The 135,228-nt window shown below is 41.9% G+C and overlaps 24 protein-coding genes and 3 long non-coding RNA genes across 46 annotated transcripts; 13 read left to right on the top strand and 14 right to left on the bottom strand.

The window, feature by feature from the left end:
• Positions 1-1,523: 1,523 nt before the first annotated feature.
• On the bottom strand, positions 1,524-10,176 carry LOC111076576 (microtubule-associated serine/threonine-protein kinase 1). The gene is made up of 10 exons (XM_022370411.2): positions 10,037-10,176; positions 8,474-9,226; positions 7,862-8,391; positions 6,006-7,793; positions 5,429-5,825; positions 5,011-5,360; positions 3,776-4,942; positions 3,380-3,710; positions 2,352-3,314; positions 1,524-2,288 (listed from the first exon to the last, which is right to left on the bottom strand). Exons 2-10 carry the CDS (start codon positions 9,126-9,128, stop codon positions 2,101-2,103), a joined length of 6,369 nt encoding a protein of 2,122 aa, XP_022226103.2. The 5' UTR covers positions 9,129-9,226; positions 10,037-10,176; the 3' UTR covers positions 1,524-2,100.
• Positions 10,177-10,321: 145 nt separating this feature from the next.
• LOC111076577 (DCN1-like protein) lies at positions 10,322-11,784 on the bottom strand. 2 transcript variants are annotated; one of them, XM_022370412.2, is made up of 2 exons: positions 11,510-11,784; positions 10,322-11,218 (listed from the first exon to the last, which is right to left on the bottom strand). In XM_022370412.2, the coding sequence occupies exons 1-2, from the start codon at positions 11,591-11,593 to the stop codon at positions 10,376-10,378; spliced, it is 927 nt and encodes a 308-aa protein (XP_022226104.1). In that variant the 5' UTR covers positions 11,594-11,784; the 3' UTR covers positions 10,322-10,375. The 2 variants fall into 2 exon arrangements, with proteins under 2 accessions (XP_022226104.1, XP_022226105.1); XM_022370413.2 differs by having other exon boundaries at positions 11,464-11,574.
• Positions 11,785-16,391: 4,607 nt separating this feature from the next.
• LOC111076593 (T-cell immunomodulatory protein) lies at positions 16,392-18,660 on the top strand. The gene is made up of 2 exons (XM_022370442.2): positions 16,392-16,686; positions 16,745-18,660. Exons 1-2 carry the CDS (start codon positions 16,491-16,493, stop codon positions 18,343-18,345), a joined length of 1,797 nt encoding a protein of 598 aa, XP_022226134.1. The 5' UTR covers positions 16,392-16,490; the 3' UTR covers positions 18,346-18,660.
• Positions 18,384-37,981, bottom strand: LOC111076592 (protein argonaute-2). Of its 5 annotated transcripts, none has more exons than XM_041593448.1 (11): positions 37,852-37,981; positions 37,729-37,782; positions 37,201-37,416; positions 37,015-37,107; positions 21,276-21,823; positions 21,121-21,209; positions 20,438-21,044; positions 20,015-20,356; positions 19,307-19,954; positions 18,870-19,240; positions 18,384-18,801 (listed from the first exon to the last, which is right to left on the bottom strand). In XM_041593448.1, the coding sequence occupies exons 1-11, from the start codon at positions 37,865-37,867 to the stop codon at positions 18,711-18,713; spliced, it is 3,075 nt and encodes a 1,024-aa protein (XP_041449382.1). In that variant the 5' UTR covers positions 37,868-37,981; the 3' UTR covers positions 18,384-18,710. The 5 variants fall into 5 exon arrangements, with proteins under 5 accessions (XP_041449382.1, XP_041449381.1, XP_041449380.1 ...); XM_041593447.1 differs by having other exon boundaries at positions 21,276-21,637; positions 21,731-21,823; positions 37,015-37,416; XM_041593446.1 differs by having other exon boundaries at positions 37,015-37,416.
• Positions 32,463-53,782, bottom strand: LOC111076596 (cyclic AMP response element-binding protein A). Of its 3 annotated transcripts, none has more exons than XM_041593452.1 (7): positions 52,772-53,782; positions 43,707-43,917; positions 42,153-42,661; positions 41,733-42,078; positions 33,416-33,528; positions 33,211-33,354; positions 32,463-33,121 (listed from the first exon to the last, which is right to left on the bottom strand). In XM_041593452.1, exons 1-7 carry the CDS (start codon positions 52,823-52,825, stop codon positions 32,927-32,929), a joined length of 1,572 nt encoding a protein of 523 aa, XP_041449386.1. In that variant the 5' UTR covers positions 52,826-53,782; the 3' UTR covers positions 32,463-32,926. The 3 variants fall into 3 exon arrangements, with proteins under 3 accessions (XP_041449386.1, XP_022226137.1, XP_022226136.1); XM_022370445.2 differs by lacking the exons at positions 32,463-33,121; positions 33,211-33,354; positions 33,416-33,528 and adding exons at positions 39,618-41,330; positions 41,420-41,563 and having other exon boundaries at positions 41,620-41,765; positions 41,841-42,078; positions 52,772-53,781; XM_022370444.2 differs by lacking the exons at positions 32,463-33,121; positions 33,211-33,354; positions 33,416-33,528 and adding exons at positions 39,618-41,330; positions 41,420-41,563 and having other exon boundaries at positions 41,620-42,078; positions 52,772-53,781.
• LOC121404209 (protein argonaute-2-like) lies at positions 33,762-36,018 on the bottom strand. Its single transcript, XM_041593451.1, is given in 6 exon segments — positions 33,762-34,178; positions 34,247-34,617; positions 34,684-34,859; positions 34,862-35,330; positions 35,391-35,732; positions 35,814-36,018. Coding segments are annotated over 6 exon segments (1,602 nt in total). The 5' UTR covers positions 35,967-36,018; the 3' UTR covers positions 33,762-34,087.
• On the top strand, positions 53,022-55,446 carry LOC111076599. 2 transcript variants are annotated; one of them, XR_002608057.2, is made up of 3 exons: positions 53,683-54,031; positions 54,372-54,995; positions 55,058-55,446. It is a non-coding gene; the product is annotated as an uncharacterized LOC111076599 (long non-coding RNA). The 2 variants fall into 2 exon arrangements; XR_005967814.1 differs by lacking the exon at positions 55,058-55,446 and having other exon boundaries at positions 53,022-54,031; positions 54,372-54,731.
• On the bottom strand, positions 54,738-57,862 carry LOC111076600. Of its 2 annotated transcripts, XR_002608059.2 has the most exons (4): positions 57,550-57,860; positions 57,255-57,463; positions 57,011-57,187; positions 54,738-55,063 (listed from the first exon to the last, which is right to left on the bottom strand). It is a non-coding gene; the product is annotated as an uncharacterized LOC111076600 (long non-coding RNA). The 2 variants fall into 2 exon arrangements; XR_002608058.2 differs by lacking the exon at positions 54,738-55,063 and having other exon boundaries at positions 55,846-57,187; positions 57,550-57,862.
• A 478-nt stretch (positions 57,863-58,340) lies between these two features.
• LOC111076610 lies at positions 58,341-63,595 on the top strand. The gene is made up of 4 exons (XM_041593475.1): positions 58,341-60,698; positions 60,772-60,967; positions 62,571-63,202; positions 63,265-63,595. Exons 1-4 carry the CDS (start codon positions 60,051-60,053, stop codon positions 63,472-63,474), a joined length of 1,686 nt encoding a protein of 561 aa, XP_041449409.1. The 5' UTR covers positions 58,341-60,050; the 3' UTR covers positions 63,475-63,595.
• LOC111076598 lies at positions 60,990-61,807 on the top strand. The gene has a single exon (XM_022370447.2). The coding sequence runs from the start codon at positions 61,199-61,201 to the stop codon at positions 61,706-61,708; it is 510 nt and encodes a 169-aa protein (XP_022226139.2). The 5' UTR covers positions 60,990-61,198; the 3' UTR covers positions 61,709-61,807.
• Positions 61,857-62,565, top strand: LOC111076597. Its single transcript, XM_022370446.2, has one exon. It carries the CDS (start codon positions 61,882-61,884, stop codon positions 62,428-62,430), a length of 549 nt encoding a protein of 182 aa, XP_022226138.1. The 5' UTR covers positions 61,857-61,881; the 3' UTR covers positions 62,431-62,565.
• Positions 63,596-67,760: 4,165 nt separating the features above from the next.
• LOC111076609 (probable chitinase 10) lies at positions 67,761-68,694 on the top strand. The gene is made up of 2 exons (XM_022370466.1): positions 67,761-67,804; positions 67,859-68,694. Exons 1-2 carry the CDS (start codon positions 67,789-67,791, stop codon positions 68,692-68,694), a joined length of 852 nt encoding a protein of 283 aa, XP_022226158.1. The 5' UTR covers positions 67,761-67,788.
• Positions 68,695-72,015: 3,321 nt separating this feature from the next.
• Positions 72,016-74,358, top strand: LOC111076602 (BAG family molecular chaperone regulator 2). Of its 6 annotated transcripts, none has more exons than XM_022370453.2 (5): positions 72,016-72,084; positions 72,668-73,111; positions 73,477-73,497; positions 73,552-73,694; positions 73,754-74,333. In XM_022370453.2, exons 2-5 carry the CDS (start codon positions 72,891-72,893, stop codon positions 74,128-74,130), a joined length of 762 nt encoding a protein of 253 aa, XP_022226145.1. In that variant the 5' UTR covers positions 72,016-72,084; positions 72,668-72,890; the 3' UTR covers positions 74,131-74,333. The 6 variants fall into 6 exon arrangements, with proteins under 6 accessions (XP_022226145.1, XP_022226144.1, XP_022226147.2 ...); XM_022370452.2 differs by having other exon boundaries at positions 72,082-72,171; XM_022370450.2 differs by lacking the exon at positions 72,016-72,084 and adding an exon at positions 72,111-72,370.
• LOC111076601 lies at positions 74,320-75,760 on the bottom strand. The gene has a single exon (XM_022370449.2). It carries the CDS (start codon positions 75,475-75,477, stop codon positions 74,395-74,397), a length of 1,083 nt encoding a protein of 360 aa, XP_022226141.1. The 5' UTR covers positions 75,478-75,760; the 3' UTR covers positions 74,320-74,394.
• Positions 75,761-76,397: 637 nt separating this feature from the next.
• On the top strand, positions 76,398-77,051 carry LOC111076605 (protein midgut expression 1). Its single transcript, XM_022370457.2, has 2 exons — positions 76,398-76,579; positions 76,777-77,051. Exons 1-2 carry the CDS (start codon positions 76,527-76,529, stop codon positions 76,973-76,975), a joined length of 252 nt encoding a protein of 83 aa, XP_022226149.1. The 5' UTR covers positions 76,398-76,526; the 3' UTR covers positions 76,976-77,051.
• Positions 77,052-77,127: 76 nt separating this feature from the next.
• LOC111076604 lies at positions 77,128-77,949 on the top strand. Its single transcript, XM_022370456.2, has one exon. The coding sequence runs from the start codon at positions 77,413-77,415 to the stop codon at positions 77,806-77,808; it is 396 nt and encodes a 131-aa protein (XP_022226148.1). The 5' UTR covers positions 77,128-77,412; the 3' UTR covers positions 77,809-77,949.
• A 3,836-nt stretch (positions 77,950-81,785) lies between these two features.
• LOC111076606 (peptide methionine sulfoxide reductase) lies at positions 81,786-83,553 on the bottom strand. 5 transcript variants are annotated; one of them, XM_022370460.2, is made up of 4 exons: positions 83,436-83,553; positions 82,669-82,850; positions 82,256-82,516; positions 81,786-82,196 (listed from the first exon to the last, which is right to left on the bottom strand). In XM_022370460.2, the coding sequence occupies exons 1-4, from the start codon at positions 83,541-83,543 to the stop codon at positions 81,962-81,964; spliced, it is 786 nt and encodes a 261-aa protein (XP_022226152.1). In that variant the 5' UTR covers positions 83,544-83,553; the 3' UTR covers positions 81,786-81,961. The 5 variants fall into 5 exon arrangements, with proteins under 5 accessions (XP_022226152.1, XP_022226150.1, XP_022226155.1 ...); XM_022370458.2 differs by having other exon boundaries at positions 82,657-82,850; positions 83,436-83,551; XM_022370463.2 differs by lacking the exon at positions 83,436-83,553 and adding an exon at positions 83,260-83,344.
• A 161-nt stretch (positions 83,554-83,714) lies between these two features.
• On the bottom strand, positions 83,715-84,741 carry LOC111081989 (gonadal protein gdl). Its single transcript, XM_022378163.2, has 3 exons — positions 84,412-84,741; positions 84,057-84,351; positions 83,715-83,990 (listed from the first exon to the last, which is right to left on the bottom strand). The coding sequence occupies exons 1-3, from the start codon at positions 84,567-84,569 to the stop codon at positions 83,847-83,849; spliced, it is 597 nt and encodes a 198-aa protein (XP_022233855.2). The 5' UTR covers positions 84,570-84,741; the 3' UTR covers positions 83,715-83,846.
• Positions 84,742-84,824: 83 nt separating this feature from the next.
• Positions 84,825-85,081, bottom strand: LOC111081990 (protein Z600). The gene has a single exon (XM_022378164.2). It carries the CDS (start codon positions 85,077-85,079, stop codon positions 84,831-84,833), a length of 249 nt encoding a protein of 82 aa, XP_022233856.1. The 5' UTR covers positions 85,080-85,081; the 3' UTR covers positions 84,825-84,830.
• Positions 85,082-86,260: 1,179 nt separating this feature from the next.
• On the top strand, positions 86,261-88,941 carry LOC111076582 (MAPK regulated corepressor interacting protein 2). Its single transcript, XM_022370417.2, has 4 exons — positions 86,261-86,709; positions 86,906-86,999; positions 87,700-87,815; positions 87,902-88,941. The coding sequence occupies exons 1-4, from the start codon at positions 86,658-86,660 to the stop codon at positions 88,159-88,161; spliced, it is 522 nt and encodes a 173-aa protein (XP_022226109.1). The 5' UTR covers positions 86,261-86,657; the 3' UTR covers positions 88,162-88,941.
• Positions 88,942-89,653: 712 nt separating this feature from the next.
• LOC111076579 (deubiquitinase OTUD6B) lies at positions 89,654-90,771 on the top strand. Its single transcript, XM_022370415.2, has one exon. The coding sequence runs from the start codon at positions 89,742-89,744 to the stop codon at positions 90,690-90,692; it is 951 nt and encodes a 316-aa protein (XP_022226107.1). The 5' UTR covers positions 89,654-89,741; the 3' UTR covers positions 90,693-90,771.
• LOC111076580 (sugar transporter SWEET1) lies at positions 90,729-93,273 on the bottom strand. Its single transcript, XM_022370416.2, has 3 exons — positions 92,961-93,273; positions 91,341-91,746; positions 90,729-91,276 (listed from the first exon to the last, which is right to left on the bottom strand). Exons 1-3 carry the CDS (start codon positions 93,128-93,130, stop codon positions 91,157-91,159), a joined length of 696 nt encoding a protein of 231 aa, XP_022226108.1. The 5' UTR covers positions 93,131-93,273; the 3' UTR covers positions 90,729-91,156.
• Positions 93,274-93,336: 63 nt separating this feature from the next.
• LOC111076578 (DDB1- and CUL4-associated factor 13) lies at positions 93,337-95,031 on the bottom strand. The gene is made up of 3 exons (XM_022370414.2): positions 94,868-95,031; positions 94,096-94,810; positions 93,337-94,032 (listed from the first exon to the last, which is right to left on the bottom strand). The coding sequence occupies exons 1-3, from the start codon at positions 94,935-94,937 to the stop codon at positions 93,480-93,482; spliced, it is 1,338 nt and encodes a 445-aa protein (XP_022226106.1). The 5' UTR covers positions 94,938-95,031; the 3' UTR covers positions 93,337-93,479.
• A 1,184-nt stretch (positions 95,032-96,215) lies between these two features.
• On the bottom strand, positions 96,216-96,943 carry LOC111076590 (dynein light chain Tctex-type protein 2B). Its single transcript, XM_022370436.2, has one exon. The coding sequence runs from the start codon at positions 96,811-96,813 to the stop codon at positions 96,253-96,255; it is 561 nt and encodes a 186-aa protein (XP_022226128.2). The 5' UTR covers positions 96,814-96,943; the 3' UTR covers positions 96,216-96,252.
• Positions 96,944-97,626: 683 nt separating this feature from the next.
• LOC111076589 lies at positions 97,627-98,929 on the bottom strand. Its single transcript, XM_022370434.2, has 2 exons — positions 98,306-98,929; positions 97,627-98,255 (listed from the first exon to the last, which is right to left on the bottom strand). The coding sequence occupies exons 1-2, from the start codon at positions 98,824-98,826 to the stop codon at positions 97,814-97,816; spliced, it is 963 nt and encodes a 320-aa protein (XP_022226126.1). The 5' UTR covers positions 98,827-98,929; the 3' UTR covers positions 97,627-97,813.
• A 932-nt stretch (positions 98,930-99,861) lies between these two features.
• On the top strand, positions 99,862-101,344 carry LOC111076588 (mpv17-like protein). 2 transcript variants are annotated; one of them, XM_022370432.2, is made up of 4 exons: positions 99,862-100,116; positions 100,188-100,279; positions 100,781-100,893; positions 100,958-101,340. In XM_022370432.2, exons 1-4 carry the CDS (start codon positions 99,985-99,987, stop codon positions 101,200-101,202), a joined length of 582 nt encoding a protein of 193 aa, XP_022226124.2. In that variant the 5' UTR covers positions 99,862-99,984; the 3' UTR covers positions 101,203-101,340. The 2 variants fall into 2 exon arrangements, with proteins under 2 accessions (XP_022226124.2, XP_022226125.2); XM_022370433.2 differs by lacking the exon at positions 99,862-100,116 and adding an exon at positions 100,445-100,548 and having other exon boundaries at positions 100,263-100,279; positions 100,958-101,344.
• A 23,898-nt stretch (positions 101,345-125,242) lies between these two features.
• LOC111076613 lies at positions 125,243-126,014 on the top strand. The gene is made up of 3 exons (XR_002608060.1): positions 125,243-125,287; positions 125,637-125,854; positions 125,914-126,014. It is a non-coding gene; the product is annotated as an uncharacterized LOC111076613 (long non-coding RNA).
• The last annotated feature ends 9,214 nt before the right edge of the window (positions 126,015-135,228 follow it).

A 135,228-nucleotide genomic window follows, 5' to 3' on the forward strand; every position in this document is an offset into this window, starting at 1 on the left:
GTGATGTAGCGACCTATTCAGGGCCGGATCCACTGTATGGTTAGTGGAGCCGCGTAGCTGGATCCATGATGCAATTATATAAGCTGGTTTCGTCGGAAAAAGCAGTCCCTTAACAATGCCACTAACCATACGGTTATATTGTCTTTGGTATACTGTATGGCTAGTGACAATGCTTACCAAAAGCTTTCTCTTCAACAAGCGAGCACGCACTGAACGTTAAGGGACTAAATACCGAACGAGGCTTCCGAGGAGGCATCCGAGGAGACCACCTTATATAATTCCATCATGGCCGGATCGCTCTCTTGGTTGGCTCTGGCACCCTGGCTTGCAGCTTTCGGTGCTCCTTCTTTTATATTTCGTTTATTTACTGAGAGAGAAATGTGATTATTATTTATATAATAAAATTCCCGCAAACTTGCTATATCTGTATGAGCCTATTAATATCTCCTTCCATTTCTCAACCGATTTCTTTCCAAAAACTCTATTCACTTCTTGGGTCAAGAGTTCTGCGCATTATTTTCGCAACTGAAGTCTTTGTGTAACAAAATTATTTCTTATAATATTTTTCAGAGTTTTCCTCTGACTTTCCGTAAGTTTTTCTGCGTTCTTGATTTATTTACAAGTATTATTTGGTCTGCATATATTATTAGTTGCATTAAGTTTATCAACTCGCAGTTGTTTTTCGCTCTCTTGTGCGAATCGAAGCAATAGGAGAGAGGAGCCTCATCAAAAAAGTTCTCCTCCACCATTAAATATTCTCCATTCTTTTCTAAAAATCTCAAGTTCACTCTAAATTTACTGAACTGGAACATGGAGGACACATCGTACATGGCAAAGATCCTTCATAGTTTTATTGTTATTCGAAAACTCTACTATCAGCTTTTTTGTATTCGACTTGCTCACATAGAAACAATTTTCTTCTGTTGTTGATATGCATCACGGTGTCATTAATCTCACTTTCCTCCGAAAAGGCGTCCATGTTTTTCGCGATCTGTTGATAGATTCCAGCTGGATGTTGTTTCTCCGCCTATCAGAGGCTGTTTAATGGGATATTTGCGGAGATGGTAGGAGTAGATAGCATTAATTTTTTTGCAGTCCTTTGTCCTGTGTTTGTGGATAACATATCTCCTCCGAATTGGTGTCATTATCGGAACGAATCGAGGTCATCAATTCGGTCTGGCTTAGCTGTCTGTTGTCTAACGTCCAGCAACGTTCTTCCTCGTTTAAGAGGGAGCCTTCGGGGCCTTCTGACTTATCTTGATTAAAGTCAACCGCCTCGCTTACTTGGTGGCCCACGAGTTCATGGTTAAATAGATCTCTAGCTGGACAGTCAATGCTAAGCGTCGCGTCCATGCGACTGTGGTTCACTAAACCGACCATTAAATGTTCTCTATTATTTACAAAAATAAGCTTAATTTCTAGGTAAACATTGGTTAAAGAACAATTAATTAAAAAATGTTAATAGTTGAGAAAAAGAACAATTAATTAAAAAATGTCAATAGTTGAGAAAAGCGGAGTTTTGGTTTTTGGTTTTTTATTACACACATATAACATTTATTTATATTGAATTAGGCATAGGGTATAGATTCGCAAAAGTTTTATAAATATGAACGAGTATATCTGCGTAAGCAGACCTCACTACATGCACTTTGCTCAAACTGACTGTTTTCCTTCTTTATCATCCAAATATGGTTCGATCTATCAATGTTACACATCTATTTACAATACATAATTGTGGGGTGCCTCTTTGATTTGCTTTAACTGCAATTTTAAAGCTTTTGCTTTATTTTTGCTTTCCTTATTCCAACTCCATCTGTCGGTTACGCAACAACATAGTACTACACACTACAAGTTTTCCAAATTTTCTAATTAATTTCATTGCTAATATTGTGTTTTGCGAAAAAAAAGGTTTACTTTGAAAAAATGTCAAAACGCAATCCTTCGTTATACATATATTGAATTCCTACGGCTGTTCATTCCTCTCTGCCTTTGCTGCGTTCCACTCACTAGTTGGACTGACAATTATAAAATTATAACACACATTTAAACACTTCATTTAAAGCATAAGCATCCGAGTCCACACCCACAGTTTCTCTGGCGCTACTTTTTTTGCTTGGCGGCGGAAGTGGCTGTATATGTGGGAGCTTCGTTTGGTGTGACAGCCGTTGGATCCTTGCGTGGTGCTGTTGATATGGTCACACTTTGACTGGCCGGCTTTGTCGTTGTAATCGAAGTTTTGCAGCCACTACTCAGGGGTTTGCTTTTAGCAGAATCTGGTGCAGATTTAACTAAAACGGAAGCAGACTTGATACTATTTGATACTCAACATTGAAAGTTCATCAAGCTCTTACCCAGCTCGACCTTCTTGGCCTTTCCTACAGTCTCCCGCTCCTGCTTGTTGCCCTTTATCTTTTCCGGCTTCTCCAGGGTCTGTGTGGGCGACGATGACTCCCCCTCGGTATACTCTTCTATGGCGGGCATAAATCCCTCGGACACACTGCTGATGTCCTGGGTGCTGGTGGGTGAATCCTTCTCTTCGGCAATTCGGGGCAGCAGCTCGCAGCTGGCCAACGTAACGACAGCGGTCGAGCTTGGATCCGTACCTGCCACTGTCGAGGCACATGCGCCAGTCCCTGCCCCGGACTGTCGTTGTGATTCCTCAGTTGAGGGAACCAGCTGTTGGGGCGTTGTTCCGTTGCCTACTGTTCCGACTACTCCTCCGCCAGTTGAAGCACCATTGGCCCCAGTGGGTGTTGATGTTGATCTCCAAGTGGTAGTCACCACCCGCTGATGAGTTGGTTGTTTGATCGGCGGCGAGCAGCAGAGAGGCGAAATCTTTGTTTCGGCACTGCGGGGGTGCAGTCGATCCGGCGACAAGGCGCGACGTAGCAAAGGAGAGCTCGGTTCAGCCGACTTGGTCCTAGCAAAACCCCCCTTCTTGGTGCTGGCGTTCGTCGCCGTCTGCAAGGTAGGCAGCGTGCTCCCAGGACTGTACGATTGCGTGGTATTGGAGGCCCCCGGCTGATGTCCGACCAATGGAAAGGCCAGCGGAGACGGGGACCGCGTAGGCGACGACGGCAAAGGCGAGGGTGATGGTGTGCGCGCCAACGGCGAGAGCGGAATGTGACCCACAGACTTCCTACGATTTGGCAGCGAATTGTTGCTCGAGGAGTGCAAGGTCTTTAATCCACCGGAAGGATTGCTGGTGCTGCTTCCACCTGCAATCACGGCGGTGGCGGCATGAAGCTTGTGCTTAAGACCATGTAGAGTAGATGGACGTTGATATAGCTGCGGAACGACGCCGGTGGGAGAAACTAGAAAACAAACAAATTTCACACATTTCTTTGTTTATACTTTTCCTTGGCGGAATCACACTCACCTGGAACATTTCCCACAGAGGTGGGGCTACTGCCAACAGCAGCACCCACATGTGGGAGCAGCACCACCTGCGCAAGAGGGGTGGCCAAGGGCAATTGCACGCAGAGAGCTGATGGAATAGCTGGTGCAGGGACAGATCCACCATTAGCACTGCATGCGCCTCCATTGCCACTGGTGGCTGTGGGCGTGTTGGGCGACGAGGATGATGGTGAAGTGGATTGTGATGAGGAGTTTGCTGCCGACTGGCAGCAGCTACTGCTGTGATACGAAGAGTCTAGTGGCGACAGGTTCCTGGCCGATGGAGTGGTGGGTGAGCTGGTGCCAGCGGAAAACTGTCAGAAGAAGGGAGAAACATAGGATTAGCGAATACTTGATGTGTCTTTTGATGATGACTCACATGACTAACCTGCTGCATCTCTGCGTTCGCACGCTTGCTGCTTATCCGGCGGAACAGCGAGGTTTTTCGTTTCTTATCGTGCTCCCGTTTGGTTTGCTTCTTCTGACGATTCAAGCCCTTCTTGGCCAGCTTGCTCTGCATTAGATCGCGCTTGCGACCGCCGCTCTGTATGCTGGTGTGCTCCAGCGGTGTGGCCCTCAAGGTGACGTGCTCGCCTCCGCTAAGGAGCAGCTGCAGCACCTGCGTGTGAAACAGGCCCTGCACGGCCTCGCCATTTACATGGGTAATGAGATCTGCCGGCCGTAGTCCAGCCTCAAAGGCCGGACTGCCCTCGTCTACGGCCATGACGAGATGATGCATCGTATAAAAGTCCGTGTCACCATAATAGACGCGTATTGTGTGGACAGTGAAGCCGAAACCTCGAGGCCCGCGTCGAATAATGATCGGAGGCTTCAAATTGGTCACTAGCGGCGACAGCTCTCGACACGGGGATGTATCTCTGGAGCTTGCCGTGCTGGAGCCGTTGCCTCCTCCACCTGGAGACTGAATTCCACACAGCTGTGCTGCCAATTGACTATTGTCCAGCGACGTCATTAGAGAGAGGCCCAAGGCTGAGGCGGACTTGACAATCGATCTCGAGCGATGGTGTTTCATGCTGCCACTGCTGGTACCGTCCATCGACTTGGGCTGGTGCTGCAAGGCCAGCGGCGATTGCTCTCTTGGCAAAATCATGTTCTCAGTCGATGAGCTGCCCGCGGAAATTGTCTCATCCTCAATCGAAATGGAGAAGCGCGGCAGAATATCTCGTGCACAGACTCCTTTCCGCTTGCGATTTATCTGCGGCGAGAAGTCGTCGCTGTCCGTCTGCGAGCTCTCCGGGGTGCTGCGGGAAAAGCTGCTCACCGTTGTTGCTGTGGCTGTGACTGTGGCTCCTGCTACCTGAGTAGCCGGCGGAGGAGTGGCCGGCGTACTAATGATGGTAGTGTTTGTGTTTGGTGGCATGCTGTGTCGTTGGTGCAGCCGTTGCGTGGCAGCCGGTGTCGGTTGCTGCAGATAGTGCTTGAGCATCCGTAGCTCAGCATCGTTGCCAATGGTGACGTTGTGCAGCAGTTCGGGCAAATAATCCGCATCTGGGGTGGACGGCACCTTCAGGCAGCTGGAAGAGAGCTGTACCAAAAAAAAATAAATTCAATTGTTGGAATAACTTATTGGATATTTCTCCCTAGAAAGCTCACATCCAGTTTACGCAGCTGTGGCGTATTCAAGAACTTGTTGACAGCTCCTTCGTTGGATGCTAGTCCTGCTCCTGTTCCCGTTCTCAGTTTAGGCAAGGCGCCTGTTGAGGTGCTGGCCGCTGCCACTGGCATTGGCATTGCCTGGGCACGTGATGGCAAGCATGTCAAGGTGGGTGGTGTGGCCTTTGCCTCATCAGTTGCAGTTGATGTCGATGATGCATGGCGGGACCAGCTGTAGTGCTGTTTTCTATATTGCGGCGTACACGAATTGAAGCTGCCGAAGACGGGAGTATCGTCCGTGTCGTCCGTATCCTCTCCAGCCAGATCATGATTATAGCGATCCATGCGAGCTATTTGAAGAGAAAGATTATCCTTAGCCATTCGATCAGTTAAGCCCTAAATTATCAGTGAAATATACTATCAAAATAGCTGGTATCATCATCATGCGAAAGCTGAGGAACAAACTCGGCTTTTTGGCGCAGCAACGAATTCCAGTCCATGCCGAGGAAATACACATGCTCTTTCATCTCCATGGCACCCGTTTGGGTTCCTAATCGTTCGCGCGGGTTCTGTTGCAGCAATTGCGTTATAATGTCCTTCGCCTCGGACTGCACCGGCCAGTCCTCGCTGTCCGGCCACTCAATGTCATCGTTGACTGTATGGGCAAACAGTTCCTCGGCCGTCTCGCCAAAGAAGGGCACACAGCCGATGAGAAACTCATAGAGGATGATTCCCATGGACCACCAGTCGACGGGCTTGCCATAGCCCTGCCTCAAGATAACTTCCGGGGCAATGTACTCGGGTGTACCGTACACCTGAAACAGAGAGCGGGATCGGTATAGAACATAGGGGATGAATGAAAAATATTAGCGAAACATTATTAGGACACGTAAGCTAAGGAAATGTGAGGCCATCCGGGAAGCATAGTTGTGTGCCAGCCTCTTTCTTCTGCTCTGTCTAGGTCTCCAGCTCTCTTTAGGTGGTACCCTACTCACCTGCTTATCAGAAAACTGTCGAGTCTCCGAGTCAATGTAGCCCTCGTACAAATTGGTTGCCAGCGACATGAGGCCCATCTTGGAGAGGCCGAAATCGGTCAGCTTTATGTGGCCCAGGGCTGTGATCAGCAAGTTGTCCGGCTTTAGGTCGCGATGGACAATGCCATAGCTGTGTAGATACTCCACGGCTAATACTGTTTCGGCGAAATAGAAGCGAGCCATATCTGCCGGCAGCGGTCCAATGTTCTTCAGAAGGGTTCCGCAGTCCCCGCCTTCCACATACTCCATGACCAGGCACAGGTGTTTTTTCGTTTCAAACGAGCAATACATGCTGACCACAAAGGGGTTGTCGGCAAACGACAGAATGTCCCGCTCGGCGAACACCTGCTCCACCTGATTGCGCAAAATGAGATTATTCTTGTTGATTTTTTTCATTGCGAAGCGTTGACGGGTCGTCTTGTGCTTCACTAAATAGACGGCTCCATAAGCACCATTTGAGATCAGCTTGGCAATGTCAAAGTCGTTTTCGTGTGGTAACGGCTGTGGTATACCTGCAGCAGATGTCTGGAGCTGCGAGGTTTCTGTACCAGTGCCTGACCCAAATCCCGTACATTCGTCCGCCTCGTTCAGCTGACTAACCGCCAAGGCGAAGCTGGGAGCAGGCTGTCCGTCACACGCAGCCACTGGCGTTTGAGGTGGCTGCTGTGGCGTACTAGTTCCACTGGGATGGACGGGATAATCCAGAGGCACGGCATCGAGGGCCAGGCTGCTTAACTGCTTGGCGGCACTGGTGAGAGGCGAGTTGAGTAGCAGAGAACCGCCCTGCTGCAGCAGGTCCGCATTCACTGTGACCTGCTCCGAGCACATCTGCTGTGTTTCCCGCAATTCCTGCTGCAGCTCGGCAATGGGATCCCGATTCAGGCCCAATTTGTGTATGATATACTGTGGTATATCTGCCTTAATGACGGGCATGGCCTTGGCATGACCCTCGGCCGCCTCCAGTAGTTCGTAGAACTCTTGGGGATCGAACTCCAGGCACTCGAGCAGGCGTGCCGGGCGCGAGATGATCAGTAATAGTTTTTTGATCACGCCACTCAGCTCGGCGGCTGCTTCCGGGGACTTCTCCTTGGTCTCAACCAGCAATCGCTCCAGATTCTCACTCAGCTCGTAGAAATATTTCGAGGTAATCAGCTTCGCCTGAGATTTATGCAGGCAATCGCGGGCCATTTCTAGCACCTGATGATGCACAAACCGCACTATGGGCTGGGAGTCCCGAAAGCTGCTACAAGCAGCGCTTTTATTCTCTTGGATAAAGTGCTTCAGACGCTCCTCCATCTGCTGGGTAGCCTTGGGAAACCGCTCCTTGTACAAAGTATTCATCACCGCAATCTCATTGTCCACAATGGGCGAGCGCGAGGGACTGGATAACGATCGGGAGCGTGGACGAAAATGGGGCGACAATCGTCCGGGGGCGACGCCGCCTGAGCCTGGCGTGGCATTCGAGGCTGATCTGTTGCTATTATCCTGACCCTTTCCGCTACAGGCAAGGCTTAAATCAGCACAACAATTGCTACAACCTGCAATCGTAAGCTTCTGCTTGTGCAGCTGTTGCTGCTGTTGCTGCTTCTGGGCAGCGGCCAGCAACAAAACACAATGCCTGGGACAGTGCTGCTTAAGATGCTCGGCACAGCAGGCGCCGGCGGCAACAGCGGCAGCATCAGCATCCTGGACACACGGAGGAATGTTGTGCGGCAATTGGTTAAGTGCCTCCTGACTGGAGCACTGAGACTGCAACAAAACGTATGATCATTTCAAAATTCTTATAGATTTTTTTCTTTTCTTCTTATCAACTTTACCGATAAATTGGAGCTGCCTGGGGTGGTGCCGTAGCCGGAGGAGGGCAATGATGCCACAGACCAGCGACGTCCGTCCACCACTCCACGGCACGAGGCGATCCGCTTGATCGGAGCAAATGCAAATGGCATGGGCGAATTGAGGCGCGGACTGTCCACGGGACTGGCCGAGTACGGAGAATGCGCACGCGAACCGCTTGTCGAGGCTACAGCAGAAGCATTCGTGACCAGGCTGAGACGGTGATGAGCGACACCACTGGAGGAGGAGACACCAGTGGAGCCCGAGCCCGTCCCGCCAACAGCCGACCCACGCATCACCACACCATGGAGATTATGGTGATGATGCTTGGCCATGCCAATCAATGCACAGCTACCCGACCGCGAGATGTTGTGGCCAGGCGAGGGAACTGCTGAATGGCTTTTGGCCTGAGCCATAGGCGGACCAGCCAGCTCATGACGGAAATAGTTGCCAGTGAGACAGGGAGCTGACTTTCCCAGCGAGGAGTGCCGCATGCGTAGCAAGTTGGATGCTTCTGCAAAATGAGCAGAACGATATTGTAATTAATCTCTATAAAAATTGCTCGTTGAACTGAGTGGGCATCAGTCATCTCTTACCGCTGCTGACGGTGCGCAAGGAGTTAGTGTGCTGCTGATAGGAAATCTTGCGGAGCAGAGCCGTGTAGCCACGTGAGTGCAATGAGCTGGAACTGCCCGAAAGACCCCCGGACGAGCTCTTGGTTAGGTTCAGGTTTCTCATTATCGAGGAGCTATTGGTGCTATCGTTTCCAATCGACAGCTTTGCTGGGGATGTGGGAAGCATCTCCAGGCCGCTGCACGACTTCACGCTGCTATTGCAGGAAGACGAGGCGGCTGCTAGGGCAGCTGCTGCGGCAGCAGCCTCTTGATCTGAATCGTCAAAGATGAGAACCCGGGCCGAGTAACTCGACTGGGGACGTATTCGGGACAGATTAGCTGTGCTCAGTTGACGCTTGGCTACAGGACTGCCACTCATGGTGGAGGCCGTTGAGCCGCTGCTTTCAACGGACATAGATATAGCCAGGGTGCCGCTTGCATCTATTTCGCTGGCCACACTCTGATTGATGAACTCTTTCTCTGGCTCGTCACCTTTCTGTGGCGTTGAGGTGGATATTTTACTGCCGGTAGCTGCGGCTGCAGGCGATGATGTTGTTGTTGTTGTTGTGCCGGCAGCTTCCTCCGCTGAACGGGGTTCCACTCCTGACAACGACGAAGATGTATCCTGGCGACTCATGATCTTGATTTCTACCTTTTGATCTTAGCGGTCTTGCCTTTTGTTTTTCCTGTTGGTGGTGTATTTGCTGTTGCTGTTGGCTGGCATGTCGTCGGCTGCTGTAGTGTAAATAAATCAATTAGCATTCGACTGGCAAAGGCTTTTCAGGTTCCAGTTCGCCCGCCAATCCCAACAAAGGCACTGACAATCCTTACGCAGAGCTAATATCTGCCTATAGTCGAATCGGAAATGGATGTGCACAATTATGAACATACAAATATGTGTGTGCGCTTATGTAAATAGACAAAGAATGTGCCGTCCCGTCCCTTTACGATTGTCACATGAGAAGATGCGTAGTCTAAATATTCTGGATGTCAGGCACTACTGTGCCCATCTACGGATGCCGGACAGGGATTATGCTAAAAGAACCGATCTTGTGATGGTCCGAGGTCTGCACGGACGGCAACGTCGCCGCGTTGTCGTAGTCCGATTTCTGCGGTTATCAGCGCCCAAGTTTGTTTTTGTTTAATTTTGGTCTGTTTAGTGGCATTTATTTACACACCATATATTCACATATACACACATGAATGTTCGTGCTCTCTTGGGTGTGTACGTGTGTATATATTTGTTTAAATTTCGCCCACTTGAGGCGAGACGAGCGAGTTATTCACATGATAATTGGGATCGCATTCGTGCTGACTATTTGCTTAAATTTGATTATACAGAGCCCAGTCACCACTATCCAAGGGCAAGGGATTTGTGAATAAAAAGTTTTTGATGGCAAACACCACTCCTCTCCTTCCCTTTATGACCGCCCACACGCAGACACAGCAATTACGGTAGTTAGGAGCAGGGGAGGGAACCAAGAATCAATGTCTCCTCGCCATTTGAACACTTAAAGAGTTTGGACACACAGTTTATGACTTTACATTTTCTACACGGTATTGTCGCTGTCTAACACACCCGCATTCGTGGGCCACGCAGGCCCTAGAATGAATATTAATAAATATTTTCAACAGCAGAGCGAAAAATCGTTGTAACAATAATCAGCAAAACGGTCACACTCATAGAGATGGTAAGGCAGTAGCGCCATCGATACGCCTCTAATCGATACATCGAATACATTTGCTAATTTTGTTTATTTTTACGCTTTTTTTTTTTAGAGAAAATGAAAATGTACCCGCCTTGCTTAATATCTTCATTATTTAGAATAATCAGAGTAAAAGCAAATCTATTATTAATGAGAATATAGCAGCTCTAACAATTCGTTAGCCATAATTCATGTTTGTACTATGCGAGGTCGGGTATGCGCTAGATATGTTCCTTTGGGACGTCTGCTGCTGGCACCCTGACGATGTCTCTTCCTTCAGATGATTGTTTTCTTGGCACCATTCAACGAAATCGTCTATAAGTACAGGCCAAGCTCCTTCCGAGTCGTAATTACTCATCCGATCGTCGATGTTGGTGGCAAAATCTAGGAGCAAATTCCAGGTGTCTCGCGATATGGCTCGCTTGTGTTTCTCCTCGAGGAACTTGCACCAAATGTCCAAGAACTTGAAGCGCCCGCTCAGAACTATGCACCAGTATGCAATTGCCATATCCAGATCGATGCTCTTCTGTCCCGGATCCTTGGCATAGTTAAATGTGAAGTGATAAAAATCCTTGAATTTAACAGGATCACTTAGTTCCATCTCCAGCAATGGCAGCTTCGACTTGAGTTTCTCAATGCTATCGATGCCCAGATCGCACATGCCATTTGTAAATTCATCCCGTGAGAATTCGCACTGTACCTCGGCGTGAAATTTCCACGCAATAATCAGGACGAGCTTTGAGTCGGGTTTCAGGTCTAGATCTTCTAGGAATCGAATCACGCCCTGCGAACTGATTTTTAGCGGATCACTCGGATCGCGGTATCGCATAAATAACTGCTCGATGCGCTTCCGATCAAGCTCGCGGTAATAATACTCGGGGTTTTGAAAGTAGTTGTCACTGGCCAGATCCATTTTCCAGTCATTCTGTTGCAGACAAAAAATTGCCGTCTGTTCCCCTGTCTGTGTCAGCGAAATAAACTTCTTCACCTTGTCGCGGTGTTGGCTCGACTTGAGTTTGTTCTGCAGATAAACGAATCAATTGAATATTTATAAATAAATATTTGTTATAATAGATAGACGGACAATGACGATGCCCAGGCGAATTGCATAAATACAAAAACAAAAGTGCGTAAGCTGGCGCAGCCTACTAAGGGAAAGAAGAAGATGCCTCAGCGTCGCAAATACAAGGCCACCACTTTCGCTACTCGGGCACATGCAACAAGGCATTTTCATTGCAATTTAAAAATAATTCAATTGCTGCTCACCATTGCTGTCTAAATAATTCTTATATTATTTGTTTATTCAACTAACTCTGACTGTTGCGGGGGGCGCTGTCCGCTGTCCCTCATGCAAATGCTGTCTAACAGCAGCGACGCCGGCAGCGCTGCCATCCATGATTGCGTTGATATTCCTCGATTTTGATATTCGGCTTTGGATTACTGGCTAGCTGCAGCCCTCAGCACTTAACACAGAATTTTATCCGATAGATGAATGAATTTCTTAAAAGATTTGATAATTTTAAGTACTCATTTTGATTTTATTATTCATATAATAAGGTTTAATCAAACAAGGTTTGATAATAATTTCGACTGTTTGTGGTGTTGGAAAATTACTTTAATATTAATCGAAATTCATTTTTTACACTTGTTTTAATACTACACATAGATGACATTTCTACACGTTTTCTACATTGGTGCATTGGACAAAAGGTTGACGAACAGAGCTTCTTCAACCGTTAGAAAAATCTGGAAAATAAGAAAATATTACCACGTATGTTTCAAGTGAAATGCGTAAACGATTTTCCAGTTTCGTTCAAACTCAATTTCGAAGTCACTATCGTGATAGTATCGGGCTAAAATAATTATTAATTATATTTTTTGTTGATATTTACTGGTTACTAACCTGATTAAACAGAGCGGGGTTAAGCTATTTTTTTTCTTGGTTTCTGAGGTTCCAGTCACACTCGACAAAACAAATCAAGTGAACTATTTATTTTTCCATATACATATGTATATACATTTGAAAATGACCGCCAAACTCAATTAGCGCACAAAAAATACTGACATTTTTCGCTCTCAATTCGTGGTGGGTTTTCAAAGTTTGCTCTCTTTTTTGAGGTGAAGAGAGCGTTTTCGTGGTGACTTTCCCCTCCCTTTCGTGGTGTGAGAAACATGTATCTTACGGGAACGCGTAGCAACAATGAATCTCGCGTCCCAAATGAACAGAAAATTTCGAACGATTTGATTGGCTGAAAGTTGAAAACGCGTAAGGTAAACCGTTACTTTTGTAACGGATTTTATATCGAAAAGTATTTTTTGGGTACAAAGAGATAATGTTTATTAATGTATATCAAATACATACATACATGTAACACTTAAGTAAGTAGTCGCTTAAAATAATAATAAAAATAGTTACAGTAAGATAGTAAATAATAAATTCGCAGTCAGGATCAGTCCTTGGGGTCTGTCAAGCTGGCCCAGCATCCAGGTGAAGCCCAACCTTACATCCGGCCGGTGGCGGCGGCTGCTCCTCCACAGCATTATCAAACAACTGCGAAATCTCTAGAGCCACCACCACCAACTCATCAGAGTCACTGAACTCCCTTTCATACACACGCAATTTTGATGGCCACCGTCAGGAGAAGGTCAAAGAGGGGAAAAATATGAAGAGACATTTTCAAATCCCGCCTGGATTTGAAGATCCAGCGCCAGGGTTTCGCCATGCGCAACAGGGCTCCAATCAGTGCCAGTACTGTGGAAAATGTGAAACAATCAAACAAAAACGAGACCTTCACGAGACAACTTGCAAGCATCTCCACAAGCCGTACGTGTGCCTAAAGTGTGGCTTTCGCGCCCCCAAGTCAAAGAGTAAGGGTGGACATCTTTGCCCACCACACTGCCACGACAACATTCGTCTGGTGCCCATAAACAAGGATGAAGCGTATGGTTTGGTGTACTATTTCAAGTAGTGTACTTCAATTCCAATAATAGGTATCAGAACCAGGATAAATGTATATAAAAAACACAAACATGTGCATTTATAGGTAAAAAACATGTCACTGTAGGATAAAATCATAAATAATGTTTCAATGGAGCTTGGAACAAAACATTTAACACCAATTAAAAGAAATAAGGTATAAAAAAGTACATATGCATAGAAGAAACTTTATTGACCAGCAACACTGACGTCACATTTAGTGAACATTTACGTTTTATGCTTTGGCCGTTTTTGTTTGAACCCTATTATCTAAACAATCCCATTAAAAATAGTTCTGAAAACTATCCAATCCTTAACAAAATTCATTGAGGAATTTGATAAAATAAAATAATAACAAACAAGGTGAAAAATGAAATTAGGTCATGCACTCACATATTGGAGAAAAGGTCTCCAAAGTTCTGGTGGACTGACGAACTTACACGTTTAAATAGAATTTTTAAGTCTACGCAAGCTAAAGCTATCAAATATGCACATACAGAGAACTTTGAAGCGGCCAGCCAAGCTCGACTAGAATGGAAAAATGCTGTGAAAATGCTGTGCTCCATCCAATAACAGGGAATATTTAGACTTTCTGAGCAATCGAATTCCACAAACAGAGTTAACTGCAACTGTTCCTAATAACATGGCTAACTCGCAGAGTACAAAAGCATTTTCTATGAAGGAATTAAGTGAGGTTATTAGAAATAAAAGATCAACGGCTGGTGGCATTGATGGGATCACATATGAAATGCTAGCATCTCTTTCGGAAGAGGTAATACAAAAACTCTTGTCTTGTTTTAATGAGTCATATGATAGCTGCCAATTTCCAAATGCGTGTCGTAGCATTAAGATTTGTCCGATTCCAAAATGTGGTAAACCACTAGATGACATCAAAAACTTCAGACAAATATCGCTAATCTCAGTTCTTGCGAAATCTGTAAACGGCATGGTTAAAAATAGATTGTCTGAGTTTGTGGAAAAGAAAAAGTTACTGCCCTTTAGGTGTTACGCTTATAGGAAAAAGAAAAGTGCTTCCATGTGTATAAACGATCTTTTGTCAACCATTCACTGCCTCAAACGGCAAAATAAGAAAATAGTAGTTGCTTGCCTTGACATAGAAAATGCGTATAACTGTGTAAATTAGGCGTTCCTAAAAAAAATCATGTTGTGGATAAAAGTTCCTAACCAAATTATACTATGGATTCTACATTTTTTGTCAGTAAGGTTTTAGGTTCGGGGACTGAGAAGGTTACAAATGGTCTGCCACAGGGAAGCTGTCTGTCGCCAGTTCTTTTTAATCTGTATACTCTTCGGTTACATCAAATTGAGGACAACGACACCAAGACTTTTCAATTTGCTGATGATTTCATAATCTTGTCAGCCAAACCCACTTTTTGTGAAGCTGCAATAAATTTACAAGACAAGATCGACAGTTTTCAGCTCCTTTGTGGAGATCTAGGACTCAACCTGAATCCAACTAAGTGTTCGGTTACCATTAAAAAAAACGAAAGTAAATATCGTTATGAATCTGCAAAGTATCCCTGAAGTCAGGAAAATAAAGTTTCTGGGTAGAATAATCACATCGAGTTTGTCTGACAAGAAACATGTAGAAAAAATAAGGAAAGAATCTGGGGCTGGCATGAAACTGTTGCAAATGGCCACCAATATTAAGAGTGGCCTAAGACCTCAAGTTGCCACAAATATATACAAAGCACACATTAGATCAAAAGCTGAATATGCGTCGACCACCATGGCAAACCTAAACAAAGGTAACTTTGGGAAACTTTTTTCGAGACAAGCCGCTGCGCTTCGTCGATGCTTAGGGGTAACACCAGATACTCCAAAGCATGTGATTTTTGCGTTGGCGGGTGAAATGCCCCCAAACTTCAGAGCAATGTTTTTAACTGCCAAAGAGCTTTTGATATTAAAGACTCAAAACTACGATCTTTACAATAGTTACACATGCTCTCAATCAGTAAATTCGTCTTACACGATAGTAGCAAACAAGTTTAGGGATATTTTTGAAATGACCAAACCAGCAGTGACTTTCACTGCAAATAAAAGACTGCATCTACATAGTAACCCCTTTAATATGTATTATGAAATTCTCCACAATCTCAAGGAAACAAAGTACCATATCTTTGCAAGTGATGCCTCAATATGTGATAGTAAAGTGGGTATGGTTATTATTGATGTAAACGGAAAAAAGACTTATAGATTTAAATCGGAGATACAAATTTCGTCTGCTATGGCTAAATTATTTACAATTAACATGACCTGTCTCATTGCCAAGCAATTAAGACTAACTAAAGTAGCTATATTTACGGATAGTTTAGCAGCTATATATATGTTAAAAAATGCAGAATCAGATGTCTATCCAGTGGCAAATATTCAGAAATTACTTGTATGGCCAGAATTAATCTCTGTAGACATCTACTGGATGCCAGGTCATATGGGTATCCCAATAAACGAACAAGCGGATGAAGCTGCAAAATCTGCCATCTCAAATGGGGTGTTTGTTAGGCTGAACTATACGTTAGGTGAAGCATGTCGAGAGGTCAAGAAAAGAGTTTTCGCCTTATGGAATGACTACTACAAGGAGGCTTCCTCATTGTCTGGTGGTTTTTTCTTTGATTTATTTCCAAATGTTCCAAGGGAACCCTGGCACAAGAAGGTTAGATGGAACGCTCAGGATATGAGACTCCTGAAAGACGATAACACGTTGTTGCATACTAAGCATGAGTAATCTGAAGATATCCCCGTAAATCATACGTATGACAACGTTTTTTTGAAAAAATGCAAATAGTTAGTTGCGACCTATGTCCAACATGTAACGTAACTGAATCTGCAAATCACCTGATTTTCAACTGTACAAGACTCATGCCCCCAAGGCGTAAATTTAAAATATTCAAGTATTACAACTCTACGCACGATTTGTTTAAAGCAAATATCCTTCTACATATAAGGGAACTCGCGAAATTTTTAAGAGAAGCTAAATTAGACTTTTAATCTCGCGTCGTTAAAACACATCGAATGTAATTGTGTATATAACATACCAACTTAGTTTCTTGGCTTGGAAGTTTTCTTTTTGGCCAATTACTCTCTATGAGAAAAATACAAATACAAATTAGATCACGCTGCCAATTACTCATCTCTATGAATACTAGAAAATGGCAGTAAAGTCGATAGTGTCTCGCACATATCGATACATCGTTTCTGGTCGCTGCTACAACAGACCAACACTAACGCCAAAAAAAAAAAAAATTGATTTTACAATAACAAAAGAAAGAAGTAGAGAAGTAAGGAGGTCCTTAAAATGTTCGAATCTAGTGCTTTTCTGCTTGGGCTTCTGTTCAGCCTGGGCTGCATTGCTCATGGCAGCGATATTACGGACAAGGTCTTCGGGAATATCAAGGAGGGCATTGTCGCAGCCTTTGGAGACTTCAACTCGGACGAGCTGACGGACATATTTGTCATCCGTGATGACATGAAAACGCTGCAGATACTCTATGGTATTTACATTCATTTGTAAAATCCTTCCAATATTCCTAAAACTTTACCATGGCGTAGGTCACGACACGGAACCATTGCTCATCCTTGGGCCGTTCTGCACCTACGCTGATAAGACGATTGTCAGTGTTGTCCCGGGCGACTTTGATGGTGATGCGCTGATGGATGTGCTGGTGAATCTCAAGAACGACGACAAGGAAAGCTATGACGTGTACATCAATTGGGGCAACACGACAGAGATAACCTGCTCCAAGAAGCCGCTCTTTAAAAGTATTGGTGAAGTGATGGCTCTTGACTTTAACCGGGACATGATCCTCGACTTATATGGCCTCGACAGCTATGGTGAGCGCACTTTCTGGATATTTAACAGCAGCCGAGAGCAGCCCCAGATGGTCCATCAGGCCGTGCCAACTGGAAGTGGCGGAAATAGTCTCAGCATACCAAATGCTAATGCCTATTTAGATTTGAATGAGGACTTCCTGGCCGATTTATTTCTGCAGACACAGGACTCCTATGAGATCTGGTACGGAGTTAATGAACGCGATATGCAGGAGAACTTTAGCTACCAATACTCCATAAAGTTCCAACCGATTGGCGGCAATGACTACCATATTGGCCAGGCCGTCTTCATGGACTTTGAGCTGAAGGGTGTGCAAAACATTGTGATTCCGTTTTGTATTCTTGCGAACTGCCGCAACTCCTCAATAATGGTCCACGACGGTAATGACTTTCGGAATCTTCATGTTAACTTTAGGGATCCCCAGGGCATTACGTGGGCGTTGGTGCCGCCCGTTCCGGGTGATGTTTACTTGAGGACCATTACGGCTAGAAGTGGGGACTTTAATTTGGATGGCTATCCTGATCTTCTCCTCACCTTGCAGCCGTTAAACGTAGCTAAGCCGGTGATGCAAACTTTCCTACTGGAAAATGTTCCCTGCACCACATGCGAGAAGTCGTCGAAGCGGACATTTGAGGTGCGCTGGAACGCCCTGTCACCCATGGGAAACAACACAGTGGCTGGAGCCTTCTATGATTTCTATCAGGACGGAGTGCTCGATGTGATTCTCATCCAGAAGAATCGGAACGGCAGCTACCGTCCCCTTGCATTCCGCAATACACTTGACTACGATGCCAACTTTGTCAAGGTTATTGTTCTGACAGGACTGGATAACAAACAAAATTCAGAGCGTCGCACTCCTCTGGGAAGGAAGAAGCGTACATACGGAACCAATCTCCCTGGACCGCGCATCACCTACAGCACAACGACTCAAGATGGCGATCAGCAGTGTGGTAGCAGTGTGCAGTTGCCTCAGGCATCATATTTTGCCCTCCAACTGCCGTACACCTGCTTTGGCCTGGGGCGAACACCCAACTTTGTAGATCAGCTGGCCGTAGGCCTGGGAAGCAAATGGCGCAATTGGACACAGCTTATTCCGAACTCACAGATCATTGTGGTGCCCAAGCCACTGGATGAGCCATCGCACTGGAAGGCTCAGCTGTTTGTGACCCCCAGCAAATTGATCCTGATGAGTGTTGTGGCACTTGGAGGCACTTGCCTGGTCATTATCCTTATCATATTGGTGCTGTACATCAAAGAAAAGCGTGAGGATAAACAGGAGCGCTTGCAAGAGTCTCATAGATTCCATTTCGACGCCATGTAACGCGATAAACAAACTTTAAACTAAGAAATCTTTACGTGTCAGCATAGAAAGTTGATTAATTTTATTATTATTATTATTTAAAATTGTATAATATGCCCAATATAAGGGCTCCTCTAAACTGGTTCCATTTGTAGCTACAATAATATGTCTTTAGTAATTTAAAAGAATTTCCATATTCTGTTTGAGCCACTAAAGATGTCACTTCACTTCGATGCTACTAATGAATGCAGTAGAGTATGCCCCTCAACATATGATAATATACGATTATGGTTCAAGAAATGTGATAAAATATAAAATTGATAAAGAATAATCATATTTGAATTTAGTTCTTATTGGCAAAAGAGTAACTGTGTTTACTTTTCTGCCTAAACGAAGTACATGGGATTTCTCTTCATGAACTCTGGAACAATCAAACGCTTTGCGTACTCCTCTTGGGGAGAACGGAACTTGGTGGCGCTGCAAGAAAATCAGTCAAGATATATATAATCTCAGAACGAATATATTTAACAACATTAATATCGCACCCAGTCAGATAGACACGGCCACGTGCCGCAGCCAAATGAGCCAAATATGCCGGAGCCGGATAAGACACTGCGCGGTTGCATCGTGGAAACATGTGACAAAGATTGTATGTCAATTGCTGCAGTAGATCAATATCTAAGTTGCCAGTATTCTCAATTACATTGTAACGCGTCGGCTTGGCCGTCCCCTGAATGGACTGATGGCTGACCATAAAGAACTGCATCTCATTTGGATGGACAATGGTTCGATCGACGACGGTTCCTGGATCAACATTGTTAAACTTGTTAAATTGCGAAGGACCTCCGTTTGGAAAGAAGCGGGTATGATGCCGTTTAACCACAATCACGCAGCAAATCTTGGGCTTAATGTGCATCTGAAAGGAGGCGGAAACCCGAATGCAATAGAAAATGGGTTTCTCACTGAAAGAGCTCAAAATTACCTTGCAGCAGGCCGCAGAAATACCCCTCAGCTCTTCATTTCTGATCTTGGGGAACTGACCATCGCTGACACCATCACGATAATAGACAATGTGCTCGGGATAACATTTCCGGAACTGATGATAAACACGCAAGTGCTCAAGGGTTATCGACTCCATGTCCTCGATCTCCTCCAGGGCAGAGCGTTGCAAGCGATATTGCATATTATATGAAGCCCCATATGGATCATGGGAGGCGGCCACTCCCACAACACTGGGGATTTCTCGCTGATCGGGCGATGGATGAGTCACATCGGCGCCCAAAAACATAGCATTCTTTATCACAGTGCGAGGATCGTCCTTTAGCTTGTGATTGATGCCGTTCAGCTTTGAATTGACCTTAAGTAGAACGTTGCCAATACACTGCGTGTTCAATTTACGTTCGACTGTGATCTGCTTGATGCATTGTGTGAGAATGCCATACTGCAGCTCAGCCTTTTGCTTCACGGTATCATAGAAGGCCCCGAAATTCGGTATAATAACGAACACCAAATCATATTGATTTCGTTTGAAATCCTGGAAATGAGCATCTAGGTCACGTTCATCCTTGTACATCCGAATCTCGGCCTTTGCATCAAGGCAAACATTGACGATGCGACTCTGACGAATAACCTGGGAAGAAAATTAGTTAGGATTTGTCTGTAATTCTGCTTCCAGCTATGCACAACTTACCATTTCTTGAAAATCGGCCACCTGATTGTACTGCATCTTACCGTAAAGTATGGCCCATTTGTGTGGCTTCGGCTTGGGATCAAGGAATTGCATGCGATCCATGCGCCACGAACCGTTCCTCACCGAAGTCGAATTGTTTTTGTACTCCACCTGAGGTGCATTGAGGGTACGTGTATGAACCACAATGAAGTCGTTGTCCAGGCGAATACCAAAGCGACTGATGGTCGGATCTAAATTGTGCTTGAAATATTCAAGCAAGTGGATGATCTTGGCCTTCCTCTCGTTGGTGGATGTGGCAGCATACCTAATCATGGCCGCCACCTGATTTGCAGAATCCTTGCGCTGCGATATGAGATAAATAAATAAAAGGAGGAAATTATTTGGAATTAACGGAAGTCGCTGCGTAAGAGCTATTGAACTCACATTCAGGGGCTGACCATCCTCAATGCGACATAGTTCGATAGGCAAATAAATGTATTTCAACGGCGGACCAACATGCAAGCATAGAAGGTTTGGAAACTTTAAATTATATTCCCGAGATTTGTAGTACTCTGCAACGGTCGTTTTTTTCCCATCCAGATCAAATATCTGTGAGCTTGCTGAAACCTTGGAAAGCCCGTTGACTTTGAAGACGCGAGGAGCGCTGCCAAAACAGGCAGGCGGCTCGTAAATTATATTAATTCCCTTTAGGAATGATTCGATATCATAACGCTTGTAGTCAAGATTTGTGCTCTTATCAATTCTCTGCCGCTGATACCGCTCTATATAGTCAATGATCGACATGGCCATCGGAAAGGACTTGTGGGATATATCCACATTGACAAACGGACGATCGCCAAGCACGAAAGTTTGATAGAGTCCAACCAGAGCTTCGTAGCCGTCGCCAAGATTACAAGCATTTCCGGGATCAGACCTTTTGAAGAAAGAGCGGCCGGCGCGTATAGCACTGTTATGACAGGGGGCCGCCAACACAACCTCCAGACACTGCAAGGCTCGCATGGGCTTGTCATAAATCTTATCCTTCATGTAGCTGCAAAAATGGAATGTTAGAATTGCCGATTCTCTGCCGACACATTCTATTGAACAGAATGTCACGGTTCATATACCTTCTCAGTGAGTTCAAATCAACTTCCGAGTCCTCTGTTTCCTTTATTTCTAGGGTGTATTTCAATGTACGCCCATGGCGATCTGTTACCTGGACGACAAGAAAGCAAGGTTTCATTCAAAGTAAATCGAACTCAGCGAAATATACAACACTTACTTTTACTTCATGGCCCTGGGAGCTGCATTCTAGTTTCACAACTGAGTAGCACGATGCACGTCCATCATATGCGGCAATCGCACCGCCCAAATGCTCAATTCTATACTGCTCAAAGGCGTGACGATAGAACTTCTTAGGGCGCTCTGGCGTGATCTTCACGTCGTAGTGATAGGCCACCGCTGGCATTTTATCCAAGTTAACGTCGAGATAATTGACAGATACTTGTCCTGGTTTCCCCAAAGTTCCACGCTTCATGGTGCCTGCTGGAAGAGGTGGCAGAGACGCGCTTCCTTGGGCTCTTTGGAACTGTCCTTGCTGACCCTGAGGACGTGACTGATTGCCACCCTGTTGTTGTGACGGACCACGGTATTGCCCTTGTGCTTGTTGGTGTCCGCCTGGTTGCTGTTGCGATCCCCTTTGGAACTGACCTTGGGATTGGGATTGTTGTGTCGGACCACGGTATTGCCCTTGTGCTTGTTGGTGTCCGCCTGGTTGCTGTTGCGATCCCCTTTGGAACTGACCTTGGGATTGGGATTGTTGTGTCGGACCACGGTATTGCCCTTGTGCTTGTTGGTGTCCGCCTGGTTGCTGTTGCGATCCCCTCTGTTGACCGCCCCAACCTTGGCCGGACTGAGGACGCTGCTGGTTTCCGTCCTGTTTTTGCCATCCTCCCTGCTGTTGTTGAGAGCCAGAAGCGGCGGAGCTTGTGGATGGAGTGGGAGTGGACGTGACTCCAGCGGTTTGGGCACCCGACGTACCAGCATCTGTTGATTATTTTAGTGAAAAAAAAAATTGTTTAATAAAACTTCTAAAAAAATGGCGATCCATATTTCGTGCATATGTACATATGTATGTTTGTCAATCCACACCCAATTGATTTCATGATTCCCCCGATACTGCAGACGATTTAATAACGCTGCTTTAGATTTGTTTGTATGTATTTAAAAAGCTTATCGACAAAAACGAAAGTTATGCACATACATACAAACAACATATACAGAAGATGCTAGATTTTTCTCATAAGTTCACGTGTCTTTGTAGTGCATTTCACATACCTTTTTGTTGTGGTTGATGTGGTGCAGCCTCTGGCTTCGCAGACTCCTTATATTCTATAATTGCAATCGAATGCAATTGACCATGTTAGTTACTTAAATAAAACAATTTTGTATTAATCTCACTGTTTTTCTTTCCCATGATGCGTTCTTTCTGATGCGTTTGAACGCAAATAGATTATTTCAAACTATTGACGAATTGTTGCACTATGAATTTAATATACGCAGAAGTTTCTTGATACGGTCACACTTAGTGCTGCCAGAATTGTTTGCGAAAATAAGCTAGATTCGAAAAAACGGCTAAAATAATTATAAGCTCAGAAAGCTTAGGTCTGAGCAGTGTAACCGTTCGGAATGCAGTGCACACCTCTGGTCACACACTGGCTGCTCGAAGAATATATGACATTTGTTTGCTGGCAAACAGTTTTTGGATCTGAGTACTAGGCTTAACTTTCTAGGTGGGTTTAAACATACCAAAAAAACAAGCAAATACTTCGGATACTTTTCCAGTACATACCGACCTTTTTTTTTGTTGATCTGAGCAAATGCAACCATAAATATTTCACATTCACAAGAAAAAATCGGAATTCACTACGAAATTGTAAATAATGACAGATAGGAAAATGGTAAAAAACAACAAAATAACATCTGATATGTCAGAATTGTACTCGCTTTTGGCTGACAGCCTTCCGACTCTTCTGTACTCAGAAAAAGAGCCCAAAGGATACAATGTTAGACCTATAGAAATTTTTCCTTAGAAAACGCCTCGTTTTTGCCTCGTTGTCCCAAACCGCTTCTCAGAAAACATAGAATATGTATTTGTATTTAAAACATTGATTGGATTTAGTAGAAGCAGTCTGAGATGACCACGCTTCAGTGTTTTCAAAACAGATATACACTCCAATAAATTCTCCTCGTCAATGTTAGCCGCATTATGATCATCCAAGTCCAGAAACATGATTCGCTTGTGCAAGAATATGTTTTGCTGCTGAATCACATTCACAACCATTGCAATGTTATTTATATTCATTGAAATTATAGATGTGAACAAATTTTCACCTCACGCAATTGTGAGCATCAGCTGTTTTCTCATGGATGGTGGATGGTGAATGGAGTCAATGTGAATCGGTGTTCAAAAAAAATTCTTTCAAAAATTCCCACCATTCCCCCGGGATGGACTCAGTGTGCAGAGGGCATTAACAGAAAATGCTTTGGTTCTTAACATAAGTTTATCTACGACATCAACTTTAAGCCTGGTGCGACGGTCCGATATGATCTGTCCAGCCTTGCTGAAAGACCTTCCGGATTCGCACGATGTTGCCGGTACGTAGAGGTACTTGGATGAATTCTCTGTACATGATCCCACAAGTTTGTAGTGTTCCACCAGAAGGTTGCTGGTTTTTTTTAATTTCTCTTTTTTTCTTGTTTCTCTTTGTATTTCGTTGCTCTCTTCTTTCGATCTAATTTCTCTCATTTTCTGACTCCACTTTCCATCGCTCAAATGGCAGAAAACCGTTAAATTCAAATCTGAGATACCAAGCGAACAGAAATCTGCAGAAGGTTGCTGGTTTTTTTTAATTTCTCTTTTTTTCTTGTTTCTCTTTGTATTTCGTTGCTCTCTTTTTTCGATCTAATTTCTCTCATTTTCTGCCTCTACTTTCCACCGTTCAAATGGCAGAGACCCGTTCAATTCAAATCTGAGATACCAAGCGAACAGAAATCTGCAGAAGGTTGCTGGTTTTTTTTAATTTCTCTTTTTTTCTTGTTTCTCTTTGTATTTCGTTGCTCTCTTTTTTCGATCTAATTTCTCTCATTTTCTGACTCCACTTTCCACCGCTCAAATGGCAGAAACCCGTTCAATTCAAATCTGAGATACCAGGCGAACAGAAATCAGCAGAAAGTTGCTGGCTTTTTTTAATATCTCGTTTTTTCTTGTTTCTCTTTGTATTTCGTTGCTCTCTTCTTTCGATCTAATTTCTCTCATTTTATGACTCCACTTTCCACCGCTTAAATGGCAGAAAACCGTTAAATTCAAATCTGAGATACCAGGCGAACAGAAATCAGCAGAAGGTCGCTGGTTTTTTTCATTTCTCTTTGTATTTCGTTGCTCTCTTTTTTCGATCTAATTTCTCTCATTTTCTGACTCCACTTTCCATCGCTCAAATGGCAGAAAACCGTTAAATTCAAATCTGAGATACCAGGCGAACAGAAATCAGCAGAAAATTGCTGGCTTTTTTTAATTTCTCGTTTTTTCTTGTTTCTTGTTTCTCTTTGTATTTCGTTGCTCTCTTCTTTCGATCTAATTTCTCTAATTTTCTGACTCCACTTTCCATCGCTCAAATGGCAGAAAACCGTTAAATTCAAATCTGAGATACCAAGCGAACAGAAATCTACAGAAGGTTGCTGTTTTTTTTTAATTTCTCATTTTTTCTTGTTGCTCTTTGTATTTCGTTGCTCTCTTTTTTCGATCTAATTTCTCTCATTTTCTGACTCCACTTTCCATCGCTCAAATGGCAGAAAACCGTTAAATTCAAATCTGAGATACCAGGCGAACAGAAATCAGCAACCTCTTTGCCTCAGTAAATGCATACCCTTGTTATTATCGGCGGTTTTTTTAAATGCTGCCACACGTTCGAGGTCTAGCGATTACTCTTCGAAGCCGGAGCCAGAGACTCGCAATTTTCCTTAGTCGTTCCTAACATTTGCCAAAGGTATAAATGTCTCTGTAAAATCGCCTACCTTTGGAAGGACATTCGTCCGCTTTTTGTACGACAATATAAATGCCAAAATGCTATTCTTTGCATACAAAATTAGTTTTTTACAGATTTTGATCTAGATGGCAGAGCCCGTTCCGCCGGAGTTCCAGGACAAATAAGTAAAATATTTAACAATCAAAATGAGTTTCGCATTTTCGCTGTTTTAATGGTTGTTTGCGACTTACTTTGAATTGCATTTGCTTATTCCAAAACACAGCATCTTAAAAAAGTTTTAAAATTTTTTTGTGTATATTTTCTATTTTTCGTTTGAATCCGTTTTAAATTTAAATTTACAATATGCGTTAAAACTGCTTTTCTTTTGTGTATAAACATCCCCAAAACGCTTTTATTTTTCCAAATGGATTGCTATCATATCTTATTATTTTATTATTATTATTTTTTTATCGAATTTTAATGTAAAATTTGGCCGGCGAAAATCCTCCAGCTGAACCCTCCCAGAGGGTGCCGGCTGGGCAATGGGCACTGCATTATCCCAGATCGGGTAATGCATTGCCGCTTGCTCTGTCCGGGGCAATGCAGTGTCTAGCCAAGGCCAGCTCCAGGTCTTCCCGACCAAACATTTTTGGGAACAAAAAGGCTGGAGGTGCCTGTTGGGTAGGCATAAAACGCTAGGGGGTGGTCCCCCCGAAAAATATTAACCCTCTGGGCCAACAATGGAGCGGAAGAAGGAGCAAGCAAGGGTTGGGATGTCAACCCAAACGTCGGTGGAAAGCGTGGCTGCTACCACCGGCGGGCACGGGGAGGAGCAATCCTCTCTGCGTGTCGCCAGCGGCCACACCTCTGATATGGCGGGAGCAGGTCATATCAGTTGCAATGGTACTGCCACAAAAACGACTCACTCCAAGTTGAGCCGCACAGGTGCCGTGGTCGATACAGACTCGGACCTGGAGAGCGTGCTCTCGGTAACCAAGAAGAAAGCCTTCTCCGCTCCCCGGAACCAGGTTCCAGCTCCCTGCGTAGGGAAGGGCCGAGGCGTTCCAAGGAGGGGTTGAAGGCGAAGGCCCAGTACAAAGCGGCCCTCAAAATCATGGGCCGGCTCCAGGGCAGGAAGGACCTCTCTGAAGAGGAGAATCCCAAAATGACCTGGGCCGAGCAACGGATAGAAGAGGGACGGCTGCACTTCGTGCAGATGCCGCAGATGAAGGCATCGACGGAGGGATTTGCCAACAAGGTGGAGGAGAGTCTCGCCAAAAGGCAACGCTCGACCGAGAGTGCCATCAAGGACACTCCGGTGAGCAAGCGGCAACGCGGGCCCAAGGTGGCAGGCCCCACACCCAAACAGGCGAAGAGACCCCATAAAGCGAAGGTCAGTGAGGTGACCAAACGACACTTAATCGTGGCACTCATTGACCGGAGCGACGAGAACGGCAAAATAACGGCTGCGCGTTGGAAGACGGTGCACGCGCGGCTCGTGGATGCGCTGTTCGCTCGAATGGAGGAGGACCCAACGGCCCCCATGCCCACGTTCGATGGTGCAGGGTGGCTTAACGGGGTCAAAATACTAAAATGTATTGCAAACGATCTGCCAACTGGAAGCGTTGGGGGAGGGGGCCAAGCTGGAGGTGGTGGACAGGGAGCTAATCCCGTCCATACCAAAGGCAAAGGTACTCTTCCCCATCGTAATCCAAGGGGACCGTGCGCTGAAGCTGCTACAGCTGCCAACGGCGAACTGGAGGATTTTGCATATCGGGAGCCCACTACCCAATGAGGGGGGCCAGAGTGCGATCATCCAGATCAGCAAGGAGGCAGAGGACCTGCTGTACCCAAGATTCGGGAGGATGGCGTGGGGGATGGGCAGTGTGTACCTGCGGCTGAAAAAGCGACCGAAGGACCTTGGTCTGGACACCATCGTGGATGCCGCACAGGGTCTTGCGCTGGACTCGGAGGAGGAGGAGGAGGACAGTGACCTGACGGTAGTAGGAAACCCGTCGGGTGGAGCTGAGCCAGACGCACATGGTGAGTGTGCGTCCTCCACAAAGGCAAGGGCCCGCCGACATAGCCTTAGTCCAGAAGCCATGGGTTGCATCAGGCAATGCTGTGGCCGGACTAAAGTCATCAAATTTTAACGTGTTCTATCCACCATCGGTAAGCAGGAACAGAACCGCCGTACTTGTAAGAAAGGGAATCCATGCTCACCTCATGCCTCATTACAGCACTGACGATCTGACCGTGGTGATGCTAGAAAGCAAGGAAAGGCGCCTGATTGTAGCCTCCTGCTACATGACTCACGACAGGCCAGCTCCACCTGAAGAGTTGAGCATCAGTTGAGCATCAGCATCTAGTGGAGGAAGCCAGCCCGAAAGAACAACAACTTCTCGTCGGTACGGACGCAAACGCACATCACAACGTGTGGGACATCAACGATAGAGGTGAGTCACTCCTAGACTTCATACTATCAACTAACCTAGAAGTAGCAAACGTAGGAGAGGAATACACCTTTGTTGGTCCCAGCTCTTCAAACGTGCTAGATTTAACACTCGTAGCGGGAACAAGTACTTTGGTATCTGGCTGGAGAGTCCTTGTAAGACCATCATTCTCAGACCACAAGTATATTCAGTTTAAGTGCGAATTTGAACACTCTCCGAAGATAACTGTCTATGGAAACCCCCGGAACACAAACTGGGAAAAGTTTAAAAAGACAGTTACCTCGAAGCTCGCGAATCGTACGGGCACAGTGAAATCCCCGGAAGACATAGAAACGTCCCTAGAGACCCTATCCAGGGAACTACTGGATGCGTACCACGCATCGTGTCCACCCTCGAGAACGAAAAAGAGGACCAAACCACTCTGGTGGAGCCGGGACCTATCGCTCCAAAGAAACAACCTCAAAGAATTCTTCAAAATCGTCAAACAGGCGAGCGATGAGATGATCAATGAGGAATATAAAATCCTACTCAGGGAGTACAAGAAGGAAATACGAAGGGCACAAAGAAACTCTGCTCCAACATCGAGAAAGTCCCAGAAACGACTAGACTCCGGAAGCTGCTATCAAAGCAACCTACCATACAGAGTCAGCTCAAGCGAAACGATGGACAGTGGACTGAGGGCAGTGAAGAAGCCCTAACAGCACTAATGGAATCTCACTTCCCAGGATGCACCGAGGTTGCTGACGCTACAACGCATCAGGACCTAGCAACTGAGGAACAGCATCCCCCAACGGGTCTCATATCGTCTAGGAGAATCCACTGGGCTATAGACTCCTTTGTGGGTACGAAAGCACCTGGACTAGACGGTATATTTCCAGCAATGCTACAGGCGACCAAAGACGTGATCATCCCATGGCTCTCTGCAATATACTCAGCTTGCCTGAGCACGGGCTATATCCCTATTCAATGGAGGACCTCGAGGATTGTCTTCCTTCCAAAGGCAGGAAAGTGCAGCCAAAAAGTATGCTTTAGGAGTGTTCGTAGACATATCCGGAGCATTCAATAACGTGATGACTAACGCAATAATGGACCGCCTAGAAGCGACCAACACGCATCCCGCAATCAACCTCTGGATAAATAACCTTCTAAGTTGTAGACGGGTGTGCTCAGAATGGGACACCGCTTCCTTGGTGAAAGGGGCACACAGAGGCACACCTCAGGGTGGGGTCCTCTCGCCCCTCCTGTGGAACCTGGTGGTCGACGACCTAATAAAGAGATTCGAAAGGAGAGCCCCAAAAATAACAGCTTATGCAGATGACATAAGCATAATTATTACGGGAGTATGTCCATCGACTCTAAGCTCCATAATGGAATCAACACTCAGGAAGATATGTGAGTGGGCGGAAAAAGTAGGACTCAGTATCAAAGCGGACAAGACGGACCTCATCCTCTTTACCATGAGATACAAGGTACCGGCATGGATCCCCCCGAAAAGTGAAAAAACCAGGCTGACCCCGAAAACACAAGTCAAATACCTCGGCATAGTACTGGACAGCAAGCTGGCGTGGAGACCCAATGTTTTGGAAAGGGTGAAGAAGGCCACCATTGCGCTATATGCATCCAAGAAGATGCTCAGCAGTACATGGGGCCTGTCACCTGCTCTAATGCACTGGATCTACATCTCGGTGGTGCGACCGACTCTGCTGTATGGAGTCTTAGTGTGGTGGCAAGCGACGGAAAAGACGACGTACAATAAGCTTATGGAAAGGACCCAGCGGCAGGCGCTGCTTTGCATTACGGGGGCGCTGAGGTCAACTCCAACAAAAGCACTCGAAACCATAATCGGAATCGACCCCCTGGACATCCACGCTCAACTGATTGCAGGAAAGGCGGCACAACGCTTAGTAGCATCAGGAAACATGTCTCTACAGGGATTCGGGCACAGTTCAATTGGCCGAGACATGACCAGTATATCTGACTACATGATCCCCCAAACCTGCCTGGACGTAAACACAACCTCATTTATGGGACCCGACTACTGGAAAAGGGGTCGGGACCAGACTCAACACCTCAACATTTACACCGACGGCTCCAAGAGGGAAGGAGGAGTAGGAGCGGGCATATACTGTACAGACCCTGAGATAAGGCTGTCTTATAAGCTACCGGGCCAATGCAGCATATTCCAGGCGAAAGTCTACGCCATACGGAAAGCGGCAGAGGCGGCTCAGTCCATCGATCGTTCACACGGCGTGGTAAACCTGTTCGTGGACAGCCAGGCGGCGATAAGATCCATGCAGTCGTCAGCGGTCAGTTCCGGAAACGTCCTGGCGAGCAGGGAAGCATTAGACTACCTAAGCACGACAAAGTCAGTGCGGATCTATTGGGTACCCAGCCACCAGGGCATCAAAGGTAACGAGACAGCGGATGTACTGGCTAAGGAAGGCGTCGGGTTGGCCATTGACAGAACCGAGAACGTGCCTGTCTCCCTTAGAACCATGTGAAAGGAGCGCAATGGTAAACTTAGCCACTACTTACTGCACCTTCCACGGAAGGACTGCAGAATGCTAGTGGGAATACTCACAGGACACTGTCTAACTGCAGCACACGCAGTTAAACTAGGCATCACCAACAGTGGTAACTGCAGAAAATGCGATGAAGAAGGGGCTATCGAAACCCTAGAACACCTCATATGCAACTGCCCGGCGCTATCAAGGGCAAGAAGAAAATACCTGGGTAACACGGTGATGGCATCACTGGAAGATGCCTCTAGAAGGACACCAGGGGAACTTCTTGCCTTCGCGAAAAACACCTCGATCCTCAAGGACTTTGAAACCTCACAGCAATGAAGAAGGTTCATGTTTGAGGTCTTATATTAAACTTAACAAACAAAAATTCTTTTTTCATAATTGGCTCGGAAATTTTGTTATTTGGCCAGACAACGTGACAGAGTACCAATTCAAGATTCTTTCTACATTTTGGTGCGCTTCTTTGGGGTTGCTGGCGGTAAAAATATGAAAAACGAGAAGGAACGTGTGAGTCGCTTCTGGGGACGCGACTCTACTTATACCCGTACTCAGTCAGTATATACATTTTTGAGCTTATGATTTTTAAGAATTTTAGAAAAAAAAATTTTACATTTTACATTTTTTTGCTACATATGATATCTACATCTACAAATACAATGTATATTCTACATCTAACATGTAGATTGTACATGTTCCAATTAGATTCTACATCTCCTCCGCTAAGGGTTGGTCGCGCACTGAACGCGGCAGAATGTGCGAACGAGAAGGAAAATGAGATGCGTTGTCGTGGGTGGGAGGGGGAGGGGAAGCAACTGAAAATTAATTTCTTCATTCTGGCTATAATTATGATCCGATCTAGTTCATATTTGGCAATCTGGTAGATATGGGCATTCTCTACGATACTGCGTTTTTAGTTTTATCGTATCTTTAAAATTGTGCCTGCCACAGATTTTCGTCCTTTGTGGGGGCGGAAGGGGGCGGGGCGAAATTCTGAAATACACTTGTAGCAGTGTGATATCACATAAGTCTGGAAACCAAATTTGGTTTCGCTAGCTCTTATAGTCTCTGAGATCCAGGCGCTCATCGAGACGGACAGACGGACAGACGGACGGACGGACGGACGGACAGACAGACATGGCTATAACGACTCGGCTATTGATGCTGATCAAGAATATATATACTTTATGGGGTCGGAAAATTTTCCTTCTCTGCGTTACACACATCCACTTTTACCACAAATCTAATATACCCCTTAACTCTTTTTTGAGTACGGGTATAAAAAACCACTAAAGTTCTGCATATCGATAAATGTAGTTCGTTGTGAAATCATTCTATCTAGCTCCATTATGGAATTATTTAGGTATATATACTTTCTTATCATTTGTTTTCTTGAGAAATGACATTTAAAGGAACAAGGGTCATGCCAAAGACAGTGCAGAGATGCGACTCCGAGAGTCTTTCGTTCATTCATTCAATCATTACTAAAACATAATGTATGCATATGTATATCGCTGCTCTTATGTAGATAAAGTTATATTATATCAGATCAGATCGAACAGAGCCCACACCTAAGCATGCCATATCCGATTTTGTTAGCTTTCTTCTTTGCATTTTTGTTTTTTGGTCTGTTGATTTCGTTTATTTACGAGTAAAATATTGTTAGTTACATAGCTTTTCTTATGATGCTTTTTATTATACCCGTACTCAAAAAAGAGTTAAGGGGTATATTAGATTTGTGGTAAAAGTGGATGTGTGCAACGCAGAGAAGAAAACGTTTCCGACTCCATAAAGTATATATATTATTGATCAGCATCAATAGCCGAGTCGATATAGCCATGTCCGTCTGTCCGTCTGTCCGTCCGTCCGTCTTGATGAGCGCCTGGATCTCAGAGACTATAAGAGCTAGAGAAACCAAATTTGGTTTCCAGACTCATGTGATATCACACTGCTACAAGTGTATTTCAAAATTTCGCCCCGCCCCCTTCCGCCCACACAAAGGACGAAAATCTGTGGCAGGCACAGTTTTAAAGATACGATAAAACTAAAAACGCAGTATCGTAGAGATTGCCCATATCTACCAGATTGCCAAATCTGAATCAGATCGGATCATAATTATAGCCAGAATGAAGAAATTAATTTTCAGTTGCTTCCCCTGTCCCCACTCCATCAAACAACAACGCAACTCATTTTCCTTCTCACACTCTGCCTCGTTCAGTGCGCGAGCAACCCCTAGCGGAGGAGATGTAGAATATGAATGGAACATGTACAATCTACATGTTAGATGTAGAATAGACATTGTATATGTAGATGTAGATATCAGATGTAGCAAAAAAATGTAAAATGTAAAATTTTTTTTTTTTTTTTAAATCTATAAAATCATAAGCTCAAAAATGTATTTACTGACTGAGTACGGGTATAAGTAGAGTCGCGTCCCCAGAAACGGCTCACACGTTCCTTCTCGTTTGAATTGGCTTCTGCTGTTTGAGCTTGTCGATCTTTCTGTTGTGGTTGTAGTTGGAGTTGGTATGTGCCTATAAAGTTTATATAACAGGAATGCATGACTAATATACATATCTATGTATAAGAAACGTTCTAAAAGTAGCTAGGGCATACATCCATACATTCAAATTGTATGGTTTTAATTATAGGCATCTGGGTGCAAAATTTTTTAAAATATGTATGGGTGTCAGAGTAGCAATAAGAGTAGGAAGGAAGAGGATATTTATTCCGCTTTGTGTTATCAATAAGCCGGACAAAAATTCCTACATAAATTCATCAAAACTCTCACACAAAACTCAAATAATAGACGGAACAAAAAATAAAAATATGTATAGATATCTATATATACATTTATATGTAGTTATAGGTATAGGTATTTAGGGAAGGCGGGCAAACAAGAAACGGAACCGGCACACGTCCTGGGTGCCTGGCTTAGGACTTTTTCACATTGTGCTTGCTAACTAGGGCCTGCAATTTGTGCAGCTGACTAAGTAGGTTGGCATTGGTCTCCTCCAGCGTCTCGAGGCGCTTCTTGTAGTCGTGATTTTCAGTGACAAGAATTTCCACGCGCCTCTCCAGCTGGTCCATATACTCCTTCTTTTTGCGACGACTTTCCTGAGCAGAGATCTATGAAAGGGAATCAGAATTCACATTAGAGTTCCGTTCTACATCACAGAAGCTTTTTTCCAGCATTTTCCAATATAGTACTTTCTTACTTTATTTTTAATTTTTCGTCGGATCTTCTTGCGCGATTTTTCTTCGGCTTTTGTTAGAGGGAGCTTCTGCGGTATGGGATACCCTTCGGCCAGCAAGGTGCGTTTCTCCTCCTCTGTCAGTAGCAGCGTGCCTGTAGAGCCCTTCTATAAGTCAAAGGATTTTATTAGTTTTTTTTGCAGGGTAGTGTAAGCATGACGAACTTACCGGCTGGGAGCTTATTAGCGGCGTATGTATGGGCTGCCTTGTTGTGGTGGTGCTGTTGCTGGAGCTGGAGCCGGAACCGCCGCAGTTGGCAGAGCGCGTGATGCCGGTAACATTTCGTCGTTCCATCGCACTGGAAGGCTCAGCTGTTCGTGACCCCCAGCAAATTGATCCTGATGAGTGTTGTGGCACTTGGAGGCACTTGCCTGGTCATTATCCTTATCATATTGGTGCTGTACATCAAAGAAAAGCGTGAGGATAAACAGGAGCGCTTGCAAGAGTCTCATAGATTCCATTTCGACGCCATGTAACGCGATAAACAAACTTTAAACTAAGAAATCTTTACGTGTCAGCATAGAAAGTTGATTAATTTTATTATTATTATTATTTAAAATTGTATAATATGCCCAATATAAGGGCTCCTCTAAACTGGTTCCATTTGTAGCTACAATAATATGTCTTTAGTAATTTAAAAGAATTTCCATATTCTGTTTGAGCCACTAAAGATGTCACTTCACTTCGATGCTACTAATGAATGCAGTAGAGTATGCCCCTCAACATATGATATATACGATTATGGTTCAAGAAATGTGATAAAATATAAAATTGATAAAGAATAATCATATTTGAATTTAGTTCTTATTGGCAAAAGAGTAACTGTGTTTACTTTTCTGCCTAAACGAAGTACATGGGATTTCTCTTCATGAACTCTGGAACAATCAAACGCTTTGCGTACTCCTCTTGGGGAGAACGGAACTTGGTGGCGCTGCAAGAAAATCAGTCAAGATATATATAATCTCAGAACGAATATATTTAACAACATTAATATCGCACCCAGTCAGATAGACACGGCCACGTGCCGCAGCCAAATGAGCCAAATATGCCGGAGCCGGATAAGACACTGCGCGGTTGCATCGTGGAAACATGTGACAAAGATTGTATGTCAATTGCTGCAGTAGATCAATATCTAAGTTGCCAGTATTCTCAATTACATTGTAACGCGTCGGCTTGGCCGTCCCCTGAATGGACTGATGGCTGACCATAAAGAACTGCATCTCATTGGGATGGACAATGGTTCGATCGACGACGGTTCCTGGATCAACATTGTTAAACTTGTTAAATTGCGAAGGACCTCCGTTTGGAAAGAAGCGGGTATGATGCCGTTTAACCACAATCACGCAGCAAATCTTGGGCTTAATGTGCATCTGAAAGGAGGCGGAAACCCGAATGCAATAGAAAATGGGTTTCTCACTGAAAGAGCTCAAAATTACCTTGCAGCAGGCCGCAGAAATACCCCTCAGCTCTTCATTTCTGATCTTGGGGAACTGACCATCGCTGACACCATCACGATAATAGACAATGTGCTCGGGATAACATTTCCGGAACTGATGATAAACACGCAAGTGCTCAAGGGTTATCGACTCCATGTCCTCGATCTCCTCCAGGCAGAGCGTTGCAAGCGATATTGCATATTATATGAAGCCCCATATGGATCATGGGAGGCGGCCACTCCCACAACACTGGGGATTTCTCGCTGATCGGGCGATGGATGAGTCACATCGGCGCCCAAAAACATAGCATTCTTTATCACAGTGCGAGGATCGTCCTTTAGCTTGTGATTGATGCCGTTCAGCTTTGAATTGACCTTAAGTAGAACGTTGCCAATACACTGCGTGTTCAATTTACGTTCGACTGTGATCTGCTTGATGCATTGTGTGAGAATGCCATACTGCAGCTCAGCCTTTTGCTTCACGGTATCATAGAAGGCCCCGAAATTCGGTATAATAACGAACACCAAATCATATTGATTTCGTTTGAAATCCTGGAAATGAGCATCTAGGTCACGTTCATCCTTGTACATCCGAATCTCGGCCTTTGCATCAAGGCAAACATTGACGATGCGACTCTGACGAATAACCTGGGAAGAAAATTAGTTAGGATTTGTCTGTAATTCTGCTTCCAGCTATGCACAACTTACCATTTCTTGAAAATCGGCCACCTGATTGTACTGCATCTTACCGTAAAGTATGGCCCATTTGTGTGGCTTCGGCTTGGGATCAAGGAATTGCATGCGATCCATGCGCCACGAACCGTTCCTCACCGAAGTCGAATTGTTTTTGTACTCCACCTGAGGTGCATTGAGGGTACGTGTATGAACCACAATGAAGTCGTTGTCCAGGCGAATACCAAAGCGACTGATGGTCGGATCTAAATTGTGCTTGAAATATTCAAGCAAGTGGATGATCTTGGCCTTCCTCTCGTTGGTGGATGTGGCAGCATACCTAATCATGGCCGCCACCTGATTTGCAGAATCCTTGCGCTGCGATATGAGATAAATAAATAAAAGGAGGAAATTATTTGGAATTAACGGAAGTCGCTGCGTAAGAGCTATTGAACTCACATTCAGGGGCTGACCATCCTCAATGCGACATAGTTCGATAGGCAAATAAATGTATTTCAACGGCGGACCAACATGCAAGCATAGAAGGTTTGGAAACTTTAAATTATATTCCCGAGATTTGTAGTACTCTGCAACGGTCGTTTTTTTTCCCATCCAGATCAAATATCTGTGAGCTTGCTGAAACCTTGGAAAGCCCGTTGACTTTGAAGACGCGAGGAGCGCTGCCAAAACAGGCAGGCGGCTCGTAAATTATATTAATTCCCTTTAGGAATGATTCGATATCATAACGCTTGTAGTCAAGATTTGTGCTCTTATCAATTCTCTGCCGCTGATACCGCTCTATATAGTCAATGATCGACATGGCCATCGGAAAGGACTTGTGGGATATATCCACATTGACAAACGGACGATCGCCAAGCACGAAAGTTTGATAGAGTCCAACCAGAGCTTCGTAGCCGTCGCCAAGATTACAAGCATTTCCGGGATCAGACCTTTTGAAGAAAGAGCGGCCGGCGCGTATAGCACTGTTATGACAGGGGGCCGCCAACACAACCTCCAGACACTGCAAGGCTCGCATGGGCTTGTCATAAATCTTATCCTTCATGTAGCTGCAAAAATGGAATGTTAGAATTGCCGATTCTCTGCCGACACATTCTATTGAACAGAATGTCACGGTTCATATACCTTCTCAGTGAGTTCAAATCAACTTCCGAGTCCTCTGTTTCCTTTATTTCTAGGGTGTATTTCAATGTACGCCCATGGCGATCTGTTACCTGGACGACAAGAAAGCAAGGTTTCATTCAAAGTAAATCGAACTCAGCGAAATATACAACACTTACTTTTACTTCATGGCCCTGGGAGCTGCATTCTAGTTTCACAACTGAGTAGCACGATGCACGTCCATCATATGCGGCAATCGCACCGCCCAAATGCTCAATTCTATACTGCTCAAAGGCGTGACGATAGAACTTCTTAGGGCGCTCTGGCGTGATCTTCACGTCGTAGTGATAGGCCACCGCTGGCATTTTATCCAAGTTAACGTCGAGATAATTGACAGATACTTGTCCTGGTTTCCCCAAAGTTCCACGCTTCATGGTGCCTGCTGGAAGAGGTGGCAGAGACGCGCTTCCTTGGGCTCTTTGGAACTGTCCTTGCTGACCCTGAGGACGTGACTGATTGCCACCCTGTTGTTGTGACGGACCACGGTATTGCCCTTGTGCTTGTTGGTGTCCGCCTGGTTGCTGTTGCGATCCCCTTTGGAACTGACCTTGGGATTGGGATTGTTGTGTCGGACCACGGTATTGCCCTTGTGCTTGTTGGTGTCCGCCTGGTTGCTGTTGCGATCCCCTTTGGAACTGACCTTGGGATTGGGATTGTTGTGTCGGACCACGGTATTGCCCTTGTGCTTGTTGGTGTCCGCCTGGTTGCTGTTGCGATCCCCTCTGTTGACCGCCCCAACCTTGGCCGGACTGAGGACGCTGCTGGTTTCCGTCCTGTTTTTGCCATCCTCCCTGCTGTTGTTGAGAGCCAGAAGCGGCGGAGCTTGTGGATGGAGTGGGAGTGGACGTGACTCCAGCGGTTTGGGCACCCGACGTACCAGCATCTGTTGATTATTTTAGTGAAAAAAAAAATTGTTTAATAAAACTTCTAAAAAAATGGCGATCCATATTTCGTGCATATGTACATATGTATGTTTGTCAATCCACACCCAATTGATTTCATCAGAGGCTCTGCGAATTTTGTGATTCCCCCGATACTGCAGACGATCTAATAACGCTGCTTTAGATTTGTTTGTATGTATTTAAAAAGCTTATCGACAAAAACGAAAGTTATGCACATACATACAAACAACATATACAGAAGATGCTAGATTTTTCTCATAAGTTCACGTGTCTTTGTAGTGCATTTCACATACCTTTTTGTTGTGGTTGATGTGGTGCAGCCTCTGGCTTCGCAGACTCCTTATATTCTATAATTGCAATCGAATGCAATTGACCATGTTAGTTACTTAAATAAAACAATTTTGTATTAATCTCACTGTTTTTCTTTCCCATGATGCGTTCTTTCTGATGCGTTTGAACGCAAATAGATTATTTCAAACTATTGACGAATTGTTGCACTATGAATTTAATATACGCAGAAGTTTCTTGATACGGTCACACTTAGTGCTGCCAGAATTGTTTGCGAAAATAAGCTAGATTCGAAAAAACGGCTAAAATAATTATAAGCTCAGAAAGCTTAGGTCTGAGCAGTGTAACCGTTCGGAATGCAGTGCACACCTCTGGTCACACACTGGCTGCTCGAAGAATATATGACATTTGTTTGCTGGCAAACAGTTTTTGGATCTGAGTACTAGGCTTAACTTTCTAGGTAGGTTTAAACATACCAAAAAAACAAGCAAATACTTCGGATACTTTTCCAGTACATACCGACCTTTTTTTTGTTGATCTGAGCAAATGCAACCATAAATATTTCACATTCACAAGAAAAAATCGGAATTCACTACGAAATTGTAAATAATGACAGATAGGAAAATGGTAAAAAACAACAAAATAACATCTGATATGTCAGAATTGTACTCGCTTTTGGCTGACAGCCTTCCGACTCTACTGTACTCAGAAAAAGAGCCCAAAGGATACAATATTAGACCTATAGAAATTTTTCCTTAGAAAACGACTCGTTTTTGCCTCGTTGTCCCAAACCGCTTCTCAGAAAACATAGAATATGTATTTGTATTTAAAACATTGATTGGATTTAGTAGAAGCAGTCTGAAATGACCACGCTTCAGTGTTTTCAAAACAGATATACACTCCTACATATAGCCGCATTATGATCATCCAAGTCCAGAAACATGATTCGCTTGTGCAAGAATATGTTTTGCTGCTGAATCACATTCACAACCATTGCAATGTTATTTATATTCATTGAAATTATAGATGTGAACAAATTTTCACCTCACGCAATTGTGAGCATCAGCTGTTTTCTCATGGATGGTGGATGGTGAATGGAGTCAATGTGAATCGGTGTTCAAAAAAAATTCTTTCAAAAATTCCCACCATTCCCCCGGGATGGACTCAGTGTGCAGAGAGCATTAACAGAAAATGCTTTGGTTCTTAACATAAGTTTATCTACGACATCAACTTTAAGCCTGGTGCGACGGTCCGATATGATCTGTCCAGCCTTGCTGAAAGACCTTCCGGATTCGCACGATGTTGCCGGTACGTAGAGGTACTTGGATGAATTCTCTGTACATGATCCCACAAGTTTGTAGTGTTCCACCTGTCTCTTTGCCTCAGTAAATGCATACACCCTTGTTATTATCGGCGGTTTTTTTAAATGCTGCCACACGTTCGAGGTCTCGCGATTACTCTTCGAAGCCGGAGCCAGAGACTCGCAATTTTCCTTAGTCGTTCCTAACATTTGCCAAAGGTATAAATGTCTCTGTAAAATCGCTTACCTTTGGAAGGACATTCGTCCGCTTTTTGTACGACAATATAAATGCCAAAATGCTATTCTTTGCATACAAAATTAGTTTTTTACAGATTTTGATCTAAATGGCAGAGCCCGTTCCGCCGGAGTTCCAGGACAAATAAGTAAAATATTCAACAATCAAAATGAGTTTCGCATTTTCGCTGTTTTAATGGTTGTTTGCGACTTACTTTGAATTGCATTTGCTTATTCCAAAACACAGCATCTTAAAAAAGTTTTACAATTTTTTTGTGTATATTTTCTATTTTTCGTTTGAATCCGTTTTAAATTTAAATTTACAATATGCGTTAAAACTGCTTTTCTTTTGTGTATAAACATCCCCAAAACGCTTTTATTTTTCCAAATGGATTGCTATCATATTTTATTATTATTTTTTTTTTTAACGAATTTTAAGGTAAAGTTTTTCATTGCACAAGCTTTTCATTTGTCAATTTTGACAGTGTCTTCATATTTTTCTATAAGGTTTTTCTTTGTTGTTTAATTTTACTAACAATTGCACAACTCCGCTTGGTTTACACACAAATAAAAAAACATACATTAAAAGATCTAAAATATTTTGGATATATAGTACTCGTATTATCGATTTAATAAGAAATCATCGGTTTACGCTTAAAACTTTGCTTAAGTATTTTTTAGATAAATTCAACTAATTTAAACTAGAATGACTCATTTTTTTTTCATCTGCATTACTATTTATGCCAAAAAATTGCACTAAAAAGTCAAATTCAAATGTATTCGTTTAAAAATAAAAACTTTTTGTGAATCGATTACATTGGGCTGCCCTCGGACTTTGAGGTCTTATAATATTAAACTTAACAAACAAAAATTCTTTTTTCATAATTGGCTCGGAAATTTTGTTACTTGGCCAGACAACGTGACAGAGTACCAATTCAAGATTCTTTCAACATTTTGGTGCGCTTCTTTGCGGTTGCTGGCGGTAAAAATATGAAAAAAAACCACTAAAGTTCTGCATATCGATAAATGTAGTTCGTTGTGAAATCATTCTATCTAGCTCCATTATGGAATTGTTTAGGTATATATACTTTCTTATCATTTGTTTTCTTGAGAAATGACATTTAAAGGAACAAGGGTCATGCCAAAGACAGTGCAGAGATGCGACTCCGAGAGTCTTTCGTTCATTCATTCAATCATTACTAAAACATAATGTATGCATATGTATATCGCTGCTCTTATGTAGATAAAGTTATATTATATCAGATCAGATCGAACAGAGCCAACACCTAAGCATGCCATATCCGATTTTCTTAGCTTTTCTTCTTTGCATTTTTGTTTTTTGGTCTGTTGATTTCGTTTATTTACGAGTAAAATATTGTTAGTTACATAGCTTCTTTTATGATGCTTTTTTGAATTGGCTTCTGCTGTTTGAGCTTGTCGATCTTTCTGTTGTGGTTGTAGTTGGAGTTGGTATGTGCCTATAAAGTTTATATAACAGGAATGCATGACTAATATACATATCTATGTATAAGAAACGTTCTAAAAGTAGCTAGGGCATACATCCATACATTCAAATTGTATGGTTTTAATTATAGGCATCTGGGTGCAAAATTTTTTAAAATATGTATGGGTGTCAGAGTAGCAATAAGAGTAGGAAGGAAGAGGATATTTATTCCGCTTTGTGTTATCAATAAGCCGGACAAAAATTCCTACATAAATTCATCAAAACTCTCACACAAAACTCAAATAATAGACGGAACAAAAAATAAAAATATGTATAGATATCTATATATACATTTATATGTAGTTATAGGTATAGGTATTTAGGGAAGGCGGGCAAACAAGAAACGGAACCGGCACACGTCCTGGGTGCCTGGCTTAGGACTTTTTCACATTGTGCTTGCTAACTAGGGCCTGCAATTTGTGCAGCTGACTAAGTAGGTTGGCATTGGTCTCCTCCAGCGTCTCGAGGCGCTTCTTGTAGTCGTGATTTTCAGTGACAAGAATTTCCACGCGCCTCTCCAGCTGGTCCATATACTCCTTCTTTTTGCGACGACTTTCCTGAGCAGAGATCTATGAAAGGGAATCAGAATTCACATTAGAGTTCCGTTCTACCTCACAGAAGCTTTTTTCCAGCATTTTCCAATATAGTACTTTCTTACTTTATTTTTAATTTTTCGTCGGATCTTCTTGAGCGATTTTTCTTCGGCTTTTGTTAGAGGGAGCTTCTGCGGTATGGGATACCCTTCGGCCAGCAAGGTGCGTTTCTCCTCCTCTGTCAGTAGCAGCGTGCCTGTAGAGCCCTTCTATAAGTCAAAGGATTTTATTAGTTTTTTTTGCAGTGTAAGCATGACGAACTTACCGGCTGGGAGCTTATTAGCGGCGTATGTATGGGCTGCCTTGTTGTGGTGGTGCTGTTGCTGGAGCTGGAGCCGGAACCGCCGCAGTTGGCAGAGCGCGTGATGCCGGTAACATTTCGTCGCACCATGGTCGATGACTCGCCATTGGCTGCATTGGCCACGGATATAGAAACGGAAGCGTTGGGCGACAGTGGCGAAAACAAATGTTCCGGTGTCAAGTTACCTTCGGAATCGTCGCTGGGCAGTGATGATGGCGGCGTCAGGGGAATGCCGTAGGCATGTGACTTGCCCGAGCTGCTGCTGCTCGTGGTGCTGCTGTTGCTGGTGTTTTGTTTCTCACTCTTGATCTCCATTTGGCCCATTATCAAATCGCCCTTTCCAAGAAGCGTGTGCTGGTGCTGTCTCTGCTGGGACTTAATGAGGTGATTGTTGCTGCTGCTGGTCAGCAAGAGGCTGCCGTGCTATTCAGGGGGTAAAACACAAATACAATTTACAGTCGATTGTCGATTCCCTCGTTTTTATAGGAATAGCCTACCTTCTGCTCAAAGAGCATTTCCGTCTGTAAATGGGCCAGATTGAGGCTCAGCTGGTGATGCTGGGAGCTGCTCGCCTGCGAGTTGGGACTGGCGGGGCAGCTGGAGTCGGGCGACATGGGCTCATCCTTGATTGCCGACTCGTCGATCTCAATGTCCGAGCATATGTCCGGGGATATGCTGCCATCCCGAATCGACGACAACGACGAGCTGCAGTCATTGTCGTAAAAGTGAGGTAGTTGATAGTGTTCCATAGTGGCGACCACGTGGCTGGAGCTGTTACTGTTACTCCCGGTCTGCAAGTGATGTTCGTGCGTCTGGAGGCCGGCCCGTGTCAAAGTCGCTGCTGTGCTCAGCTCTGTACTCAGGGCGGGACTGCAGCTTACGCGGCTGCTGTGTGTGGCGGGTGTGTGCGACTGCGGATGAAGGGTCAGGCATTTGGGATCGATGGTGGCCGCAACACAGGTGGCCGACTTCAGTGAAATGGCGGGGAAACATTCGTCATCCATGTCTGTGGGTCAGGTAAGAAGAAACGTTCGAGTTAAATCAAGCTGCTACATGGGATTATCCCGGGTTAAATCGGATTTATGGCTGCTGTTATTTTCCCAAAATAGTTTTCAGCTTTAACTATGTCACAGTTGGTCCACATGTAGCTGTTTGTTCCTTTTGGCTGATTTCGCTCAATTGAAACAGATCTACGAGTATGTGTGCAAATATGTTGGGTAAATATTGTTGAGTCTAGTCTAACCTACATATTGTACATACGTCTCTAGACTCTAGAGATCTAGAGTACTGTTTGTTTTGTACTCCACGATTTCACAAATATTGTGCAACATTTTAAATAATAATATTCTGTAACTATTCAAACATCGGTTCGTTTCTTTTAGAGAAAAAGGCAGGCCGGGGCACGCGTCGTGTCGGCCCGCAATGCCCACATGTGTTTGTATTTTAAATATTGTTATTTCAGTTTTTTCTGTTTTCTGGCCAAAACTTTCTTTCCAGCTCCACACACGAATTTAGTTCGTTTTAATTTTATTTAGACAGCTGTTGTACAGTTCAGTTTCTATAAAATTACAGATAATAGCTCGAAAAAAGAAGCCCAGACCAGACCGCAGTCAACAGCAATTATACACAGTTTGCTCTCATACTCATTACTCTCATTACTCGTATAGAAACACACACACAGCAACTGTACTCTCCGTACCACTGATATTCGTATCGCGTCAAAGTACAGAACTTCATGCCCGAGTACTGCGTTAAATTGTTAAATGCTACCGCAACACTAAATACAAAAAATAAAATACACCGAACAGCACCAAACAGAACAGAAACTGTTTTCCACTGTTATTCTTGTCAACGCAGTTCTGATGGTTGCTGTTTTCAGTATGTGTGTATGTACATGGCCTAAATAAACCAACTGAAAGCTGTGTTTGGATTGCTTTTTGGGCCTTTCTGGCAGAATACGCATAAGCACACTCGTCTCTATGCAATATGTTATGCAAATGTACCGTAAGTCACCAGCAATCGACCACTATTAATTATCAGCGAATACTTACCCTCGATTTTGGCCTGCCGACTTTTTGGGGAATCTGGCAGGGAATCAACATCGCTATTAAGGCTATAGGAATGCTCGGTTTTGATAGGCAGCGTACCATTGAGCAGCGCATCCGAGATGAGCTTGTCATTGAGTATAACGGTGGGATCTTTGACATCACGATCGAACAGCCAGTCGTGCATATCGTGATCGCTGCCAATTTTCAAGGATTCCTGTAAAAGCACAAGCACACAAATGGTTGGGTTGGCAATTAGTAAATGTGCAAAAGTCATTCATAGTCGTGTTGCACGGCGATAGCACGCTTATATAATTTCCGAATTATATATAAAAAACAAAAGTACAACTCAACTTCATACATAGTACAGACGACCTATAGCAAAATCGCACGAAACCCCCAAAACGCAGCAGTACACGAGCGATGCAGATAGCTCTGAAAATATACATACTCGTATCATATAGTATATACATATGTATGTATGTATGTATGTATGTATGTAAGTATACTACTTATTTGAAAAATACATTCTCGGCAGATCTGACTTGAATGTGGCCTTTTCTATGGCATGAGGCGGCTATGGGCTATGCAGTATATATTTTTGTTGTCAATCTTATCAGAAGACATTTTACCGTCGACAACGCTCAGCGATTCCAGCGTACCCTTGAAATGCTTGTTGCTTTTTGCCCTTATCAATGGTTGGGTCAATATTTTATGGAACTTGCAAATTCCCATTTCGATTGGTTTGCATTTGAATTACTTTTCAAAAAGTAGCGCCTTCACAAAGGACATGTCGATAGCACACGGTGTGTCTATCGGACAGCCTGCATAAAGGACATACCATACCAATGAGCTCAACGGCTGCTGGCGTCATTTTTAATTCTTAATGGAGTTCGCGCAGCTTGCAATTTAATTTTTTTTCCTCTTCTTTGTAATTAAATAATGTGTGAATCGTAAGAGGAGAGTAAATTATGGCAAACGGATTCAAAGTTAAGTGAGGAGCACAAAATCAACCTTGAAAATCACTCAAAGTGCAACAAATAACTCCGCTGTTGATGTTGGGAACGAGTTCTCCGCCTTTTTCTATGGGTGGAACTAAAAACAACCATCCAGAATAAATTTGGATTAAATTTATTTCCAGCCAGATGATGTAATCCCCAATGTGCCAGATTTGGTTTTGTACTGAATTTACTTAATTGTCTTGTCCCCAACCAATCTATGTCCATGCCATAAATTGTTGACCCATTTAAAATCGGCATTCTGTGGCATTACTTACATATGCACATACGTATGTATGTGTCCTATATGCTTTATAAAGAATTGCATGTAATTATACTTGAAACGCACATTTGTATACAAAAATTTGCTGCCACGCTCGGCGCGTCATTAAGCGTTACCCCTCGTTCACGTTCATGTTCTAAGCCACCAACTCATGCTCAAATGGAATCGAATACAATCCAGTTTTGGCCATAAAAAAGGGAATGTCTACATCGTGTGTGTCTGTGGAAAGGTATGAGATTCTTTACCATTTCTCTGGTCTCTCCTTTTCTGTGGGTCTTCTTTTCAGGCTTACCACTAACTGCATGTGCATGTGTACATGCATATATATGTATGTATGTACTAAAACATTGATTACCGCTTGCACGCGTGCATTTTTAAGCATGCATACACACTTCAGTGTACATATACATATGTACATATATCGAAGTTTGCATGTGTGTGCGAGGGTGGTATGAAGACTATACGGTATCTCTAGAAGATGATGGCCCATTGGGTCAAATTTGATTTGTGATCGAGCTTCGCTCTTACATAAATTTATCGATTCATTAAATTCAAATACTAATGGGCTTGCCCTCGCACTTTTCGGCTCGTTCCGTTGGACAGTGCACTTCAACATAAGTACACAAGTGCTTTCTCCGCATTTTAGCCGTCTCCGTACATCAGGCCAAGAATCAGCAAGCAGCACCGGGCACATATGTATGTATCTACATACATGCATACACAGGCGGCGTAAGCTAAGCGAGTGTGTCTGTCTTATGATGAGTTCAACGAACCTCGGGAATTAGCAATTCTTGAAAAATGCTACCAAAACGGGAAACACACACACATACACATACCACAGGTATGCGCGTGTGTAACATATCCAGTATGTATTTGTGTCCGAGCCATGTAGCTGTTGTCTTGGCTGTAGCTGTGGATGATGGCGATGGTGATGATGAAAGAAAGAAAGCCAACAGAAAAAGACGGCAAAAGTGCTCGCAGGCATTTGCTACTTCTTTTGTGTGTTGCTGTAGGATGAGAGCTGCGGAGAGGGAGAGCATCATTTGTTGCACGTTTCAGGTGGGGTTTTATTTCTCTCTCCCTTGCTGCCTCTCTGATTTGTGTTTTCAATGAAAGCGCCGTTGCCCGGTGAATTGGCTAAGGGCACCTTCTCAAGTGGAAAGCCGCTTGATGTGTTCCTGGTGCTGGATGCTTCAAATGCTGCTCTCAAGCTCTCAAACCACAAAAACCGCTTAAGCACCTAAGCCTGACTTGGGGGCAATCGATTGCTTAACCAGCTAGCGGAGATGGAGCCAGAGTCGTAGTCCGATTCGGAGTCTGTCTTCGAAATGCAATGGATTGACCCCATTTCAAAGTCGATACTCGTGAAGCGCAAACCTGTTGCATTCCCTTGCGAGTTCGAGCAACCACAAGGGTTCTTTGAGAACTTTTCATTTATTTTGTAACCCAATCAAGCAAACCACTTTGAAAACAATAAAAATAATTAAAATCAAAATAGTCGCCCGAGGGGTTTTCTTTATCTTACGGCATTAAATTAACATAGAAATGTTTTTGTGTATATATGTATGTATGTACATTCATATGTGTGTGAGTATGTGTTGCCGGGTCCCTGGTTGGTCTGCTCATTATACAAATTTATTTAAATTTACAGCCTTCAGGTCCCCGCATCCTCATCATCGTCTATCTCTCTCTCTCTCTATCTTTCTCCATCAGGTGAAAAAGGGTGAACAAGAGTAACAAAGATACAATTCATAAAATAATTAAACTGGTTATATTTTTTTCTTTTCGTTTCTTCACTCTTTCTCTTGGCGTATCTCCCTATCTCCATTTTTTCTTTCTTTTGATGGTTTTGCCCATGCCTTTTTTCGAGTTTACCTCTTTTTTGCCTGCTCCACAAAATGGATTGATTAAATAATGTTGCAGCAAGCAAAAACCTTTCACATTTACAAAAATGCAGCTGTATGTGTGTCGGTGTGCCGATGTGCCGGAGTGGGAGACGATCATTATGTTATGTATGGTGTATACACAGATACATCTACATACTCGTATATCGCTTTCCTTGTGTTGTGCACAGCATTTTTAGCCGAGTCTTTATTTCTTTTCAATTTTTATGCCCATGCTGCATCATTCGCCGTTGGTAAAGTGAAAGGTGCTCGCTCCCACAATTCGAAATAGCAGAAAAAACCAAACCGAAGTGAACTGACAAAAAATGCCTTTAACTTGAAATATTGCTATGGTTTTTGTTTTTATTTTATTTTCTGGTATGCTTTTCTTTGCTTTGGTTTTGTTTTTCATGAGCGTGGTTAATACATATGTATGTACATACATACATATGTACATATAATGTAAAATGTCAAATCCGAATGCCTTGAAAAGAAAGTGGGATTGGCCAGCAAAAAAGTCTGAATTATACGAACAAAATTATATTACAAATTACGAATATATGTATGTACATACATACTATATTTGAAATGATGCATATTAAACATAGTGAGAGAGGGCACCCAAAAAGCATTAGCATCACCTTTAATAGTAACTACTTTTTAAGTATTCATAGAATGACTAGTTTCAGTTCGCATTTTGGCTACATCGCAACTAAATAAAATATACAGACATATGTATGTTTTTATATTCCTGAATCAATCACAAAATTCCATATCATAGTTGTATTTTCTAGCGTGTGACATAGACAGAGGACGGGGTGCAGCGTGGGAGGCGTGTGTCCAATGCGGACTTAGCTTATCAACAACCTACGAGTGCTATGTATGTTTGCCTCTGCCTGAGTTTATGTATGAGGAATGAAGAAAGTACGTAAGCAGTCGTATGGTCGCGGCACGTCTGACGGCCCCAACAACTATTCGGCAAACTGAAACCAATGTGAAAGTAACCAAAAACAGAAAAACACAAAAAAATGAAAGACTGTAAAAAGGAGAGACCAATACAGATCAAATTCCGTCAAAGACTCCGACTCCTCCAAAGAGCACGACTAAAGTCAAATCTGCATTTGTACGAGTATGCCAAACAGCCAAAACCGATTCAGCAATGCTCATGGATGAGTCAGAGCCGACCTTATTTGAAAGCCCAGAATGTATTCTCTTTCAAGGCTTCTTGGAAAGATAAACCTGACAAATGTGCTGTTCCTGGGTAATTACGATATTATAGGCCTTAACATATGACACTGTAATGGTCTTTGATACATTATTACGATGTGTAGATAAATAGGGTTGACCCTGCGACACTTGCGAATTTTCTAGCGGAAACTACTTTTGTTCAAACTTTAAGTTTTTGTTGGGAAAGCTTGAATATCTTTGTTTGCTTGCCTGTAATATGCGTCCAACTGTTGCCACCAGATGCCTGCTGTTACACTTATCGTATAACACTTCATTAACGCTCACAATATGTTCCTACGCCCACGACTAGTACTCATCCAATCATCCAACCAAAGCCAACACAAACACCCAGCTAGCCCCCGAAGAAAACTCTCTTTCATCCTGGGGTTGGAGCATATTGTAGTCACGATGCAAGTCTATGGATAATTCACATATTGGCTTGCCACAACCACTTCGCGCCGTCCTGACATTGACGTCAGAAAAACACAGCCCAAACAGCTGTCGGACTGCCAACCGCCCACTCTTGGCCAGTGGTAAGAGAGCCTTGCAAGAGAGAGCCAGGCCAGGCAAAGAGAATCGTGTGGACACTGCGCATCCTGTTTGACGCAGCGCGTGGAAAAACTCGCATGAATGGACGCGAACGGAGCGGAATGGCCGTGGACTTTAACGGAGAGAGGAGGGGCACACTACGTAAACTGATACTAGTATGTGGGCGATGGGAGAGGGTGTCGTGCTTGCACAAATTTAATTATGCGCGCTTTTTTGTGGGCCCGCCATATGTTACGACTTTTGGCATAGAAATTGTGCCGCTGGAGCGCGCTAAATTTGCAATAGTCTCCCGCTTCTCTGCATTGGCTTGGATTGGTGTGTGTTAACCTGTTTTGCAGATTGCAACGCTCAAATGTCAAAGTTAAGCAATATACAATACACACACACAGACACAGCCACAGAGAGCCATGAATATCGACTTATAGACCATATTGAAAGTATCGTGCATGGCCCGAACTAGTTATTCAAATATGCTGCTCTCGAGAGTCGAGAGTCGAAACGAAGACTGTTGCCAAGCACGTTTTTTCTAAGTTTTGTTGTTTTCCGTTGTTTTGTCGTTCTCGTGTGCATTTTAACTAGCGGGCCATGCACTAAGCCGTTAGAAACTTAAAACTAACCTCAACGTGTTGCACATTTGCATGCACAGTGGTGCACGGTGGACCATAAAGGGTGTCAAATTGACTCCACTTAATAGTTAATATCATTATGCACGGACAATACATACGTACGTTCTTTTCTCGGCGACTTGCTGCCATTTTCTGCTTATATAAGCGAAAGTTAGCCCACAAAAAGCTCTAGAAATGTTAAATTTTAGCATTATGAATACGTTTTTTTGTCTCTATCTAAATGGACGACGAAAAAGTTGCTGACTTCTTAGCATGCAGACAACCAACTTGGTTTTATGGCTGCTCTCCCGCTCTACCCCTCTCCGTTTTGGCCATAACAACGTTTAGGAAAGTCGAAATGCTTTGACGTTGGTCAGCATTATTATGTGAAGGGGACTGCAGTTTTTCTTATTTGCAGTTTTCTTCGCCGTAGACCCAAGGTAATCATTTTTGACGGCTAAGCATTCACAGTTTGTCTGGACTTTGTTTCTGTTGTTCGAGGCGATTGCCTCGAAGTTCCGTTTCTACGTTAACCTTCTTTTGTCTTCATTTCAGATTTCAGTTCTTTCTTCTTTAACGAAACCCTTTTCTTTTTCCGCTTCCCTAAATAGAAGAATGTATGCATGTTCATACAGTAATAGAGAAGATTAGCATGGTTCGAAATCCGCCAATGAGGCACTTTTCCTGTTTCCATGTGCTTTGGTCGCCCCTTATCATCAAGATGTGTAAAGTTTAAAAAAATCATTTTAGCTTTCGGTAGCAAAAATGTATATTTCTTATCACCCAAATGGACCAAAAATATACAAAAGTCTTTCGATTGAAAATGTACATTGTTTGAACTGGAAGTGCTTTGCTTAGGAAACTCGTCAGAATCGTCTTTCCATGTAAAACCCCAGAGATTGAATGACCTGACACAGCGATCAAAGCAGTTGCTGGTTTTTTCCCTACCAATCGATTTCCACGAAGTTCCGCTGATCTTATACACACGTTCATATGTGTGTATATGTACACAATATATGTAAGGGTGAATACAGCGATTGCGAGACACATTAATGATGACTTTGCTCTGGGAACTCTTCCAGGCATTCAACTGATAGGGGAAGCACTCAAAGATCTCGTAATGAAAGGGAAGGGGGTGATATCAATGATCGGAATCTCGGCTGGACAATACACGTGACATTATCGGAGGGCTCATAAATCCTGACAACCATGTCCCGTTCTGGCCAATTTTTTACCTTTTTGAAATATTTTGTTTTGATTTCCCTTTTATTAAAACTGATTATCGGCAAGTCAAACTATTTTTAGTTTGTTTGTTATGGGGAAAAACCTCAGGGAATCATAATTATTATTCATTTATATTTTTTGTCCCCCCTTTTTAAGTGGAAAGTGGTGCGCTAACCTAATCAAAACTAAGCATTTCAGTCCTTATCTGTTTTTTCGCTTTTGCTTTTTGGTTACAAAATACTTTTTGATAAGATTCTTATTCTTGATATGCCTGAAGAGACTTTGATATGATAATATATAGGTATTATTAAAATACGCTAAAATGAGAAAGGGATAGGAATGAGGGACCGAATGGCCATAGTATACTCGTACTCATCTGTCTTGGTTATCATGCCCAGGAATAGATTACAGAGGAGTGATCCTGAACCTTATTGAGAAAGAGTATTGGAACAAAGACTTTTCACACAGATCAATCCATTCGGGTTATATGCACACATTTAATACACTCACAAATACATCGAGAAAACTGCATTCGGATACACTGCTATATTGTAGAGCTTACGGCGGAAACACACACAAAAAAAAAAACAAGATACGCGCGTATTTTCCCGGGTAGCGGGCCTATTTCTGTCATTCCGTCTACATTGTCGTGTAGAGTAGATTCGAGTGGTAGTCGTCGGGGCACATTATCTTCCGAATAGTAATGACACTGACGGACAGTACCGTGTACCGTGTTGACACGCCGCAAAGTGCAACAGCAGCAGCAGCAAGCGAAAAAGTCATTACTTTGCATTTAGACCAGCTGATAGCGGCGCCTCCGACTAGCTCGAACGCTTATCAACGCTCCATGTGTCCTCCGCGCATGCCGTAATAGATTCTTCTTTTGTGCCTCAGCATGCTTCCCCTACAAGACGGACAGGCAATACCAGTGAAAGGCAGGGGCTGGATGCCGATGCCTGGCTGGCTGGATGGCCGGACGGACGACATGTACTCATTACTGTTTCCGCAGCGATAAGCAATAGACGACGACGTCGTCGACATCTTTTCTACTCCGTAAACGAAGCTCAACGCAGCCGCAGCACCAGCACGCATACAAGTACATTTCATTATATCGAAACATTTCTACTTCTACTGCTAGATTGTTGTGTGGGGGCGATAGAGAAATACAAAACAGAAATGGGTGGAATCGCTCGATAATGATAAATTTCTTTTAATTTCTTGGAAAACTCCAATTATCATTATCGTTCAACACAAAACAACTTTGTAGGACAGCGAAACTTCTAAGTTACGAACTTGTATACTCGACTGTTATCAAAACCATGTAAATTGATATATTTGAACACAGAAAGTCACTAAAAATTGCCTTTTCTTCCTAAAACGGAGGAGTATAGCTGCTCAGATAAAGGCCTTGAGCGTCGTTGCCTTTCCCCACCGATCCATGACGGTCTGCGGGTTCTGTTTTGTTCTCCCCTGTTCTCTCATATCATATCATATCTAGCTATTTTGCGAAAGTTTTCTTGAGTAACGAGTCAATAGACAAAGAGACCCAACCTTTTGGGTGTGTTGTATATTTAGGTGTCTGATGTTTGGTAGCCGGGCAATTCGATTAGATTTTTGTATTCGGTCTGTTGGTGAGCGGACATTTTTATGGGTCTGCTTTGAGACAGAGACAGGTTTGTTCGAGGGGCTGCTTTGAGATTGGAGTTCTCTTAGGTAAACGCGCACACATACAAATTTGAGCTGTTTAATATGCAGAGAAAGAAGAAAAACTATCAGTAGGGACCACAACTTAACTTGGTTTTTTTCTTACGTTTCCAATCGATCATCAACTTTGCATTCAACTCATGAATAAGTTCACGTTTCCCCCCCCCAACTGATAAGCTTAATGTGGGTCATTAAAATGTTTTCTTTGGATTTTTAAATGCAATTTCGTTTTTGTGGAAACACGAAACTTGAAACCTTAAAATGTGAACAAAAATGACTTAATAATCTTGTACTAAACGTGTCTCCGGTCAGGGATTACAGTTCAAAGAGTTCATCCAGTTCGGGCAAATAGTCAAATGCTAAAAGAGAAATATTTCCACATCTGTTGCGGTGAGTAAGCCCAATACAAGTGTATAAATACTCGTGTCTCGTAGAATGTAGACGAACATTGCCTTATCGCGTCACTTAAGTGTTCGCTCTTAGCTTTCCCCATATACTACCTACTTTTGGTTTATATCAAGCATATTTTCTGTAACAAAAGTTCTCAAGTATCAATCGAAACAGAGACGCATGCCCTGCTAATAAATTAAACACTCACCGGATCTAAGTCGGAGTCCCATATATCTTTGAGGTCGCCATCGTAGAATTCCATGGTTCTTTAAGGTTAATTTTTTGTAAGCGATCTAAGAACTGTTGATCTGCCGTTTGGGTTTTCGGGATGATTTGATTCCACTTCTGTCGTATGCTAACCCACTTAAGAACCTCTGCTTAATGCTTATTATTATATTACTCTCATAGAATTTTATAATTTTCTTTGCCTGAATTCGTTTTTATTTATTTTTTTATATTTTCTCTTAGCGCTCCTCTTTTTCTTTTCTTTTCTTTTCTTTTCTCTTCTCCTTTTCTCTTTCGAGCGAACAGTTCTGCGCGATGACTTATTAAGGGGAAACCTGTTGCGTCCAGAGAATGTTTTCACTTGACATTGTTATGGGCTGAGTGTGTGTGTGTGTTCGTTTGTAAGAGTGTGTGTGCTGTGTGATTCTCTCTGTGACTGTGTGTGTCAGTGTGTTCCGGGCCGGGCATTCGTTCACGTATGCATTAGTGTGTATCTGTGTGCGGATCTAACTTGGTTTACAACTTGCGGCCGAATTCAACTTGTTGCATGCTTTTTTCGCCTCTTAGTATATTTTTCTTAAACATTGATTGGATTATTAACTTTTTTCCGTTTCGAAAACACTCGTTTTTTATGAAAATTATTATTTTCGATTTGATTTAATTTATTCGATTTCTTTTTTTCCGTGTCTTGTTTTGGATTGCGATTTAAATTGAGTTAAACTAATTTTTTTCGAATGCTCTGTGTTTATGGTACAGTGGATTTGCCGGGCCCATGAATAATGGCATTTAATACGGGTGGTTAATATTATTAATAATTTGAGTACCGGTAGTGCGACCGCATCCAAACACGAAACTATATTTTATTTTGATAAATTATATATCATTTGGTTTTTTTTGTCAAAAATATGGATAGCTTTGTGGAATCCACGGAACTAGATTTCGTAGCAAAATTCGACACTATTTCTGTTGTTTCATTGTTCGCGGCTAAAATTTTTGTGAGACCATTTTTTCCATTTTCTGGCTACGAATGCCCATTTTTACGGCTCATGCTGCTAGCAACATGTTGCTGTCCACAAGCGCCACCTCGTTCGGCTAATACCCCTTGTGCTTAAAAAAAAAACGGTGGGATAAAAGAGGGTATGGACAACAGGCAAAGAGGCCCAGAAAATAAAACGCATGCAATATTACAATAACAGGTTAAAATATTATAGAAAGTGCACCAAGGGAACGAATTTTTTCGGAGGTAAATTTAATCAAAATCAGCGTTACGTTACATTATGTTAAAGTATGAAAATTCTTGATTTCCGCGGTCACACTGTTTTCAACCCTTTTACTTACATACATTTTATTACGATTTAAAGTGGATTATATGTACATACATATATTATATGTATATATTTCATTGAGTTAAAGAGAAAACGATCTCTTTGGATAACTTTCACGCTCTTTGGAGCTGGTCCAAAGTGAATGTAAGCCGGCTTTGACGTCGAGCCGAGACTCTTCGCATAGGAAAGGAAAACAAGTTTCTTTCGACGCGCTGCGCTGCGTTGCGGTAACATTTGTTAACCTGTTTTTTATTTTAGATTTTTTGTTGGTATTTGATTTGGCCGGCTCTAGTCTTGCGATAGGTTGATCTTGTCAACACTATGCACATGTGCAGTCCACAGATAGCTGAGCCTTTTGCTTTGTCATATGAAGGCTGAAGCCGTTGCCGGATTTGGGGACGGACTGCAGCAGCGACGTCAGAGGCGGCATAAAGTGATGTACTTTCGAAGCAAGATCCGGTTTAAAGCTGCTTGTGCCTGGGCAAGAGATACAGATACACCGTCAGACGATGGCAACTACACTATGACAAAATGCTTTTGTAATAGATTAGGTTCGGAATAGCCCCATTAATGCCATCTGTATCCAACATGACCCAGCATTAAACATTGAAAAAATGATCTGTGTTGAGAAGAACTTTGGGAACAAGTAATTTTATATTTTAAAACGTCAAATTCCCCAATTATCATTGTAAATAGCTTTAATAGTAAAGCGAAGCGAGTTTACTAAGTTTAGATTCGGTTGAAAAATTCCACATAATCGAACACTCGGATTCATGAGCGGAACAGAAAGAAGGCACAGTGAGATATGAATGTGTGTATACATAAATCAGAACCACTTTCTAATGATGATGACGCTCTTGGGACACTCTTCTTCATTTTTCGGTGGGGTCAACACCAGTCCTTGTGATATTCCTTAATTATTGCTTTTAGTTTTAAATTTTCAGTTCGGCCTGCCAGGAGAAGAAAATATGAACATGAAATGTGAAAACTTTTTATGAAAGTACATAGTCGTAGGAATTTACATATGTTGGACGGAAAAGAGTTTATTGCAGGCCGCTGCTGGATATTAGATTACCATTTTGATTGACCTTAGCTTTCGTCAAATTACTGTATCAAAAACATTCGCAGGAACACTATGTACATTCTGTTTGCTTATACATATGTACATATGTATGTATGTATGACATATTGTACATACATACATACATGTATTTGAACCGCGATCCCATCAAAATCATTAATGTGCATTGTGTGCGAGTGTATATGCATACACTGCTTGCGACGAATGTGTGAGCGCTTGTATTGTACATTAAGTGTGTGTAATAATTCGTCATGCTGGCCGCATTTGAACCCGTATATTTGTATCTCACATTTTTCTCTTTAATGGAGGGACACTTTCTGTTGGGTTGCTTGACTCGAGCCGGACTTTGTATAGGATTTGCCTGGCGGTTATTTTACAGAGAAGCAGACTCTGGAAATGGGTTTCGAAACCAAACCCTAATCCGCCCCCTAATTTGCAAGACTGAAATACCGAAAGCGATTCTCTTAGCTTGGCTCTACGCTTCTCTTTTATTCTCTTAATAGCCGATCGCGAGCTTCTCGCTTCAAGTGGCTTTTACAGTTATATAGCATACGAGTATATGTAGATACAATTACATATATACACATATATATAGAGACGGAGAGAGAGAGAGAGAAAAAGAGAGAAATACATTTGTATCGCATGGCGTTGGTACAAACATTTTTCGCCACTGACGTTTTCTCGTTTACTTTTCTTCATTTTGCTTCTTTTTATTATATGTACATTGTACATGCTTAGTGTGTATGTATTTTGATATGTATTTATTATTTGATTTGTGAATCACATTATAATGTCTATTCGTGGATGGGTGTGTGAGCAGCAGAGAGTTCCCTGGAAATGTAAAGATGCAAGGTACAAGCTGCCTTTGAGCGAAAAGTAGAATGTGGGGCGGCGTCTCTTGGTTTGGACACTCTCGTTAGTGGCTCGTTTCTTATTTATCTCTGGCAGTATTTAATCTGCACTTGAAATTTTCTTTAAAATATAATTTAGCATTATGCCATCAACTTTTGATTAGATTCCTTTGCTGTCATGCCTTTTGGCTTGATAATTTAACAACTTCCCCTATGAATGAATTTTTGTTATTGCGGGTGATTCCTCTTATCACAAGTACAGAAATCCCTGAAAATATTTCTTGCCGTGCTTTCGTAATAGTAAACCCCGTATAAAAAATTACTGCTCAAGAAAGTTGAACGCTCTCCACCCGAGCTTTAAATGCTTTCTCAGGCTACAACTGTATGCTCTTTGATATTTCTGGGGAATCTTGCCCGATAAGGATTCGAGGACAGGACACAAGGAACTGCCTATCACGGTGGAAGAATGAGTCGCTCCCTAACATTCCTGGGGGTCTTATCTTACCCAGCTTTTGGTATTGTGTACAACTCGAACTCTCTTGCTTAATAATATATGTACATACATATGTATGTACATATGTACTATAATTAGCTGCCTTTCTGTGCAAAATAATACAGTAATATGCAAAAAAGAAATACGTATGTACATATGGCAAGGCATCTAAAAATATATGAATATGTTCAATTAGCCTAACCATATTACCAGAAGTAATTCATTGCCATAAGTAATGCACAGTCTGTACCTAATCGAGCAACATAATGGATTCTCAACTGAATTTGGAAATTGTAAGTAAGATTCTTACAACTGCTATCCTATCTATGAGTATCAGGTCGTTTTTTTCGCCAAATTAGCTAGCAAGACAAAAGGGGAGATACATTGTACATATGTATGTATGTACTTTCTGACCTAGTTTATCATTATCACTATGAAACCCCCTCTGTACCTACCTCTGTACCTAACCTACCTTTTGCGGACACCCTTCACACATACTTTTCCCCGAATATAATAAATGATCTCACTGCTGCTCCTCTTCCTCACGTCATTTTGAGTAGTAGATCGTTTCATCGTTGTCATCGTTTTTTTTCATACCACTTGTTTTGGCTTCATGAAAGGTATCTGTAAACGGTGGATATACACACGGCTGTAAATAAATGCACATGTGGATTGTAAATTAAGTATACAGTTCACAGATCGAAACATGTGCGTACTGTACGAGCATACGAGCCTCTGTGAGTGGAGGTAAATATGAGGCAGCGTAGCAGACATTTCGACGTCTTTACAACTGAATCCACATATCGTCAGCGTGCCGTGCCGTGCCCGTCTCGTCTCTTTTGTTCTGGCTCGATCGATCTTTCCGTCATCCGTTCCCGTTCATCAGTCGATTGCATTTAAGGCAAATATCCCTTATAAGAAATGTCTATAGCACAAAAGCCAGTACAACAAAGAAGATTGGTTACGTTTGCACTTGTTTAAATACTTTTATATAGAACTTCCACTTCTTACCTGTATCTGTACCTGTGCTCGTGTTGGTTTGTGTTTATTTTTATTTTAAACTCTTTTTTTTATTTTCTTTCCTCTTACAGGTGCACGATAAAGCTGACCAGCTCAGCAGAGCGTATTTATGTCTTATCGTCGGTGGAAATGCTTGACAATAAATTAGAATTTGTGCAAATTGTCCCAGCCGATCCACTCCACTCGATAGTCTCCGCAATGATCGTGCAAATAATAGTCAAAAACTGAAGAAGCAAAAACCCTCAGGCAAATCGCAGGTTTCTGTGATTTATATCATAACAAAACCTGAAAGAAAAAAGAAACACAGGGTCGAACTCTGGGTACTCTACTCCTTTATCCTTTTTGCGAAATTAACTAGTGTGGGACATTAATTTGCACCACATTTTTGGGTCATAATAATGGTATACTCTACGGCGTTCCATCTTTCTTTATGTGCCTTACAGATGTATATTCATTTGTGAATTATATCAGGGTATCTCTTAGTCGAGCCACGCTATTACATATGTACAGCTGCGGTCAAAATAATAGTAGGGACAGCATGACATTTCATATTTCCCAAAAAAAAAAAGACTTACGAGCACATCCCCAAAGAAGTTTTTTGTTTTTTTAGAGACTACCTTAATTCCAAATTGTAATAATAGAAAACCATTTAAAGCAAACCATCAACATTTCAGAAATACACTTGTAGCTGTGTAAAATCACATGAGTCTGGAAACAAAATTTGGTTGTTCTAGCTCTTATAGTCTCTCGACTCGGCTATTGATGGGGTCAGAAACGTTTCCTTCTCTGCGATACACACATCCACTTTTACCATAAATACATCACTTTTTTGAGTACGGGTATAATTAAAATGTTGAAGTACTTCAAAAACGGGTCGGTCAAATTAATAGTAGTGCAACTTTTCAAAAAAGACCACGGTCTAACAAAACTCTCTAAAAGTGTTTTTTATATCCAATATAAAAACTGTATATTCGAAATTAACAACACTTTGGCATGGAGCTTACTAAATTTTGGCACCTTTCTGCTGAAATCGTCCTCCAGGACCTTTGTAAAACGTCCCAAAAGTTGATTGTGTTATTTATGAGACTTCTCGTTTCACATTACACCATACATTCTCTATTAGATTGAGATCGATCCGACCATTCGAATGAATTTACTCTATTCGCAGTGGCAACTTTGCGACTGTCCTTCGGATCGTTGTCCTTCTGGGACGTCAAAATAAGTTGCATATCTCAGATGCATAAGGTAGAATCATTTCGGTCGATATTTGAATATATGAATGACGAGGAAAAACTCGGCCAAACCATTGTTTAAGGAGCCGCAGTTTTTACTGTTTTTCAAGTATATTTTGGGGTAAATTCAGATGATCGTAACCATTAAATTATAATCTTTAACGTTTCTTCTAATGGTTTCAATACTGCATGCAAAATTAAACATTGTTTTTAAGGCTGAAACAGGAGCAAAATGGTGTCCCCTCGCCTGTCGTAATAGTTGATGTACTGATATTTTGCCAAATAACTTCATTGATCGCGCGTTTTGTTTTTTGGTTCTTATTTATTATCATTTCTGATCAGAATAGCTAAACTACCAATAGTATTAAGCATCTCGAAATATTACTTTCCTACTGAAACGAGCCGTTTAAGCACGAACGCTTTTCCGCTCTAGAGTGTTTGCCACGCCCCGTGACACCGCACCTAATGACCAAAAACGAAACTAAAAAAGCTTGAAACTGTTAAATAAACCATTCAAGTATGGTTTAACAACGAAAGTTTTGAATAAAATGCAGTAGATTTCAAAATTTTCGGTAGCACTACTATTATTTTGACCGCATCGAAATGGTGATATTTATCGAAAAATCTCGAAAGAAACGGGAAACGCTAGTGTTACTTTGTCATCAAGGACAGCAATGCTTAATAGTTGTATGAGTAAAGAAACAAATTCGATTGTTGAAGGAATAGGGGAAAAATTAGCAATATGTAAATCCATTTGTAGCATTATTATTTTGACCACAACTGTACATGTGTGCTTGCTTGGTGCCTTCGATTGTGGCTATCCATATTCAAAATACGGATAATGCGGCGTTTGCTGAGGTCAACGATTTCTGTTACGTTGTCTTTCACGCTTTTGACGCTTTTTTTGCGACTTCGTCTAAGAGTGTATTTGTGCGGGAACAGAGTGAATATGAATTTTTAAGTTTTGCGGCTTATGTAAACCATTCAGCAAAATGAGTGGAAGTGGCACCATCGAACTTCATATGTAATGTGGAAGAGAGTCTGGTCTGCACGCAAATGATGACATAATAGAAAACAGTTGAGAAGCAGCACGGCCTGCTGTACGGGTATGCTGAGGTGATTCATGCCGACTAGAATATTTTGTAATACAATGAACCTCACTGGTAGTCGTCTAAAGATACATATCTTGAAGGTCTCCCGATAAAACAGTATTCAATTAGACTAAAATGAAATGCATGTCTGCACTGGTATTTTCGGCAAATGTGTCAAAAATATCCGCATAAATATAATGGAGAAGCTGCTGGGCACCCTCAGTTGAAGAACTTACCTGAAGACCAAAAAATGTCCAAATATTTATCGTACCTCTGCCTAGTTTTGGTGTGGAGCGGCAAGTCACATGGAGATCACTTTGATGAATGTGATGGAATGGCAGACGAATCGTTTGTCCAGAGTTTGGATAGCTGTCAGTCTTATGTGTATTGCATGGGCGAGGACTCGTTGAAGGGCGACTGCGATGATGGTGAATACTTTGATGCCGAGTCGGGGGGCTGTGATGATGCCGCCAACGTGCAATGCTTTCTGGATGAAGTCGACGAGTCTGGCGCGGAACAGGAGCCGGAAGAGGAAGAAGAGGAAGACTTTACAACAGCCACGCCACCTCCAACCGATCCTGCACCTACGGTGGATCAGCCAAGCGAAGTGGATATCCTTAACATTGCGCCAGTGGTAAAGCCTAATTGTCCAATCAGCGACGATCCCAGCCAGGTCATATTAATGGCCAGCAACGAATCATGCTCAAATTATTATCTTTGCTATCACGGACATGCCATAGAAATGCACTGTACCAACCAGTTGTACTTCAATGCACTCACTGGGCAATGCGACCATGCGGAGAACGTTCAGTGTGAGGTAGGTTTTAGTGAAAGACATCGATCAAGCTGGGATTTACCATTCAATTTATTCAATTCAATTATCTTTCCAGCTGGAAGATCCTCGGGCTCACAAATGCCTACCCCATATGACAGAGTTCTTTCCGCACCCAGACAAATGCAATTATTTCTATTACTGCATCAAGGGATTTCTGACAATCCAGCAGTGCCCCTTCTACTATGGCTGGGACATCGAACGAAGGAGTTGTGTGCAGATAAATGTGGCGAAATGCTATGGAAGTTCCCGGCGATTATAAACATAGACCGGAAACCACAAACAGCCAGAAAAACTCATTTAAGTTCAATGGAGATGTGTAAACCTAGGAGATAAGAGGGATATTTATTGATAAGTTACTGTGTTGTCGGGACAAGAGTCGTTTAATTAAATATAACTTATTTCAAATATCTTGATTGCCACCGGCTGAACAGTGTTGACTATAAAAACCTTAGCACACAACCCCACATCCATACAGATCGACAATGAGGCCCTCTTTGCTCTCTGACTTTGGACTGATCGCTTGTGGCGTTATTACCGTTATTACCTGTGGCATCCATGGCCTAAGCATTACAGAATGTAATAACCAATTTGGATTCATAAACAACACGCGGCCCAGCTGCAGCTATGCTTATATAAACTGCTCGGGCCAGGATTCGATGTTTTGTGTAGATAACAGCACTTGCAATGTCGCCTTTAATTGCAACGAGACAATTATTTTGGATACTTCAACAGCTTCGCCTATTAATTCATCAACGTCAACGTCACAGTCGTCGAATACGACTCTCTCCACAGCTTCGCCGTTGGACGTACGAGAGCAGTGTCGTCAGGGTGTAACCAAAAGGTTCAGCTATCCCCAAAACTGTAACTACTTTTACTACTGCGTAGATGGCTTTCTACTTGTGGAACAGTGTCCCTTTGGATATGCATTCGATGCCACAACTGGAGCTTGTGGTGGGCGTATACGGAGTTCCATGGACTGTACACTGAAGTAGAGAGCCGAAGTAAAGAAAACATTTTTAATTAGCCCCGTGTCATGTCAAATAAAATCAATTTAGCTAGCAAATAAATTGAGCTTAGAGCCTTATCAATTAACAAGCAAACCGAACCGGATTCCCACCTATAAAGGAGGCCCTGACCTGGAAGATGAAAACAGTTGAAAGCCTATATGTGGAAGTTGTTGATAGTCTTTGGCTGCCTGCTGCCTGCCCATCAGGTGCGGGCGGCATTTCTACAAGAATGCCAGGGAGTCATCATTAATAAGGTGACAAATCCTAACCAGGCGTGCAGCGAATTTGTTCACTGTAATGGAGATGATTCCTACTATTGCAATGGGGATTGCTGGGAACCTATTGATTGCTATGGTGCAATGGAAGAAACCAGTGCAGAAATCTCCATTCCCTCTGCATCAGAACCTGTCGCACCGGAAGACCCCAAGCAAGATAAAAAATCTACCCCAACGATTTCCACTCCTAGCCCATCATATACCCCTTCAACAGCAGCAGTAACAAACATTCCGAGCACCGATGTACATGTAATGTGCAAGACGAGCGGCCGAAACGGCGTCTATCCTTATCCGGCCAATAGTAATTACTACTATCAATGTATAGCGGGTTATCTACTTCTGCAGCAGTGCCCGCAGAATTTTCATTTCGAGGCCGTACAAAAGCAATGTATTGCGACAAAACCTTATCATATGATACGGCTATTCATGTAAGATTCCTTAGAGAGACGTTAATAAAGAAGATACCAGCCGTGTTCTTAAGCAAATTAAATTCTTGTATGTCTCAAATGACGGGAAGAAAACCCCTTTGACTACACAGTAACATGAGCAGTTCACTTTTTGAAACGATTCAGAGAAGATGTCAAAGCTTTGTGTTTTCTTATTTTTAATGGTCTTTCTTTTTGGTATATGTCAGGCGGACGATTTCGAGGAGTGCAATGGGAGTGAAATGGGATTTATTTCCTCTCCAAAGAGCTGTGCACACTACATTTTCTGTAACGGAAATGATTCATATGATGGTGAATGCCCTGATGGCGAATACTTCAGCTCTGGTACAGAAATGTGTGAGCCAATGGGCGATATTGATTGTCGCACAGGAATGGCTGTGGAGACAGAAAACACATCAGGACTAGAGTCTAGTACAGATAACTTAATAGTGGTCAATACTGAATCGATTTTAGTGGGCGATACCATAGCATCCACGACTCTTAATACCACTTCGCTGAACGTTACATCACCACCAACATCCGGCGATGGACCTGGCAGCAGCACGACAATCTTTCCCCCAAATGTTGAGATAATTGTGGCCAATATTTGCCCCCGAGAGGATAATAAAAGCCTCATCATATTAATAGCAAATCAAAAGTCTTGCACGGACTACTATGTTTGTTATCAGGGAGAACCGTATCCCATGAACTGTGCGGCCACTTTGCATTTTAATCCACGCACTGGAAAATGCGATCATCCCGAGAGTGTGCGATGCCTGGTGGGTTTGATGAAAGATTTACTTCTATAGGAAATGACTTAAACAATTATGTATTATTTTAGGCGACAACAAATAATCCCCGGGAGCAATGCAAAAGGCATACAATGGATATTTATCCCCATCCAGATAATTGCAATTATTTCTACCAATGTCGTCTGGGATATCTAATTGTACAGCAGTGTCCTTTCTTTTATGGCTGGGACCATGAGAAACGATCCTGCGTGCTTCTTAGCCAGGCCAAGTGCTATAACCAGAGGCAATTTGAAGGATAATAAAACTTTAGTATGTACTTTAAGCGTTGGGGATATTGTTTGATTGTAAAATTCCCTTTGTGTATTCACATCAAAATAGTTTTAGAAAAAATAAATGGACTCACAGATATTAGGGCTGGCGAAAATGCATTTTGCGACCTAAAATTGGGGGAACTGAACCATGGCCATGGCTGGAGGTGCCTGGCGGGTAGGCATAAAACGCTAGGGGGTGGTCCCGCCGATACATATAAACCACATGGACCGGAGTAAGGATCAAACAGGGACTAGGATGTCAGCCCAAACGTCGGTGGAAAGCGTGACTGCTACCACCGGCGGGCACGGGGAGGAGAAATCATCTCTGCGTGTCAGCGGTCACACCTCTGAGCGGCCCAAGGGGGCGGCACATCCACCCAAAAGGCCTAAACCCAAGGCGAAGGTCAATGAGGAGACCAAACGACATTTGACGAGCAACGAGAACGGCAAAATGATGGCGGCGCGGTGGAAGACGATGCACGCGCGGCTAGTGGATGCGCTGTTCACTTGATTGGAAGGGGACCCATGTCCACGTTCGATGGTGCTGGGTGGCTAAACGGGGTCAAAATACTCAAATGTATGGATGACCCTACGCTGAGGTGGCTGACGCAAACAGTCTGCCAATCGGAGGCGAAGTGGGACGGGGACAAACTGGAAGTGGGGGACAGGGAGCTAACCCCGTCCATACCAAATGCGAGGGTACTTTTCCCCGTCGCAATCCAAGGGGACGGTGCGCTGAAGCTCCTACAACGGCAAAATCTAGACGTGCCAACGGCGAACTGAAAGGTTCTGCACATTGGGAGCCCAATACCCAAAGAGGGGGCAAATGTGCAATTCTGCTGATCAGCAAGGAGGCGGATGATCTGCTCTACCCCAGGTTCAGGAAGACGGCGTGGGGCATGGGTAGCGTACACCTGCGCCTCAAGAAGCGCCACCCAGAGGACAAGGACGCGCAGACCTTGCAGGCAGGCGAGGTGAAGAAGGATCTAGGTCTGGACACCATCGGAAGAGGACTGTGACCGGTGGCCACACATGACAGTGAGAGTGCTGCAGCTCAATCTTCATAAAAGTAAAGTCGCGTCTAAGGTGCTAGATCTAACAATTTAGTATCTGGCTGGAGAGTTCTTGAACCATACTTCTCAGATCATAATTACATTCAATTCAAGTGCGAATTCAAATACTTTCCAATGATATCTGTCTATAGAAACCCCCGGTACACAAACTGGGAAAAGTTTAAAAAGACAGTTACCTCGACTCGCCCGGGCACAGTGAAATCCGCGCAAGACATAGGGACCTCCCTCGAGATCCTAACCATGGAAATACTGGATACGTACCACGCATCCAGCCCACCCTCGGGAACAAAAAAGAGGACCAACCCACTCTGGTGGAACCGGGACCTATCGCTTCAAAGGAATAACCTCAGATAATTTTTCAAAATCGCCAAACTGACGAATGATGAGATAATCAATGGGGAATACAAAATCCTACTCGGCGATTACAAGAAGGAATTACGCAGGGCACAAAGAAACTCGTTTTGAAACTTCTGTTCCAAGATCAAGAAAGTCCCAGAAACGGCTGGACTCCAGAAGTTGCTATCAAAGCGACCTACCACACAGAGTCAGCTTAAGCGACACGACGACCTAGCAACTGAGTAACAGCACACCCCAAGGGTGAAGAAGGCCACCATTGCGCTATACGCATCCAAGAAAATGCTTAGCAGCACATGGAGCCTGTCACCTGCTCTAATGCACTGGATCTACATCTCGGTGTTGCGACCTTGCTGTTGCTGTTTGGAGTCTTGTTTGGAGCGGCAGGCTACCGAAAAGAAAAAGTACAACAAGCTAATGGAGAGAACGTAGCGGCATGAATTGCTCTGCATCATGGGGACACATCAGGTAACGCTGCAAGGATTCGGGCACAGTTCGATTGAGTTCGAGACATGATCAGTATATCTGACTACATGATCCCCCGAACTTGCCTGGACGTCAAAACAACATCACTCATGGGACCCGACGAGTGAAAAGAGAGTCGGGATCAGACTGAACACCTAAACATATACACAGACGGCTCCAAGATAGAAGGAGTAGTAGGAGCGGGCATATATTGTACAGAGATTAGGTGTCCTATAAGCCAATAAGGACCAATGCATCATATTTCAGGCGGAAGTCTTCGCCAGGCGGCGATAAGATCTATGAAGTCGTCAGGGCTCAGTTCCAAAAATGTTCTGGCAAGCAGGCATTAGATTTCCTAAGCACGACAAAGTCAGTGCGGATATATTGGGTTCCCAGCCACCAGGGCATCGAAGGTAACGAGACAGCAGACGTTCGGCTAAGGAAGGCGTCGGGCTGGCGAACGACAGGATTGAGAACGTGCCTGTCTCCCTCAGAACGCTTCAAAGCGATCTAGAGAGGCGGAAACTCAGCCACTACCTACTGCACCTACCACGGAAGGACAGTAGGATGCTAGTGGGAATACTTAAAGGTCACTGCCTGGCCACGACACATGCAATCAAACTAGGCATCACTAACAGTGGCAACTGCAGGAAATTCGATGAATCCGGGGCAACTGAAGCCCTGAAACATCTCATCTGCAACTGCCCGGCTCTCTCACGGGTTAGGAGAAGGACGCCAGGGGACTGCTTGCCTGGGCGTGGCACCGTGAGGGCCGTCCGGGTTGACGGACTAACCTACAGATATTAATACTAAAGAAACTAGAAAAATATACTTCAAGCTATGTACATACATACCTACAAAGTAGTACATTTTGTAGCATCAACAAGGGTGCTTGAAAATAATATAGGTGAAACTGCGTTGTAAATCACTTAAGTGTAAAGACTCCAGTGGAAGTGGATATCATATCGACAGAAAATGAAAATGATATGAAAAGACGGAAAACAATGTCCCCCTTGCCAGCTTTGGCCAAGGTGAAAGAGTCTTCTTGCCCTGCCACCAGGCCACCAATTGATGTGGAGACTCAGGAGGATGCCGGAATTTGCGATGCAGAAACACGCAACTCGGACAAGAATTTCAATAGTAAGTCCTTAGATTAGACAACGCTTTGTGCAGCCACTTAATCCAGCTCTTTTTACTTTAGTGATCGAGATGTTACCTCCTCCTAATGATGATGCCCCTCAGTCAGCGAGCCGATCGATTGCGATGCAGAAAGACGCATTCACGCAATTCCTCGTGCTCGTCGACGGGATTATCAATCAAAACTTAAAGATCACTTTGCGAGAAATGGAAATTCATATATGGCGGTGTGTAATTACTGTTCGGCGACAATCAGTACACGGTTTAATGCCGGGAGACAAATGGCAAAGCACATGAAACGATTTCATTCCGAATATGCTTAAAAAATTCAATATTCGCAGAAACAATTTTTTAACCCATCCACGTTTTTTGACCTATATCAAGTGAAAGCAGTGCCAGGTGGTGTTTAACACCGAAAATCTGAAAGGAATGGAGAGACACTCAGAGACTAAATGCAACATTAGAGTGCCGCCTGTAACAGGCCTGTTTGACCGAATATAAGCCGCCACATACGGCGGAAGCACTCCGACGCAACACTGCCACCGCCTGTGATGTCTGCCAGGCAGACAATCTGCACCACGGACAGTAGCTCCGCATCGTCGGTATTTAGTATCCACGAAACAAATCTGGTGAAAATTTTTGCCAGCGAAGATAGGGTGACGTTCCTTAAAAGCTTTCGCTGGAAGGAGTCGTTAAAGAAGCAAGAGGCTAAAAAGTTAAAGAATACAATAGTTGGATATTTTAAACCTGTCTGAAATGTGAAATTTTTTCCAGGAGAAGTAAGCAGCGGCCGGGATTGGCAGAAATGTTTAATAAACCAAATTACCAAAGGCTAACAGGTTAAACAATAAATAAATATATACATAAATAAATTGTATTATATTATATATTCTCTCACAGGAAAAAAAGGCAAAAAACTTGAGGACTGCAATGTCTCCAAAGTGGCCCCTGGAGGTGTATTTGTATAATGTCGGTATTCATTTTTGTTAGGGTTCTGAAATTAATAGTGAGTGTTGCCTCTCAATGCCATCAGTCGATTGGTTGGAGGTAAAGAAACGTTTTTTTTTTGCAAAAAAAATAGTATCTAAAATGATGTGTTTGTTGTTTTGGCCCCGTTATCGACTTCGTCAACACGCACTGGAAAATGTTAATTTTCTGATATTGAGGGCGAGGTATCTAGACTTCGCCTGTATGGCATATATGCCAAGTTCTTCGGGTATTACAATATTAGAATACAACTTCGCTTTACTGGAGCTTGACACACGAACCAACAATGAAGTTCAATACAAGTAGATACAATAATGTAATGTAAATTAAAATAATCCCTGTCTTTCCACTGTCAGCAGTTACTAGTATTTTGATGCTCAGCTGTATTGGCGCGGCCCAGAAAAATTGGAAGCTCTGGAAACCCACTAATTCGGTGACCATACGACAGAATGGCGGAAGCTTGTGTGCCAATCACGTGGTTGGTGAATTTGTGCAGCACGCAGAAGACTGCCAAATGTTTTATCTGTGCGTGGAGAACGGTGATGCTGTCTTGGCCTCCTGCCCACCCACAATGCTTTTTAATTCTGATAGCAAGCTCTGCGATACAGCGGGAAATGTGAGATGTAGAAACGGAACAGAGAGCGGCATGGAAAACACAATTCCACCGAACGCTGGTGCCAACGATCTTAACAACATGATCTCGGATGCGGCTACATACTGTGCCACGTTAACGCAACAGCAGTCTAACGATCGGATCATTTATATAGGAAGCTCCAGCAGCTGTAGCAATTACTACATCTGCTATTATGGACAGGCTATACTGCAGGAGTGCAGCTCGGAATTGCATTGGAATGCGATGACTGGAAAGTGCGATGTACCGGAGAGGGCCCAATGCACGTTGGGTGCTCAGGAAGAGGATCCTCCTACGTATCCATCTGCTCCTAATGCGAACATAAACTCGGGTGTAGCTGTTTGGAATGAGTTCATCCATTGCCCAACCTACGGACAACACCTGTATCCACATATGCAGCGATGCGAGTTTTTTATTTACTGTGTGAAAGGACATCCAACTTTGCAGCAGTGTCCGTTTTATTATTTCTTTGATATTGCCTCAAAAAGCTGTCAGTGGTCCCGCACAGCTTTGTGTGTACGCGACTTAAATTTGCCGCCCCAAATAAAAAGACAAACCTAAATCTACTACTTGTGTTTTCACCCAAGCTCGGTGGTTCTGTCAGAAAACGACTGCGGTTCCTACGAGGAAGCCAAAAAGCTCGCATCGGCAGATTTCACGGCAGGGAAGGTCAATGAGGAAGGAACCAGTTTCTCTTGTAGCCACACAAAAAAACGAATCAGGGGTTCATTTTGGCTAAGATTCTTTACTTTGATTTTTAATGCTTAAGATCGAAACTTCCGTAGAGTCCGCAACAACTTATTTATCCCCTCCGCCTAGTAATCCCACCATCCCACCCACGATCCCACCAGTAAACAGATGTCCAGGACCTCCGGATATTGCCATCACGGGTAACAGGCCTGTGGTGCCCAAACACTAATGGGAACCCTGACCTCACATCTAATGTTTTAACTGCTTTTGTACAAAACAAAACAAAAGCTATCAGCTTAGCAGTGAAGAAATTTAATTTTCTTATGCCATGGTGATAGCTTCCTATAAGATAACCGTCTCCCCTACTTAATTCGAAACTATTGGAAACTCTGCAAAATTATGGTCGGAGCACTTGGTTGTGATAGAGTACAAGGTTAAGAAGAAGAAAAGGCCCCTATAGCTCTCCCCAGTAATCAGGCCAATCTCTAATTCCAGCCCCTCAAAAAAGTAACTTCCTTCTTAATAAGCCAGATATCCTTTTTGCAGGTCGGTACACAACCTTTAGGAATGACCGTTCGTCTCGACCTCCCCTCCTCGAGAAGGCGTTCTGATTGCAGTTGACTCGAACTTCCCGTCGGAACATTTAGTAGACCAGGTTCAACAAGATCTGGAATTCCTGTGCGTAAAACTGATTATTCCAGGATTTTCCATTTTCATTACTTGCTCGTATATTCCACTGTCTTCGGATGTCTTAATATTAGAGCATCACCTGTCCTCTTTAAAAACTTGTTTTTCCTGGCTATCAGATAAAGACCATATGACAGTTGGAAGTGTCGGTCGATATTGGGCATACTGTATTGGATCTAAAGAGTAGGCTATCTGAACGTGTACGCTGCTTTCGTAAAGCCGAGTTTACGAAGCTTAATAACCTCATTAGGGATTTTGATTGGTCCGCTCTGTACTTGTGCACTGACGTTAAGTTTTTTTCCACACTCATGTCATATCATACTGCTACAAGTGTATTTCAAAATTTCGCCCCGCCCCCTTTCGACTCCATAAAAGACGAAAATTTGTGGCAGGCACAATTTTAAAGATACGATAAAACTAAAAACGCAGTATCGTAGAGAATGAACATATCTACCAGATTGCCGAATTTGGATCAGATCAGATCATAATAATAGCCAGAATGAAGAAATTTAATTTTTAATTGTTTCCCCCGCCTCCCCAGCCAGAGACACGCTATTCATTCTCTATCTGGCTCGCACACTCTGCCGCGTTCAGTGCGCGAGCGCTACATGTTAGATGTAGAATATACATTGTAGATGTAGATAACAGATGTAGCAAAAAACATGTAAACATTTTTTTTTTAATTTTTAAATTCTAAAAAATCATAAGCTCAAAAATGTATATACTGACTGAGTACGGGTATAAGTAGAGTCGCGTCCCCAGAAGGGACTCACACGTTCCTTCTCGTTTACAATGTACTTTACACACTTTTTGATTTTTGTCTCCCACTTTCCTGTCCGGTTAGATCTGGGAAGCCTTCTTGGTTTACAAAAGAGTTATCCAGTTTTCTCTCTCTCGCTATGTAATAGCTCGGTCAAATTTCTCCTTTCTTAACGCTCAATGCCTTAAAAATTATCTATCTTGATGCAGGATACGATTTTCACTGGACCCTAAACAGTTTTACAGCTTCGTAAATAGTAAGCGTAGAACGTCCGCACATCCATCCTCGCCATCATTTCTGAATATGTCAGCAAACAATGATCAGGCAATTGCCAATCTTTTTGACAAATTTTTCCAAACAACCTATTCTCATGAAAGCTAATGGCACTTTCAGCCCCTTGTTAAATGAAAGTTCACTGCTTCATGATCTTCGACTAGTTAAGCCGGTGTTGTCACTAGGTCCTGACGGAGTTCCCGGCTGTGTACTCAAGTGCTGTTCCAACGCTCTGTGTGCTCTGTGTGGACTAAACTATTCACCCTATTTATTAACCCCTCCCGATCTGGAAGGAATCTTTTATTATTCCGCTCCATAAGAAAGGTAACAAGTCTGATGCAAATAATTATAGAGGTATATCTATGTTTGAAAAAATGTTAACTCCGCATTTGCAACATCTCTGAAAATCACTTATGTCTCAGTCTCAGCGCGGAGTTAGAAGGCGACGATCAACAACCACAAATTTTTTAGAGTATTAGGTAACTTGCAGACGAATGTCGTTTACACTGATTTCAATAAAGCATCGACTCTGTGCACAATAACTTGACCTTTTACGGTTTCCACCTAATCTTTTGAGATGGATTTTTAGCTACCTTTGTTCTAGGTCTCAAAGAGTCCTTTTCAAAAACTCCTTCTCTTCACCCGTTAATGTTACTTCTGTAGTACTACAGTGACCTGTCTCCTTAAGTATTAACAAACTCTCGAGTACTCATGTATGCAGATTATGTTAAACTTTGTGTGCAATATAAGGACATTTCATTTTACTCTCGCTTGCAATCCGATCTCAATAACTTTCAGTCATGGAGTTGTGCAAAAATATTACACCTTAAGCATAGTATCCAGCACTTCGGAATCGAAAAATTCCTGTCAAACTCCATATAAAAAAAACTGTGGCAGGAATGTTTCGTTTACGTATTCCTGGAGTGTATATCCCAGCAACACGAGCGGAATCCACAGATTTATATCGATAGTTGCCTATCGGGACCGTGTGTGGACTGAGAGAACAGCTGATACCCAGCTCAGGAATATATACTTTACAATTTTTCCTGAAATGAATGGTGCAAGATGTAGGCAAAAACTGTCCGCAAAACTTTTTTCTTTTTTGTTTTGCAACAATATATGCCGCCATCAACACAATCACTTCAATTTTACAGTTGCCTCTGTTTACAAAACACAGATGATTCATCAACCCTGTTTTAGCTATGTTCCACACCCTCACAGAATAAATAGCAATTTCATGGCAGGAATTTTCCGTGGTGCTGGACACAGGCCTTAATTCCTCAATTTGATCGGACGAATCGAATACCGAATCCCTGCGAATCGATTCGGTTGCCCGTTAATGCAGGATTCTAATATCAACGTACAATGAAAAAAAACGATGTCAAGTTATGCAATTAATTTTTTTTCAATACTAAACATACTGAAATAAAATAAACACATTTTAAAGCATCGATAGTGGTCTACACACATCGATACACCGATATGGACATCGATGACAACACAAAGACAAATGTTCTCATCTCTAAGAAAATAAATTTAAGGTAAATAAAAAAGTAAACAAAGTTAAAAGTTAACATCCAGAAGAGTCGACTGAAGGTGTGGGGGGTCACCTTGTTCTTGCTAATCATGTAAGAAAATCGAATCAGTTTTAAGTTAAAACGAAAAATTATTTTTGTAAAACGTGAAATTAAAACACTGCTCGCTTCAAATCGTTACCAAGTCGCAGGTAATCAATCTATTCAAATATCATACGAACAGCGGAATCGAGTCCCTGGAACGAGGCGACCTAGGTGATTATTGCCCAAATTGGTGCTGATTTGTACACACGTAAGAAACAAAAAGAAAAAATACGAGTATAATCGGAAATCTTCATGGAAAGTATGCTGGAAAATTTGCGAAGTATTTTTCGCAAGCGTCGCCACTGCAGTGAAGAAACGCCGCCGCCTTCTGAGAGCCCTGAACTCCATCCACAATTTTCTTGTGTGGATGATGAGGGGCAGGGGCCGGGGTCCAATGATGACTATAGTGTCGCCTGGCCGGACGCATATTTTAACAGCACACCAGCCGATAGGTAATTAAATACTAACTGAGCACTCTGTCTCTCTCTCTCTCTCTCTCTTACAGCTTGCGTGTGTGTGTATAAACAAAATATAAAAAATAAGCAAAAGCATCAAACACTTCTCCGACACCTACTCAAAAAGCTTAAGACATTCCAAAAGTAGCCAGCAATCGGCCAAAACCGAAGCCACAGTAGGCAGCAAGCAGCAGGGAGACCCAGAGCGATTAACACTTGTTTGGAAAACGCAAGCGCTGGCAGTTTAAACTCACTCTGGATCAGCCGCAGGAGATGGAAATTGATGCGCAATCAGCGCAGCGTCCTAACGAGAATCATCGTCATCAAAAAAACTCATCCAGCGTCACCCACTCGGAGTCATCAATGAATTTCGACTATTTGCACGGCCTTCGTTCAGGCGCTGTGCCTTCCACATCCACAGCAGTCTCCAGCGCCAGTGACAATGGCAGCAACAACTCATATGGACTAGTCGACGACAGTAGAGCGCTGGACAGGTTGTTATTCCATCCTATCCTACATAAAATCTGTCAAAACTTGTAGCGACCACAACACAAAACGATAGGCACAACTGTTTCATTTCTTTTGTTATTCCCTCACCTCACACTGCTACCAGCTTCATTCGATTATTTTTTTCCATAACTTAATGGTGATAGCTAAAGTACCTCCGAAAGACGCCCACACAGCCTCGAAACCTGTGTGTAAGCGGCTCTAGGGTCATTATTTGGAGACCTTTATGTACATATTTCTATAACTGAAGAGCTGAGCCGAAGCATAGCGGTCTAACAGTCTAAATTTGATTGTTTCTTTTCATATAAAAACCAATGAACCCAATGAAAACATTCAACCATCTTGGCGACAGATCAATAAATGCCAATGAGAGGTATATACTAATTTAACATTTGCAAACCATGACTAAACTCTGAACAACTTGCAGATTTGTTAACATATTGGATCAGATTGATGCACGTGTAGAGAAGCTTCGCAAGGATGCTCTCAATTTGCAAGAGATGAAAGACTACCTTTTAATGTCTATGGATCTGATTAAAAGCAACGAAATGCTTCAGAAGATGAGAGAGTGTAAGTAACGTAACACAATACCTCAAAGGAAAAAATTTAATCCCTCTCCTCAACTGTAGCCGAGCGCGAGGAGATCATGTTGTACATACAGCGAGTTAGTTCACGCCTAGGAACTGTTGAATTAAATGTGCGCACAGTGCGTGACACCTCCCAGGAGGATTCGCTTAGTCAAATAAATTCTTTGATCGACACTATGATAAAAGTGGGAGATCCTGTGATCGCCCGCCAACGTTGCCAGCTGTACTTGAACGCCTGCTGCAGTAGTGCCATGGATCCGTCTGGCTATCAGGACACACTGGCAGAGGCTGATGTCGGACCGATCGACAAGAAATTTGAGAGCGCTCTGCTTGGTTGTACTTTGGACGATCAGAAGAACATCAAGAAGCGATTGCAGGCCTTAATGGGTTACTTAAACAAGCAAACTGTTAGCCATTAATTTGATTGTTTTTGATCCATTTAAAGTATATAGCATTATTATCGAACCAAAACGAATCACATCACCAAATAAAAACAAGTAAACAACATGCAAGGAATGTAAAGAATTCGGAATCTTTTGGGAACATTCGAAGTTCGAACCAGCGTTGGCTTAAGACTTTGAACAGTATTGATTAAGCGTCGGCAAAGTTTTTACAGTTTTGTTTTTGCTGTAATTTTTGTTGACATATTTAATTATTGTAAATAAAAGATAAAATATATCGCTTTACAACATTCCAGGAAAACACATATCTTGCGTCTTCAAAACACGGTCACTTAGTACCCACACGTCGTTGTTTTTGTTGCCAAAAAATATTTGTTGTATGTTTCTCGACGTCAGATAGATGATTTCGTTGCCTTCGGCCGTGATGTTAGCCAGCTGGACACACCGCACAACCGCTCCAAACTTGGGTATAACATAGAACAAGGTTCCCAAGCTGTCCATGATCATGCTGCGACCCTTGCCCAAAAGGGTGCCCAGACGGGTAAGTTCTTTGTGTTTTGTTACAGAAGTGGAGGATAATGCAGAGTTCTCTTCCCATTGCAGACCGTCCACGGAGCTATAGAGCCCGCCATCTTGATCCACAACAATTAATTCGCCCTGCAGACCAAAAGTAAAGTCAATTGGCCTGATGGCGAATGATTGCTGCATGCTCTCGTACTTGTAACTCTTCAAAAAACGACTTTTCCAGGTCTGTTCCAGAATGTCGTAGGCCAGAATATGCGGGTCTTTCCCCAGGATGAAGTATATGTGTCGTTCAAATTTGCAGCTCTTTACCTTGGGTCCCAATTTTACAACCAAACTTTGGGTGTCGTTGAAGTGCTGACCGCAGTCAATTCTCAGGAGCTCTGCATTGTTGCGTATCAAATCAAAGACAAACAACCTGGGCGAACACCTGCTGCCCGGCCAGCCGATATCCAAAACCCACAGGCGACTGAGGCTGTCCACCTGCGACCAATGCGCTTGCTGCAGCAAAGTACAATCGGAATGAGCTCCATTCGCATGTACATCCCGGTGGGGAAATATCACGGTTGGCATTGGAAAGTGCGACACTGGCCACTGGGCCTCGATGAGTGTCGGGGAATCGTTCCCTTTTACGGTGACACTGAGAAATACTCTCGAATAATGCATCGACAGGTGTCGCACACTGTAACTGGATTCGTTAAAGCCAGCCTTTGTTAACATCCACGCTGCACTTGGAGTCGCCTGAGCAAGAACCAGCAAAACGAAGGGAACTATCTGTGTGACCATCTTTAAATGCAGACTGAATAAAACTGAGCTGGAAGTGTGTGGTTTGCTGATGTACATAAGATTTCAAAGAAGTCCATCAAATCGCTTAGATCAGCAATTGGTTTCATATGTCGCTGAAAAAAATGAATATCAGCGACCTGCATTAATGGTTACTAACAAAATGGTTCATTCGCTGTTTACATTCAAGCTTTTTATGTTGGCCATCGTCGTTTGGTCAACATTATGTGTTGTAAAGGGAATTGAGCCACCTGCCTTAGGTGATTCGATTCGTCGAGTTATAGAAACCTATAATTAATTGGTAATTCATGAATCTTATCAAAGATGCGCTTGCTTATTGATTGTTGCGCTATAATTTCCGATTTAATATACTTGTAGATTTCTTGTGCTATTAAACATTTAGCTAAGGTAAATCCCCGAAAAATTTCCATCACGAATTAAAATCCCTTCCAGGAAAGCTGGTTAAGTACTTGATACGAAATTTTTCCTGTTGATTAGGTTTCTATATTTAATAATAGAATACTGCTCATCCGCACTTTTTCTAACCTGTCTTTAATCAATCAGTTTAGGTTTTAAAATGTTATCTCCAACTCTGAACCATTTGTCACTGCCATAGGCTGCTTTCTCAAGGGGCCTTGTCTGTTTTCTGAATCAGCTAGAAATATCTGTGTCGACTAATCAAAGTCGAATTGTTTGTTTGCTCTGGTAATAGCTCTAACCGGTGGAAGGACGATGGTACCCACATTCAGATGGAAGAGGACCCTATACCAGTCCTTCAATTGAAAAAACAGCCACAAAAATAGCACTTCTGAACTTAAGCGATCCCTTTCCCGTATCTTCTTGTCACCTCTCGTTGGCGTTAATTATAACCGACTCGTTATCAGTACAATATATTGTTTTTTCCCTCTCTTTGAACCGATATGATTAAAGCTTTCGCTGAGTTTCCCAATACCTGTCGGCCTGATTTGTGGACAACACTCGCATTTCAGTTGTTAATTTGTTTTGGCCAACGACACATCGAATGCCGAGAGAGCTTCGGTTAAGATTTGGCTTATATATAACACCTTGTTTGTAATTAATATACAGAGTACCCGTCGGCTACATTCAACATGTGCAACGCTCTCTGCGAATGTCTCAAATGCCCCGGCAAAGTTGTTTGCTGGTAAGTACTTACTGTGACTGATTTCTGACACATTAATTATATCACAAATTTTTGATTTCCTAAATAAAATTACTGCTTATTAGGATTTTGGTCTTAATCGGCATAACAGGAATCTTTTTCCAAGTCACTTCTGATATTTTCCTATATATGTACAAAGTTCATATTCAAATATTATCTTACTCTCTTTTCCGTTTTAGCTGCTGTTCCTGCGCCTGCAAAATGTTGATGAGCATTTTCTGCTCTATTATTGTCCTGCTGGTCGTAATTGGTTTAATTGTTTACTTCACGGTCTATTATCACAAGGATAAGGATACCAAAGACATTCAGCAGCAGGTCTCCCAGCTGACGCCCATTGTAAAGCGCAGCATACGCGACTATTTTAATAAGGAATATTGATCTAGAGCGATGAATTTATACCATAGACAACATTAATAATAATTCCCATAAAAATAACGAAATTAACCGAATCCGGGAAATGTGTTATTTAATCTAATCGAACCTAATGCTCATAGTGGGATTTTTCCTTATCTACGATTGTTCTAACTGGGTTCTATGGCCGTACGTACGGCAATTTAGAATTTGTCGTACTTTTTTTAGCGCGTTCTTTATCTTTGGGCTTGGCTGATAAGGAATGAGGGAAATGTGATTCATAGAAATGATGGGTTTTTGTTTTTTTTTGCGCAGAGATAAATTCAATATGGTGACTACATTCGTTGTTAGTACCATTTCCATTTCCTCTTACGATTGCCGATCCTTTTGTGTGACCAGGTAGTCGGTCCCTGACGAGGGTTGAAAAGTGAATCGACTGGCCTGTGCATGTGCATGCATTTCGAATGCATTTCATTTTTCAGTTGTTCGTCAGCATCAGGTTAACTATGACCTCAAATACTACGCTATACTACACAGCTGTAGAAGATATGTTCAATGAACTATTAACTATAGAGGTGGATCAGTTGGACACCAAGAATATGGACGAGCCCCATTCGGAGCCATTGGTGAACACCCCGAAGCGTTGTGTCCGGATACGTCAGCATAATCTGTTTGACAAGGACTCGACAGATTTTGTGATTTGTCGCCGATCCCCGAAGACCGAATCAGGGTTTGAGTTGGGGACGAAGCTGTCGCCCAGTAGACATCGTGAACTCCAAGCTAACCACATCCTTCGTATGCGCATTGAGAGAACCGAAAATGCGCTGAAACCACGGCGACGTCTGTCCATGAGGATTTAAGTCGACCAACGATCTTCTCATCTGATCGCAGTGCTTCCGTGTTAGTTTAATTATTATTTACTATATAAGATTTTCTAACTATTGTATTAATATAGTGCAGAGTTTGTGTATATATAAGTAACAAACGGCATTAAAATAAATAGTTCCATTGCAAAGCGCAATTTTTGTTTTAATTTACTGCATTATGGTACATTATTTTCTATATTCAAGAGGCCTGGAAGTTTACTTTTTTGACCAGCTGTAGCATCAAAGCGCGAGAAAGAGACTACTATACTACATACTAGTGGATCTGATCCATGATATTCAAACATCACCGTCGACAGATGGCGCCATTTCGATTATCCATGTAAAGTAGAAAGTAGTTGCCGTTCCGCTTTGCTAATAGTTTGACTAGAAAGCCAAACTGTCTAATTTGCCTATTACTTGAACTTGAAGTCTGGTGAAATACGACAACTGGTCAGCTGGCTCAGATAGTGTTGGAAACTGCAACACAGAAAGAGGAGGAGAAGAAGAAGAAGGCAAAAAATACAAAATGCCGAGCGAAATGGATATAGAAATCCCATTCAGTCATAATTAGTTGGTAGCCAGGCATATCGAAGATGCACTCAATCACTGGCCAAAGCTGCCGCCGATGCAACCATTGACCATGGCTCCAGCAGTCGTCATTATTGGGACGAACGTCATCAGGACGCCATCCCAATAAGCCATCCATTCGTAGCCCAGAGGCGACCATACTGGATACATCTTACACCGCGTATCGTTTATAATATATTGAATATATTGAGCTAAATTATAGTAAAATTAATGATGAATTGAACATTGAAATTATGAATTGAACAGAATGAATACACCGCTTATGTACATAATAATAATATAGTAAAATAAATGAACAGAATGAAATTTACAGAATTGATCTGTGCTGTTCTGTGACACAGCAGTCCGCCCTTTCTTCGCTCATATGTCGCCTGTATTCTTTTCCTTGTCGAAATTTGTAATACAATCTATCTGCCCAATTTCGATTTTCGAATGGGTAAAATATTCGTATGGTCCTGGCCAAATCTCTTGCATTTCTTTTGCTCATAAGGAGCCCATTTTTGCAAAAATATTCAACTATTATTGTTGATAGCAGCTTGGCATGTGATTTGAACAATCTTTTTCTTTGATTTGCTCTATGCAATATTTTTCTCCCACGATCTTTTTCATTCGTATTCCATAGGATGGAGTACAGATTTACGAATTCGGTTACTTCACCTCAGCATTTGAATTTGACGTGGACAACGCTGATAAGGCCTTTGAAGATGTCGAAGGTGTCGGCACCGTCAACGATGTCGACTGCGAATCAGTGTCAGAGACTTCCCGGGCGGTGCTGTCCTGCTCCACCGCCTCTCATTCCTCCATGTCTGCAGGTGGCCATGGTAGGTCCCGTTCATCAATATGTTCATCTTCCCGTTCCCGTTCATCTTCATCATTGAGTTCATTCGCCGCTTCATCATCATCCTGTTTTTTCCGTTCCTGTTTCTTTTCCCCCTCCTCCTCGTCGGAATCGTCCAGATTGTAATATTTTTTGATTATTACGTGACAGTTGTAAAAATTCATATTTTATGTTGGCGGTTTGCGTTCAAAATGACAACAACAATACGACTTGCAATTAAAACCTGTTGTTGCTTCTGTAGCTAAAACAGTGAAGATATTTAGAGATATCGATTGCAGACATATCATATTAGCAATACATTCGTCCAAAGATTCTTTCAAACACTTAATCGTATTATAATATCGGTATAGAAATTTAATTATGCTTAATATGTTAGTACAAATGTAAGTTCAATTTTAACTGTAATCACTCTTAAATGTTTATATGTATTCCGAATGTTTAATTGTTAATAACTATTACAATTGCTGTGAATAGCGCCCTAATTTATAAGTATTAATATGCTGGTCGCGCTAGGATGGAAATATACAAAATACAAAAAATCTCAAAAGACGAATATATAAATATGCACATGCATACATACATATGTACAATGTACACATATGTACATGAAGGGTCCCATTTGAAAAATCTTGTAAGCTGTGTCAAAGAATTTGCGAATAACCTTAAGAGCATCAACGTACTTAAATACAATATTTATTACCAATAAACCTTATCAAAGCCATGCATGACTGGCTGGATTTCTACATGTACAACATCTTCTTGATTTCAAAATGAAATAAAAATTCAAGTTGCAAATAGGATGATTTGCAAATATGCACATACATACATACGTATGTATAGGAGATCGTGTGCGCTAAGCAAGAAAGAAAGGCTTAGTCGAAGCTACCCAGCAGGCTACTGCATACAATATCTACAATATCAATGCTAAATCCCTAAAACTTTCAATTTGCATTACATTTCATTCAATTTGATGAGAAACCGTATGGAAATCAGTAAGAGATTCAAAATACGTTTCTCTGTATTAGAAAAATCTGCCAGGGTATTATGAATTAATCAAATTGATTACATATGTATGTACATATATAGTACACATGTGCATGTAGAAACATCCTCAATGAGTGCCCCTTACCCAGCGGACTGACTTGTGAAAATATTATCAACTCAATCCGTGCGACTAATACAAACAAAGAATTAATAGCTTTTGTTGTTATGTCTATCGTCGCGCGTCTGACGATCTCGTGTGCTTTGGGGAATGCTGCTCTTCCTCTTCTGGGCTGAAACGTATAACGACAAATCTTGTAAAAATTACTGATGATAAACGGCTATAGATTTTCTGTTCAAATTTTGGCAGCTGGTGGCTCCTAGACCAAACTGTACTATACTCGAAATAAATACTGATTGCTTGATTGAGAGTCCGATAGATCGCAAAAATTCACCAGCCCCCAGTGGGTGCTTTGATTTTAATGATTTTTGAAGAATCAGATACTTTAGCTGATGGCGTATGACTAGACCGAATTTCATGCGATTTTGTACATTCTTTAATAGAGAAATCATTTAACAAAACACAAATTAAATCTTGCTTTTGCTGTAAACAAAACACTATGCTTTTTTCGCTTTGGCTTTATCGCACGCGGCCGTTTAGTCGCTATGAACGAATGATAGGGGAGGAGACGGCGACAGAGAGAGCTTTGTCTGATAGTTGTCGCAGCTCTCTGGCTTGCCATTCATTCAATGAGGGGAGACATGTGCTTCATATAAATTAATAAAAGAGCGGTCAAATCTACCGAGTTTGGGTTGAAGGCCCCGGATATATGTATATATACATTTTGTTTGGTTTGCACTTCCCATACGCCGTCTAATTATATTTTATGAAGAACTTGAAGCACTATGTTTTTCTAATCAGACCCCATACATATATAGATAAAATATGACTAGGTGAATTTCTTTCTATTTCTAATGCCATATAAGGCTAGTCATTACTACCTCTATTTAATGGTCCTAACTTTTTCTATAACATTTCTGTAAGTGTTCAAGATTGGTAATCTTTAAATTGATCTAAAATTAATTCTAACTTGAAGATGGTTTGGATAATATAAAACTTAAATCAGTCCTGATACCCTGCCAAGTTTTTGTACACAGTATATCTTTCAAAAATGTTATTTAAATAGTGATTCGACATCCAATATATATTTTTATATAACTTATGTGTATATATATAATTTGTATATCATCCATCAATCATCAAACTATAGCTCGAGTTAACAAGAAATTCACGTCTGGCTCGATCAGATCGTATTCACAATGGGGGCACATTAGGTATACATATGACCCAGCAAAATCGTTATCATCATGCGTCAAAATTATTTTATGACTACCAAATGTTCATCATCCCAGATTAGGCAGTAAGCTATTTAAGCTGTTGTTTTTTTCTCAATAGCCTAGGATGAAGCCAAATAATATTAGCACATAGGCAAAACAAGATTGCTTTATCGGTTAAATGCAAGCAGTAAAAAAGAAGCAAAAGAAAGATTCATATATTCCACTTGAGATAATATTTTTAATAAAATATTTATTATATATATTTAATATTTTTTTCCATACTTCTAAATCTACATAATACGAATTTTGTTTCTAGCAAGCAAAAAAATAAAAAGCTGACAGAATAGTATACCCCCCTTATGTGTACGATCTTAGCTTAACATCTATGCAGAGACGCCCATGTCAGCAGTAGAGCCCCTGGCCCTCGTTCTGCTCTACGTGATAGTTGCAGTACTGACGCTGAGTGGGCGTAAGTCCCAATGTTTCCACTTCCGATTTGAACTGCTCCATGCCCCCGACACCAGCCAGATAGCCATTCAGTTTGGTGGCCACATAGCTGCTCTGCAATAGCGTGGGGCTGAGGTTTAGAGAGGTAGCTAGATCCTTGTGACCCTGCAGTCTGTACTTTTGGTGATAGCTATGGGAATTCAGAATGTGTATTATCATTGACGGAGATGACCTATTGTTTCAACTTACGCTTCGGCCGCATAAAAGTTCGCCTTGGGTGCCACCTCAGTAGTAATGACCTCGGGTGCCCGACGATCCTGCTCCTCCAACTTGGAGTTTTCAGCGATCTGCTTCTGCTCGTCATCATGGTAGAGAATCAAGGAGGCGTACTGACGCTTGATGGGTGTCGTCAGGCCATACTCATGATTGTTCCAGAACAAGTCTAACAGCTCCTTGAAGCTGATCACTGTGGGATCGTAGTCGATTTCTAGAACCTCCGTGTGATCGCCCCTGTTAAGATTTGTGCGTTAGTAAGGCGTCGGAAAGGTGTTGGTGTAGAGTTTAGGTAGATGTAGTAGGCGGGATGGGTGTGTGCGAAGGAAAAAAATGTTCGGGTTAGAATGATCAGTGCTCATTTTCTCCAAGCTTACATTTTACGGTACGTTGGAAATTCGGAGCTGCCCCCGGCATAGCCCACAGTAGTCCTCAATACGCCCCGGGTGGCACCATACAGCGATTCGGCTCCCCAGAAGCATCCCATCCCGAAGGTGGCTGTGGCTTTGGGAATGTTAACATGATGTACAGGCGATATGCTCAGCTCCTTTTGTTCATTTCGGACAGTGCTCTGCAAGTAGGCGATAAAAAGAAGAGAAGAGTGAGTAATCATTGGATTCTATTTCGTTGCATTGCAGGTCACACCAAGAACAGAAATGTGAGACCGTAACCGAATCCCGGCAGGCAGCGCATTTTTCAACACAAACATTCAAAATGCACTCTTGTCAATTTCAACAATTTCTCGTGTGTTTCAATAGCAATTCACTCTTTCTTTGTGTGCTTTTGTGCTTTCGACAAAACAGCTGATTGCCTCCACACACATTACAAAATCAAAACCAAGGTCGATGGTAAAAACTACTTTTCAAGAAAAATATAGTTTTTCACACTTTTTTGTATACGCTGGACTCAGTTTAGATATAAAAAGCCAACTATTAAATTAAAATACACTGTTGTAATAAAATATGTCTATGTTGCCTTGCCTTGAAATTACGAAACAAACGCGCAAACATTTCGTGCCGAACAGGTTGGCTGTTGGGAAGCAACTAAGCTTGATTGGCCAAAACACATCAAAACGAATGCTTTCAACATTATTCAACTGCTATTTATGACCTAACCGGCCGGCTGACCCTGCCAGGGTAGAGTCCCATTAACTCACCAGATCCTTAAGCTCAGGATGTGAAACAGTTGTCGTGATAGTCAGAGACATTTTACACACAAGGTTTTTTGATGTGTTCTTTAGAAATTTCAAGCCGAACTGATGCATCTATAACCTGGTCGCCACAATTTATAGCGCCGGCTCTCAGCTTAATACGCTCGGCGGGAGTAAAAGAGGCACATTATCTCTATCTTTATCTCGGTCGATTCTCCCACTCTCTATGCTTCCCGTTCTCCCACTCTCACAATTCCTCACTGATTAGCTGCGCAGCACGACAGGTTTTTAAAACGATGAGCAGAACATTTTATCATGGTTAATAACTTATAGGTTTAAATATTCCAACTTAGGACAGGCTAAAAGGCTTAAAAGTCAAGTGCTGTATTTCGGGAGCTCTGGATTGTGATCCAGCTGCTATTTATTGGGCTCGTACTTGAGTCGACTCAGACGCAAAATGAAATCCAGTAGGAACATTTGTATTTTGATCTCCTTGGGATTCTCGGTGACATAGAAGCCAGGCACACCAGCCTTCTGCAAAGTGGATTGCTGGTCATTAACCTGGTGGCAAAAGCAGGTGGAGCTATTAAATGAAGTCACTTCGGTTAGTTTGTTGAGCAAACCTGCCTTTTGATCTAGAATTTCAATAATCTTTTTGTCCGACTCCACTAGTTTTTTGGAATGTTTGAGTTTCATTAGGCCCAGAATGTGCAACAGTTCCTCGGGATCCTTAATTTTGGCCCGCCAGTCATTGACCTCAATTTCATATTCGTTAACCACCTGCATACGCATTTTTATCAAATGCCTCTCAGTCTCATGCTGGAGCTCCATTAGAGCCTTGACTATGACAAAAATGCTATCATTGAGCACACAATTGGCCAGTTCTGTAAGTAGATCGTAGGAAATTCGGGTTTGCAGGTTTCTGTAAGCAAAAGCAAACGTTACTTAAGTATTTTAGAGCATATTCAAGGCTTTAACTCACTCTGGCAGTTCTGCGTGCATTTGCCTAAGCTGATCCACGAGAAAATAGATTTTGCGCTGCAAGAACTCTGGAGATGGTTGTTGATATGGGTCTTCTGCCTCGGCCACGGGCTCACCTCCATTCGCCGGGGCCTCATTGGATACAGTAATATCAGTCATATTTTATGTTTTATAGTTTTATAATGTTTAAATAAATTTAAACATCCGTATTTGGATTTTGCTCAGTTTTTCATGTCAAGTATGAGGTTCAGCTGTTTAACAGGGCTGCAATAACAGGAAATATCGATGACAACAAAAAACCGCGAACCTTATTATATTCAAAATATGCTTTATTGTATTTGTGTTGGAAACGTATTTAGGATTTAAAATCTTATAATATAATGATTACATCAGGGCTTGTTATGTTGTACGTTGTGTTGATTAGAAGTTCAAAGACTTGCGCGCCTTAATAAAGTGCGCATCCGCCTCATACGTGTATACTCGATTTAGTTTTATCTTGCGTCGTTTCCTAGGCTCCATTTGAAATTTTCCTTGTCCCCCGCAGCTGGGAGTAGCTGGTACCAATGGTGAGAAGCATTCTCTTTTGCTGTCGTTCCTCGGAGCTTCTACAATTGTTAGGCTGTTCAGGCGTTGCAAAATTTGGCAGGTCTCGGTCTCGGTGCTCGACATGATTTCAGGCTTATTATTCGGACAGAAAATATTGTGTTTCTTGAAGTTGTTGGCTTGCTACTGATTTCTATTAGCCTTCGGCAACTGTTTATATGCAATTGATTGGTGTGCAATTTCCAGATGGTCATAAATATCCATGCGGAAAAACCTTTATTTATTCCTACATCTGCCATTTTATGGCATTACCTGCCCAATTGTACAATTTTTCGCTGAAAATGGCCCTTAATCCTATTTTAATGCTTTTGAAATTACTCGCGCAGGTAGTCCTGGTAGTACCTTGTGAGCCGTCCTATAATCCACAAATGATATGTGTTCAAGAGTACTTTAAGCGGTATCTTCCAGTCATCTTCCAACCAAAATACGAAATTAAAAAAAACTCTGTCAAGACACATTTAAACACATATCTAAGACTAAGAACGCTCAAAAAACATGCTGTACATGAATATAACTGCCCATATACATAAGTACTTACGTACATAATACATATGTATACGAAAACAATTAGTTTTTATTTAAAATCGTACACCTGACCATCAAAATACTGGAGTGGAATCATAAAATGGGGGAAAGAGTATCACTCGTACAAAAATAGCGTGCAACCGGATTACAGAATACATTTATATACATATCTACATATATGTCGAGTCCCAGCTAAATTCGATTGCAGATTTATCTGGTACTTGCATGTATTTTATTAAAGTATTATCTCAGAACTTGTATAGTTTTTGTATCTTATGTACAAGGTTCATTTTATTTTTCATTAATTGAGATAATTTTGAACCTTATTATTCCTTACTATATTGAATATATTAAATAATCATCCAAACAATAAATTAATAAATTATTTATATATATTTTCTTAAGTTTTCCCGCTCTCCGTCTGCAATATACCAAGCAAATACCGCTAAGCCAAAAATACCAGATTTTCCAACAAATTGTACGCAATTTAAACAGAAAAATACTAAAATACCTAAAATACCCATACGATTTGCAAAACATTTTGTTTGAGCACTAACCATACAGTATACATACATACATATACTGTATGGTTACATACATACATATACTGTATGGTTAGTGATAGAGCTGCGCGCCAAAGTGAAAGTATCCATAATATTATCGCAACAAATAAATATCGATACATATTTAACAGAATCTGTCGATGTTAACAACCATATGTTTCTCGCTGTTACGGCATATGTTAGGCGTTACAAATTCTTGTTTCAATTAATCGCGAATGATACTTTTAAATACCTTCCAGAACAATAATAGCCAATAGCCAATAGCCCATAGCCAATACAGAAAGCAATTGATTTGTCTGACGTCGCGAGAACCGAAAAAAGTGCCTTGAAGTCAAATGTGTATTGTGTAACTGCTTAAAAGATGAGGCAACCAACAGACTGCGGGGAAATTCTGATCATATAATTTCTTAAAAACTAATCTACATACGTCAAAAGGCACAAAACGGAACAGAGAAAAGACAGCAGTAACGAAAATAGCAAAGGAGAGTTTGTTGCCAGAAAAACATCTAGCGATAGAGAGAGGGTTAAATTAAACATTTAAATACCAAACCAAACCATGTACACCATCAACAAGGGACCCAGCAAAATTGTTGCTAAAACGCGACGCGGTAAGTACAGTGCATTTAAATGTACTTTTCCACATTCATGAAAAAGTACAATAAACCCAAAGACCGGGCACGGAATTGTTGCCGAACTGTTATGTCACAACAATGCGTTGAGCGGGAGCGCGCACTCTCACTCTCTCTCTCTTGAAAATTGTTTGCCGGCATTTTCAACTGCATCATTCTCCTCGCTATCGTTTAGGTCTGTCCCAAAACTTTGAAAAATTCGAAAGCATCAAGGAGAGCAGCAAGAAGAACGGCAGCTTCGATCTGAACAGTCCCTCCGAGGAGCACAAGTAAGTGAACATCGCTTATGCAAACAATGCGTATGCCTGCACATGTTGGAAATGTGTCGGAAAGGGAGCGAGGGACCCTCGTCTTATCTTGACATTTTATCGCAAGAGACAAGAGACCGACCTAGCTAGCACTTCTATGCTAATTGAGCAGCGGAGCTCCCAGTAAGAGGCAACACGTGGGTCAAGCATCGGTTATCGGCTGGCCCAAAGGCAATGACTTTTCCGCCCGTTACGTCACACGCTTCTAAGCGAGATAATTGGGAGCCACAGCAACAGATATTTGTAGGGTGCAAGACGGTGATACCGGTGAGGGTATCATTACTTCGTATAGTACAGTATGCATCCATGCTAATCGAAAATCGTTTAAGATTTCTCCCATATGTGCACTTATGATTAAATATGTACATATGAATGTATGCATGCATATTCAGATTCGTTATCAGCACTACGTGTCAGTTTCATGTGGTTATATCTGCCTGAGTTAAAATCTCAATTTTTAAATTTTAAGCAATATTCGTACGTCAAGGTTCCCAGAGCAGAGTACCCACGCTGTCTTTTTCCCCCCACTTTCCTCGAGCGATTTGTTTTTATAGTCCACATGTTCTTCACTGAGCATAGTACGATTTACATGAGTGCAGCGTCGTAAATATTGAAAATTTAATGGAATTGTTATTAAAATTTGATTTCTTTTGGAAAATAGTATCCCGCGTCCGTTCTTTCAACAGAGTGCCTCAAAACGGATAACACCCACAAAGCTGATCGAGGATGAGGTGATAACCCCGCAGCATGAAGAAATCATACGCTATATAAATGACTGTAAGTCGAAAAAATTATATACTATGTACATATGTATGTGCATCAAGAAAAAACTATTTATTTTAATGAAATTTGTTTCATTATAGCATGGAACATGTTAGTTGCACCAAATCCCTATGATTCGAGTACAGCGGGCAAGCCCTCCGAGAAACCAGTGGCTGATGCTAACAATAACAATGCCACTAATCCTGTGGAATTTATCATCGCCAATAAACCATTTACCACCTCCGCATCGGCGGCTGTTTGGGTAGAACCACCTAGCCCAGCGCTGCAAGACTTTAAGCCCTTCGATCTGGAATCCTGGTGGGGTCGTCGCTTGTTCCAAAACATTACCAAGAGCCTCTAATTAGTAGCGGTGAGCGGGTTATGTAGGGCTTTCTGAGATACTAATTCATAGTTAGCCAGTGCTTCCTTTTATACTTTCTGATAGGAAAATCACATTAGATATAAGAGAGCGTGTTGTGCGTTTAGTCGATAATAAATATAATTTTGTTTGATAACGATTAGGTAATATTTCGTCTAAGGTTTAGTTTTCTCTTTTATTAACATGTTAAGGAAGTTAATAAGTCGTTGCCACTGTTGGCCAATGAATGTACATATTTTTGTGCAATAGGTTTTGTAAAATATGTAGCAAACGCTTGGCAGTTTCAAGCATAATTTATGAAAATTATTTCAACTTATATTCATCAGATAGATGAGCTACATTTGTTGTCGGTGACCAGTGTGATTAAAGTGGGCAAAGTGTATGCTCTACGGTTACACTCTTTTGTGTTTGTTTAGGCGTTTCGCAGACCTGTATTGAGTTCCAAAAAAAAGGCCATTTGATACATACTAAAAAAGCAAACGATGTTATATTCCCATTTCGAGCGGAACATATAAATATTCTATCTTTCGTCGTCAAAAAGGCACATATGTACATACACACTTACCTTAAAAATGGAAGGAAACTAGTGAAAGCCAGCTACAAAAGTGCAATAATGAAGACAATTTATTTTAATTAAGGCAGTCGAATGGATATTATTATTTATTAATTTAATACTCGGTATATACTCATATTAATCATTTAAAAGGAGATGAAAACCATGTAGATTGCATATCTGTTTTGCAGAACAGCTATTACAAACAGAAATCTGTTAAAACTTCAAATGTTGTATTAAATCAAGTAGAAATGTCTTATTTGTGGGAGCTGTGGAGCTGGAGTTCGACAATGCACATTGCAATTTTAGATAAATCCAATCCTGCGGATCAGAAATGTAATCAATATGTTTTCATAAAATTCTTACACTGCCGCATCAAGTCGAAGGTGTGGAAAAATTATGCGAGCCGTTTACACAGCATTATTTTTCAGCTTTGTTGCTATTGTTTGATGCGACAAAAAGAGCTGTTTGCTATCGATACCCATACCCCGAATAATTGCAGTATTTTATAAAAATACTAGACAGAATACGGCAGCACTTGCCAATGATGCGCCGCATTATTGTCTTCTTCTATCCACAGGGCTCTAGTGGGCATCATTGTCGCATGTTCCATTTCACTGAAAAATCCAATGATGCGCCCAGTTTATTATCTGTTATGAAAAATACAACACTTTTTGTAGGAAAAAATGTAACTGATCTGGGTAATGGGCTTTAACTATAAATTGAAACTAAACGTTAATATAACGAGGGAAAGTCGTTTAAAGTTGTGGCAACATTTGCCGTTCTTGCACAAACCATATCTTGTATCTCAGCACATTTTATGTAAGCTTATTTATCATTAATTTTATTTATTTATTTTTTTCAAATTAAAAAAATACTAGATATAGCTTTAACTAGTCTGTCATGGCAACTCTGACTATTACCATTTGCGCATTTGCCAACACTAACACTGCCGAAAATTTACCCAAAACATAGTTTCTTTCATTAAAATTAAAAAAAGGCTGTGAAAATGGCAAAGGACGGCGGGGAAATATTAGAGCTGGAATCAAAGTTGAATGACGTCAATCTGGAGGATGTTGCCTCTCGCCATCGCCGCGAGCGTAAAGAACTTCAGGCCAAGTTGCAGGCCATGAAGAAGAATGCGCCCAAGAACAACAAAACCAAGCGAAAGGAGTTCCTAGAGGAAATGTCACGTCTCGAGAATGAGCTAGAGCAGCGTCAAAAGAACGAACTACAGACAGACGACAGCAAAGACGTGTCAGAGCTGCCCAAGAATCAACCCTTTGCAGAGGCGCCGCCCATTGAAAAGCCACCACCAGCCAAAAGCGAGGACGACGAAGAAAAACACTCACAGGAACCTGGCACGCAGCAGCGTGTCTCTAAAGCCCAAAAGCGGCGCGAAAAGAAGGCACGGGAGGCCCGCGAACGCGAGGAGGAAATCCGCGTGGAACTCCAGAATGCAGCTGATGCAGGCCCATCGCTCAAATGGATCGAGGTTCAACAGATCACAGCAAAATTAGCCAGTCGACAGCTGGCCCTGCATTCCATAGCCTCCGATGGCGACTGCTTGTATCATGCTGTGCGCCATCAGTTAATTGTCAATGCTCTACCGGGCCACAGTGTACAAGAGCTGCGGAAAGAGACGGCCAATTATGTGCGTGCCCAAAAGGACCTCTTTCTTTCTTTTATGACCCATCCGGAGACTGGAGAGCTGTTAAATGACGAGCAGTTCAAGCAATACTGCAAAGACATAGACGAGAACCATGCATGGGGTGGTCACATCGAACTAAAGGCAATCTCCTCACTGCTGAAGGTTCCCATTGAAGTCATCCAAGCCGAGGGAGCTCCTACACTGCTAGGGCAGGAGGAATTTGGCGGTGCACCCCTGGTACTATGCTATCATCGTCATATCTACCAGTTGGGTGCCCACTATAACTCCACAGTGCCAGTAGAAATCTAGACATAGAAGAGGCAGGAAATTATTGAATTTGTAACAGTTTAACTATTTTTATTTATAAATATGCATTGGAAGATTTGAATTATTGTCAAAAATTGCAAGTACTTAGTAGCTATGTACAAGGCCTACTTTAGGTCTAATGACGGCCGGGCGTTATATAGGCGAGGCGCCCCTTACTGTTATTTTTCTTCCAGTTCTACTATGTTTTTTTTCAGCCAATGATGCAGGAAGACTTTTAAAAAAATAATCCTCGTGGGTACTTTGGCGCCCGCCCCGCTCCACCTGCCCTAAAGCCGGCCGGTCATATATGTAGAAAAATATTTTGTATAGGAAGAATTTCAATAAGTTTTTTGATTATGTTTTGGCGGTTTAGTGTAAATTCAGGCAATATGCAATACGAATATTTCTCGATCCTAGCTACATATTAATTGGTGATGTGGTAATCCATTTTTAGTCCGCTCAAACAATTATTTATCCTTCTTACTGTCGTTCTTGGCCGCCGTCTTCTTGGCAGTTGGTTTATTTGGGTAAATGGCAAACATAGACAGCTGAATTCCACCCAAGACCAGAAGTAACAAATTTTGCAGCTAAAATGTATCGTACATCAAATAGATAATTCATCTTATAAAAGCCGCTCCGCTCTCAACTTACCACCATCACAGTATTCTTTATGGAAATCGCGTACAGCATCCAAGAGGTGGCGACAAGGTTACCAGACAATATAATTGGAAAAGGCATGCCCTCTGTGCTCTTCTTTTCAATGATTTTAGGAAGGTGTAGCAGTGGTGAGCCCACCAGCCACACAAGGATTCCCGTGATTAGCATTCCTAAACGGAACTCAATCTTCTTTGGATCCTCAAAGTTTGCATATGCAGTGCAGACCAACAGGAATAGGGAAGCGTATCCAATCTGCTTCCAGATGTTCCCCTTTCTCTTAATGGAGGCATAGTAGTAGAATCCGCCAAGAAACAAAAAGTTAATAACCAATCCAATTAAATTAGTGTTTATCATGGCAGCATCATTCATGATAGTGGCCAGCTTTAAACTGAGAACCGTTCTGTAATAGGAAAAATGTTTTTGGATAAATGGAAGTGTAGATTTTTGTTTCGTTCTTTCTATGAATCAAATTAAAACTGTGTACTCAATAAATTAACAAAATCTAACCTATGAGCTCTTTTAGCATAGTTGCATACGATAGAAAAGGGAAAGGAATACAAAAAGATTTTGTAACTTTACTGCTTATAGTTGTTCAGTTTATAGTCGGAAAAAGCTTCACTCAATTCATTCAGAAAGTTAAATTAATTAATAGTATGAGTGCAACTAAGAAGAATTATAACTAGCTTTAGTCCTCCGCTGAAGATTTTCCTAGACATTGGCATACAACAAAAACAAAAACCAGTTTTGTGTGTTACTAAATTATGCGATTTTGGTCCGTATACAACTAGTTGGAGATTTCCATCTCTTAGGATGCATTATACTGAATACAAATTCTGGTCTAACGGGTTTTGTGGTAAACCAGGTGAGGAATTTTGTTTTATTACAATCATGGTTATTTATCAGGCTCTACTGATAACATTAAAAGTCGGCTACAAAAATAATCAGCAATATTTTATCACAAACGCCTCCACGGTGGTGAAATATTTTCGAGTAGGGTGAAATTAAACGACACAGGTCCACAAGGTAACATTGACCTAGCTACACCTTGCAGTATTGCAGCTATATTTACCCAACTGTTGCATGTCTGTGCGTCCTTGCCCTTGACACAGTACATGGTTACCTACCAATACCACCGAGCATACAGAGAGACCCACTCTGATTTCTCATTCCGAGCACGTGGGGTGGGAGAGTCGCTTATCGGGGCTTGTCTCATAAGCGATTAGCGACGTCCGACTATCCCCCATTGAGCAGACTGACAGATCGGCATAATAAGTCAGAACTTTACAATTATAACTACGCTTAGATAAGCGCTACGTGTTGGCTGGGGCTTGCCATCGATAAGCAACGCCAGATTCTTGTATGACAAGGTCAAAAGAAATTATTTGAAATTGTAATGGTTGACTGACTGAGATAATCGGAGCAGTGTTCCGCTTTCATTTGCATGTGATGTAATCGCCAATTTTTGTATTATTTAATAGAACGTAAAGCGATTTTAGTTGCGTCCTTGAGCGAACCGATTCTGCGGTGTCATGGCGACAATTCAAAAATTTAATCAATGCCCACACAGATGCACTCCTCAATGGCAGTGTGTGCTGTGCATGGGCAAGTACTTACAGTACCACGCCGCCTAGAAACGGTCCGACTGGATAAACATCACTGCTGCCTTTCTTACGGATGTCGTTGATGAGAACGACACCGGATAGAAATTGCATGGTAGTAATTGTGCCGGCTACCTTCGCAATGAGCTCACTGTGGGGTGCCAAAAGATCGCCTAGTGCTTCCATGTTTAATGGGGTTTTATGTGTCAAACGTAAACGAGTTTTGCGTACGAGCCGAAAGAGGCGAAGCGAGTCTTCGCGAGTATAAACAAATCAAACAAAAACTTAACGACCGACTGGCACCGCACCGCACCGTAACAATGAGCTCCCACTGGCAGGGCTGTCACCCTTTTATAAACAAAAATGTTCCACATTTGGCCACGTTTCCCCCAGCTGTTATCGTTATCGCCCGCTTGGGCTTATCGTTTCCAAATATATTTTGTTATTCGTTACATTCTTTTCATTATCAATGGCATGGTATGGTCCTTCGCGTATTACTGTTTTACTTATTTAACTAAATGGTTTGTAAACGTATTTAGACTTCCTCCTTCAGTACATGCTTCTTCTTCTCGCTGACGTAGGGTACTTTGCCGGGTTTGGAGTGCTTTCGCACATTGGCCTCCTTCACTTGGTCCTTCTCTTTGATCGCACGCATCTTTCTCTGGGCATTGATAACATGGCGCGGTACTTGACGATGACGTGCGATGCGTTTGATTTGCGGATGTGCAGCGTACTTCTCCTTGAGGGCCTCCTGATAGTTGAAATTGGAACGTTCCCTTGGGCGAATGATTCCTAACTTCTCCGATGCGTTAGATTTCCACATGCGCACGTTCATTTCGTCGGAGCCAGAGAAAATATATCTATTATCCAAAGACCAGGCAACACAGACCACATGCTGCATGCGCTTGGTGTGGTAGATGTCACGAGAATGACTCTGATGGGCATGATAGATGCGTATTGTCTTGTCATAGCTGGCCGAGACAAACTCTTTCCCCGTGGGTGCATAATCCACATCGGTTACGGCGGAAACGTGATCGAAGTGCACCTTTAGAGGAGTTTGAAGTTTACGTGTGTCAAAGGTATAGAGACTGCAATGAAAGTTATTAATTAAGGTCTATACGACTTCCCCAATTGACCCTCCCACCACTTACTTGCAGTCCTCATTCGCCACTGTAAAGTTGAACGCCTCCATGGGATTCCATGCCAGCTTGTTGCTCTTCATAGTTAATACCACCTTGCGCAACGGTTGAGCCTCACGTTGATCGTACAGGATGATACTACGATCGCTCGCACAGCAGGCCAGCACATTGGTCTCAACAGGATTGTACGAAATCGTGTGCAGGGTGTCCACTCCCCATTTAAGCGTCTTCAGTGGATCATTGTGCTGCTCATCCCAAATGGCGCACACCTCGCCACACGTGGCAAAGCTGTTATCCTTGCGGTTGTGCGAAATGCCATGCAGACCATATCGACTCAGTATTGTGTTGACCGGCTCTTCTTCCTCGCCCACCTCCGGTGCCTGTGAGTTCCAAACCTTAATGGTTTTATCATCGCCGACGGTGAAGATACGTTCTCCATTCTTCGCATACGCGATTCCCCTCACAAATCCATTGTGCGCCACGAAATTTCGGGCACTCACGCGATTCGCCAAGTCCCAGATACGCACCTCGCCGTCGTAGGCTCCAGTAGCTAGCGCGGACAGCAGCTTGGGATGTTTGCCAAAGCATGAAACTCCGTCGCGGTGTCCACTCAAATTGCATACAAAAGGTTTGGCAAAGACGCGATCCAGTTTGGTGGCATTCAGTGCACGCACATATTCCCTGGGACCCTCCAGTGGATGCAGTGATGGATCATAGTTGCGGGGCACTTAAATTTCCAGATAAACTTATTAAGGATCTGGCTGGCTACTATTTGTGGACTCACGTTTGTGTTGCTGCAGCTTTGTTTCCCGGACATAGTTGTCCGGGTTGCGACTTATCATTTTGACCTTCATGTTAGCATTTATTTACGTTAATTGCGGCGTAAATGGAAACAAATGCAAAAGAAAACAAACATTAAACATGTGCGCAAGTGAACAGTGTGACCGGACGGACCGCGGACTTACCGATAAAATTTGAATTGAAATATACCAAAACAGTCACGTCACATTCCGAGCACACGTAAACGTAAACGTTTTATGCTTTGACCTTTTTTGTTCAAACCTTATTTTATTAACAATAAAATACAAAGGGCAGTCCTTAGAAAAACTAGATTGTTAAAAAATTGATTCACCTACAGATTAAATTCTAATTTCAGTGCTGAAGCGCCTAGCAAGCAAGTAATGTTAAGGCGAATATCCAAGTCAGGGTATATGATTTTCAAATTAAAATTTCCAATCAATAAAAACTAACTTAATCCTATTGTCGACGTAAAACTTGGTAATTAAATAGAGGGAGGTTTAGTGGGTTAAGTTCGTTTACGCACTGATGATTTATGGTATATCGGTATACAGAATATTCAATAAATTTTTTGGTATATTACGGTATATTTTTGAGGGTCGAAGGGTAATGGGTAACTGGGCGCCGAATATGGTTCTAGCAGGAACACACAAGATGGTCTAAGCGAAAGGCAATCTCAGAAAATGCGGGAGAATGTGGTGTGTTAATAACAATCAGTTAGTGGAGCTGATGACGATTACGTATTTGTCCTGACTTAAACCAAATCAGCTCTGCCCAGATAAATTAAGGTACGCCACTGGCTTTAATTCAAATAAACTAGATATATATGGTATTTTTCGCAGCTCTTGATAGTCGAGCCGAACAGCGATAAAACGGATGAGGCAACCTGAAAAATGGGGCTGTAAAACTATCAGCAGATCGATTAGCATGCAATGACAATGACAATTTTCTCTGATAGTTGGGTTTTTTTATGGTTTATCGATGACAATTTCTCCGTCATGATTTTCCAACTTTTTTTTATGCCCAGAATGCTTAGGTCAGCATTGGATATTAAAGGTACCAGGATACATTTAACATTTGGCCGTCAAAAACAAGTTTTTCTTGTGGAATACATCATCATAATTTGACGATCGGGAGACTGGGAAGATCCATTCTGCTGGTACGTAAACATTTTTGGAGAGGAAGTTTTTGGAGATTTGAGGAAAATAAGGATTCTTTACTACGACATACCGAGCTCTCATACATCGCTGCACTCAACAGATTTTTTGAGCAGTGCAAACATTGCGTGTCACAGACGCCATCTCCACCTAATATTTTAAAAATTCTAAAAATAACGTCACAACTTTAATGTTTAATACTTCTGTGCCTAAATTAATACGTATAACAACCAAATACGCTCGCAATACAAACAAAACTACCACCGTCGAAGACATAGCTAACATAATCGTCTGAGAGTAGATCCCATATAGCACGAGCCCCATAGAAACAGCCACCACCATTCTGTTGATAGAGCATTACGTTGACAACGTGCTTGTATCGCGGGTACTGGCCCTGTCCCTTCATCTTCATATTGATATCGTCGGCTATTTCTCGGGTCCACTTCACAGCATCTGAAGCAGCATAACTTTTATTAGTCAGTCTCTCCGTAAGCACTCGTTGCAGTATGTAGCGTATGTATGGACAGGGGAACTTGTTGCCAAAAGCTGGTCCCATATTGTAGGCATTGTAAATAGTTACGTCCTTTGCTGGTCTTATCTCTTCGTGTATTGCACCTCCTCCAGCTGAATCAGCGTGTTCAACTATAATGGAAGTATTGGGGGTCGCATCGGGTTTGCCCTCGGCCAAAACGTCCCCACTTCCCAGAGACTCCTGTGTCTGTTCCTCCCGCTTGTTTTCCGCAATACTGCCGCTTTTGGGCTTACTCTGCGACATTTTTGTTTTTGTTGTAAAATTTCCTTTCTGATGATTTCGGTTCGAATAACATCGGTGTTGTAAATTTCAAGCAAAGGTTATTTTACGACGATAGCATTCGATCGTTAGCAATTGACAGGTGTTTCTAGGAGTACTGGCCTTAAATGTTCAAAAGGTTTTAGTAACAATCTTTGAAAATGGAGAATATTACTTAGTTGATTATGCAGGCAAATTCGTTCGTCGGAATATACATTTTGTATCTGCTTGGTTTCGGACATCCAACAAACATGGCTCGCCATAGTCGCATTTTCGTCGAACACTACAAATTCGACGAAAAAATTCGGGTATTTATGATGATTATTTGGCTTTAAAAACTACCCGAAGTGAGTAGAGTACATAGATGAAATTAATCATTATTTTGTGTCTTTCGTACCTTCAAATTGTGAATGACACAAGCATAACGATTTTACTTGAAACAAAATTAGTGTGAGGTCACAGTTTAATATTGCACATACATATGTACATATATTACGTAGTATCTGAGCTTATCGGCATACGATGCGGACATTTCTAAAGTACAACAACTTGTATATTGTAAAACATGATAATGTACTATATAATTTATGGGGTTGGAAACTTCTTCTAATGAGACAGTGCGAGAAGATAAACGCTTCTTAATGTATGTACTTTATCCGAGACAAACGTTATGTGTTAGGACTTATTAACTTGACCTTATTACCAAGATAGCAACTCTCGATTCTGCCACATTTTTTTAACTTCCAAAAAGTCGTTGAGGTGACTGAAATTTATGAATTGAAAAGGTGATGTGAAATACATTGTCTACCTTAAATTGGCTTTTATTTTTACGTGAACATATTTTTGGTACATTTATATTATTCATTAGTCTAATCAAACATTTTTTTTTTGTCTGGATATTAATCTAACACCAAGTAGTTAATAACGGTTAACAACAATTTCAATGTTAGTAAGTTTCTCTCTTATTACCGGCCAATGCCAGAGTTTAGGTCCTGGAGGTAAACTCTTCTCCTCTATCTGTTTCTTGTTTTTGGAGCTCGTTAAGTTTGTGCAAGCAGTCACAGTTACGCAACGAATCCATAAAGCTCTCCAGTGTCTTTTGAAAGTTATAAAAGGGTTCACAAGCAATACTCGAACCTCGCCGCTGGGAGCAATCCTCGATAACCACCTGGGCATGGTAGATGCAGTCACTGGCATAGCCCAAAGTTTGCTTCAGATTGTGAATCTGCTTCTTTTTTATTGAGTGTATTTGAAGGAACCTGGAACAGAGCGTCTCGACGCGGCGCTGCTCGTTACGGTACTCATCGAAGAGATGGTCGTATTTGGCCTGAAGTTGCTCCGTCTCGCACTTGAGGAGTCTATGGGCCTTTTCCTTTCTGGCCAGCTGTCGGCGACTCTGGCGATGCGAAACAGAAAGCTCATCATAGCTGTGGGAGACATTGATAACTTGTGTTATATTTATTCAAGCTGTACATACCGTTGTTGCATGAGCAGGGGACTAATAGATTCGTAAAGATCTCCAATAGACTTCACATGGGATCCATTTGGCATCCTCTCCTCCGGCTCACTCTCGCCCGAGGTTTCCATGCCACGGACCAGCTGCACAAGTCGGCTATTGCGCTGCTTCTCCGTGTCCAGGGAGAAGTGAAGCTCCTGAATTCTGTCTGATTGTCGTTCCAGGGTCATGCGCAGCTTAAACTCCTGCTGCTGATCCTCGTAGAACGTGTGCTCCAGCTCACTGACCTGATAGAGGATCTGCTCGATAATCTGTTTGCAGGGATGACGGCATTGATTGAGCTGGGAAACTGAAATGGGCAACCGATTTTTCCCTAAAGTGTTTTCGTATTCGTCCTCGCTGGAGAAATTTGAGCTGGAAATATAACTGGACGTGGAAACAGAGATTCGACTCTGCTCATCATTTGCTGGCTGCTGCTTCGATGCACTTGATCCCAGCCCCAAACCTTTGCGCAGACTCCTGACTATGGCACTCAGGTTCATCCTGGGTCCTCCGCTTTGTCACCTGACTTTGGGTGATTCTAGTATAGGTCGGTGCGTGTGTGTTGACTGTATCTGGTTTGTCAGCATGTGATTGTGCCTGTGCCTACTTATGTCAACATACACAGCTACAAAGACAGTGAAGTTATTTCCCCTTCAGCTCACTTGCCATATGGTTCGGCACAACTTTTAAATTGGTTTCAGTTTTAACACCTCTGCCTCCAGTTTCCCGGACACTCAATCAAAGTTGTCGTTTCTGAGGCTCCTTCCTGTACGTTTCGCAAATGTTTGGGAGTCCCTACTCTCTTTCCCTCTCCTCTCTCCACTATATCCACTGTGCAGTGCGTTTGTTAGTCGTGCGTAAATTGCCATTAGGCAAAAAGGGTTTTCCAAGACTTGATATACTTACTGCATTTTTATGCGAAAAAGTTTTGTTGTTTCTTACTTTTTCTTCTCTGTTCAACTGAGCGAAAGAGGGAGCGACTTAAAGTTGCATGTCCTTAATAAAGGTGGATATCATACGGGATTTTTGTTGTTAGTTATCATTATCAAAATGATGTTTAATGCTTTAAAGTAAGCTAAGATGGAAAAATATCTTCCGAGATTGATGCCCTAGATACCCATTTCGTCATAAGAATACAATAAGTATTCATAAAATTTTTTTTTTTTTATATAATAAATGAGCTACGAGCTAACTTGAAATTTTTTGAGCAATAGCTTCTAAAGATTTCAGCTTTTTGAGAGTTTTTTTTTACTTCCATGTTACTCGCATATTACTATATTTTTACAGTAGATTTAATTTGTATTTATTATTATTATTGCTATTTAGTATCTATATATATATATATTATCTTATCTTATCTCTATTAGGTGATAAGCCGCTCTCCCAGTACTATAATATAATTAACTGCATTGCCAAGCTTTTCCAAATCAACGAGCGCCATAAACTCGTACATATTTTGACCCTAAAAGAACTTTTTTATTTCATTTCCTGCATTCAAATGTATTCGCTCTCCAGCACGCTATTCGGCTCTCTCGCTCGCCAGCTGTATTTTGTAACAGTTGAGCTTCAACTGCGCTCGCGGCTGGTCGCAGAAATTTACACAGCCACAGCTCAATTGTTACAAATAAAAGAGACTTAAATTAAAACAGGGAGTGACGATGGCTCGCTTTGTTGCTGGAGCTCGTGGAATCTTCCGTCGCTATCCATTTGTGACCAACAGTGCCATCTACGGCAGCCTGTATGTGGGGGCCGAGTACTCGCAGCAGGTTCTGTCCAAACGTTGGCTGGCGGTAAGTAATTGGGGCGCGGGCGGTATTGGGGAACGGAGAGAGATTTCTAATGAGATTTATGTGTCTTGCAGCCTGAGGCAGAGCGTGGGGATATCGATTATGCAACGATAGGAAGATACGCAGTGATGGGTACCGCTGTATATGCCCCAACATTATATGCTTGGTTTGTGTCCAACAGCATCTGAATTAGAATACATACATGTGTACATAACGACCCCATATCATATTATCATTCAATTGACTCATATTTACATGTGCATTCTTTACATATTCCGCCATAAATCGCTGTTGTTCGAGACTTTATCAATTTGCTTACTGTTTTGGAAAGCTTCGTTCGTTCTGTCTCTTCATCATATGAGCGCACCAAAGCACCGTTTTAAAAAGAGATGAAAAAGCTTTCAACCAAAGGCAAGCACCTGCACGACATATAATGTAAGTGGAGAATGATGGAAATTTAGGTGAATCCACAGCAAACACTGAAACAGAACACAATAGATTGCATGTATGTGTTGGTATACACCAAGACCATTCATAAAAATGACACTTACTAACACTCTGCACATACACACACACGCAAACGTATTTAGCAATGTTTGTTATGCAAATATTATAATATCAGTTAAAATTTTAACCATTTTAATGGTAATTGTTAACCCCTTTTTAGGTATAAATGGTTAGATCGCACCTTTCCTGGTACCACTAAGACCATAATTATTAGGAAATTGGTACTGGATCAATTCATACTTACGCCTTATCTATTGATCATTTTCTATGCGGGTAAGCTTATTTTCCAATATTTTTCTAAAGACTTGCTATTTACTTTAAATACTTTATCTTTCAGGCATGTCCATCATGGAGGGCTCTGAGGATATTCTTCTGGAATTGCGAGAGAAGTTTGTGCCAACTTTTGTACGTTCCTGTATTTTCTGGCTGCCTGTTCAGGTTCTGAATTTTTCCCTGGTGGCGCCACGCTTTCGCGTCATCTATATGGGCGTTTGCGGCTTGATTTGGGTTAATATTCTCTGCTGGATTAAGCGACAGAGTTTGTCGACCAAAATAGAAACAACTACAACAAAAGCCAGCTGAAGACACCGCAAATCAGGTCCACACGTGAGATTTGTATACAAAATATACTGATGAAAGAGTGCGAGGCTGCGTTAGTAAATAAAGACATAACTGGTACTACTTGCAATATCAGCCATGCTCTATGCAAAGTTATATAGAGTTATGTGTTTTACCTGGATGCCAATTGTTTGGTCGATATGCCAAACAATTGGCGTATGATTGATGCTCCCATAAAGGAAAGCCATCAATTACTACTTATGCTCTACACATCTGTGCATCTGTCTTGCCCTATCCTTAATTTCAAATGCTTGTGTGCGTAAATGTTTCCATCAATAATTGCTACGCACGAACAAAAACCGCCTCAGACTAGTGGAGTAAATAGCAACTATTGTGTTTTATATGAAAGGAAATGGCGTTGCGTGGAGTTGCCCGTAAAATGCCTTGATGTATTTAGGAAGGAGCTGTATTATCATGCAAACGCAAGGAGTAGGAGTGGAATCTAGAGATGGTATGAGATACGATACTGAAATTTGATTGGGTTAGGGCACATAGACATGTATGTATGTATGTATATGTAGGAAATTATAATCCACATAGGTTAAAATTGTGTTTTTGGCTGGTTTTTGATATATCAAACAAATAATACATTTCAGTTTTTAATGATGAGACAAGAGGGGAAGGTATCTTCGAAAGACTCCTTAAATTGATATTATTGAGGAGTCACCACATAACAGGTATGATTTACTCATATGTTTTGATCTCAGTAGTAAAAACACATCCTTTAAAATTCCCTTCAAATAGAAACGGCCTAATGAAATTTTAATTATGTTTATTTGATTGTAGTATAAGGTATGTATGATTGACGGAAATGTAGTGTCAATAGTTTTAATTTTACAAGAGACATTTAACACATTCATACATTTGGATCTATAGCATGTATGGTAATGTCCCAGAAGTAAATTAGTCACAGTCGTCCGCCATTAGTTCTCTATGCAGCCCCCTCTGTATCCACATATTCACTCATTTATTATGTTTCTGTTCTTGCCATCCCTTTCTACATATTTGTTTATTCCCTTAACACATTATCTTTTTCCCAATGATTGCTCATCTCTAGCATCTGAGCCGCCGGCCTCTGTTGTCCTCCCTTAGACGCTCACCCAGCACTGTGCTAAACTAATTAGCCATGGCGTGTTTTTGGCTGCCCCTAGCCTAATATGACCCCCCAATTTATGCGCCTCCCTTTCCTAATGCGTGCGTGTGTGTGTGTATTTAACTTATTGCTGTCTATTTAAATTGCAATTTGTCAATATACGTGTGTGTAGCAGTACCACATGCCCACGCCCATTCTTCTCCCCAGGATTTTGCTCCTCCCCGCTCTGCACAGACTCCGGAACCTGTCTAGAGAGCCACAGAATTAAACTTTTTGTACAGGAATTAACAGCACATAACGTAGGACCAGCCCCTTGTCCAGACTAAACTTGGCAGATATTCTAGCTTCTGGTCGACCTTCTACCACCTTCAACTTCACCACCACCTTCAGACCAATGATAAACAACAAGGAGCACAGTCTCAGCTGTGGCGACGCCTTCTCTTTAGCTACTACATTCTCCCTTGTACACCCCATTCCCCTTGACTTTGACTTTGGCTGCGATGTCTTCGCTGGTTTCTCTAGGTTGTTGCTGATTCCCGGTACTGCTTTTTTCTTTATCCTCTTGTGTTGGTACAAGTACATATACATATATATACTTTTTTATTTACATCCGCTTGTTTGTTCAAAGCGGAAAATTAATTCCATCTTGGCTCGTTTCCGTTTATCTTGAAAAAGTATTTCGTCGTCTTTTCGCTTTACTAGTATGCTGTTGACCACCTTCCCGTTCCACTCATCTGTACTTTTCGTTAGCCTGCTGACCAGCGGAAAACTGTTTTTTTTACTTTTTATTTGATGGTGAGTGATGAGGTAGACAGAGAGAGGGAAAGATGGTGGTAGATTGGTAGATGGTGGGGAAGAAGTCTATTTACTTCAAAAGTATTCGGGTTCTGGCTCGATGGAATTCAGTGCTTTCGTACTCTTCTTTTTAATATTCTTAACAGAATTTCATCGTTTAATTTAAATGATCTGACTTGTGTCGATTAAATTCAGCTCTACTAGAGTTAAAAATGTGCTGGTAGAGCATTCAATCGTCATCATCATCCTCGTCCCTGTTTGGCTTTTCAGTTTTGTTTCGTTCCATTTTGCTTTTCCTTCGGCACTGTTTGGCTTGCCGGGTGGGAGCCGTCTACTCCAGCCAACTTCCGGTCGCTCCAGCTTCAGATCTGAGCATCGTGGCGTGAAACTAGCGCGTCTCCTCGCCCACAACACGTACATTAAATTAAAAATTAATTTACAAAAATAAACAGAGTTATGCCAGAGGAAGAAGCTCGTGAGCGATACCGACCATAAGAAGCTAATACTAAGTCTGCTTCATTTGATTCAATTACCGGATGTAGTCCGTCCACCAAAGTGTAAAGAAGAAGACACCGGACTGTCCGCGATTCTTTCTTCCGGAATTTTCGTGTTTATCTTGGGTGCGTTGCAGGAAGCTGGGCGGCGGCTGCCTGGATATCCATTTTCGACATGGACTTGTCGTAATTATCGCACAAGACAAATAGAAAATGGCGCAAAAACGATAAATTAATCAACGTAAGGAGACCCCCCACTCCTCTCTAGTGACACGATTTCGATTCGGTGTGAAGCGCTTGGCCAATATGGTAGTCGGAGCATATGATATAGGAAATAGGACAAAATGTTGAGCGTTGACTGTGAAATGAAAAATCGTCATCAGAACCCTTTTTTCCATTGGTATAGATGGCGATTATTGGGTTTGAGCTGGTATGTTTTTTTTTATTAGATTTAGTTTATGAAGAAGTTTAGGAATAATCTCGCATTATATTTATGTATATGTTATGTGAACAGTGTTTTTTTTACTGCATTGGATTAGATTTGTAATTAGTTTAAATATGGTTTGATGTTCAACGATTATTAATATGTGTTAATTTTACATATACATATATGTATGCATATAAAAATCTTCTGATCTTTAATTTGGATTCTCAAGCTGGGATCTCCCTTCTCGTCGTGCAAAGAAACGTACTCACCGCCGCTTTCGAATGTCCGATGTTTGCCCAGCCGATGCTGCATTGCAAATCTCATCTATTTCCTCCTCTATAGTCTTTTGCACCCTGTTACCCAGATACCTCTGCCAGTCTGAACAAAACCCCTCTGCCTTCAGGATGGGCTGTGGGACATCCCGGTGCGGCACATTTGTTTGCCGGCATGTGAAAATTGATTGCTGTTGTTCATAGCCGCGGGATATGGCCAAAGTTTTGAAGTTCCCAATGTTGGCCCCCCAGCCAGGGTCCTTTTCCGCTTTCGGTTGTTGGATGGGCGCTGAAAAGCTGAAAACAATGCGCATTTTCCTCGCGGGTCTGCGTCGCCTTGGACCGAGCTGCTTCTCGCTCGCTGCCCCTACTGCTGTTGGTGCTGAGGCTTTTTTGTGCTCGTTGTATTATTAAGAAAGTTTTATATTTTTTTGTCGGTTTTCTGCCAAGCTGGGGTTGGAGTATATTTACATTTGGCAGTTGGCTGCGTTAAGCGGCTTGGGTTGCCATGGTCGTCGTTGATGGCTAGAGAGAGTCTGGACGGTAGGTAGAGTATCTCAGACGAGTACTGGTCAGAACATTTTGCTGCTGGTGCTGAAATTTTTAATACTGTGTTACCTTGTCGTGCAGACAATTTGATGCCAATGGGAATATGGTTTTTTTTTCCGGCCTTCCCTCTTCGCAATACAGCTTTTTTTTTGGATGTGGTGTTTTAAAAACCTCTGTATACTCGTTCACATCTATAGATATGTATGTGTTTGAAAAGTGTTCGTGTAGCTTTATAATTAAAGAAAGACGAGGCGAAAACAAAGGAATAACAAAAAAATAAGAGCCTGACAACGGTTGGTATGAGATTCCACTCAGGGCTAGTTGGTATGCTCTCATTAAAGTGCCTCGGGGGGTCAAGTACGCGAATGAAAAGTGAGAATTAGCTCGATGAAAAATAGACTTTAGAAATTCCCATTGTTCATTTAAAAACATTTCATTAATGGACTGTAAATACAAGATTCAAATAACTATCATATAGCTTTTAACCTAAGTTCTTAGCTCTTCATTTACTTTGATAAGCTACCAAACTACAGTTTAAAACTTTATCAGATCTAAAAATATTGTATTTTCTTCTATTCCAAATAAAACCATCCATTTTATTTAGTCATATTCAGTCAAATGATTTTAGCCCCACTGTCGTAATCCTCTAAAATATTGAGCCGAGACGCTTCACGTTCTAGCCATTTCCATTTCCTCAATCGTGTTCCTATGGCAGATAAACTATTATGTAGTAATTCTATACTTTCGGACACGACTTATTTTCTTAGTGCAACAAAACAAGAAATGCACAACGCTTCAACGAGATAAGTTTAATAGGATAGGATCGTCATTCTGATCCGGAATGGAATGGGGATGACACCTTTGTGAGTTACGATCAAATATTTAAAGTTAAAAATTTAAACTTACTTTATCTGCTTGGATAAATATATCATTCATTTGTACATATATATACATGTATGTATATTAGTTCTTTGCGTGAAATGAAAGAAGCAAATACAATTTTGCAATTACGCATTATCTACATCAGTTAGTAGCTCGATTAATTGAAAGCGATATCATACACGAAACTTCAAAATTCGTACACATTAACACTCTGCAGAGACTAGGTCAACTGTACAATTAAAACGGAAACCGGCATCGCATAAATGCTGAAAAATGACAAACATATTGTGAGGGAACACCCGGACCACCCTCTATCAGCACCCAGACAGCCCTCATAGCTTTAATGGAATGCACGCTGCTCACGCTTTCGCCGCTGATCTGCAGCTGGAAATGCCATCAAATGCTTCCACTGCCACCCTGACACCTCCTGTCAGACAGGAATCATGTAAATATGCGTGCATACAAAATAATACTGAAAAGGTTATCAGAGGGGATGTTGGGCTGAGGCAGGAAGGGTCGGGGCTTGTCCCGTGTTTGACTTTTGCCTTTATGTGCATGCAAACGCATAATCAAGCGTGAAACTGAAGCGCATACACAGGTAGCCTGAAGATGTCGGTCCGTGCACGCATATACCTTTATCCTTTCTACTGCTTACATTTAATTTCACCTTCAGCAAGAGCCAGAAACGTACACCACCGCCACCCAAGACGCCAAGTCGCGAGGACGTCGCTTCTTCCGAAGCATAATGTTCTCTTTCTTTGGGGTTTCCCTCCCCTATACGCTGCAGAGTAGACTTCAAGGGTATACTTTGAACTATATCTAACAGAATCGATTTTGTACACCCTAAATGGAGATCGCGAAGGTCATGTTTGTCCCGAAAGTTTTGTCAAACAGAGACCCGCTATCACGGTATGCCTGTAGAACACTTTCCACTAAGTGCACAAAAAAGAATGTAAGTAGTGGGTATCACAAAGTCGGAACATGAAGCTTTTTTTACGTTTCTTTTATTTTGGGCGTGGGGTTCCTTGTTGTCGTCTGTGCATTTGACAGGAAAAATTAGTTGGCAACGAAAACTTTTGGCCTGTCTTGTATGTACGTACATTCTCGTACGTGATTGTGTTGGTGTGCTCTATCACATGCTTCGTCTTGGCAGTTGTAAAATTTTTGCTAACGAAAAACCATAAACAGGTGTTGTTTGTTGTTGACGCTGCATGTGGTCTGCCGCACAATCTGGTGTGTGTGGGTATCCCCTCGTCGAGGCTGATTGTGGAATCCTCCTTTCCCTATCCCTCGAATCGAACATCCTTGCGGGTGCTCTGGTCTGACTGCTGCCAGACATGTCGTAACTGTTTTGGGCACAGAAAGTTATTAAACTTAATGCAGTTTAATTGACCTTTCGTCCAAAAGTTTTGCACCGTCTGCCGTTGGCAATGGGGCCGCCGCGGGGGACCAGGAGGCGAAGTCGATGGCCTGGAGAAGGAAAAGGACACTCACCCTTTAGATTATTACTTTTAATTAAAGCTTAAACCTATTGACTGGAAATTTTAATATGTTATTTATATACAATTAACGCCCCATCAAATGCTTTCGGGTACAACCGGCGTATGATTTATGGCATTCTCGGGCCTTACAGCAATTTTGATTATTGTTCAGTCCGATTTCCTTTTGTATATATTTACACATCCATAAACATATGTATACATACTTATATGTACGTGTATATTGGATGTAACAGTTGCTTCTCGTAAATTACAGGGAAAGGAAGTGGGCGGTGCAGCGCGGTGGGGTTGGATGTTTCCAATGTGTGTTTTCAGTTCAAAAATTGTTTGTAGAGCGGGGGGTTTCGGTTGGATTAGAAACGTCATGAAAATAAAATTATTTATGTTGCTCATTTAAAGGGAGCATACCTGATCCTTTTTCCAGTATGCCCTTCAATTCTTGCAGCATATTGCAAGTTGCAATGCCTCCATGGCCATAGCTCCACAGTTTACCATTCATTTTTTCCTAGACACATATGCTAATTTGTTAATTACTTTTAATTTGTATTTTTAAACCCGTACTCGCAGAGTTAAAGGGTATGTATATTGTATTTGTGGTAAAAGTGGATGTATGTAAAGCAGAGAAGGAAACTTTTCCGACCCCATAAAGTAAATATATTCTTGATCAGCATCAATAGCCGAGTCGATATAGCCATATCTGGCTGTTCGTCCGACTGACCGTCTTGATGAGCGCCTAGAGACTAAAGGAGCTAGAGAAACCAAAGTTTTGTTTCCAGACTAGAGCCCTGCATGAGTGCACACTAAACAACAAATGATCTCATCTCTCTTAACTGAATCATGTGGTACTCGCACACTATCAATATTTCACATTCTGATGTATAAGCTAGAGTCATAACACAGTCGAACAGTCATAAGCTCATATATTTATGTACTGACTGATAACGGGTATAAAAGTAGAGTCGCGTCCAGGGAAGCGACTCACACGTTCCTTCTCGTTTTATTTTTTATTTGTGTATTTATTAACAATTATCTGCTAATTACACTACCCGACACGATTTCGCCGCTTCAAACCAGACCAACATTTTTTGATAGATTTCGGGCTTTAAACATGCTCTTTTTACATAACTTAAGTATCTTACATTTGGTTTTAATGAACTTTGTCATTCTGAAAGCTAAGAAATGCAGTTATAAATAAAACTAAAACACTTTTTTATTTCAGCTTACCGTTTTTGAAATATTAAGCTTTTAAATGCAATAATGATGATTTTTGTGCGGTATTCTTTACGAAATTTTGAGCATGAGTAATGAAAATACATAGAACCAAAAGTAAAATTCATTTTCTATTTTCCTGGAATCGGCACAAAATCTTCGGCCTAACTGAAACAGCTCTGACATCCCAGCTCTGACATCCCAGCTCTCTTATAGTCCTAAACTCTCAATGGCAGCAGCTTTCACTCTTTCTCAGTCGCTCTACCCCATGCCCCTCCCTCATCCAAGCATATAAGCGCTTAATGAGTATAAATGAGCTTGATTGCATATTCCAAGGCGCTCGCTCGTTTGCTGCTCGTATGCATGCGTGTGTATGCGAGCTGTTTTTTAATAGCCTGCATATGGCGTTGTAAAAGTTTTCATTACACAAACAGCATCAGCGACAGCAGCAACTACAATTTACCGGCAACGCAGACAACAGCAACAACCTGCGAGTATTGGCCTGACTTTTAAGCGCATTTAAGAGACGGTATATGCGTAATGTGCAGAGGCTGGCAGCCAAATTGAATACAGTTGCTCGTAAAATGCTTAAGCACCTGCGCACAGAAACAGCCACCTCAACAATTACAGCAACACCAACAGCAACAGAATGGGGACAGCACAAGGACTTTAGCAGAAGGAAAATCTACAAGGACCACACTTAACGCTAATTTGGCGTTTTACCGTCGAATGATTTTTGTACTCACGCAACTCACACACACAGCCTCGCACACACTTGCAGACTCGGCAAAATTTCTGGCAAAAGTTAAAAAAGTTTTTTTTGTACCACTGGCACAGGCAGCCAGCTCGTTTCTGCGGAACTTTCGGCAAAATTTCATCTGCGGTTGATTTTGATTGTGAAAGGATTTGCCAAATTGCTGTTTGCAGCGGTGCGGCAAAAAATCAAAGGGTTTTCCAATACCAATACATGCATGCGGCAGTAGATCGCCGCCCTGCCCGTTTGCGTATGTGCTCACAGATATACATATGTACATACATACTGTGTGTGGCTCAGCTTGTGGCTGCCACAATGGAGCAGCCACGCACCCCGTCGCGACCCCTTGATTTTTCCTTACTGCCAATGCGTTTAAACAACAGTTTAACAACAGTTTGCCTGCCTTTTGTTATTGGTGAGGCTTTTGCCTCTCTGCTTTTCTGCTCTTCTGTTGCTGCATTTTCCGCCTTTGCCCAGCCATGTGTGGGAGCGGGGAAAAGCTACCGCTCGATTTATGGAAATTGTGCAATATTTTTTTTGGAGGCAACTTCTTTTTTTTATTTCGTATGAGGCATAAAGAAAGCCTGGTTGAATGAGTTTCGCTTTTGTTGTTCCTTCTTTTTTGGGCTGTTGATATTTTAGGTCTTAGGCTTAGTCTAGGGGTTTGGGTGTAGAAAATGTATTACATTTTTAGTATTCATTTATAAGGAAAGTACATACATATTGTAACGAACCATGGTTCTAGCCATGGCTCGTCACAAACGGCGGAGGGTCAGCGTATCCACGCTGGCGGGAGGCAATAACCAAACTGATATACACAGAGCTAACGAGCAATGGCTCTAGCCACGGTTCTCCACAAATAGCGGTGTGTCAGCACTCCGGAAAATAAAATAGTCTTAAGCAACGCACGCAATTACTAAAATTAAGAACTCTCGATCAGCGAAAACCACAGCACGAAATTCTCGGTCACCCACTTCTTGGCGATATTTCGCAACCACTCGGCCTCGAAACATCGACCCAAATTCAGATATCACCTTCGCGATGCGGAGGTAGCAAAAACCCAATTCCCAACTGCAGCCCGCACCTACTGCGATGCAGCCTCAGCTAAAAACACTCTCATCAAAACACACTGACCCACTAAGCAATTGTCAACGAAGCACCCAGCTTCGACCCACTTACCACGCCCACAAATATTTTCACCCAATAATCAAAAGTTAGCAATAAGCAATTATTTCCGGATCTCAGGTGCGATCGCCAGCTGCATAAAAGCGCCAAGATCGGCCGAAAGAGTAGGCAGTCCATCAGCCCGAACACAAGACACAGGCAGTCCATCAGCCCGAACACAAGACACTGCACAAGGCAGTCCCTTAGTCACACACCCAAGACACTGCACTACGCAGTCCCTCAGTCACACACCCAAGACACTGCACTACGCAGTCCACCAGCGCACCATTCAACTACGAGTTGAAGTAGCAAAATTAAAGTGAATCAAAAAGAATACTGAATAAAACCAAGAAACCAGCAAACAAAAACTCTCGCATCATCATTCCTCGCTTGCCTACTGCATTTTTCAAGCCAGCCCGACACCTGAAGTCACCTACAAACTACAAAATTTTCTTGTAGCGGACCTTGGACAGACTGATGCATACCTCAGCCTGAAATAGGACCTCACAATATGTATATAATAAAATGTATTAAAAAGTTAAAGATAAAAAGATTTCCTTATTCTAGACTATTTTTAAAATAATCATATACCAATAGTCACTTCCATTTAAAAGTTTGGCATTTTCTAGCCAAAATTAAAATTCAATAAACGAATTCAATCCTTCGTTTTAGGAATAATTTTCTTGAATGGCCTTTGCAAGGTTACCAAGGTTACCAAGGTTACGTGATGTCTCGTCGGATACAGCTTATTTTGACAATCAACAAAATCCGGCTCATGTCAATTGGTGAGACGAAATGTGGATGCAATACATTCACGATTATTCAAACAGGTTATTCTCGACATTGCATTGCAACATGTGACGAATCTATGATCTATGCAAATGAACAAGAAATCGATAGCAATAACAGCATGGGTTTAACAGTTACAAAATAACTGGACTTGTCGCATCTTTTTCGATTGGGAAAAGTAGGTAGATCAATTCTGACAGTCACTTAAAGATGTGGAAATTGAGAAAGCTTTACTTTTACTTGTTACGGATCTTACTTTACTACGGAAATCCGAGCTTTCAGTCATCACCTCACTCGACAGAGTTCATCCGCTTTACTGACTTAAAACTGACTTTGTTGTTTGGCGAAAATTGGTTATAACGTTTAAAAATCGTTATTTGTTTACTTGGAGAATATTTAAAAAAACAATAAAACCATTTTTAATTATACGTATAGAAAAATGTATACGTATGTATATATATATCTCATAATTGTCCATTACCAAGATCTTCTCATAATCTCCCCATTTTTACTCAGTTTTATTAATATTTGGACAAACAAAATATGAGGTCCATTTCGCCATCCATGTCGCTGGAGATGTAAAAATAATGTGGCAGATTGTGAAGTACAGAGAACAGGACCCCGTATCCGTTGGTTCCAAAGAGGAGTGAAGGAAATAGCTTTATTTTCCCGCCAAAACCCAAATAAATAACTTGCCAAAAATAATTCTGCTCTCTTGCTCTCATTCCTCTATACAGCGTAATTATGCGCAATGCAGACGCATTAAATATTAATAACTAAACTGCCTTTGGCAGAATGTATTGCCATACGGTCGCCTGGTCGGCTCCAAGCACGGCCAAGTGGGCGTAGCTGTTGAAAAACTTAAAGCATATTTAATAAACTGCAATAGCAGCAAAAGCAGCAACAATAAGTGGCACTCGGGACGGACTGAAAGGGTGATGCAGTGCGATAGCGATGGGAGTCAGAAAGCGATAGCTAGCTGATAAAATATTCTCCGGGCCGGGAAAATAATGGGAAAATAATAGCAACTGCGGCAAGAATGTGCATTTAAATTATTTTATTTTTTTATTACGGGATTTTATTTATCGGATCTTCCCTATTAGAGACTGAAGACAAATATGCAAATCTTAACCTAATATATTTATTTAATTAATTACACTTAATTACTTAGGGTACGTCCCTAGCTAAGTATTATTGCTGGGTGGGGAGGTCTCTTCGCCGGAGTCGTGTATGGCTAGTGTGCCAAGTTAAAGACTGCGCAAGTCTATTAGGATGGGCTTGAAGCTTGGCCTGGTACTTTGCTTTCACTTTGGCAATTTCATCTTTAACTGATCCTACATTTAAGTCTTTATGGATATTTTCATTCCGTATGTACCATGGTGCCCCAGTGATAGTTCTCAGTGTCTTCGATTGAGCTCTCTGGATTATTTCTAATTACTAACGCAAGCATTTCCCCATTTCTATCCAGATGAATGTTGACATTGTTCAGACATAATGGAGGGCAAGTTTGTCTGTTTAACGTAAAGGTGACATGCTTGCACTTTTGCTCATTTACGTGTATGCGCCAGTCTGCTAGCCATTTTTCTAAGGCCACGAGTTTCGTGGCCCTTCTTGGGCACTTGGAGCGACTTAATATGGCAGTATCATCAGCAAATGTCGAAGTTGTTGTTAGGCTGTTTGTCGGTAGATCTGCTGTGAATATGATATTCAGTGTCGGTCCAAGCACGCTGCTTTGCGGTACACCAGCTTCAATTGGATGATATTCTGAGAGGAAATCTTTGCATCGTACTGCGAAACTTCTTTGCTGTAGGTATGATTCCAATTTTCCATGGATGTTCTGTGGAAGTAATATTTTGATTTTGTGGATTAAGCCATCTAACCAAACGCGGTCGAAAGCCTGGGCGACATCCAGAATAACAGCGGAGCAATACTCCCGTCTTTCAAATGCATTTCGTATCTCAGAGGTTCAATGGTTCCGTGTTTTTCGCGAAATCCAAATTGGTGAGTCGGGATGGCACCGTTGATGTGTAGGTGTTGTTTGATACGATTCAGGAGCAGCTTTTCAAATATCTTTGATAGGCAAGGCTGACAGGCTGACAGGTCCATATGATGATGGCTTGGACTTGTCTTTTCCGGCTTTATGGATCATTGTGATGACTGATTTCCTCCATTCTTGAGGATAATAGCCCCATTTTATCATGCTGTTGAATATCACAGTAAGGAAATACACTGCACAGCTCGGCAATTCTATGATCATTTTAGGGGAGATGAAATCGTGGCCCGGAGCTTTCTTTTGCTTTGAGATTTGGTCTTTAATGACCCTTGTGACTTCTCCTGCTTGGAATATCATAGGCGGAGTAGCTTCGGGATTGTTGGTTGGTGGGAGCTATTTGTTGCTGGGTGTGGTTTGAAGACGTTTTCTAGATGGACGTCAAATGTATTTGCCTTCTCTTTGTTGCTGCGAGCCCACTTTCCTGTTTGTGTACGCAAAGGTGATTCACTCTCGATTGGTGGGCATACGCCTGATTTACCTTCCACAGTGGGAATCGTTTGCTAGTTGGGGAGAGTTGCTCCATATAGGATATTTGAGCTCGGTTGAGCTATCGGTCTTATTTTGTTGGCCTTGGGTGTTTGGACGATCTCATCTTCATTTGGAACACTTAGTATCGCAAATATATTGTTTGCTAGTGCCTTATGTGGCACAGTGTTCTCGTTTATTTTAGTTATTTTAGCTGCATTGTTGTTCTTCGTAGTTTGTGGGCTCAATTTTTTTTTGATTTGCAGATAGCGATCGAGCGATCGAGCTGAATTAACGCTCCGTTAGTGTTTTTCGAACTTATTGGTTGGGAGAGGTCGGGCTTGTCGCAGTGGGTCGACAGTATCGGGCGCTGACCAATTGCAGTGGTTGTTGTTGTCGAAGACACAGTTTTGAGCGAGGGCATTGTACTAGTTGTTGTCGATATTAGCAAATCGTTGGTTAGGCAGTACGAGTTGGTGGATGGGCAATGATCAATCCATGACCCACTTTGCAATGCAGGGGTGAGGGAGCGTGCTCTCTCCTCGTTCACTTGCAGTGATGCAGTTTTTGGTGGTACTGCTGCCTTTGGCGAGCGTATAGAGAATCACGCGTTGTTTTTTGCTTGCGAGAGCCGATGCTCGTCTTGTTGCTGTTGCCGGGCTTGGCTCATTTTGGCTTTGGTTACAGTGCTTGTGCTCTTTACCGAGCTGGTGCTCTTAAACTTTGACATTTGTTCTTTTCTTTTTCGATGGGATGGTATTCATGGGTAGCACGATCACTAGTACCCATGCCTACCCCGAGCACTTTTTCGCGAATTAATTTACGATTAATCGCGATTAATTGATTTTCACGGCGGAGCGATACAAAAATACGTCTGAAGTCGTTGACGGTGCATTTAAATAATGAGAAATTAAAATGCAGATTAAAAAAATTGTATAAAAACATTATAGTAAAAATGGCATATGATTATGATATCCAATTTTATACAATAGCATTCTCTATGAAAAAAACACATGAAACTAAAGCTTGTTCATATTCGCTCTCATCTCCAAAATTAATAAACGGTCTCTTTTTGTGTATTTTATATCCTATTGATATACGACGTACACAAAAGATTTTTGAGCAAGACGAATAGCCATGCTGATCAGGAGTAAAGAGCATTTGATTTGTACTTGACCTAGCCATGCTTCGCTGTGCCACGTTTTGGTTGCATGGATGAGGAACAAAACAAGCTTACTTTTATTAAAGTTTCATTTTACAATACTGGTGGATATACTTCTGTTTTTCCAACCACATAAACTTGATTTGATGATCATCGCCAATCATGAATTTCAAATTCTAGTTCCACATTCAGTCTTAGTCTTTAGCTCTTAGACAGCAAAATCGGCGATGTTCTTTTTAACGTGAATGCTGGCAGTGTGTTTGGTGTTCACGAACTTTCTCCATTGTTAATCTTTTTACTTGTTGTCCATCTTTAGTCATTCCCGAACGTAATGTCAATACGTCTGCGTTCAGTTTTATTTCAACGTGTTGAGTGAAACGGCCAATGCATTTGAGGTACTTTTATTTAATTATACCCGTACTCAAGAAAAGTTAAGGGGTATATTGTATTTGTGGTAAAAGTGGATGTCTGTCCGACCATCTGTCTGTCTGTATGTCTGTATTGATGAGCGCCTAGATCTCAGAGACTATAAAAGCTAGAGCAACCAAATTTTGTATCTAGACTGCTGTGATATCACACTGTTACAAGTAAATTTCAAAATTTCGTCCCACCTCCTTCCGCCCCCACAAAGCCCGAAAATCTGTGGAAGGCACAATTTCAAAGATAAGATAAAACTAAGAACGCAGTATCGAAACTGAATCAGGTCGGATCATAATTATAGCCAGAATGAATAAATTAATTTGCAGTTGCTTCCCCCGCCTCCTACAGCAAGAGACCAGCTACTCATTCTCTTTCTCGCTCGCACACTCTGCCGCGTTCAGTGCGCGAGCGCCCTCTAGCGAAGACGATGTAAAATATACATAGTAGATGTAGATAACAGATGTAGCAAAAAAATGTAATATTTAAATTTTTTTTAATTCTAAAATTCTAATAAATTATAAGCTCAAAAAGTATATACTGATTGAGTACGGGTATAAGTGGAGTCGCGTCACCAGAAGCGACTCACACGTTCCTTCTTGTTTTTCTTTGCATTGTATATGTAGAGAAAATGAAGTGAAATACATTGCAAGAAATTCTCTATCAATTTAGTTGCAAAAATTGCAAAATTGACAAATCAACAAATTAGTTTATCTAGATTTTCGCTTTATAAAGCTCTTTTCCGATTTCACAAACATTATTATACGTAACTGTACAATGTACATGTTGTAACAAAATTGTGCTACGCGGCGGGCCGAGCGGATTTTTCTTTCAGGTTGGGGGGCTGAACTTTAACAAAGTTAACAAAGCAGCAGCCTAAACTCGGTAGCCGTCCTATTCCGTGAAATTATAACACACCTTCTCCTTATTTCTTCAGTTTATTCTTAGCGCATAACCTTCACGCTTGATCTTTTCTTCATACATGTGCTTTTTCTTCTTCTTTTCTGCCCTACGTCCCGTTCGAGATGACCGCTAACTATCGATAGCCCGGGTCAAGGGCTCTAAGGGCGCTACAATTTGAATTTGATATTTCGTTACAATATAATCGAATATGAAGCTAAAGCACTTACCAAGACCATTTTCAGTTGGTTTTCAGCTTTCTTTCCTTTCGGTAGGGTAGAAAAGTCAAAAGAGGTTTTTTATAAATATTAAGAGGGAGGGAAATAGAAAGAGGAGGAAATAGATAGATTGTATGGCAGCTGCTTTTTATTTAACTTTTTTAGGCTACTTCATAGTTTGCCTGGGTTTCCCCCTGCCATTTGACCATTTTGGCCAACTAACGCCATTAACTGGTCCATTGAGCGTTTTGCTGGCTTTCAATAAAAATTTCCATTCAAATGACCCGCAGCCCCACTCTATCCACATCTCCTTCTGCATCTCGTACCCGCCTGCCCTTATGCACCAATCTGTGTATATCATTTCTGCTTCGCATAAAATGCATATGCATATTGCCAACTTGCAACATTCTGCTGCTGTTTCCACTGGTCGTGCGTTCGGTAAGGATAAGGGGGCAGTAAATTTCCACTACTGCCAGGCCGACTGACTCCTCCCTTCTCGCTTCTCTTGGTGCTGTTAGACAGATAAATGGCGGCTAGTTTTGCGTTTGCATGGCTAATGGAAATTTGCATACAGTTGGCGGCTAAGCGACCCTTTTTCGCATACTACACCCGCTCCCAACTTCCCTATATCGAAGTTTGGGATACGTTGCATTGGTACCGAAGTGAGCCGTAAAGTTATTGATTGTAAATCGAAATCTATTTCATACATGTCCTAGCAGACCCGTGCGCTCCGCTCCTTACTAAATCATTTTTTAATTTTTTTAGGAACCTATTTATAAAAATAATAAAAACTAGGCCTGTTTATCACCTAATAAATGCGAAAATGCATGCAATTTGGTGCACGCGTTGCGGAGATAGTCCCTTACACATACATTTTTTTCTACAACTTTATAGTTTAGATTATATATAAATATATATACTCAAAGAGCGATTTTTTTTCTGTTTTCGAATTTTCTGTTGATTTTATTGTCGTTTGTCAATACTTATAATACGATTTATAAGCGTACATTTTTCCCAATAAAATACTTGATACTTGATGGTTGTATCTTTGTTGGTTGTATTTTCGTTTCTTTAGAACAAACCATAATATTAGACCGTTTTAAATATATACATATCGGGCGAACCGTTTTCCTTATTTTCCATATTTTGTAAAATTATAAAAAATTAAGAATTAATTAGGTATTCTTATAATATGTATACGCACATGAATGTAATAATAATATTCCATTCAATACACAATTCCGTAGCGTATTCATAAAATGACCCAGCCCTAACGCGATGATCTTTTCCCGCATCGAGTCCTTTACTTTGCAGCTTCTATGCGGAAGCCATTTGGTATGCCTTTCTCGTTTTGTGTGTTTGTAAGCGCGCATCCACGTGTGTGTTTGTGTATGTGTATGTGTAAATCTTAATTATGTACAATGCATATTTTCTAATTGACTGCCCCACACATACCAGCAGAGGGGCGGTGAGCGATGCACCCTCTGAGTGGGGTCGAGGGCTTACTTTGGCAGTTGCATAATACGTATACACTATGTCAATTATGTAAGAAAAGTTCTCGCTTTGAGCCGCTCTATGCGCCAGTTTTTCGTCGAGTGTGGAGAGTCGGTCGCGTAATTTGTTTACCAGGCTAACTCTATTGGATCTCGACGCATCGTAAAACGTTCAGTCAACTGTTAAATTTACTATTATACGGGCTATTATCCTGGCCATGAATGGCCCCAATACTTAGTCCTACTGCTACCACTTCGGCCTCTGTCTGCTCCATTAATGGTCATTTGGCCATAGGCAAATTTTTTGGCATATCAAGAAGGCGGAGCCGGAGTCTGGTGGCGTGCTGTCTGGCTGGCTGGCTGGCTGGGGTAAAGTTTATGCGCACATATGAGCTTTTAATTGCAATTTAATGGACGGTCATTTATTATCTAGTGGCGACGACAACAGCAACAACATAGCCAACAATGAACGCTAACCAATATCTCATTGTCCATGAAAACTTTTCACTCTTTGGCCTTATGTAAATTGTTCTATTCGCAGGCTTCCAACGTTGCGAATGCGTTATGTGAAGGGTTTCTTTACCATCTGCCTAACTGGAAAAGTTACTAATGGTTTTTTGGTTCTTGTTTGTTATTTTGTACCTTTTTGAGAATGGCTTTTTGTTTAATAAATACAATTTCCTCCCTTTTTCTGGCGAAAATCCTCCATCTGAACCCTCCCAGAGGGTGCCGGCTGGGCAATGCGCACTGCATTATCCCGGATCGGGTAAGGTACCAGCTCCCTGCGTAGGGAAGGGCCGAAGCGTTCCAGGGAGGGGATGAAGGCTTAGGCCCAATACAAAGCGGCCCTTAAAATCCGTAGGGCTAGCACATGATCCTCCAGATCAACAAGGAGGCGGAGAAAATCCTCTACCCGAGATTCGGGAAGATGGCGTGGGGCGTAGGCAGCGTCTACCTACGTCTCAAAAAGCGCCATCCCGAAGACAAGGACGCGCACACCCTGTAGGCAGGCGAGGTGGAGATGGACCAGGGGAAGGAAAGGAAGGAAAAGGGCATCCATGCTTACCTTATGTCTCATTACAGCACTACAGCCTTGTGGTAGCTTCCTGCTACATGGCACACGACAAGCCAGCTCCACCGGAGGAGCTAAGGAGTCTGGTGGCGGAAGCCAGTCCGAAAGACCAGCAACTTCTAGTTGGTACTTACGCCAATGCCCACCATAGCGTGTGGGGAAGCCCCGATATCAACGATAGAGGTGAGTCAATTCTAGACTTAATACTATCTACTAGACTAGATGTTGCAAACGTGGGGGAGGAACACACCTTCGTAAGTCCCACCTCGTCTAACGTACTAGATCTAACACTCGCAACGGTAAAGAGTACTTTGGTATCTGGCTGGAGAGTCCTTAAGAGAACATCCTTCACAGACACAAGTACATTCAGTTTAAGTGCGAATTTAAACACTCTGCGAAGATAACTGTCTATAGAAACCCCTGGAACACAAACTGGGAAAAGTTTAAAAAGACAGTTACTTCGAAGCTCGCGACTCGTCCGGGCACAGTGAAATCCCCGGAAGACATAGAAACGTCCCTACAGACCGTATCCAAGGAACTACTGGATGCGAACCACGCAGCATGCCCACCCTCGAGAAAGAAAAAGCGAACCAAGCCACTCTGGTGGAACCGGGACTTGTTCAAAATCGCCAAACTGACGAATGATGAGATAATCAATGAGGAATACAAAATCCTACTCAGCGATTACAAGAAGGCAATACGAAGGGCACAAGGAAACTCGTGGAAAAACTTTAGTTCCAATATCGAGAAAGTTGCTATCAAAGCGACCTACCACACAGAGTCAGCTTAAGCGACACGACGGGCAGTGGACTGAGGGCAGCGAAGAAGCCCTTACAGCACTAATGGAAGCTCAGTTCCCAGGATGCACCGCGGTTGCCGATGCCTAAACGCATCAAGACCTAGCAACTGACTAACAGAACCCCCCAACAGATATCATAGCCTCTAAGAAAATCCACTGGGCTATAGACTCCTTTGCGGGCTTAAAAGTATCTAAACTGATTGTTTTCAGCCATGCTACAGAAGCATTCAACAACGTGAATACGAAAGCTATAATGGACCGCCTGGAAGCGGCCAACACGCATCCTGAAATCAGCCTCTGGATAAAAAACCTTCTAAGTTGTAGACTGGTGCAATCAGAGTGGGGCACCGCTTCCATAGTGAAGGGGACGCACAGAGGCACACCTCAAGGTAGGGTCCTTTCGTCCCTCCTATGAAATCTGGTGGTCGACGACCTAATAAAGAGATTCGAGAGAAGAGCCCCAAAAATAACAGCTTATGCGGGAGTATGTCCATCGAGCCTTAGCTCTATAATGGAATCAGCACTCAGGGGAGATATGTACACTGTCGAGCAAAACTGTAACACTAATTCTGTACTCTCACTTCAACGGCCTGTAGCTTGTCTTCTGTTTTATGCATGCTACAGATCTTAGTCTTGTTTTGTTGGTGAATCATTTAACTAGTTTTTTTAGCCGGAAGAAATTTGCCAAACCAAAATATAAACGAGAAGGAACGTGTGAGTCGCTTCTGGGGACGCGACTCTACTTATACCCGTACTCAGTCAGTATATACATTTTTGAGCTTATGATTTTTTAGAATTTTAGAAAAAAAAAAAAATTTTACATATTTTACATTTTTTTGCTACATCTGCTATCTACATCTACATATACAATGTATATTCTACATCTAACATGTAGAATGTACAATGTACATGTTCCATTTAGATTCTACATCTCCTCCGCTAGGGGTTGCTCGCGCACTGAATGCGGCAGAGTGTGCGAGCGAGAAGGAAAATGAGTTGCGTTGTCGTTTGTGGGAGGAGGGGGAGGGGAAGCAACTGAAAATTAATTTCTTCATTCTGGCTATAATTATGATCCGATCTGATTCAGATTCGGCAATCTGGTAGATATGGCCATTCTCTACGATACTGCGTTAGTTTTATCGTATCTTTAAAAATGTGCCTGCCACAGATTTTCGTACTTTGTGTGAGGGGAAGGGGGCGGGGCGAAATTTTGAAATACACTTGTAAAAGTGTGATATCACATGAGTCTGGAAACAAAATTTGGTTCCTCTAGCTTTTATAGTCTCTGAGATCCAGGCGTCAAACAAGACGGACAGACAGACATGGCTCTATCGACTCGGCTATTGATGCTGATCAAGAATATATATACTTTATGGGGTCGGAAAATTTTCCTTCTCTGCGTTACACACATCCACTTTTACCACAAATCTAATATACCCCTTAACTCTTTTTTGAGTACGGGTATAAAAAAGTCAAATGTTACAGTTTTGCACTGCGGCTATATTTTAAACAAATATTTGTATTAATAATTTTTTAATAATGTGTCCACAGCCCTTTTAATTTTTTCAGTTCTCCCATGCAATTTGCCATTTTGTGGATGTAGAGTTGCACCATTGCAGGTTGAATAGCGTACACCGATAGAAAAAATCCCTAAAATTTTAATATTTTCACTTAGATTTTAATATTTATTCCATTGATTTTCATCCAAGAGTGGTTGTATTAAAATTTAATATTTTTCACTTAAATTTTGATATTAATATAGAAATATTTAAATTTAATATATTTCATATTTAAATTTAATATGTTTCATATTTAAATTTAGTATGTTTCATATTTAAATTTAATATTTTTCATATTCAAATTTAATATGTTTCATATTTAATTTTAATATGCTTCATATTTAAATTTAACATGGTTAATATTTAAATCTAATATGTTTCATATTTATATTTATATTCATTTTTAACTAATTGGTTATTATTTTGCGTACGCAAATTACATTTAAAGTCCTCATGGTGTGAATTGGTTAAAGTTTTCAACTAGAAATAATCGCAACATGAGTAGAACTGCATTGGTTGTGATTATGCCCCTGCGCTAAGATAATTTTACTGTGTATTCAAGGCGGCAGCAGCTGGAACCAGTTGGCAATTCGAGGGACGTAAAATAATATAAACATAGCTAAAATAAATACAAAAATTATTTGATTTCATTTAATATGGAATATTTAAAATAAAAAGTTTTTCCTTTGGATTTTTAAAGAAAAATTTTGAAATCAAGTCATAATAATATTAAATTTTACTTTGTTTGTATTTAAAAATGGCATTTTAAATTCAAATATGATTGTAATTATTTTTACTATGCCTTTTTTCTATCAGTGTAACATACATCCTTTTCCTCTCCCACAACTCCATCATTGCACTTGGAGAGACCGCATATTTCAGCAGCTGCGATTTTAGATGGTTCCATACATTTTAAAATAAGATTTATATCGGGAGATTATGGTGAATACTTCATGGACTTAAATTTTTGCCATGACACCCAATTTTTGACCAAAAGGGACGTGTGTTTTGCGTCATTTTCTAGCTGAAAAATGCATTTTTCACCACCAAGACCCATATTCTGGAAGATTCTGTTGCAGAATGCTTAAATATTGTTCCTTTCATACTATTCCATCAATTAACACCAAGGGACCAACTCCATTTTTATAAAAACACCCCCAAACCATAATTGAACCGCCACCGTGCTTGACGCTGACTTTAAGTTGGTTTTTGTGACTGGTGACTGGACTGTGGGATAAGTTTATATGGTTCAGATAAAACAAAAATTAATCGTTTTGAGTCAGACACTCCTGGTATTGGACTAGAGATCCCAAAATCCAGTCCCCAAGTACTGTGCGGCAAACCGTTAAGCACGGTTGTGGCTCAATCATGGTTTGGGGCTGTATACATAAAAATAGAGTTGGTCCTTTGATTTTAATTGACGGCATAATGCGAAAAGAGCAGTATTTAAACATTCTGCAACAGAATCTACCAGATGCGATCGGGAACATGGGTCTTGCTGCCGAAAAATGTATTGGTATTTTGGTAAAAAATTGGTAAAAAATTCAATGTATGAAGTGGCCACCACAATCTCCAGACATGAACCCAATTGAAAATTTATGGAGCCATGTCAAATCGCAGCTGGCGAAATATGCGATCCCTCCAACTGGAATGAGGCAGCTCTGGGAGAGGACAAAGGACGTTTGGTACTCTATACCCCCTGAATTTGTGCAACGATAAACCCAAAGTATGCCAAATCGCATTAAGGAACTCGAAAAATCAAAAGGGATGTAAACACATTACTAAAAAAATTTTCAGAAAACATAGTAGACTTAATCACCAACAAAACAAGATTAAGATCTTCAGCATGCATAAAAGAGAACAGAAGATACAGACCGTTGAAGTGAGACTACTGACATCGTGGTACAGTTTTGCTCGTCAGTGTAAGTGGGCGGAAAAGTAGGACTCAGTATCAACGCGGACAAGACGGAGCTCATCCTCTTTACCAAGAGATACAAGGTGCCGGTATGGATCCCCCCGAAAATCGACAGAACCAGGCTGAACCCAAAAACACAAGTGAAATACCTCGGCATAGTACTGGAAAGCAAGCTGGCATGGAGACCCAATGTATTGGAAAGGGTGAAGAAGGCCACCATTGCGCTATATGCATCCAAGAAGATGCTTAGCAGCACATGGGGCCTATCACCTGCACTAATGCACTGGATCTACATTTCGGTAGTGCGACTGACCCTGCTGTATGGAGTCTTAGTGTGGTGGCAGGCTATAGAAAAGAAGACTTACAACAAGCTCATGGAGAGAACTCAGCGGCACTGATCTGCATCACTGGGGCGCTGAGGTCAACCCCAACAAAAGCACTCGAAACAATACTCGGAATCGATCCCCTGGACATCCAAGTTCAACTGATTGCAGGTAAGGCAGCACCACGCCTAGTCGCATCAGGCAAAATGTCGCTGCAAGGATTCGGGCACAGTTCAATACGCCGAGACATGATCAGTATATCTGACTACATGATCCCCCGAACTTGCCTGGACGTCAAAATAACATCACTCATGGGACCCGACGACTGAAAAGAGAGTCGGGTTCAGACTGAACACCTAAACATATACACAGACTGCTCCAAGATAGAAGGAGGAGTAGGAGCGGGAATATACTGTAAAGACCCTGAAATAAGGCTGTCCTATAAGCTACCGAGCCAATGCAACATATTTCAGGCGGAAGTCTTCGCCATACGGAAAGCGGCGGAGGTTGCTCAATGTACGGATCGCCCACATGATGTGGTAAGCCTGTTCGTAGACAGCCAGGCGGCGATAAGATCCATGCAGTCGTCAGGGGTCAGTTCCAAAAATGTTCTGGCAAGCGGTCATTAGATTTCCTAAGCACGACAAAGTCAGTGCGGGTTTATTGGGTTCCCAGCTACCAGGGCATCGAAGGTAACGAGACAGCAGACGTTCTGGCGTCGGGCTGGCGAACGACAGGATTGAGAACGTGCCTGTCTCCCTCAGAACGCTTCAAAGCGATCTAGAGAGGCGGAAACTCAGCCACTACCTATTGCACCAAATACGGAAGGACTGTAGGGTGCTACAGGTCACTGCCTGGCTGCAGCACATGCAGTCAAACTAGGCATCACCAACAGTGGCAACTGCAGGAAATGTCATGAATCTGGGGCTATCGAAACCCTGGAACATCTTATCTGCAAGTGCCCGGCTCTCTCATGGGCAAGATACAAATACCTTGGCGGCCCGGGGCTGGCATCGCTGGAAGATGCATCCAGGAGAACGCCAAGGGAACTTCTTGCTTTTGCGAAAATCTACTCGATCCTCACGGACTTCGAAACCGCGTAAAACACTCAAGAACATCCATACATATAACATCGGCTATACCGGCCTATGCGTGGCCCCGTGAGGGCCGTTCGGGATAACCAAACCAAACCAAACCTAACCTTTCCTCCCGCAAATGTAGGCAAAGTCCTTTAAAAAGGAAATCTGTGGCAGCCACAATTTTAAAGATACTATAAAACTGAAAGCGCAGTATCGTAGAGAATAACCATATCTACCAGATTGCCGAATCTGAATCAGATCGGATCATATGTAGCCAAAGTGAAGAAATTAATTTTCAGTTGCTTCCTCTGCCACACCTGCCAGAGACCCGCTACTCATTCTCTTTCTCACTCGCACACTCTGCCTCGCTATGTACGCGAGCACCCTCTAGCGGAGGAGATGTAGAATATGCATAGTAGATGTAGATGACAGATATAGAAAAAAAATATAAAATGTAAAATTTTTAAATATTCTACATATATGTATCATAAGCTCACAAATTTATATACTGACTGAGTACGGGTATAAAAGTAGAGTCGCGTCCACAGAAGCGACACACACGTTCGTTTTTTATTTATATGTTGTCAAACTATCAATGAATTTTCTTTAATTTCAGACTAGACCTTAATTGCTGCCTGGGGAAAAAATACGACAGTACTAAATAATGGTATGGAAAAAGAAACAAACCGTTTCCAAAACGCTTTCAGATAATCCTAACCATTTTTGGGTAATTTAAATTGTGATGCAAATACAGCAGCAGTCACACAAATTGACAGTCACATGCCACATACAAGCCATAACACACCCACCCAACTAGACACACATACATAAACACTAGTCGATACACTAATGCATTGGACAAACTATTTCAATGAGACAAGCTCAAGCGGACCACATTGGAAGGCCCAAACAAAAACACTCCTCGGAAAGCCACGAAACCATGTTTAAATATTGAACGTTCGCGTTTAGCGGCCAGAAATTATTTATATTTCCTCTCTGCCTCTCCAATCTTCTAGCAGACTGAGCTGACCCACAAAAAAGGGAGCCTACAATGAACTTTGTCAATTAATTGGTCAGCAATTGTGCAACTGCCGAATGCAAAACGTTGCTCCGCCAAATGCGCCCCACATATACTATTGAAAGTTCTGCTCACGAGCCTGTGTGTGGAAATTAGCAATGTAAATATAGCCATTTAAAATTCCGTACAATAAATATGAATACTCGAACAAAAGAAGTGAGCAAAAAAACAAACGGAGATATCAGCGCAAATATTGTAATTGAATTTACCCACAGAAACACACAGAGGCATAGACAGAATGAGCGAGAGAAGGCGAGACAGAGAGATGGGGTACTGTCTGCCTGTTATGCCTGTTAAGGGAAGGGCACAACCCGTACCCCACAGCCCCACAGCAGACAGGCATATTGTGTGCTTTTGTACGAGTCTAATAAACCGAATCATGTATACATACACATATATACTAGTATGCATATATGCAAAAATTTCTCCAACTCAATGTGGCCGTGTGTACGGGCATGTATGTACATATATGTACATATATATCTAGCCGTGACTGTCGCTGTGTATTTTCATGTGTGTGGGTTTGTGGCGTACCGTACCCTGCAGTACCAGAAGTGAGCGATGACAAATGTCAACTACGCGTCATTCAGGATTTTTTCTCTGCCGCTGCAACAGACGAATAGAATATGACGTCGACGTCGCGATCGACGCGTCGGTCAGACCAAACTCTTTTTATACCCGTACTCAAAAAAGAGTTAAGGGGTATATTAGATTTGTGGTAAAAGTGGATGTGTGTAACGCAGAGAAGGAAACGTTTCCGACCCCATAAAGTATATATATTCTTGATCAGCATCAATAGCCGAATCGATATAGCCATGTCTGTCTGTCCGTCCGTCCGTCCGTCCGTCTGTCCGTCTGTCCGTCTTGTTGAGCGCCTGGATCTCAGAGACTATAAGAGTTAGGGTAACCAAATTTGGTTTCCAGACTCATGTGATATCACACTGCTACAAGTGTATTTCAAAATTTCGTCCCGCCCCCTTCCGCCCCCACAAAGGACGAAAATCTGTGGCAGGCACAATTTTAAAGATACGATAAAACTAAAAACGCAGTATCGTAGAGAATGACCATATCTACCAGATTGCCGAATCTGAATCAGATCGGATAATAATCATAGCCAGAATGAAGAAATTAATTTTCTGTTCCTTCCCCTGCCCCCTCCTGAACACAATAACGCAACTCATTTTCCTTCTCGCTCGCACACTCTGCCGCGTTCAGTGCGCGAGCAACCCCTAGCGGAGGAGATGTAGAATCTAAATGGTACATGTTTAATATACATGTTAGATGTAGAATATACATAGTATATGTAGATGTAGATAACAGATGTAGCAAAAAAATGTAATTTTTTTTTTTCTAAAATTCAAAAAAATTATAATCTCAAAAATGTATATACTGACTGAGTACGGGTATAAGTAGAGTCGCGTCCCCAGAAGCGACTCACACGTTCCTTCTCGTTTTTCTTTGTTTCTTTCTGTTACGACTCGTGCCGTAACAGAATTCGGTTCCGTCGGCGTCGACAACGTTGTTAGAATTGTGCGGTGAAAAGTGAGACGCAGGTTTTGTTTATTTTGGGCAAAATTATTATCAGGTAAGTGCAGTGTTTAATTTAATTAAAAATAGTCTATTGTGCGTTGAAGAAAATGTGATATTACGAAATTAAATGCGTTTTGGACGAAATTTTTCATTTCCAACAACGAAACAAAAAAAAAAAAACCCCAGTGGTTCTTGCGAATCTTGAGTGGAACAGGTACATATCTTGGCGAGTGTTTTGTTTTTGGCGCAAATGCACTGCTGATCTACTGAGAGCATTGTTAACAAATTGAAAAATATTTTATTTAACCCATCTTGTTTTAAAGGCGATTCAGTTGAGCATGAGAAAATCATAAAAACTAAAAAGGTTCTTTGGAAAAAAGAACAAACAGCACAAAAATGTGAATATGTATACATTTGTATAAGAAAACAATAAATAAAAGAAATTTAATATTTTAAAACAGAATTTACCCATGCCTTTTTCATCAAAAAATCAAATTTTTTACTTAAATACATCACTTATTAGGGCCTTACTTTTTAAGGGAAATTCATCGCTTATTAAGGCCTGACTTTCGGCTAATTCTCGCTTACTATGTCATCGATTATGCTCCTAGGACATCCCTTTGTTAAAGTAAACAGCCCATCGTATGGCAGGTCATCGCTTATGTCATCGAGCTGCATGACGTTGCCATCGATGTGTGGTTGCTTACACATCGCTTACCCGTACTGCAGGGTTTATTCTTTGCCGCTGCGAAAGCCGAAGAATTGTGCATAGGGCACACGAATGCTTCTCTGCCGCTGAGGCAAGCGGGCAGAATATGAAGCCGTTTGTGCATAGTCCGAAGTAGAGGTGGGCGCGGGCCGGGCCGGGCTTCGTGTCCCGCGGGCCTCGTCATGAAAACTGCGGGCTTCGTGCCTCAAATAGAGTTTGGCACGAAGTCGTGCGGGCTTCGTGCGTTAGCTAAAAGCCCGCTAGGCCCGAAGAGGTATATTTATGGTATATTTTGAAAAGGAGAGAAGGTATATTCCGAATATATCTGAGGGTCTGACGGTATATTTCGGTATATTTATAAGGATTGGACGGTATATTTTTGTATATTTCTGAGGATCGGACTGTATGTTTGATCGATTATTCCGCGGTCACACTACTTGTCTTCTTCGTTTCGTCCAGCAAGCATATTTTCAACAATGTCGAGGGAAAAAATTCAAAACGCTGTGCACAGTAAAAATGAAACTGTGAAATTGTTGACCAAAGAAGACGGTAGAAGCGACGTTTGGAAAAAATTTAGATTGATCAAGTTCGAAACTGATATTGTTGATTTTGTTTGTTGCGTGGACTGCAAAACTGTGTTGGCATATCAAAGCAAACAAGGAACTGGGACATTAACCCGCCACAAATGTGTGCGCCAAGCATCACTTTTATTACAACAACCCACAATCATGGCGTTTACGATAAAAAATATACCAAAACATGTTATGGAAAACCTGACGCGTAAGCAGCTTGCTCTAGTGGCTAAGGATTTACAGCCATTCAGTGTGACTGATGGTAAGTTTAATATGTCTGTGTGTATATGACTCTTCATATCCTTTTTTCTCGGTATATTCGTAGGGAGAGGCTTCCGTGATTATGCCCAGGCTCTCATTAGCTTAGGTGCAGAATTTGGGAACCACAGCTACCAAGACCTGGTCGCATCGAGAAAGGTTCTTAGCACCAGAGTTATGATTGAAGAATATAACAAAATAAAGGAGCGAATCATAACAGACGTGGCAGATCAGGACTTGGCATTCACAACAGATATGTGGACTGATGAACACACTCAAAGGAGTTTCATTTCCCTGAGCGGACATTATTTAAATGAAACCTTTCAACTGAAAGTTGCGCTTTTAGGGGTAAGAGAGTTTTTAGAAGACAAAAAGACTGGCGTCAATATTTTGAGTCACGTTAGTCATATACTTGAAGAATTTAATGTAGCACACAAATTAACAACATCTGTGTTTGTCACAGACAACGGTGCAAACGTTGTAGCTGCTTTTAAACAATATAAAAGATTGTCCTGTTCTTGCCATAACTTAAATTTAGTTATGGAAGACGTAATTGAAAAAAATCCACTCCCTGAAATTTCTGATTTAATAGACAGTTCAAAAAAACTTGTTAAATATTTTAAGCACTCCGAGCTTAATAACAAGCTATCAAAAACCTTAAAGCAGGAAATTAAAACCCGTTGGAATTCGACGTTCATTATGCTCGATAGCATTAATGAAGTCCAAAATGAAATTAAATCGCTTTTGATAGAAAAAAACGAGCTTCACCGCATAGCTAAGTTAAATTTCGGATTACTTAATCCCCTATTGTGTTTTTTAAAACAATTTAAAGAATGCTCTGAAAAATTAAGCTCTGATAAGGAACCCACTATGCACCTTTTTCCATTGTGGTCCGAAAAGCTTCAGCAAATTTGCTTAACCGACGTTATTGACTCAGAGTTAATGAAAGAGTTAAAAGCTAAAACTATGCAGTCTTTGCTGAAGCGGTTCGTTCCCTCAATGGCTCACCTAGTGGGCCTATTTTTGAATCCTCCATTCAAACAAATGAATTTTTTATCGGATGAGAAAAGGGAGAACGTTTTATCCACTATAAAAACAATGCTCTCCGAGATCAATGGTGAGATTTTAGTTTCAAAATCTCCCAAACAGGCTACAACCAACCAAATTGATCATGAATTTTCGGAATTTTTAGATTCAAACTATGCTAAAAATAGAAAACTGGAAAAGAGCACCATAGATGTCGAAATAGAGCAATACTTGTCCACTCCTGTTTCTGCAGAAAACATTTTAGATTTTTGGAAAAATGCCAAAAACCTTAATTTACTACAAATTTTGGCTAAAAAAATATTAGCCATTCCTGCTAGCTCAGCAACGAGTGAGCGCGTTTTTTCCACATCAGGAAATATTTTAAATGATAGGAGGACCAGGCTAACAAGCGCTAATTTAGATAAACTAATATTTCTTTATAAAAACATGTAACTTATTTAGATTTAAGAAATAAAAACTAATATGTCTATATGTGTATTTTTATGCAGTTGATAATTGTTGGAAGTATCGGGCCGGGCCCGGGCCGGGCCGGGCCTCTTGTTAAATATGACCAGGCCGGGCCTATTCGGGCCTAAAAATTTCATTTCGTGCTCGGGCCGGGCCGGGCCTCAAAAAAGAGGCCCGCGCCCACCTCTAGTCCGAAGCATGTTTCTCTGCAGCGACGTCAGCAGAGCAGATTTTTCTCTGCCGCTACGTCATCAGGCAGAATAACGAAACCACACGAAGTCTTTACGCTGTACGTGTGCCGACTGCGCTGCCCGAAATTTTTTCCTATGCCCCCTGGCTTCCGTTGTTCGTGTGGCCCGGCTGTTCGTGTTTCTGATGTGCCCCTGGTGTCTATATTACCCTGCTCGTTGATCCCCCCTCTCGCCAAAAAACTAAAAGGTTCTGGGAAAACCAAAATTATACTTAAAACATTATTTAAACCCCCCACCTGGGCCTTACTGACACTGCCCGGACCTGCACGGGCCCTAGCCCGCCTTACTGCTCCGCCCGGTAAGTAAACCCCCGGCGGCCGGTCCGCGTCCCTGTGGCTCACGCTACCCGTACTGCACTGCAGTGCATACGACGCTGCCGACCTCTGCTATACAATACCAAGTTGTTGCAGGACGAGCAAAATGCTCGTTCAATTTTCGTTTAATGCTTTTCGGTACGGGCGCGCGGGGCTATTTTTTCACTCATCTTTTGGGCTCTGAAATGCTACTGGCTTCGTCAATGCTAAAGTAGTCTATGGCGCGGCACAGCCAAAAAGGGCTTGCACAGGTAAAAATATTTTATGAGCGCTCTGGATAAAATAAAAATACGAATCTAAAAGAGAATTTTCCAGAGAATATGAGATGTAAGCACTTAAAGTTGAAAATTGTTTCAGGGTGAACACTTATTCGCTTATTAATTTAGCAAGCTGAAATGGCCGAGGGCCCCACTGTGCGAAATGCATGCACATGCATGCACAGACGAAGCCGACGGGCAGCGGGTTCGCGGTCAAAAACGAAGCATAGCCGAAAAGAGAACTGAAAGCTCGCGCGCTCCCTCCTCTGTTCAGTACATGGGACGTAGCGATAAGCCACGCCATACATAGAACCGGTTCTTCGCTCGCTCATGCAGCATCTTGTCATTGTATTACAGAGAAACTTAATATTGATGAGATTATAAAGCAGCTTGTCACCATGAAAGCAAGAAGTGTAATGTTTTAAAATTTCTCTAAGTCACTGAAAATAATTCTCAACACGACATTTACGCTGTGGCCCAAAATAACTTTTTCTGATAGATTGTTTAAATTTTGTTAACGAATTATAGTTTTTTTTTAAGTTTAAATTTTTTTAAAAGAATTTTTAAAAATCTGGTATTTTTTAATGCGTTTTTAGAGGTACTGCTTCTATTTTCCACATAGCTGAAGTATATTATATTTGGTTGCATACAACTTAGCAGTTCTGCAAAGCTGACAAATGCAGCTATAAATCCGACCGCGACAATTTGTAGCTGCAGCTTAACGCCTCGAAGATATTAAGTTTCAAATTCAAATTTCATCTTTATTTGCGGTATATTTTCCGAAATTTTGACTTTAAAAACTTAGGAAAAATCGAAAAAAAAATAATTCTTGGCATGCATTTTTAGTTCTAGATAGACGCATTAATTATTAATTTTTTATACCCGTACTCAAAAAGAGTTAAGAGGGGTACATATGTATGTTGTATTTGTGATAAAAGTGGATGTATGTAACGCAAAGAAGGAAACGTTTCCGACCCCATAAAGTATATATATTCTTGATCAGCATCAATAGCCGAGTCGATAGAGCCATGTCTGTCTGTCCGTCTTGTTGATATGATTATCATATCATAATTAATTATCATATCATAATTATCATAATCATAATTATAGCCAGAATGAAGAAATTAATTTTCTGTTGGTTCCCTCTCCTTCGCCACCGCTGCTGACGCTACTGATTCTCTTTCTCGCTCGCACACTCTGCCGCGTTCAGTGCGCGAGCAACCCCTAGCGGAGATGATGTAGAATCTAAATGGTACATGTACAATATACATGTTAGATGTAAAATATACATTGTATATGTAGATGTAGATATCAGATGTAGCAAAAAAATGTAAAATGTAACATTTTTTTTTTTTCTAAAACTCTAAAAAATCATAAGCTCAAAAATGTATATGCTGACTGAGTACGGGTATGACGTTTTGTTTGAAATCAACTCAATTTTATTTTTATTAAAGTGATAATTAGTTACTATTTAGGTTACATATATGATATTATTGTTCTTAAGATTTATTTAAAAGTAATGCTAAGTTATGTAAAGTTAAATTATATAAAATATAAGGATAATTAATGATATTCCGAGTTGGGTTTTTTTGTAATTCGCTCCGCGATCCCCACCAAGGCGGCCATCAATAGCACGTTCGGACGGCTTGGATAGGTGGAAACCAGCACCACGTTGTGCACCAATTCACCAAACGAGCTTCCACAGATCTCCAGATTGTTAGACTTCAGGTGAATAGGATGCAACGGCACCTCAGGCGTCCGATTGAAGTGTCGTTGAAGCATGCGTTGGATTTCGGTCAGCTCCCTCTGGATGCGTCCTTGAGGCTCCCCTGGGCCGGCGTAGTCCTCATTTATTGGTGGAAATACATGATTCTCCCAAGCATGGGGTTGAAACGTGTAATTATACGTCTGGTCCAGCACGGTATCGACGACGTAATGCTCCACCAGGTTCTTCCGCAAGTGGGTCACGTCCCACAGCACTGGGTATGCATGCGAGGCCTGCATGTAGGCCAAGAGGTTGGCAGGGCACCTGTTCGAGATCACTGCCAGTAATCTGGCCGAGAATCCCCGTTCCTCGATCTTCGATAGCACCGTTTGAACGCCCTCGTAGATGACCTGGCTTCCCAACACGTCCGTATCCACCGAAACCGTCTTCAAGTATAGGAAATGGAAGTTTCCTCCTTTTAAGTTGAAGGCGGCAACGACCAGCACCTTCCAACGGTAAAAGTGGAATCGGGGGTAGGGCAGATGCGGGATATGAATCTCGTCAAATACAACAACGAATTCTTCGTCGTTGTCGAAATGGTCCAAGTTGCCGGAAAGGTCCACAACTCCAAGTCTCAGATGCGGCGATCGCAAGACCTGGTATTCGGCTTCCAGAATTGCTTCAGGGTTCACGTTGGGACGGTGCGGTCCGAAAATTCCTATAGCGTCCATAGTGGGTTTGTATCAACACTGATCAGCCTTCATTTGATGTCCAGTTTATATACTTTTTCGGCGTTCAGGAATTGCACAAAATTACACAACTACCTACTACGGGACACGGGACTGGACTTTCCAAAGTAACCCTTTCACTACCTGCCCATGGGTAGGATGCCGGTATTTCCCTAGGAAAAGACACAAGGGTGGACAACCTTTTGAGTCGGATTTTTAAAGAGCCGCCACTCAAATTTGATGTGAAAAATGGAGGGCCCCAGATTGATGGTTGCCCAGGGCCCGGTTGAGGGTTGATCCGGCTTTGAATAGGTCGCTACATCACATCAGCCCTCAAAACAAAACGAAAAACCAATTCAAGCGGCCAAAAATTGTAGAACCCACATACAAGCACAGTATGTGTGAATACATGACACACACACATTTACGTAAACTGAAATCTCAAGAAAAGTCGAGTGGAGTGTACACGTACACAACACATGCATGCTTGCTGCCAGTCGGCTCGTGTGACGTCATGAGCCGAACGCGGCCATTCCCAGAGCCGAACGCGGCCATTCCCAGAGCCGAAGATCTGGGAACGTTCGCTGCAAGCTCAGCTGCGCCCCTTTCGTTGTATGACCTGGCACATCTATATACTGTATGGTTATAGGCCGTTTACACTGGGGCTGCGTCATGCTTCTTTGCGTCTTGGCGAAGACGCAGTTTTTTTTACATAGGTTAAGCATAGGGCCCTAGTGGTGGCAAAAAGTTGCGTCAGTGTCTGATTCATGTGCGTCTATTCGGTATATTCGATTGATTTTGCTCATTTTTGGTATTTTCTGCCTATCAGCGCAACTATCACCACTAATAACAACAAAAAATTGTAGATCAAAAATCAAATTTTGGCGCTAAAAATGTATGATTGTGCAAAAAGGTGAAAATATACATAAAGTCATTAAATAAAATACTTGAAGCTGATTGTATTATTATCATATGAAATTTTTCTGACCCCCTGATGCCATTAAGACACTGCTGGAGACGAACTTCGGTGGTTTTCATAATTTGAAGAAGAACTCCCACAAACTCTACAATGAAATGTCTGAAAATAATATTTAAATATGAGAATCAATTCTTTTTCGTCCATTTTCCTGACGTCTTGCTTAATTCTGTTGATTTTCAAAAATTTGTGTATCTTTCCTTGTCATCAAACACCCAAATCCAAATTCAAGACGCACGTCTTCCAATGTAAACGCCTTTTCTGCTTCATTGCGTCTATGCCGATATCGATAGCAGACGCGCCCAGTGTAAAAAGGCTATTAGTTTGAGCCGAATTTTCCGCTGGTTGGTTGCTATGAATATCGGTGAACTGAAAATATTATACAATTTCCTCAGTATCTTGGTTTTTTTTCACTTTGAGTATTGTCTATAGAAAGTGGCCAACAAATGGACAAAAATGCAGCTTCAGATCAAAGTTCTTCTTCATATAAACAAAATTGAAGTCAAAGCATTCACGCCTACGATGCATAAGCATAGCATACTATCGCGACGTCGTAAATATAATCGGCTAACAAAATTCTTGTAAAATTTTAATATTTATTCGTAAGACCTGATTATTGAGCTAAATTCATGATTTTGTATTACATTTGCTTGTTTATTTATTTTTCTTCACGATTGTCCGGCTGAATTAGCGAAATTTTACACAGCTGTTCTTGGGACTTGGCAACACTGGCAAG

The sequence above is a fragment of the Drosophila obscura genome, unplaced genomic scaffold, assembly GCF_018151105.1.
Source record: "Drosophila obscura isolate BZ-5 IFL unplaced genomic scaffold, ASM1815110v1 contig_189, whole genome shotgun sequence".
Lineage (NCBI taxonomy): Eukaryota > Metazoa > Arthropoda > Insecta > Diptera > Drosophilidae > Drosophila > Drosophila obscura.

Excerpts from the sequence above, each read along its gene's own strand:
- LOC111076576 (XM_022370411.2), bottom strand. The coding sequence starts at position 9,128 with ATGAGTCGCCAGGATACATCTTCGTCGTTGTCAGGAGTGGAACCCCGT. Across the intron at positions 5,826-6,005 it reads GACAGTTTTCTGATAAGCAG|GTGTACGGTACACCCGAGTA; the intron begins GTGAGTAGGGTA and ends TCTCTGTTTCAG. Across the intron at positions 3,315-3,379 it reads CTCTGTGGGAAATGTTCCAG|TTTCTCCCACCGGCGTCGTT; the intron begins GTGAGTGTGATT and ends TTTGTTTTCTAG.
- LOC111076577 (XM_022370412.2), bottom strand. The coding sequence starts at position 11,593 with ATGGATGGCAGCGCTGCCGGCGTCGCTGCTGTTAGACAGCATTTGCAT. Across the intron at positions 11,219-11,509 it reads CGCCCCCCGCAACAGTCAGA|AACAAACTCAAGTCGAGCCA; the intron begins GTTAGTTGAATA and ends GTTTATCTGCAG.
- LOC111076593 (XM_022370442.2), top strand. The coding sequence starts at position 16,491 with ATGTTCGAATCTAGTGCTTTTCTGCTTGGGCTTCTGTTCAGCCTGGGC. Across the intron at positions 16,687-16,744 it reads AACGCTGCAGATACTCTATG|GTCACGACACGGAACCATTG; the intron begins GTATTTACATTC and ends ACCATGGCGTAG.
- LOC111076592 (XM_041593446.1), bottom strand. Across the intron at positions 21,210-21,275 it reads CCCAGGGCCATGAAGTAAAA|GTAACAGATCGCCATGGGCG; the intron begins GTAAGTGTTGTA and ends CTTGTCGTCCAG. Across the intron at positions 21,045-21,120 it reads GATTTGAACTCACTGAGAAG|CTACATGAAGGATAAGATTT; the intron begins GTATATGAACCG and ends CCATTTTTGCAG.
- LOC111076596 (XM_041593452.1), bottom strand. The coding sequence starts at position 52,825 with ATGGAATTCTACGATGGCGACCTCAAAGATATATGGGACTCCGACTTA. Across the intron at positions 42,662-43,706 it reads TCGGCAGGCCAAAATCGAGG|ACATGGATGACGAATGTTTC; the intron begins GTAAGTATTCGC and ends CCTGACCCACAG. Across the intron at positions 33,122-33,210 it reads GACGAAAAATTAAAAATAAA|ATCTCTGCTCAGGAAAGTCG; the intron begins GTAAGAAAGTAC and ends TCCCTTTCATAG.
- LOC111076610 (XM_041593475.1), top strand. The coding sequence starts at position 60,051 with ATGTGTCAAAAATATCCGCATAAATATAATGGAGAAGCTGCTGGGCAC. Across the intron at positions 60,699-60,771 it reads CGGAGAACGTTCAGTGTGAG|CTGGAAGATCCTCGGGCTCA; the intron begins GTAGGTTTTAGT and ends TTATCTTTCCAG. Across the intron at positions 60,968-62,570 it reads ATGCTATGGAAGTTCCCGGC|AGAAGATGTCAAAGCTTTGT; the intron begins GATTATAAACAT and ends GAAACGATTCAG.
- LOC111076598 (XM_022370447.2), top strand. The coding sequence starts at position 61,199 with ATGAGGCCCTCTTTGCTCTCTGACTTTGGACTGATCGCTTGTGGCGTT.
- LOC111076597 (XM_022370446.2), top strand. The coding sequence starts at position 61,882 with ATGTGGAAGTTGTTGATAGTCTTTGGCTGCCTGCTGCCTGCCCATCAG.
- LOC111076602 (XM_022370453.2), top strand. The coding sequence starts at position 72,891 with ATGGAAATTGATGCGCAATCAGCGCAGCGTCCTAACGAGAATCATCGT. Across the intron at positions 73,498-73,551 it reads TCAATAAATGCCAATGAGAG|ATTTGTTAACATATTGGATC; the intron begins GTATATACTAAT and ends AACAACTTGCAG. Across the intron at positions 73,695-73,753 it reads GCTTCAGAAGATGAGAGAGT|CCGAGCGCGAGGAGATCATG; the intron begins GTAAGTAACGTA and ends CCTCAACTGTAG.
- LOC111076601 (XM_022370449.2), bottom strand. The coding sequence starts at position 75,477 with ATGTACATCAGCAAACCACACACTTCCAGCTCAGTTTTATTCAGTCTG.
- LOC111076605 (XM_022370457.2), top strand. The coding sequence starts at position 76,527 with ATGTGCAACGCTCTCTGCGAATGTCTCAAATGCCCCGGCAAAGTTGTT. Across the intron at positions 76,580-76,776 it reads CCCGGCAAAGTTGTTTGCTG|CTGCTGTTCCTGCGCCTGCA; the intron begins GTAAGTACTTAC and ends TTTCCGTTTTAG.
- LOC111076604 (XM_022370456.2), top strand. The coding sequence starts at position 77,413 with ATGCATTTCATTTTTCAGTTGTTCGTCAGCATCAGGTTAACTATGACC.
- LOC111076606 (XM_022370458.2), bottom strand. The coding sequence starts at position 83,543 with ATGCATCAGTTCGGCTTGAAATTTCTAAAGAACACATCAAAAAACCTT. Across the intron at positions 82,851-83,435 it reads ATCCTGAGCTTAAGGATCTG|AGCACTGTCCGAAATGAACA; the intron begins GTGAGTTAATGG and ends GCCTACTTGCAG. Across the intron at positions 82,197-82,255 it reads AACTTTTATGCGGCCGAAGC|CTATCACCAAAAGTACAGAC; the intron begins GTAAGTTGAAAC and ends GAATTCCCATAG.
- LOC111081989 (XM_022378163.2), bottom strand. The coding sequence starts at position 84,569 with ATGACTGATATTACTGTATCCAATGAGGCCCCGGCGAATGGAGGTGAG. Across the intron at positions 84,352-84,411 it reads ATGCACGCAGAACTGCCAGA|AAACCTGCAAACCCGAATTT; the intron begins GTGAGTTAAAGC and ends TTTTGCTTACAG. Across the intron at positions 83,991-84,056 it reads TTGAAATTCTAGATCAAAAG|GTTAATGACCAGCAATCCAC; the intron begins GCAGGTTTGCTC and ends TTTTGCCACCAG.
- LOC111081990 (XM_022378164.2), bottom strand. The coding sequence starts at position 85,079 with ATGTCGAGCACCGAGACCGAGACCTGCCAAATTTTGCAACGCCTGAAC.
- LOC111076582 (XM_022370417.2), top strand. The coding sequence starts at position 86,658 with ATGTACACCATCAACAAGGGACCCAGCAAAATTGTTGCTAAAACGCGA. Across the intron at positions 86,710-86,905 it reads TGTTGCTAAAACGCGACGCG|GTCTGTCCCAAAACTTTGAA; the intron begins GTAAGTACAGTG and ends GCTATCGTTTAG. Across the intron at positions 87,816-87,901 it reads CATACGCTATATAAATGACT|CATGGAACATGTTAGTTGCA; the intron begins GTAAGTCGAAAA and ends GTTTCATTATAG.
- LOC111076579 (XM_022370415.2), top strand. The coding sequence starts at position 89,742 with ATGGCAAAGGACGGCGGGGAAATATTAGAGCTGGAATCAAAGTTGAAT.
- LOC111076580 (XM_022370416.2), bottom strand. The coding sequence starts at position 93,130 with ATGGAAGCACTAGGCGATCTTTTGGCACCCCACAGTGAGCTCATTGCG. Across the intron at positions 91,747-92,960 it reads TTTCTAGGCGGCGTGGTACT|AACGGTTCTCAGTTTAAAGC; the intron begins GTAAGTACTTGC and ends TTCCTATTACAG. Across the intron at positions 91,277-91,340 it reads TAAAGAATACTGTGATGGTG|CTGCAAAATTTGTTACTTCT; the intron begins GTAAGTTGAGAG and ends GATACATTTTAG.
- LOC111076578 (XM_022370414.2), bottom strand. The coding sequence starts at position 94,937 with ATGAAGGTCAAAATGATAAGTCGCAACCCGGACAACTATGTCCGGGAA. Across the intron at positions 94,811-94,867 it reads AAAGCTGCAGCAACACAAAC|TGCCCCGCAACTATGATCCA; the intron begins GTGAGTCCACAA and ends TGGAAATTTAAG. Across the intron at positions 94,033-94,095 it reads GTGGCGAATGAGGACTGCAA|TCTCTATACCTTTGACACAC; the intron begins GTAAGTGGTGGG and ends CTTTCATTGCAG.
- LOC111076590 (XM_022370436.2), bottom strand. The coding sequence starts at position 96,813 with ATGTCGCAGAGTAAGCCCAAAAGCGGCAGTATTGCGGAAAACAAGCGG.
- LOC111076589 (XM_022370434.2), bottom strand. The coding sequence starts at position 98,826 with ATGAACCTGAGTGCCATAGTCAGGAGTCTGCGCAAAGGTTTGGGGCTG. Across the intron at positions 98,256-98,305 it reads CCCCTGCTCATGCAACAACG|CTATGATGAGCTTTCTGTTT; the intron begins GTATGTACAGCT and ends TGTCTCCCACAG.
- LOC111076588 (XM_022370432.2), top strand. The coding sequence starts at position 99,985 with ATGGCTCGCTTTGTTGCTGGAGCTCGTGGAATCTTCCGTCGCTATCCA. Across the intron at positions 100,117-100,187 it reads TGTCCAAACGTTGGCTGGCG|CCTGAGGCAGAGCGTGGGGA; the intron begins GTAAGTAATTGG and ends TGTGTCTTGCAG. Across the intron at positions 100,894-100,957 it reads ATTGATCATTTTCTATGCGG|GCATGTCCATCATGGAGGGC; the intron begins GTAAGCTTATTT and ends TTTATCTTTCAG.